A 144,179-nucleotide genomic window follows, 5' to 3' on the forward strand; every position below is an offset into this window, starting at 1 on the left:
CAATGCTTGTGTTTAGATTAAACTCTTGGTAGGTTGGCTACTGAAATTGTGGTATGAAAGATACTAGATGGTAGCAATGGTTGCTTTTGAGAAAGATCAATCCAAGTTTTTTTTGTAGATTCTGAGTGGCATTAATTTCATTGGATATTGGAACACTTCATTAGATAAAATGGCTCCTCGGGTAGCTTCTCTTTGAGAGAACCAGCTAATAGAGGAAATAAAGAATTGAAGGAAAAGCTAGATTTCCATTGATATGCATACACACAGTAGGTACATGTATTTATACAAGAGAAAACATAAAATGCTTATAGACAAGACTCTATTCTGAAATGAAGATAATGATTATCAACAAGCTAGAACTTTTGATCTTATCTTCTGGAACTATATTTTGGAACTCTAATATGACTAGAGTTCTGATCTTCTGGAACTCTAATATGACTAGAGTTCTTAACACTCCTCCTCAAACCGGTGAGTGGAGATTGCACACACCGAGTTTGTCAAGAAGGTGAACAAATGTTTCCTTTCCCAAGGCTTTGGTAAAGAGATTTGTCACTTGATCTTGGTTGCGAATATAACAGGTCTAAATAACGCTTTGTACCAGTTTTTCTCTCACAACGTGACAATCAATATCTATATGTTTGGTGCACTCATGGAACACTGAGTTTGCTGCAATGTGCATAGCTGCTTGATTATCACATAATATTGTGACCGATTGTGAGTGTTCAACGCATAAGTCACTTAATAATAGTTTAAGCCATACAATCTAACACACAGCATTCGCCATGGCATGATACTTTGACTCAGCTGATGAACGAGAGATGGTAGCCAGCTTTTTTGTTTTCCATGAGATAGGAGAAGGACTCAAAAATATGCAATACCCGGTTACAGAGCGTCGCGTCTGGGGACAGACTGCCCAATCTGAATCACAAAAGCCATAAGGTGAAGTGGATTATTGCTATGCAGTAATATTCCTTGTTCAGGTTGTGACTTCAAATATCGAACGACTCGGAGAGCAGCTTGTAAATGCGGGAGTCTTGGTTGCTGCATGAATCAGCTCAGGACATGTACTGTAAACTGGATGTCTGGCCGTGTAACACTCAAATATATCAATCGTTCGACTAACTAACGATAGTGATGAGGATCATGAATCGGGTCCCCTTGTTCTAAACTCAATCCGTGTTTTTGTTCCATAGAAAAGGAGACGGGTTTGGCACCAAGAAGGCCCATCTCATTTATGATATCCAAGGCATACTTTTGTTAGGATAAATAGATTCCTTTATCTGAACGAGCAACTTTAATGCCCAAAAAGTACTTAAGAACTCCCAAATCTTTCATGTGGAATAACCGTGAGAGATATAGTTTCAAATTATCAATTTCTCATGGACTATTACCAGCAATGACAAGGTCATCCACATAGATTAAAACCACCACAAAAACATGGCATTGATTATATGTATAGAGCGAATGGTCTACGTGAGATTTCTTAAACCCAAAACTTTCAGTTTTGCGATGACTGCTTCAGACCATACAGAGATTTCTGTAATTTGCATACACAATTCTCTCCCTGTTGGGCATATTCTGGAGGAATCTCCATATAAACATCCTCATGCAAGTCTCTATGTAGAAACATGTTTTGAACATCCATCTGACAAAGTACCTAATTACGAGCAACCACAATTGCAAGTAAGGTTCTTACCGTGGCCATCTTTGCAACCGGGGCAAAAGTCTCATTGTAGTCAAGGCCCTCTTGTTATGAGTACCCTTTGTCGACCAATCGTGCCTTATACCATTTGATTGACCCGTCAGACTTATGTTTCACTTTATACACCCACTTACAACCGATAGGTTTCACGTTATCAGGTAAAGTGGTGATAGTCCAAGTATTATTTTCTTGCAAAGCACATATTTTTTAGTGCATAGCATCCTGCCAAACTTGATATTGAACTGCTTCTTCAAAAGTATCAAGTTCATGAGTAGAAGCTATAGAGGCTAGAAAAGAACAATGTTTACTTGGAAAAAAATTTAAAGAGACATACATTGACAATGGAAACCGGGTACTTAAGTTAAAACCTTATGTTGAAGATGTATTTGGACTTGGTGAAGAAATCAATGAGCAGTAGAAATCATTTAACCACATATTGGGTTTTCTTGGTCGGATGATCTTCTAAGATCACTTTTGATGGAAGATGTGGGTTTTGTGCCATTGGGGCTCACGACTTCTGATTGAGGCTCTATAGAGGGATCTGGAGTTTCATGGGTTGGTATTTCAGGAACTGAATCCTGTAACGGGTGTGACATGATCACGGTTACTTGATGTTTGGCATCTATGGGCTTAGGTAACACGGTTACATCTTCCATTTCTTCAATGGATTTATAAGGAAATATGTTTTCATGAAAAATCACATCTCTACTGGTAAAACTTTGATGATTTTCTAAATCATACACCTTATATGCCTTTTGTACTTCTGAATATCCAAGAAAAACATGTCGGGCTCCCGAGTCAAATTTGCTTTTATTTTGGCCGGTGTCTGTTACATAACACAATGAACCTAAGACACGTAAATGTTGATAACTGGGTTTTTTATTATACAGTTTTTTCAAAAGGCATTTTTACCTCAAGTTTGGGTGTTGGTGTTCTATTAATAAGATAGGTTGCGGCTAGAACACACTCACCCCAAAAATGTATTGATAAATCTGATTGAAAACGGAGAGCCTGGGGTACTTCAAGTAGAATGCGATGTTTACGTTCAACTATCCCATTCTATTGAGGAGTGTAAACACAGCTATGTTGATGTATCACACCGTTATCTTTGAAGAAGTCTTGGATCTCATGTGAAAAGAATTTTGACCTATTATCAGAACGGATGGTCTTGATCTGTTTAAGGCATTGAGTTTTCACAAGTTTAAAAAAATCTTTTATATGAGCAAAGGTTTCATACTTGTGTCTCATAAGAAAAACCCAGGTTGTTCTTATAAAATTATCTACTATGCTTAAAAAATAATGTGCACTGGAAAAGATGGACTTCGAATAAGGTCCCCATATATCACAATGAATCATATCAAAAGCATTTTTTGTTTTAATCTCCCTCACGAAAAACTTTAATCCAGTTTGTTTGGCTTTATGACAGGTATCGCAATAATGAGATTCATCAAAATCAAAGGCTAAATTCAACTGACTTTACCAATTTCATTCTTGAAGATGAAGGATGTCTGAATCGCCTATGCCACAATGCATGATCGGTTTTTGTAGTGAGACAGGCTTGGATATTATTGTTTGGTTGTAGGAAGTATAACCCATTTCTTTCTTCACCTTGTCCAATCATCATCTTCGACTTCATGTCCTGAATAACACGAAAATTGGGATAAAAGGTTATTGAGCAATTCAGAGATTTAGTCAATTGACTAACTGATAGCAAATTCATTTTGAAGGAAGGAATAAAGAAAATGTGATTCATATTAAACTGAGGAACGAAAATTGAACCTTGATATGACACAGAAATATGTTTACCGTTGGGTAATAAAACTGGTATATTGCATGGAACCAGATTATGAAAATCAAGAGTTTTGGTTCTCATATGTTGACTGGCACCACAGTCGATTGCCCAAACATGATTAGAGGAAACCGTCAGTGGATAAGTCATACCTGCAAAGTTGAGTGACACAGGCTAATTTTTTACAAGTGACAGGATTTTATGGTACTCGTCCATAGTGAATGCAAGAGCAATATTACTTAACCCATCACCCTTACCAATAACATTATGCATATTCGTTGAAGTGACCTGGAGACCATTGCAAAAAGATGCAGCAGCAGTGCTAGGTTTAAAATTTGGGTCATATAGTCGATGGCCTGGAGGATAGCCTATCTGCTTGAAACACTTTTCTTTGAGGTGACCAACACCATTGCAATAACTACACAAACGTCGGTTTTGCCAGCTACCTCTGAATTTCTGAAATCGGGCTGTAGATTCTCATCTGACCCCATTTGATGGTTCTCGGCTGAAGTTATTTCTGTAGGGTACAGCTAAGGTTGTACCTATCTGGCCATTGATCGACATCGTGAACCTGGCTCCACGTTGTTTTTCTTCTTGAAGTACTAGTGCATATACCTTAGTCAGATTGGGCAAGGGTTCGAGTAAGAGGATCTGCCCTCTTATTGCATTATAAGAATCATTTAGTCCCATCAAGAATTGAATAACCCTTTCCCTTTGTAACTGATCATAGAATATTTTCATTGAGCCACATTTGCACATTGACACTTGGGAGTACAAAATTAGTTCGTCCCATAGAGATTTTATTTTGGTGAAATAAGTAGACTCTGACATGGTTTCTTGTTGCAAACGACAAATAGAGCTTTGGATCTGATAGATCTGTGGTGCCAGACTTTGAGTGTATCTTTTCTATATCTCTTTCCACACCCCATGAGCCATGGTGGAGTAGATTATACTATTGGCAATCTCTTTACTTACCGAAATCAAAATCCAGGATAATATCATGTTATTACAACGGACCCAAGACGCGTGATTGATTGTTCTTTCTTTAGGTTCGATGATAGAACCATCAATAAAACCAAGTTTATTTTTTACACTAAGAGCCATCATCATGGCTCTACTCCAAGTGTCATAGTTATCCCCGGTCAACTGTTGGGAGACTAGAACGTTGCTGGGGTTATCAGAGTGATGAATGAAGAAATGACTAGAGGCATCCTGACCTAATTCTATCTTGGGAAGCATATCTTTCGAACTTCCTTCTTCTTGCGCCATTGACAAAAAGAAAAAAACTCAATTTTGGTAATGTCGCTCCTCACGACAATGAGGCTTAAGCAACAAGAATAGCGAGCAAAGCATGAAGCACCAATGTTGGAACCGGATCAGCCTGAATACTCCCTGGCTGATGAAGAAGACCGAGCTCAGCATAGATTAGAGATGATTGAACCAATCAACAAAAAAAACTTTTGAGTGTGACTGCAACTATCCAGCCAACTGGATTAATAATGCATTAAGCTGCACACAGCGGAGATGCAGTACAGAAACGTCTGCACACAGCAACTATACTCGGTGGGCTCGAAGGATCTGATCCGGATAAAGGTAGCAGGCCGATCAACTGCTGCAGACTCTGGAGGAAGCCATGGGAAAGCACATGAAGGATCGTCGTGCATAAACCCAGTATTGGACTGGGTATACCACATGTGCTCCAGCTGAGACACAGTAGAGCTGAAAATGCTTCTAGCGGATGCTCAATCAAACTCAAATTCCACGGTGTTCCTAGCTCAAATCTGAAGATCTGAACGTGAATGACAAAAAAGTGCTAACTGCACCAGAAGAATTGCCACCGTTGGCCAGAAATGGCTGCAAATGTGTCAGATCGCCTGAATCTGGCCTGCAGCAGGCTTGAGGTAACCGATCAGGTGTTGAGCAAGTTCTGGAGTGATTCACAGAAATCTCCTCTGCTAAGATTATCCAAACTGATGCTAGAGGGGGCAAAGATTTCAGATAACGCCACTAGAAGATCTGCAGCAGAATAACGGTGCCAGTCGAACAGGAGGAGGCACGGCTCTGATACCACGAGAGAGCCAGCTAATAGAGGAAATAAAGAATTAAAGGAAAAGCTAGATTTCCATTGATATGCATACACACTCATGTATTTATACAAGCGCAAACCTAAAATGCCTATAGACAGGACTCTATTCTAAGATGACGATAACGATTATCGACAAGCTGGAACTTTCTATCTTATCTTCTGGGACTCTATTCTGGAACTCTAATATGACTAGAGTTCTTATCTTCTGTAACTCTAATATGACTAGAGTTATGATATTATCAATTTTCTTAACACTCTTGAATTGAAGAACTCAGTTACAGAAGTAACATGTACTCATAATGCAATGTAGGAAACAACCACCGCGGTGGTGATCCATACGGTCAGCGCGGTCCTGTGTCAAGCTGAAGGCCCACGATCGAATCCTGTTGGCTCATGGACGCTGTTGTTTCTTTATCACTGTTAGAGCACATAAGGTTGGGTCTGCCGTTTTTTACTTGAATTCCACGAAGGATGCCCTCTGATAGAGCTGCTACTTGGTCATTAGAAAAGTTGTCCCTTGGCCTGCCGTTTATTATTTGACCTCCATTGGCCCTTGCACAAAGGATGATGTCGAGAAACTGGGTCGAGTGCACACACATATTCAAAATGGTTGAGGGTCTTTTATAAAGATAAAACTTGTCCAAGGTATCAAACATTTTCTATTGAGAGAGAGAGAGCGAGAAGTAACGTTTTGTCTGATTATTATTCCCCACTGTATTGGGCTCATGTTGCGCAATCAAGTAGGCCATAACATTTTTTGTGTAATGTGATCAAAGGTGATTTTCGCTGCATTTTAATGGCGCTGGATAAGATGCAATCAGCTTTTAAAGAGTATTTAAGGTCATGATGTGTATAACTGATTGCCGATTATATTCAATCTCCACTAGTGTAATGTTGGGGAGAAACCAAGAGTAGCAGAAAGAACGAAGTGGAAGCACTCCCCACCTCTAGTGAATCTCATAAGAAATTGAACAAATACTTGGTAGGAACAATCATATGAACCCCTACTACACTCATGTTTGGTATTTAGAAAGGCTATCTCATTTGAACAGTACCCCAAAAGTAACTCAACATAAGATTTTTTGACAGAGAATTTCAAAAGTAAACCTCATAAAAGTGAGTTGGTAAAAAATGAGATTTAGAAACTGAATCTCATTTTTCATGAAATTTTGAAAGTGAATTATCTTTTGAACAGTACTTTCACCTTTTAAAAAACACAAAGTATACCTTAAATCACATGCAACTACTTTTAGCAAAGCAAACTTACAATACAATAAGGATATCAAACCACAAAAGAAACCAAAGTAAATGGACACAGAGAATGAACCCAGAAGCTACGTACAGAGATGGACCTACCCTCCAAGAACTGTTCCCAACATACGTAAATATATATATATATATATATATATATATATATATATATATATATATATATATATATATATATATATATATATATATATATATATATATATATATATATATATATATATATATATATATATATATATATATTCTGAGTCCCCCCCACCAAAAAAAATGAAATATCTTGTTTATGTTTCGGCCCTCCCCAATAAAAGTTTTTGGGTCCTTCCCTGGCTACACAAATGCATGTCTTGCAATCACCGACTCAAGTAATTAGAACACCATTATTTTTTAAGAAAATTGGACATCAGCTAGCTCCAAGTTGCATGTTAAAAAGTTGAAGCTATGTACGTAACGTGTGGAAACAGAGAGCACATTCAGTGATCGAGCCCAACCACAGTGCACCACGTAGTGTCTTCCCCCTCCATTAAGAGGGTCCCCACGCCTCCCCTCTTATTCAAAAAAGGTGTTCGGCCCGATCACACAACCACGCCTGGTGAAAACATATATAGCTCAAACATGTCTAGGAACTCGTGATAAAATGACCAAAACGCTCATAAGTTTGTGGAAATATAAATAAACAATCCAGCACCTATGGTCAGAGGCACATGAAATGCACGCTTTACAAGTGACTTTTTAACCCACCATTGCTCAACCGATCGATGAACCTGTTTTGTTCGCCATACTAGAAGGCCATGGACTTGAGACCAACCAGCCAAGCTATGTTGTTCATCCCCAGCTTGTTTGAAACTTGGTTTGGGTCTAATTAGCTCATTTGATGGGCTCCATTCATCCATATTGCCATTGAAATCTCATTGTTGCTTCTAATTTTTATCAATCTGTCTCCATAGATTTAGCATGGTTGATTCGATAAGATTTCACCGTTTGATTGTATGTTTTCAATCAAAAAACATAATTAGGTTTAAATTAAAAAATAGCATTTTTTACCACATGTTTTTGGTTAATTACCATAAAATCCTCCAAGGTCAGATTCTGGTGATTCAAACATCGATCTTCACTAAACAGACCATGTAGATCACATCTACAGGGGTCAGATTTAATCAAAACAACTTCCAATAATGAGATTCCGATGGGTGGTACGACAATGGGGATGATATAATGGGTGAGTTGAACCGAATCCATAATTGTAGAACTTGTAGATGAAATCGTGGCTGCCTAGAATGATTCATCAAGGTTCATACCCTCATACTTGATCTGATTAGCCAAGATCTGCATCTCATGGACTTAAGGTAACAATGACTTATCATCAAAAAAATTGAAATCCATATACTTATTAACCAAAAACTTATGATTTCTTGCATCTTCCTTTTTATACTTGCTTTTAAGGGCTTACCAAAGCTTCTTTGCAATAATGACTTTCGAGTAGAAGTCGAACAAGGTGTCGGAGTGTGCATTCAGTATGTGTTTGCAACACATGAAGTCATCCTACATCCGCTTTCATCTCTTTCAGTTTTAACAATTATCTCGTTTTGTCGTTCTTCTAAACATTCCTCTATTAGCATGTTTACTACATTTGCAATTATGAGAAAGATGAGCATTTTGTGTTGCCATCATTTGAAATTGGTTTTATCAAACTAGGACAACGTTGGCGGCTCCTACTTTTCAACCTTCATAGTTTGCAGAACTTGCTTGAAAATTATTGGAAAATTATGCTTTAACTCGATGGGTTAGGCAACTATGAGCTTGAACCAGATATGCTTAGAGGAACATGTGTACATGCACTATCTTTCAAATGATAGTTGCCCCACTTAGGATCAAGTCCTCGATGCATTGGGTACTCATGCAACTATGCTCTTAGGATACAACTGAGCTTTAGCCTTCTCATAAAAAATTGGTCAACGCTCTGCACTAGGTGATATCGATAACCTTGACACAATCCACCTTGAACAACCTCTTGAATAGAATAGGAAGATTCAGGCTTGAATTGGGTGTGAATTTTGGGATCAGATATATGTATGAATCATGTATGTAAGTGGGTATAGATCCAGACAATAAACGGGTATGAATCTGAACTACAATCAAATATGGATTTTAGGTATGGATCTAAATTACAACCATATCTAAACCCAAATAAAAACTTTGAAACTGAAAGAAGAGAGAGCGAAAGCAAAGCTCTTGGAGAGAGAGAGAGAGAAATTGGTAGCTGCTCACACGTTAGGTGTGACATGATATGTGCTAAATGGATTTTTCTACCCTTTTGGTATTTTTTTTTTTGCAGTTCTGGTTCCATAAATGTGTCATGTACAGTCGATTTATGAGGAATCCACTCATGGATCATGTGTTTTTTTATTAAAAAAATGATATTTGGAGCCTCAAAATTTTACAAAGATTTTAAACCTTATAAAAATCCACCCATGTGTCAGAATTGAACACTTCAAGAGTTGATCCCTATAAAATCAAGTACATAGATAACACTTGTACGGTCAGAATTTAGAAATAAAATGAGAAAAAGTTGTAAAACTCATGATTATTTTGCACCTAACAAGTGAGCAGCTACCAATCACTATATATATATGCTACAATCGATCGCATTTATAATTGACTTAGCAAAGCCTTTTTTATGTTTTTTTTTAAATCTACCTCATGGATGTGATTTACCTCCTCTTTTAAGTAGGGATCAGCCTTTGAATTTCTTTTTTTTTAAGGCAAGTTGGGGTTAGTTAGACTCCCCACCAGTTACACAACAATAACATTGGGATTTGAACTTACCACGTCCCAACACAAGGTAACGTGTACTCACTACTCCTTTCAGACAACCGGAGCCCCCGTTGGTAGCCTTTGAATTTCTTGAATACAACATGTTTTTTTATCATGCTCAAATTTTATTAACTCAAAAAAAAACATGTTTCCTCATCGGAAAAAAAGGAAAGACAATCACCTCTATGAGGTTGGATTGTGTCAAAACTACTAGCATCATAAGATCCCAACTAGATTATAGGTACAATTGATTTATCATTTTTTTTTAATGAAGATTGTAGCATATATATATATATATATATATATATATATAGGGAAAGGGGACTGGTCAACCGAAGGAAGGTCCAAAATCTATAATCCTTGATAATTGACAGTGTTCTTTCTCTAAAAAATGAGTTTCTCTTTGGTCTTTACCTATTGGATTTTTATCATTCATTTAGTGAGCAATATGTTTTGGATTATGGATTTTCAATGATTAGATATATCTTTGAAAGTGCTAAAAATCAAACAGCTCACAATATTTTGTATTGGGAAGTTTTGAATGCATTGTGAGTCATTGAACTTTCAGGTTTCAAAAACCATGTCTATAATTGTAAAGCCTTTATATAAAGCATATTTCTTATAAATAAAACATAAAAAATAAATATACGATGCTCGGTCAATGAGATGAGCAAGGATTGGAGAAAGAAAGTCGTCGTTGGTTATAGATTTTGAGCATTCCTTTAGTTGGACTATATATATATATATATATATATATATATATATATATATATATATATATATATATATATATATATATATATATATATATATATATATATATATATATGGGTAAATATTGGCTACTAATGAAGGTATGGAACTGAGTAGAAATCACTTTTTTCTTTAAAAATTTATATTTTTTATAGATCAAATGTTACTATAATCTACATGGTTTGTTTAGTAAGTAATGTATTTTGAATCATGTGATTATGACAAGTGATTAGGTTTTTAAAAGGGTCCAAAAATCAATGGCCCAGAATGTGCCAAAATTTTATTTTTACAACAGAAGAGCATTATCCAAGACTTGATCCTTAGCAAACAAACCATGCTAAACACATTAGATTGAGTTGATACAACTTGCACCTGACTTCTAGCTCATTAGTTCCTTACCTTCATTAGTATCCAATATTTACCTATATATATATATATATATATATATATATATATATATATATATATATATATATATATATATATATATATATATATATATATATATATATATATATATATATATATTTCTTGCATAATATAGTTATAAAATAGGACATAATATCCTGGATAATTTAGATGCTCAGAAACATTGCCTAACCATAAAATCAAATGATCCGGTTAAGATGGCATATACGAATGCCTTAATGCCTCCAACGATCCTAACCTTGCTTTCCATGAGTCCCTCAATAATCACATGTTTGAACGCCCATATCCCTCCTTTGCTTATCTTGGCCTACATTGTCCAAACTTGTAAATAGTTGTCCCAGATTCTAGACTGTTAACAAGTCGAACTGAAACAAACCTGAACAAAAGTCCAAGAGGGATGGACAATCGCAAATTAAAAAGAAACAACGAAACTCAGATGTACCAACATGAATATTCAAGCACATTTTAGGAACTTCCCATAACACATACGTACTCTTTGCTCTGCAGCTTCAACTCAGCGTTCCACCACTGGCTGAGCCCGTGAGTCTCGTCGATGGTATTGTGCAACGGAGCGCACAAGTTCCGAACCAGGTTGGCCGACGGGATGAGGAAAGGGTGCTCCAGCTCTTCAGCCGTGGGCTTGGGCTGCCTCTTCTTCTCAAAGTGTTGGACGTATTCGCAGCATATGAAGTCGCCAGGGTTGACGAAGAGGCGAGGCACCCACGAGCAGAGGTTGGCGAAGGAGTGCTGCACCTCGGAAGACTGCATGACCTTGGAAGCCTCACGCTGCCTGGAAGCGTATCTGAAGGCCATGGGCAGAGACAGCAGAGGTGGGCTGAGGACGGCGAGGAGGCCGAAGGCCGCGCGGCTAAGAATCTTCCCTCCCTTGTGAAGAACGAATGGCGGGTTAAAAAGAAAGGCGTCGAGGTAGACTCCCGCCTTGGCCATGCGCTTGCCGACCAGCATGGCCATTGCTGCGCCCAGAGAGTGGCCGCACAGCCATATCTTTCTTCCCTTGTTGTCGATGTCACAGGCCGCGCGCTCCACGGCTTGCATGGTGCGTTGGAACCTGCCGGTCTCGTGCAGCTCGTTGATGGAAGCGCGGTAGTTCATTTTCCAATCTTGGGTCGTGGCCGTCCCGCGGAAGGCGATGGCTAGGCTCGGAGCGGAGGCGTCGCTTGGACCCCTGTAGCGGAAAATGGCTCCGATGATTGAAGTGTTGTCGTCGTCTTTGAGGTCCTCGACGATTTGGAACCAGAAGGATTCCCACCATTGCGAGGCACCGTCGATCTTTTGGTTGAGGATGTAGACGCCCTGCACTAAGCAGGCAGCGATGCAACACTGGTGGTTGCCGTCGGACCTGAGCAAGAGGAAGCAATCTCGGTCAACTGTTTTTTTCTTCTTTTTTAAAGCCGCGGAACCCTCGCTGAAGCAAAGAAAACCCTAGGTGGGGGTGGCATGACCACCCTGCCGTACGTGGATCACCTCTGAAATCTACAGATGCACACGTGCGCCAGTGGGGTTTGATCCATTGCCTTCGTCTCATCACCCTCACAACCACACTGCTGACCACGCAAGCGACCCCTGCAGTCAAGCGTGGGTTTTTTTTTTTCGAAGGAAAACTGGGGTTAGGCATACCCCAACCAGTTATTAACATACCCCATTGGGGATTTGAACCTGCAACGTTCCCACCATAAGGAGACGTGCACTGACAGCTCGGAGCCCCTCTTTGGTCCCAGTCAAGCCTTTTATTAAAATGGAGGGGCTAGAATATAAGACTGAAAATATAAGAATTAGAGTGTGAACCGAGATTTTTCATGGTTTTTTTTGTTCTTAAACCAGACTAAGTGGATGTATCTCCATGGTTGTTTTTAAGGGGTCTCATCTAATTGGGATGCATAAGTAGAATTTAATTTTTAAGGCTTCGAAAATCAATGGCTCTAATTTTTTATAAATATTCAAGCATCTAAAAATTATATTTTTTTGTCGAAAACACTTGATCTAACAATCAATTCTTAGAAAATGGATAATGTTAAATACATCTGCAGGTTGAGATTTGCTAAAAAAAATATAGCAAAAATCAACAGCCTACAATATGCAATATTTTTCTAGGTCATAAAATCATATTTTTTTCATCAACATAACACAATCCAAAAGTTTGTCCCTATTATTTTGGATAGGTTGAATCTATCTATGAAGTCTGACTAGATCAAAAACATTAGTGACAGAAACATTTGTACATACAAACGTTCATAGTAAATATTTTTTCAAACACACGCAAATATATATATATATAAGAATTGAAATATGAGAATTAGAATATGAGAACTAGAAATATGGGGCTTTTTCAACACTTTTTTTGCAAATCCAACCATGTGGATGTTCTTGGCATGATGAATTTGCTAGGAATCAACCATTGAATCGTGCATTTTGGATGAAAAATACGATTTTTGAATGCTTGAATATTTATGAAGATTATGAGTCATTAATTTTAAAGCCTTAAAAAATCTCGTTTATGCATCAAAATCGAATGATTCAAGAGCGGGTTCTTATAAAACCAAGCATGCAGATCACATCTGTAGGGTTAGATTCAAGAGAAAAGAACAAAAAATCCATAAAAAACACGGTTCACACATTAGTTCTCATATTTTCGGTTCTCATATTCTAGTGATTATGTATATATATATATATGGAGAGAGAGAGAGAGAGAGAGAGAGAGATACCAGTTGACAATTGACAAATGTTTAGGTCCTGAGATTGTGAAATCTGCCCAGTTTGATTGCTTGTTATTTTTTATTGAAGAACTCGATGACAGGGAGCTCCATTCCATCTTACCCTCTGTTTCTGACAATTCTTTGGCGGTTTTTATGTGTCACCTGTACAAGGGCATCAACTTTCAAATTGCTGTGCATGTTTGCTAAACTTCAAAGTACGTGTGCGTCAATTGCAAGATCTGCACCACCATAACTGATGTATCCAATTAATAAATGTGCTTGTGTGTGCATGTGTATTACTTCATATTTTCTCAATGTTTGGATCAAGCTCAAGGGATATGATCTATACGGTTATTTTAGACAAAAGTACGTTTTAGATAGTCCGCTTTGATTGTATGAGAAGATTTTTTAATATCTTCAAAATTCAACAGTTAACAATGCATTAAAATGTTAGCATTGACAAAATCATGTTTTAATATTGAAACCATGCATTTTCTAATAAATGGATCACGTTGAATGATTTTGTGGGGTCAGATCAAATAAAGCTCTCACCTGTGAGTTTCAGCTAGAGAATTCGACTAGCCAAGATTGTGTGCGTGAGTGAATATAGGGGTAGCTGCTTACTCGGATTCGTGCCTACCGCCATCGATCATACCGGGCTTTTGAAGAGTTTTTTTTATGTTTTTCTTAAATCTGACCTTACAGATCTGTTTTATATGCTTGATTTTATAGGAAGCCGATAGGATGTAAGAAGGCCAACTCCATGTGGCTTGCTGTTAATGTCAGACCTGCTACAGGTGAGAAGCGGAAAGATAAAATGGCCAACCAGGTGCCCGAGTTATGAAATAGAGGGGAATCTTTCTTATTTTCCGGTCCTTTTTTTTTATGAGACAAATGTTTTCCCGGCATCGCAGGTTGATCCACTGTTACTTAAATCACCTCGACTCTTGAATCATCCAATTTCGACATGTAGGTAGGTTTTTATAAAGTTTGAAAATCAACAGTATACAATTTTCATAAATATTCCAGCTGAAAAGTTACGTTCTTTTCCATGATTATAGAGTAAAAACCTTTTCTTTCCATGGTTATAGAGTGAGTCAACTGTCAATATTCTATGAAAAACAAGATAGAGCCTCATACATTCTCAAGAGTGAAGATTCTTTTATAAAGAGAAAGATCCAAAACCAAAAGATTAGAGGTAGCAGCAACCTTTGTTGAAGAAGGGAAAGGAAACTAAGTTGAAGAAAATAGGATCGTTTTTCAGAGAGTTTCCGATTCTCACATTTGCATGATAAAATGCTGTTAAAATTTAGAATTAACCCAGATCAAAACTTGGAAGAATCAAACAGGCAAGAATCTAATAGTTCAGAAAAGTGGTAAAATGATAATTTTCAGAAAAGGATATTCTATATGACCAATATTGGGAAAAATTACAAAAGGTGACATGTTATAAAACTTTAGTAGTTTAAGATAAATACTATATCTGTTGAGATCACTGAAAGAAATAACCACTGAACTAAATTAAATGCTAAATTCTAGCTTTTTGGTTTACAATCTTAGCAGTAATTTTGACTATCATAGATAATTAAAAACTATTTATGCGTGTAAATTTTCTCAGTTTCGGATGCAGCTCAAGGTCTGGGAAGGGATGCATGTTTTCATACTAAACGATTTCAAGACCCAAGTTTAGACAATTTATTGGTGTTAATCTAATGCTAATGTAAGCAGGTAAAATGAGAAAAATAATTAAAATAAAGCAGTGGATACAAAAAATGGAAATGTATGTAGCTTAACCATGTTTCATACATCTATGCAAGTAAGAGAGAGATGTTATAGTGGCAAAAGCCCACGAAATGAGCATGCCTCAAATCAAAATCAAAATAAAGGCTTCTTCGCGTAATTGCACTCAAGTCTCCAACGATTGCTTGATTACAATATGAAAGACTCGAATTATGCAGGACTTAGTCTGATGATTAATGTAAGCATGGGGACTTTTGGGCATTGTGCAAAACAGATGTCCATACCTCTATTGATCGCTTGTTGTTTTATGTCTGCTGTGACAGCACCCTGCCACATGAAACCGGGGAACAGAACAAGGAAAGTACCAACTCAATCAACCCTGAAGAGGCATACTTGCAAAACAAATAAAGATCTCAGTTGCAGACCAGGTAAGGAAATAAACAAGACGAGAAGAGAGGTGAGCAACTCTAGCTCTGTATCAACCATTCAAGCCCTGCTTGACATGCCTTTGCCTGGTCTGCCTCGACTGAAGGACAAAGATTGATGTTGGAAGTTTTTAGCTTGACCAGACTCGTACCAGCTTAACGCCATAATTATATTGAAAAAAAAGCAGAGCATAGCGCAAAATGTAAGATATTGATCACCTGTGGGGGCCACAGTCCTGAAGCCCATGGCCGCATACGCAACTTGTGGGCAGCCACCCAAGTGAAACTTTCATCTCTCTCTCTCTCTCTCTCTCTCTCTCTCTCTCTCTCTCTCTCTCTCTCTCAAGTAAAATCAACCTTGCTATTGGTGAACCCAACTAGAAATTGGGAAAATGATTGTGGTTTTCAATTGGCTTTGTGAGAATTACAAGTACTTTGGAAATTATTCTTAGCAAAAATTTTTAAAAACTGCTAGTTATCCCATGACTTAAAAGAAGACGTCCGCTTGAGATGCTTGCAGATTAGTGGGATCGGAATTTTTTTTTTTTTTTGAAAGGAGAGCTGGGGTTAGGCAAACCCTCCACCAGTTACCACTGGGGTTTGAACCTGCAACGTCCCACCACAAGGGGACGTGCACTGACAGCTCCCGTTGGTACTGGGATTGGAATTTTCAAAAGGAAAACGGGAGGAAAAGAAGTTACGCGAGTGGTGACTGATTCGCTTTGGGATTGGGGTTAGATAGAGAAAAAGTCAAAAGCCGAAAGTGAGAGTATTACATGATAGAGCTTGAAAGAGAAAAAAGACGTAGGTTGGCAAGGTAATCGTATCAATCTTGTCCTAAAAGCACACATTTATCTGATGATGTAACTTGCTTGCTAAGATTGGAATCTTTAAAAGGTAGAAAATTGAGTGGAAAGGCAGGGATGTGAAATTAATACTTATTCCTTTAGGATAGACAAAAGCTGAAAAGAAGAATTCCAAAGGTAGGGGAATATCTAAAGCTTTTTTCGATGAGAAAGCAGCTGGGACTTGGCAGTTATCTCCCTTTCATTAAAACCAATATTATGTACAAATTTAAACAAAAACCTACATACAAATGTACAACTGACCCAGTAGGGCTACAAGCGTAAATCACCCTGACTTCTTCTCAATGGGAGCTACAGTAACAAACATGCTTCAACTGAAGGCATAAACATCAGTCACTACCAGATTACTTTTCCTGAGGACACCACTAAACTTTTGATCTAACTTGCGACGACCTTCCACAATCTCCCTGAGCCACGATCGCCAGGTGAGATAACACATAACCTTAATTACCTTAAAGTTCCCTTCCAACTGGCTCAACACATCATCCAATATTCGAGTCTCCGCAGCAACAAGGCACTGGGATTCTGTATGCATACTGCCAGCAGAAAATGACCGTCATCCTTCCCCAAGGTATTATAAGCAACTCCAATTCCTGAATCCATGACAAGCTGAAACAACATGAAGACACAAGGCAGAGAGGAATGCAGGGCCTGCCATCTGCAAGCAATAATCCCAGTTCTGCCACAAATATATGCAGCATATGAGCATCAGCCAGAGTCCAATCTAATTTACCACAACTTTTGCAGCCCAAATTCTTAGTTCTCTCTCTCTCTCTCAAATGGATGGACGTGCCGTTGTGTTCAATTTGCACTATTTTATAAAGCATGATAAACTACATTAAAAACCATGTTTAACCCATAATTCTTTTAATTGTAGAAAAATATTGGACAGAGTCCCCCCAACAGAGAAAATACTATTATGAATTTGTGAGGGATATAACTCATTTGTCAAACCTAACGCGCAAGGAAATCATGCACTTGCCCCAAGTTTCGTGTCAATATGTTCCTCGAAGTAATTAAAGATCAAATAATTCCTCCCACGAATCCTGAAAAACGCCTAAGCATTTTGTCGTGTTCAATTTGAAAAGTTGGATGCATAGGAATGAAGGTATCATACTCTTTCTTTGACCAAATGTAATCGTTTTTGCGGTGAATCCACCTATCATACTCTTTCTTTGACCAAATGTAATCGTTTTTGCGGTGAATCCTCCTAGAAAATGCAAGCTGTGCCATCATTCATATTTCATATGAATCCGCAAAGGCATGCCCATGTGAACTAAGCAGATTATACACGACATCCCCACATTCTCATTATGCCAATCCACATAATTTACATTCAGCAAACTTCTGAACTTAACCCCACAATCAGAAACAGAAAAAAGCTGAATTAAACAAATACATTCCCACATAAATAACATCTCTTACAGTAACGACTATAGTCCTACAAAGTGTTCAGCAACAAAACTTAGTACGATCAGAATTTCAATGAGGACATTGAACGATACCAACAGTAGCCCCCAAGAATGCATTCAAGAATGAACACAAATATACCTTTTCCGTGAATAAAAGAATTAACTATGGGTACAAAAAGAAAAGGGAAGAATGAAAAACTGACACGCTCTTTCCCTCCCTACTTGGCCCAAGCAACGCTATCAATCTCAGCTTGGGCACTCCGATATAGTTCAAGCCTCTTGGCAAGAGATGAACGACGCTCCATAATTGCTGGATCTTCATCTAATAATGACCCAAGCTGATTTTTCTGCAAAAGAGCGAGAAAAAGGAGCAATTAGGCAATCTTTTTAAATTTCATTCTTCAATTACCTCCAGGACAAACTTTTGCAACTCTTAAGCAGCAAACAGTAATGGAAAGATAATGTACTTTCCAACTCCTCGAGAGAGGAAGGGATATTCACTCTACACTTTGGTCACACTGCAAATGAGAATATATACGGAGACAGGCAATTGTGATATCACCATTACTACAATTAACAAGGAATCTTTCCAAGGATCACTAATAGCAACCAAGACCTCATTCAATCCATGTCTCATCATCTCAATAATGAGGGAAAAAATATCCATGGGTCAGAGATATTGTCAGTAGCTGATAATTTCCCACTCAACAAGGAGTTGCCGGCAACAGTACCCTCACAGAGCACAATAAAGTTGAATCAGTACATTAGACTGAAGCAAGAATCCCACCATAATGGCCCAAGTCTCCAACCCAACCAATACTATGGTGTCACCAAAGAACCGGACCAGGTAGGTGCACCATCTCAACTGAGGGTCTCCATGGTTTTGAACTTTTGATCCCACAGATTGCCCTAAGATTGAAAACCTTGATTTCTTGAAACCAAAACTTTGAGACTACACCTAGACAAAAAGCTCAATGAAAGATGCAAAAGCCTACAAACATTTTTATAGAGAATTGAAAGGGAGAAGAATGCTTACATCTCTCTTGCCAAGGTCAGTAAAGAAATGGTCAAGGAGTGAGCGCTTTGCTTCACGGACCTGGCAATAGACAATAGACTTGGGAATGGAGTTCCGCAGGCCCGCACAAACCATATTCACATAAGACAGCACGGTTGATCCTATCCCATAGAAGAGAAAATTTGTTAATAAATGATTCCTGCACATTCACTGGATAGTACTTGATCATGGTCAACCACGGACTTCACAGGTGAACTGCCCTGGAAGCCATTCTCTCCAGACATTCATGACAGTGGGGACATCTATACCTACTGGTCCTTCATTACGTGCATCAGTCAGGCACTTTATTTCACGTCAACAATCGAAAAGCCAATTGAACATCTTTGACAAACACCAAACCAGAAAGTATGCTTGCCTAGAAGACTTTATTTAAGATCAAGCATCATAGTCGGTGACTCAGTATTAAATCGACAACATGCTCAATTGGCTGGGTTGACATTATATCAAATAAAGTATAACAAAGAAATTAAGAACAATCTTACAAAAATTTCAGAACTGCTTGATATCTCAAGAAACTTCTTTTTGCAATTAGAAATTTCTCATACAAGACCCTACTGATCCATTTAAACCAGTGGCTCCCTTCTTTCCAAAAACAAGAAATAAACCGGTGACTGGTCAGAGATACTGCTTTGAAATATGCATGACTTTGCTATTTTACTTCATCATATGGCCCTTGGCAACTCATTGCGTGGCTGCTATCCAATTCATAATTTTTCTATTTGGAATTTCAACAGATCAAAGTTCATAATGAGGAAACAAAATTGGAGCCAAATGGTGGGGGTCCAGCGTTTCTAGAAAAACACTGCACCAGTGCCAATATGATCCCATCACCAAATTCAAGCAGCTTCACAGTTCACACACTAGGTCATTCAGTTTTTCTTTCTGAAAAAGGTAAAGGAGATGAAATTTACCAACTCGTCTGAGATAAGAATCATTGTATCTGTCAAAGATAGAATGTGTTGGATTCCCTCCCTTCTCTACATCTTGTGGAAGCTTCCGGAAGAAATCAACTGTCAGATAACTAGACTCCATGTCGACCAATTTAAGAGTTGCTTTTCGGCTTTCTTCACGCAGTCTATCCAATTGATCAAAAGCAGCATTTCCTACTTCCACACGCAGAGTAGGATATTGCTTCAATTCCTATATAAAGCAGGCAAGGAATGACCATAAATCGAAGGAATTATTTGCATCCATAGATCATATCTAGCCAAACCCAGGAATCAAGACCCTATGTCTGAGTTTCAATAGCTGATAAACAAATAGACTCATAATTTTGCAAGTCAGCACTGTCATATCAAGCTCCTAATCAACAAGGTCAGAAAGATTGCATATTTAAGAAGGAAAAAGTACCATTGTCTCAGAGATAGCCTTATGGACCAACTCCTTCAATATCGAATGAACCTGTCAACATGAGCAAGTGGAAGTGAATCAAGTTATACATGACAACAAAAATGAACGAAGATTATATGTTTAAGATTTTAAACAGCAATATCTAAGATCTAACACTAGTCCATATCCAAAAGGGAACACCTGAATTTGAGTGTATCCTATATCAAGGTCCCTTTCATAAGATGCCGCCATTAAAAGTTATTAAACTATGCAAGGTATTCAATGTGCCATACCAATGACGGACATCTATGAACACGAGCACTCCAAACTCTGAGTTATTCTAATATACTTCCATTAAGATCAATAACTGTCTTTAGTTTTTGATGATGCACTGCATATGTTTTTAGAATGAAACTGCATAGCATGTCAAATACTGAGTTTATACCATATTCATCTGAACATATCATACAGTAAACAGTTAAAATTATGCCAAAACAACTAGTTCTTGAATTTGGAAGGAAACTCAAGACTACCTTTTTCATGACATCCATTACAGATTTAACTCGAACTTGTGAATAACAGACACATCATCATTACAAAGAAAAGACCTTTGTGAAAGCAAATGGAAAGGAAATATCTCCATGCTTGCAAAAGCAAGTGTTACATGACATTGTGTGAGAAATGTCATCTTAACACACATCCACAACACATTCATCAGAAAGATGGCAGTGCTAGTTATCTTAAAGGATCGCAAACTTCGATAAGTTGATGTCCAACATTTGCATAGCTTCAAGTTCAATTATTTACATCTGGAACTTCTTACTTCAAGATACCAACAATAAAAAATGGCCAGCCACAAGTTCCTACATGCTTCATGTTGCCAAGGTTTAGAATTTAATTGAAAAGGATTTTATAACAAAGCAGCAAGTTAAATCTGTATTGACAGGCATGATGATAGCACGTCTGGCCCCAAATATACAAGAGTTTGCGGTTGCCAATATGATGACCTTCTGGCCAAGGAGAGAGAGGTCGCGTAAACATAAAACAGGTGGTATCCTGTTAGGGAAGGTAAAAGTCATCTAGAATAGAACAAGAGGTGGGCAATGGAATGGGCTTGAGCCTATAAATTAGACCCAAGCTCGGCCCGAAGTGCGGCCAACACGGTCTAACCTGTATATATATATATATATATATATATATATATATATATATATAGGGTGCTTCTATGGTCGTACTGTACCACCATAACTTATGGTGGTACATGCTTTATTTACATTGAACTAAGCGCCAAATGAAAAATCTAACCATTGGATCGTGTTTATCATGTTCAGTTTACTATTTTCAAGTGTTAAAGTCGAATCAAATATGATGTCACCTTTATTTTCATGAATTGTGAGCCGTTGATTTTTCACCAACTGAAAATAGAATCTTGTGGTATATTGAACATGACAAAACCTTTTAACATAGTAAACAAACCATGCTAAACACATCTGAATGGTTAGATCTATCATTTAGTGGCTATAATATATCCATGCAAACCTATGTCACATGGGTGCGGGTGCGGGTGCGGGTGCGACACCGGTGCGGCGCAATTTTAAAAATTTTGGACATGGGGACTCGGCTATTATATATATATATATATATATATATATATATATATATATATATATATATATATATATATATATATATATATATATATATATATATATATATATATATATATATATATATATATATATATATATTTTAAAAAAAATTTATATATATATATATATATATCCAGTGTGTGCATATGTCTATATAAATTTTGGACTCGGCTCGTGACTCTTCCAAGTTGTCTCAGATCCTGAACTAACTGAGTTAAAATAGTAGTATAACTGGGTTAGAACCAAACTAGGCTAAGTTTATCATTGACTCAGCCGAGTCTTAGCTACCATGGGAATAAAACATCATCAAGGTATTAATTAAAAGCATTAACTAAAAGCATGTTCTGGTAAATCATTAAATATCTTTTGTTAAAATTCATAACATTAATTAAAAGCATTAAAAGCTTTTAATTTTTCAAAGCTAGATTTGAAAAAGAGAGAGAGAGAGATCTCGGTGGATGAGACAGTGTTGCTACTCGTGAATGAGAATTTATTAGCTTTTATAAGAGAGAGAACTTGGTGGATGAAAAGTGTTGGTACTCGTGGATGAGAATTTATTAGCTTTTAAGATTGAGAGAGAGAATTAAATGATAATATTTAAGAATAATTTTTTTTTCTGGGCCTAATGTTTAAGACTCATGCTATATATATTTTTTAAAAATATATAAAAAGTTCTTTTTTTTTGTTTTTTGTACTAAAAATGGACATTTTTGGACTCGGTCAACGTTGACCGAGTCCAAAATTAAGACAGACTCGGCCTGGACTCGTTGACCGAGTCCGACTCGGCGTTGACCGAGTCCAGGCCGTGTCTGAGGCCGCACCCGTGTCCGCACCCGTGTCGGGGCGTGTCGACTCGGGTGCGGCACCTCCCTAGCCGAGTCCGTGTGACATAGATGCAAACAAGAGGGTGTACCACTGTATGGTATCATGGTACAAAACCACCATATATTTTATGTTAACTGGAGTATGAACCAAGATTTTCATGGGTTTTTCCATGGTTGCCAGTTGAGGAAGCGGGAGCGGGAAGCGATACGGGAAGCGGGAGCGAGAAGCGAGGCACTTTCAAAATTTTAGGAAGCGGGGAAGCGTGGGACCACTTAAGACCGATTCGGGAAGTGTCTCGGAAGCGACCTAGGAAGCATCTCGGAAGCGAGGGGGAAGCGAAAAAATAAAAATACAAAAAAATTGAAAAAAAACAGGGGAAGCGTGGGGGAAGTGTGATGGGAAGCGTGCTTCCCATTAAAGGGAAACGCGTCCCCCATTAAAGGGAAGTGCGCTTCCCAAAAAAGGGGGACGCTTCCCCCCACGCTTCGGAAGCGCGACGTTTCGCGCTTCCCCTTTTAGCTAGGCGCTTCCGGTAACTCTGGGTTTTTCTAATTTCTTTCTTAAATTTCCCTGTACGGATGTGATCGATATGCTCGGTATTATAGAAAGAGACTCTTGGATCATCCGATTACAATGCATAAGAAAGATCTTTTAAGGCTTGAAAATCATTGACTCGGAATTTTCGTAAATATTCAAGTATCCAAAAATTGCAGAATGAGGTGGGGAACAGTGGGACAGGTCCATTAATGGGCCGGGGCCAGCCCATTGTAATCCGCTAAGTAGAAAGAGGTGGGGAACATAATAAAAAGTGCCATTTATAAAGAAAACATAGAAATATGTTAAACGTCAGGATGTACATTTTAAAAGCACTAATGAAATAGACAAGGTGAACTGAAAAAAATCTTGACTTCAGAATGTGGCTTTTATGGGCTTGGACTTGCATAATGTTGTTTATGTTAGTAATTGCAATGAATCTTCACTTAGGTACACTAGGCCCTGGACCCCATGTCACAACTAAGCAGAGAATCCAGTAAAGTCATTCCAAAAAGAAACATTAGAAAGAATGTTTTCCCCATATCCTGGGTTCAACAGCTCCATTAAATTAACCAATCTTGTTTGAACTGGATGACATACCGCATCAACACAAGCCTCTGCAGGACCTCTAATAGTTGTCAATGAAGATTCAATTAGACGACGATACCCTTGCTCAGGGGCAATTAAATGTGGTTGGTAGCCATCAGCTTCAGTGATAATCTTCCTCACGTTCTCCATAGAGAGTTGCTTATCAAATTGTAGCCTTTTTAGTGCAGCAGGGAGCTGATTGTCAAAAACGTTGTAAATCTTATCGCCACCTGGACGTCTGCAGCAATTGTTAAGTTGATCAGTTCATCCATCTAGGTTTCAGCAGAATGATGCAATATCATAAAAGTTACTGATGTCCGATAACCAAATAAGATGAATTATCTATTGATAAATTTGTCCATAAACTTTACACTTGAAGGTCTTGAAATATCTTAAAAAGTACCCAAACCTATTGTAGCAAAAGGTTCACTAAAGAACCAAAGAGATTTTAAAAAATAAGGTAGCACATATACAACAACCTAATCCTAATGACAAATGAGGAAATAAACTCCAGCTAATATGCACATACAAACTCATACACATTTAAAGTCATCCTGCACTGATAACCAAAACATTCAAAAATATCTAGATTATTTGCCATGTCCTCTATGTCCCAGCACATATAGTTGAATGGACCCAAATTATGAACCCAAGCACCAAAAGAAAATGATCTAAGCCTCTACCAATATAGTTGTTACATGGGCATGGTGTTCCCTTAAAGATCTGCAGCTAGGTTTATACTCTTATGCTATGAAGAGAAAACGGATATCATTATCAAGAATAACCAACCTTGATCAGACCCACTACATACTAAAACTGAGAGAGAGAGAGAGAGTCTTTTCTAAATCTCATTTGCTTTTATAGAATTTAGGAGGGTAACTAAATTTAGTTGAAACCTGTCACATGGATATGGGGTATAACACAAATGCAAATATTTCTGAAAAGATGGGTACATGGACATGGAAATATATATAAATATGTGTGTGTGTGTGTGTGTGCACAATTATACTACATTTTACAATATGATCTACATATGAAGTTATGGACTATCAATGAACCGGTATACATGCTTATCAGAATAAATATGAAAAAATCACAAACCTTGTTTACTCAAAAAGCCAACATTGAAAAGGGGAGGGGGAACAAAAGTGTCCCCACCCAGCACCTACTCATTGGTCAGCAACTAATCAGGGAGCAGTCAAGCAACTAAGACCATCCAACTAGCTGGCTTAGCCAAAGTGGTAGGCCCAGAGTTACCAGTCGAGGAAGCGGGAGTGGGAAGCGATACGGGAAGCGGAAGCGAGGCACTTTCAAAAATTTAGGAAGCGTGAGACCACTTAGAAGAAAATTCTGAACCGTCTCGGAAGCGACCTAGGAAGCGAACCGGAAGCGACCTAGGAAGCAAACCGGAAGCGAGGGGGAAGCGAAAAAAAAATGAAAAAATGGGGGAAGCGTGGGGGAAGCACGGGGGAAGCGCGCTTCCCATAAAAGGGGGGCGCTTCCCATAAAACCTAGGCGCTTCCGGTAACTCTGGGTAGGCCTGCACCTAGCCTGAAATATGCTAAATGGGTTGTTTTTTCAGTGTTTTTCTCGCAATGATGACCCATAGCTTTCAAGGCACCGATCAGTCTTCCTAAACAGCCTAGGTGTAAAAAAACCACCTAGGCTTTGCAATTCCAACGTAGGTACCTATGTCACAGGGATTCGGCCAACTAGGTGTGTGTGTGGCACCCAGTGCAATCAACCTGACCCTGGGTGCGGTCAACGCACCCAGGGTCATATATATTCAAATTTTGGACTTTAAAAAAAATGCCAAATGAAATGGGCTTTGGAGGATTAAGGCAAAACAATTTTTCCCTCTTTCCTGTCTCCCGACCCCGACGCTGCGAGCCTGAGTCTGTGACACCCCGACGCCTATGAGCTGCCACCATCCGGCGAGCGCGACGCTTCCTCTCCATCTCCAAGGTACGCATTCTCTCTCTCATTCTCTCCTTCAATCTCTCTCTCCACTCGGCTACCTCTCTCTATATTGTTCCCTTTTTCATATTGTGTGCCTCTCTCTCTCTCTCTCAACCCAATCTCTTTCCCCCTTCCTGTGTACCTCTCCCTCTCTTAATCTCAGCTAAACACTATTGTTGCCCATTTTTTAAAAAAATTATTTACCCATTTTAAGGAAAACTCAGTTCAGCTGGCTCGTTTTCTTAAAAATCTATCTTTTAAGAGTTTTTACGTGTAAAAACTATGTAATATAAACATTATACAAAGATATATTATACATAATATATCTGTTGGGACGTTGCAAGTTCGAATCCTAATCGTATAGCCCGTATGGGGGTCTGTCAAAAAATATTTTGCTGCCTTAGCTCACTGAACCCAATTAATGAGCCAAACTGAGTTTTCACAAGCCCATCCAAGCCGAACTTAGTTTTCACATGCCCAGCCAAGCCGAACTTAGTTTTCACAAGCCCAGCCAAGCCGAACTTAGTTTTCACAAGCCTAGCCAAGTCGAACCGAGTTTTTCCTGTGACATATGATTGCTTATAATGTGTATTATTTGTTCATGACTTGATGTTGAGTAATTTGATTGTTATTACTGATTTTGTTACTTAAAATTTGGTTGAATACTCATTTTTTTATTACTAACTTACTACTAGTCTACTATTGTTATTGTTAAATACTTAGATATTTTTAAAATTTGTTATTGTTACTAGTTAAAATTTTAGTAACATACTAGTCTACTGCCTAAAATTTGTTAAAATTTTGTTACTAGTTAAATACTTAGATAGATCAAGTTGCATTAATATTATTGTTATATATTTTTCTTGTACCTTTCGGTATTTATTTATACATACGGTACTACTACTAGTCTACTATTGTATATGTTATTAACCTTTCACTCAATATTTTCAATCTTGATTGTGTCTATAATTGATTTTAATATAACATTTTTTTGTTTTCAGGACAAAAAATGATGAATAAAGGGAAAGAACTTGCACCATCCTCATCCCCGCATGTGAGTTTTGTTGCTAGTGTTGATGGTAGTTATAGTGGGAGTGTTGATTCAAGTTCGTTAGCTGCAACATGTGACGATGGGGAGCCACTATAGGCACATGTGGATAAGCTTGCAAAAAGTAGAAGAGGTGGTGGAAACAAGAGATTTCAATGCAAGCTTTGTGAAAGAGATTTTGTTGAGTCTTACACAAGAGTTAATGCTCATTTATTGAAAATAAAGGACATGGCATTTCAGGATGCAGAAGAGTTGATGAGGCAATGTGAAGACAATACAAGAAAATACAAGATGAATATGAGAAGAGGAAGACAATAAGTGATTCTTATGCAATTAGTGTACCATTTTTAAGCCACCAAAAAGATGCTCAAAAAAAAAAAAAGTGGATGTAGGAAGTAGAAGGAGAAGAATGATACAAGCATCATTTAATACATATGGAAGGGAGAAAATGGATAGAAAAGTAGAGAGGTATTTTTATTCTAGTTCACAAACATTTAATGCAGCTAGAAATCTTTATTGAAAGGATTTAGTTACTTCTTTGGCAAATTATAATTTGAGTTGTTATATACCTCCAAGCTCAGAAAAAATATGAACCACACTTCTTACAAAAGAGAGCAAATGTTGGGAGATTGCTAAAGATTAAAAAATATCCATGGGAACAAAATGGAGTTTTCATTGTTTCTGATGGGTGGATAGATATTCAAAGGCATCTACTAATTAATTTCATTTTTTCTTCGCTTAGTAGACCAATATTCTTGAAAGCAGTTGATGCATATGAGCAATATAAAAATACTGAGTATTTGAAGGAGTTGTTTATAGAAGTAATAAAAGAAGTGGGTGATCAGAAAGTAATGAAAATCTTCATAGACAACGTTCTAGTTTGTAAAAGTGCAACATTGAATTTGGAGAGTGAGTATCCTTATACTTTTTAGACTCCCTATGTAGCACACAACTTGAATATGGCCCTCAAGAGCATCTGCAAATCCAAAGAAGAAGACAATTCACGAGCATATGCTTTATGTTCATGGATTGAAAAATTAGAAAAAAATGTCAAAAGCATTAAAAATTGTGTTGCCAACCACCATCATGCTAATGATATATTTAATAGGCATTCTGACCTGAAATTGCTGAAGGTCGTTGAAACACGTTTTGCGTACATAATTGTGATGGTGAATAGGATTAAGGAAGTGAAGAATGCTTTGGTTAACATGGTGACTGATGAGAATTGAACATTTTATCGTGATGATGATGTTGTCAAGACTCAAGAATTTAAAAAATTAATTGTTGATGAAGAGTTTTGGGACAGAGTCGTATACTTCATTCAATTTACATAACCTATTTCGGAAATGTTAAGAGAAGTTGATATGGATGAGCTCATGCTTCACAAAGTTTATGAAATGTGTGATAATATGATTGAAAAAAGACAAGTTGTAATTTTCAAGTATGAAAGAAAAAATCCTGCATTGGATGATTAAGAATTTTTTAACCATATTCATTCAATTTTACTCAGAAGATGGGATAAAAGCAACACTCTTTTGCACTGCATTGCACAATCTCTTAATCCAAAATATTATACAAAAAATATGGCAAGAAGGTGGTATTGATCGTGTCCCTCCAAATTTAGACTCAGAGCTATGAAGGCATAGAAATATGTGTATGACAAAACTTTATCCAAAATCACATATTCTAAATCAAGTCACACAAGACTTTGAAAATTTTGCATCTTAGAGATTATATGAACTGGCATTACTAGCGACAGAGGAAGAAGATATAGATTTTATCACATGATAGTCAACATTTGGATCATAAACATCTCTTCTCCAACATCCTGCATTGAGATTGCTATCTCAGCCTGTTGATTTATCCTGTTGCGAAAGAAATTGAAACACATATTTTCAAATCCACAACATAAAAAGAAACAAATTCACCAACATGCGTGCAAAGGATTTAGTATATGTTCATTCTAATATTCGACTACTTTCATGAATCAATGATGAATACAGGTATTAATTGTTTTCTTAGTTATTTGACTATTTCTTAGTTTTTTCATTTAAATATACTTGTATTTAACATTTTCAAATTGGATTTGTAATGCAGACAAGGATCATCCAAATTTTGGGATGTAAACTCAAACGAGTGTGACTTAGAGGGAGAGCATGATTTCAATATTACAAACATGAATTTTTCTGAGCTCAGTCTTTCTTCTTATGATACATTTGATGATGAAGCATAAAATTATTAGGATTTATTACCTCATCGTCATATACATTGTGTAGGATATAGTTTTGGTATGTAATTATGCATTGTTTGCTTTAGTTAGTTTACTGTATAATTTACTCCTGCTTTACTTATTTGATTGTTTTTATAATATATTTAAGTTGATTTAATTGTGGTGTTAGTTTTTATGATGTAGAATAGAATTGCATATTGTTAATTTGATTTATTGCATGCATGATGAGAATTGATTTGATAATATTATGATAATTGTTTTTTATTTCATTAGTCTTAACTGTTAAAACTTAAAAATTATATATGTATATATATATATTTTTTTTTTTTTTTTTGCTCTCCCGCACCCCTGCACCCAAGTTTTTTTAAAGTGCCGCATCGCCGCACCCGCACCCATGTGACATAGATCATGTGTAATCAAAACCTACAAAGTAAAAAATATGCCAGTAGATATGTGCAGATTCGGTCAACTAACTGTGCTCACCCAATAGAGGGTCGACTCCATCATATCAACAGTCAAACCCACAGGGTCTTCAAACTAAGTTCTGCACGCATTACAGCTGACATAACCTATGAAGCACATTTTTATATTTTTTCCATATGAAGAATCCTCAGAAAACTGAAATGCTGCAATGCTGTCTACAGTAGGGATGAAATATTGTCCAGATCAAATGGCTTAAGCACAGGAATCTACAAAATGCAGTCACATTCTCTAACATAGTGGATGGAACACATCCCAGATAAAAGATAGCAGTTGATCTTGCAAAAATCAATCAACAGGAAGTCCAGAAAGGATAGAGTATAAGCAAACATACACTCCTTCAAGATGTTCCTTGTATATCTGGTCAAAACCACGGCAAATCTCCATAGTCATATATAACTTTCCCTGCACAAAGTACAATATTCTCAGTATCAAAGATTCGAAATATAATTTAATATACAACTTGCAGAGTAAAACCAGCAAATATTGTAAAAAGAAATGGCCAAGAATAACAAACAGGAAAAGCATCATATAAAGCAGCAAAAACCACATGTTTCAAATGATTATTGCAAGTTCATTAAGCAGACAAAGCAGCTAGAACACCTAGGTGAAGACAATACCTATATTTCTATGTGTGGATCGTCTTGGAAGAAGAGAAGTTGGTCGAGTTCATAATTAGTGCCTACATCACTTTGATTGGGTTCATATGAGGAATCTCACTGTCGGGATTTTATTAGAAAGGAATATCTAGGGAAAATTTAAAGGTTAATTTCTTAAAGAATTTAAAAAAAAGGGGGGAAAATATATCAATACAAGAAGTGGCATATTAATTGGATTTTCGCCTTGCCTTTTGTAACATGGGTACCCATACCCGAAGTACCCAAGTACTTCGGGAATAGGTAATCAGGGTTTGGACTTTACTCAACTCAATTTGTCTATTTTATGATCCGGTCAACAAGTAGTCAACACTTGGGAACAAAAATCATCCAATGTTATCTATATTTTATACTATTTTTGTTAATTAATTATATAACTTTAATATATCTTAGTTCAACTTCATAGTCTACAACTTCATATGTAGAGTAACATATAGTTTTTCATTTTTCTTTGTACCTACACACACTCACACAAATATACACGTGCATACACACAGTAGGGCGTAGGTGTGAACCTATGTTACATGGGTGTGGGTGTGGGTACGGGTGCGGGTATGGGTGCGACACGAGTGCGGAGCAATTTCAAAAATTTTGGACACGGGGACACGGCTATATATATATATATATATATATATATATATATATATATATATATATATATATATATATATATATATAGAGAGAGAGAGAGAGAGAGAGAGAGAGAGATATATATATATATCCGACCCCGATATCGTCTTGGATCCGGGTCGGGTCCGGATCCGAACCCAACCCGAGTCCAAATTAATTTTAATAAATGGACAAAAATAGACTCAGTCAAAGTTGACCGAGTCCAAAATGTGGACAGGCTCGGCCCTGGTGCATTGACCGAGTCCGAAACTTAGTTGACCGTGTCTCAAGCCGCACCTGTGTCAGGGCGTATCGACGCAGGGGCGTCGACCTTTTAGCCGAGTCTGTGTGACTTAGGTGTGAACTATGTGTAAACAAACATTTTCAGGATTTTGTTTTCTTTTGAAAGCTGACCATACAGATGTGATCTACATGTCTCATTTTATAGGAATCAACTCTTGGGTCATCCAACTCCGACATATGAGTAGGTTTTTATCAAGGTTGTCAAACTAGGAAGCGTGAAACGATACGGGAAGCGAAAGCGAGAAGCGAGGCATTTTGAAATTTATAGGAAGCGGGAAGCGAAGTATCAATTTGAAAGCGAAATATAAATAAAAAATGAAGCAATATGGTAACTGAATAGGAATCTAACAAGAAGTAAATAAAACCTAAAATAAAATTGATCATTTTATATTTCATGATTTTTCAGTAAAAGAGAGTTTTTTTGTTAAAATCTAACAATGATGTTTACCAATTTAGAGAAAGTACATGGAAGTGAGTGAAAGAGTGGGAGGAAATACATGAAAAGCATGACAAGAAACGTGATAAAAGCATATAGGAAACAAATACCATGTGTGTGCGAAGCATAGAAGAAGCATGGGAGAATCGAGATTCCCATGAAGTTTCGGAAGCGAGGAGTATCGCGCTTCCGAAGCGAGTTTCCGGAAAGTGTGCTTCCCACCTACCTAAGAAGCTTCCGGTAACTCTGGTTTTGATAGGGTTTGAAAATCAATGGCCCAAGATTTTCACAAATATTTAAGGCTCAAAAATCATATTTTTTTATGTGTTGATTATTAGGAAATGGGCCATGCTAAATACATCTGAGGATCAGATTTGAAAATAACACAACAGAAGTGCCTTGGTCATACAAAGTTCACCCCTAAGCCTATCCATATATGTTTCCAATCCTACATATATACCCATATCCATCCTTCTAGAAATTTTTGTGTCATACCCTGTGCCAACACTCGCATATATGTGACATATTTACTTTCACCATTAAAAGTTTTAGGTTAGCATCATAATAACCTCATATAACATGACAGTATTAGGATAACATCGTGACAATTTAAGTTATTGGGAATTTTAAAACAATTGAGATGCTTTTTATTTTTTCCATTTTTTAAGCATGTTATGATATTTTTCAGAAATATCAGGGCATTATGACAGATGTGTGGTTCCAATAACCAATTATAGATGACCTCCAAAAAATTAAAACAAATTGACACTATCAAGGAAATACAGTAGTAAGATACCAGTTGGTGAAATTATACCATTGAATTTTATGTAAACAGGTTAAATGACTAGCATCACATTCAAAGCATATTCAGTGTAGCAAATTTCATCTATTTGGTTCAATGAAGCCTTAGTCTCGAACCAAAAGACATTTCTGTCCATGTACAACCCTAGTAAAAGGTATTATTTTAGAGCTAGAGTTTGAATCTGAATAGGTTATTATCTAATTAGATCTTCTAAGCCATGTGCAAAACAACAAAAAACTGTTGACATTGCTATCCCTATTCCAGAAAGGTGACATGGTGAGAATAAGCTCTTATTTATCACCATCAATTCTTTGGAATTTTATGATAATGTAATAAAACAGATGCATAGTGCTTTCGAGTAACTGCCTGTAAACATAACCTATGGTGCATTTTGCAAGAAAGTTGCAGATTTTGTTGCATTTAAGCAAGGTTTTAAAACCCAGTGACTCGGGACTCGACTCGTTCTTTATTGACTCGTGACTCGGCGGGTTAACTCGGTGACTCGGACCGGGTTTTGTTAACTTTTGATTTTAAAAGAAAGACAGTATATAAATTGTCATTTAAACATATAAAAGTTTGTAGAATGACTTAATTACTAGTTTAATTGATTAATAAGTAAAACTGCTCTTAATTCAAATCTCACATTTACTAAAGAAACTACACAAGCAGGAACAAGTCTTTCAAATTTTCTTACAAATAATCTTTAGCCGTTGGTGGCAATATCTGCAAATTGAAGACTTATTCCCAGATAAATGAAAAGCCAAAACGAATATTTATTTATGACAATTAAGAATCATAATCACATTACTTAGCAAAAAACTTGTCAATAAAATCTGCAAAGTGGATTGTTTGTATTATAAGTGGTACCATCGTGAGATCGACGACTTAGGGAAGAAAACTACGACAGGAAACATAGAGTGAGGGAACTTAGATAGTTTTGGCATTTGTTACAGATGATTTGAAAATCAGAGATAGTGACAAAAGATGAATGCTTCCAAAACATCACTTGCATTGTGACTGAATTTGTCAGCAACTTACTGTTAAAGATCAATCAGAAGCCAATTTGTTGAGGACTACCTCATTTTTGAGAAATCATTTTTTGGTGTGGAATCACATATAAAACACATTTTCACTGCAATCAGGTGTTCTATCTTTTATGGTGAATGTAACCGAACATGACCTTTTTTTACATGCTTTATTAGAACAAAGGTATTGCACTCTAATCATTGTGTAGCGGCATGGCAGTTGGAAAAAAATGCCCATAGACTGTTACTAATTTTGTGATTTTATATTAAGTTGGTAAGCCTATTGTTATTATGCTATTTGTTCTTTGAAAATGAACACTTACAGGTTGCTAAATGTTATCAATGTACAGTAAGGTGGCTGACATTTATTAAAGAAACTACACAAGCAGGAACAAGTCATTCAAATTTTCTTAAAGACGAAAGTGCCCAGAACTCGCCCGAGTCAAGCCGAGTCAGCAGCCGAGTCTTCGCAAACCGAGTTTGCCTTGCCAGGTTGACTCGCTGGAGGGCCGAGTCACCGAGTTGACTCAGCGAGTTTTAAAACCTTGCATTTAAGTCAAGTGGGACTCAAAGCAGCAACTCCAACTTGAAAAAAAAAGGGACTTGGACCAAAAGAAGAAATCTAGCCTACCTGGAACAAACTGTAAGGTTGTGGCCATGAGGTAACCATTGGGAAAGGACACCTCCAATGGTTACATGCGTCCCATAAATCTAAAGGTTGCAACCCTTGAGTCAAAGGGGCATTTCTCCTTTGGGCACACCCAAATCCAGACCCCTTTCAGGATTATAAGAAGGGCCTAAGGGCCGGTTCTATGTATGATGAAAAAAACATAGAGTTAAGATTTCTGGAAATAGAAATCTTACACCGGAAGGATAGAGGTTGTGATTCAAAGCCAGTGCCCTTGGCGATTTCGTGTGTAACTGTGTACGCCCTCGATTCGGGTTCACCCTCCTTCCACAAGTTCTATCAATGGTATCAGAGCGCAGTTCGGCAGACCCTATCGGTGCTCGAAACGAACAGGTATGTTCGTGCTTCGCGCAAGAAAAAATCGCCGCAAATCTCAAAAAAACAAAACAAATAATTAGCGTAAAAAGGACAGTCCACATTTAATTTTTCGACAAACAGCGAACATAATTCTTGTTTGTGCAAAACCGAAGAGTAGGGTATGACACATACCCGGTTTTCGGTGGTCAGCGCATTTCAAAGACAACCACTGAAAAGTAGCGCAGTAGGAGTGTTTCGGCAACTATTATGAAGCCTTTTTCCTTGAAAAAAAAAGGCAGGGAAGTGTAACAAATATATATATATATATATAAGAAAAAATAAAATAAAATAAAATAAAATATTTTTTGTGGGTCGCCGGAAGCCGCCGAGCGTTGCTGGCGTGCAAGAACTCCAAATATTGCTCTAAGGCAGTGTGAAACAATGAAAAAAAAAAAAAAAGAAATCCTGTTTGTGAAAACCAGAAGAACTTTTTCTTTTACATAATATATATTAAGAATATATTACAGAAAAGAAAAAAATTCTTTTTTAGGGGAGAAGATTGATAATATACCCGGTTCGATTTTTCGGTGGTCAACACCCGCCAAAGATGGTCACCGGAATCTCGGTGAACAGAGGAAACCCGGTGACTGAGTTTCCTGCATACAAAAAAAGGGGGGGAGACGATAAAAAATCAAGAATCAAAAAAAGGGATTTTCTGTGCATCGGTGTAGTCGAAAAATTGGGTATCGGCAGAGTCATCAATAGATGCTGACAAAGATAAACCCTCAAAGAACAACCTTCTGGGTGCTCAGAAATCACCACTTGGGCGGTGTGTGTCTGATTGCCCAAAAGAGGGGTAAAAACCTCGTTTATAAAGGAAAAGAAGAGGGGTAGGTCGCCGTAAAATGGCGGGTCAAGGGCTTCAAAACCCTTGGCAAAGCCTTCTCCGGGTAGTCTGGCCTGAGCATGAATAACCCTGGTTTTGCTTGAAAAACGGCTTCACTCTTTCTCAAACCTTTTAATGGGAGCTTTAAAGGGGACCGGTCGAAGGCATCCCCGTGAGTGATCGAATCGCCAGTAGCGGCGATTCAAGTATCGACGTCCGGCAATGGCACTAGCGGAGCATCGCCAAAAGGGACCGCCTTAGGGTATCAGCTAGAGGCAGTGCATTTGTAGGCCTTTGGGTCATCGAAGGCTTTGTTTCCCTCGCCGGAAACGGAATGTTGCTGCCTGGCAGGCAGCTGCAGTGGAAATCTCGTCACCAGTGCTTAGTCGCAAGAAAAGAAAAGAAAAAATGAGTGGGTTCAACACAGAGTTACCAGTCGAGGAAGCGAGAGTGGGAAGCGATACGGGAAGCGGGAGCGAAAAGCGAGGCACTTTCAAAATTTTAAGAAGCAAGAAGTGTGGGATGACTTAGAAGAAAGTTATGAACTGCCTTGGAAGCGAACCGGAAGCGAGGGGGAAGCGAAAAAAAATAAAAAATAAAATAAAATAATAAAAAAATGAAAAAATAGGGAAGCGAGGGGGAAGCGCATTTCCCATAAAAGGGAAACGTGCTTCCCATTTATGGGAAGCGCGCTTCCAAAACATGCTTTGGGGAAGCGCGCTTCCCCATGCACCTAGGCGCTTCCGGTAACTCTGGTTCAACAGAGACCCACTGTTTATTTTTTATTATAAGCGAGTGAGGGTCACCGACTCACTCTTTGATTATTTTAACATAAAAGTTCAAAACTCTTCTCAACAGATTATTTATTTATTTTTTAATTTTCAGAAACTACCTTTGTGCTGGAAAATTCTAAAATAGAGGTTTCTGATTGTTAGTTTTCAGAAAGTGCTACACTGACTTTTCTGAAATTACAGAAAGTTGGTTTCACTTTTTTGTTTAATTCAGAAAGATTCAGTTTTTTTGTTATTGGGTCATTGACTGTCGGATTTTCAGAAACAAGGTTCTAAACTTTCTGTTATTGCAGAAAGGGGTCTCTGATTTGTTGATTACCCCCTGGAGTGTCATTTTGCTATGAATTGCATGAGTTTTATTTTCTGGGAATAATAGCAAGTTTAGAACTCTTGTTATATTCTTGAACTAGAATAGAAACACAAAATACATCAATTAAATATTTTATGAGAATTACTAGAGCGCTTTATTAATCTTAGTATTTCTCTATGTTTAGGCAAGTGGCAAATAAAATAATTGTGATATTAGTAAGGCAAGTAATATCAAACTATAATATAATTGGTTATGGGTATATGGATCTAATCATATTTAGGTTTATATGTATGTTTAATCAAACCCAAAACAATTACTGAGATCCATTATAATCAAATTCATATTATGTTGTATATGATGCATGGGTCACTTCAGTATCTTTGAATGGGTGCTTATACATGATTATGTGTTGAAAGTTTGATGCTTATATCATGTTATGATATGAATATGGTCTTGACATGATTTCTATCATTTATTTTAGAAAAATGGATTGATAGAGATGTAACAAATATAAAATTGAGTTGGTTCTAATGAACAACTTGGATAACCATCGACTAAAATTGTATCATCATTACTAGGATTGGATTGATTCAGTCATTTTGGATCAGATCATACATTCTGGATTGGATTGTATATATTGATCCAAAATTTGACATAATCAGATCCATTGGATTGTATTAGTAACCAAATTAGATCCATCATTTGAAACTGGGAGAATTGATGACTCAGTGTCGAATATGATAGATTCAATTATGGTTAGTTTAAGTCCAAGGTTAGATCATATCAGATCGTGTAAACTTGATTGGATCTATTTACATCAAGTTGGATCTATGGGATATGTTTAGACTTAGAAGATTTTATCCTACTTATGCAACTCGTACTAAATCGGTTTGGATTCAGCATTTTGGTTCAAACCTGATGAATTGTGTCAAATCGATTTGAATAAGGCTAAGTCATGCTTATTGTAATTGGATCAGAATCAGGGCAAAGTTACTTAAGCTTGTTCTGATGATTCAATCTAGATGAGCCTTAATGCATTATTCGAGATTGTATGAATTGGATCAGATACAATCAAATCGGATTGGATTTGAATAGACCTAGTTGAGATAGTTTGATCTAGTTAAACCATTTTTTGGTCAAGTTGGACCAGATAAAATCCAGTGTTTAAATATTAGATTTTCTTGGCTTAAACTAGATGGACTAAAGTACAAATCAATCCCCTTTACGTTCAGCTGTGTAGGGAAAGAAGGAACAAAATAATGGAAGAAGAGGCTGCAGGAAGAAAAGACGTCAGAGTCTCAGTCTGCGTCTATCAATGTATTAATAATATATTGAGTACATAATTTTAGGGTACGAAAATACCCTCTAGCAACATCTTAAATTACATTACATAATAGTTGGATCTTGACCTGGTTCAGTACATGGATCAGGTCGGGTCCTGTACATATACAAGTTGGGTCCAAGACCCAATAACGACTTCTTTTCAGCCTCCCTCAAGTTGTGCATGGTCCTGGACCATGAACAACTTGCCTTTTAGAAACCAAAATCTGTCCTTTGTCAGCCCTTTGGTCAAAATATCAGCAACTTGCTTTTCAGCTCGCACAAACATGGACTCAATCTCCGTTTCTTCAACCTTTTTCCTAACAAAATGTTGATCTATCTCAATATGCTTTGCTCGACTATGATGAATGGGATTGAAAGACATATTGATGGCACTTTGATTGCCACACAGTAGCAGTGACCGAGCAATTGGTTCTCCCATTTCTGTTGGGAGATGCCTTATCCATGTGGCTTCAGCAGTGGCAGCTGTCATCGACCTGTATTCAGCCTCAGTACTTGACCTAGCAACCGCCTTCTGTTTTCTACTGCTCCAAGATACCATGTTTGATCCAATGAAGTTGCAATAACCAGATACTGATCGTCGTTCATCTGGATCACCCGCCCAATCAGCATCAGCATAAATAATAATCTCATGGCCGCCGCCTGGATCTAATTCACTTTTCTTGTATATCAGCCCATCACCAATTGTACCCTTCAGATAACGAGGTATTCGTTTGACTGCCTCCATATGCGACGTATGAGGTGTAAAATTGTCTATGAAAAGACAATACGCAAACGAGCACAAATAATATAGAAAAGATGTGCACGAAGGCACTCTCACAACACTTGAACAAAGTACGCAAAAGCGTAAAAATAATAAACATGCACAATGGCATGTATTTTATAGAAAGAACCAAATGCTTGAGACTCTCAAGCCTTAGAAATACAAGGGGGGAACACCCCTATTTATACAAATGCAAGAGAGTGCAAAAGGGGGGGCTCCAAAGGAGTTGTTGGGAGCCCCCAACGGTCACATTTGTGACCGTTGGGGGGGCCCAACGACTCTATTGGGGGACCCCCAATGCACATTAAAAAATGTCAAAAATAAAAAGAAAAAAAGAATTACAAAAAAATAAAAAAATAAAAAGAAAGTTACAACATATTCCAAAAGGGAATATGCGCAAAACAAGAAATGACAAAAATACCCTTTCGGGTAAATATATATAAATATATATATTTATATTTACAATAATGATTTTTAGGAGATACATTTTAACATGAGGTTCATGCATAAACTGAGACACCTGATTAACCGAATACACTATATCAGGTCTAGTAAAAGTTAGATATTATAGCATGTCAACTATGCTATGATACTTAGTGGGATCTCCATATATATCCCCTTCTTTAGAACTCAGTTTCTGATGAATGGCACTTGGACTTGCTAATGGCTTACAATCTGTCATGCCTACCCTGCTGAGAATTTCCAACGTGCATTTGTGTTGAGTAAGTGTGAGTGTATCACATATTTTATCAACTTCCACCCCAAGAAAATACCGCAGCTCCCCCAAATCTTTCATTTTGAATCTCTGATTTAATAACTTCTTTACCTCCTCAATGTGACTTTTGCAGTTCCCTGTGATGATGATATCATCTACATATATCAATAGAAAAGTAGTGACATCTCGTTCATTGTGAATGAATAACGAGTAATCCAGAAAAACCGAGAAAAGCCATGTCTTTGTATCTCTAGTGAAAAACTCTCGAATCAGGAACGAGAAGCTTGTTTCAATCCATAGAGTGCCCTTTTTAGTTTGCATACATATTGCTTGGCGTCTCGTTCTGCATACCCAGTGGGTTGTTCCATGTAGACTTCCTCTTTTAAATTCCCGTGTAAAAATGCATTTTTTACATCTAACTGGCTCAATGTTCATCCATGTTCAATGGCTAGACTCAACACAATACGAATGGTTCCCATCTTAACCACAGGACTGAAAGTTTCATCGAAGTCTTGTCCTTGTTCTTGTGTGAATCCCTTGGCTACAAGTCTAGCTTTATACCTTTCGATGCTTCCATCTGGTTTATACTTTATCTTGTATATCCATTTTGACCCAACGACGTTTCTATTTAATGGTCTAGGCACAATCTCCCATGTCCCACAATCATATAAGGCTTTCATTTCTTCATTCATTGCTTCGACCCATCTTCTAGAACTTGCAGCTTGATAGAACATGAGAAGTTCATCCTCTTTATTTATGGACGTCAAGAATAGCTGAAAATCCAATAAAAATTTTTTATAGCTTACCCACCTGTCAAGCGGATGTCGAATCCGTGAGGATCTTCTGATATCCATCATCTGTGGAGAAGGGTCAGAAGGACCCGTATCTGTATAAGGAATGGATGATGGCTCTTTCTCTCGTCGGGTGTATACAACACCCTTATACCTTGTTGGATCCAAGTTTTGTGTGACAATCTCTTCTGTTTGAATTGCATTTGTTGATTCTTCATATATCTCCTTTTGAGTGCAGTCTGTTGGGCAATCTTCCTTAGCACTGGAGAAGAGTTCTGAATTTAACCATGGGTAGTATACCTCAACACTGGGACTTGAGTTAACAACATGAAGACTTGAATTAGGCGGTTGATCATCAAAATTCATTTCATCAAAAACTACATTTCTCGATATTTTGATGCGTTTACTCAATGAATCATAACACCTATACCCTTTGTAGTCTTCAGCATATCTCATAAACCTGCACTTTAAGGCTTTGTCTTGAAACTTATGTCTAAATGTGATGTCAATGTGAACATAGCAAATAGATCCAAACACACGTAATTCATGATAATCGGGTTGTATGTCAAATAGAGAAAAATATAGTGACTTATTTTCTAAAATGGTCTTGGGCAGTCGATTTATCACATGAACTGTGGAATGAAAGGCTTCAGTCCATAGTGTTATAGGAAGATTGCTCTCGTGCATCATACTCATTGCACTCTCAACAATGTCGATGCTTCCTCTCAGGAATCCCATTTTGTTGAGGTGTATGTGGGCAAGACACTCCTCTCTTTATCCCATTATGTTGAAAAAAGCTAACAAAGTCACTAGAGGCGAATTCACCTCCTCCATCACATTGGAAATTGAGAATGTTGGTAAAGAAATGATTTTGAACAAAGGAATGAAATTTCTGAAACAATCCAAAAACTTTTGATTTATGCTTCATGAAAAATATCCAAGTATAGTGTGAATAACTACCAACGAAAATGAGATAATATTTACTGCCAGAAAGAGAAGCAATTGGGGCAGGACCCCAGACATCAGAACATATGACCTCAAAGGGCCTTGAAGCTCTCTTATTAATGGAATTGAATGGCAAAACACGATTCTTACATAAATGACAACTAGAACACTTTATATCAATGACTTCTGAACTCAGACTGGACTTAGGAATGAGATTATTCGAGACAAGTTTTTCAATAAAATGACGACCACAATGACCTAGACGACTATGCCAAAGTCTTGGCTTATTACATTCAGAAATGGCAAACACAAACTCAGAAGGAGCGAGAAATTGATGTTGGTGAGGCTTCAAGGATGAATAGTCAGAATGAACAGAGGAAAGATCTTCTTGAAAGATGTACATGTTGCCCCATCTTTTTCCCTCAGCGAATGTCTTCCTCGTGCGAAGATCCTTAACATAAACAGAAGAGGGAGTAAATTCAACTAAAGCATTAACATCGTCAACAAGTTTTGAGACAGAAACAATGTTCTTCTGAATATTAGAAGCATGAATAACATTTGGAAGATTAAGAGAGGACTTGGACATGGGTATAATGGCATTTCCAATATGTGAGACAGAATGATGAGAACTATCTCCTGTGACTATGTTATTCTTACCAACATATGGAGTAAGATTAAAGAGTTTACCCGCATCACCCGTGACATGAGTCGTTGCTCCGAAGTCGACGTACCAAGTGCCTTTATCAGTTTGCTTCGTATTCAAGCCTGTCAAGGCTGCCAACAGCAACTCTTTTACTTCTCCATCCCTCCTAGCCTCTGCTTGTCGAGTTTTTCCCTTGTTTTGAGGGTTGAACCAACAATTTGCTTTAATATGCCCTTTTTTATTACATAAAAAGTAGGTGGGAATGGGCCTTTGTCCTTGTATATTGGGCATTGGAAGTATACCACGACCTCCAAAAGTATTTCTCCCTTGGCCCTCCTTTCCTCGAAAGAAATTTCCTCTACCTCTACCATAAGTCATTCCCGTGGCCAGCACATCTTGGGTTCCTGAATGTCCATGAATGTCTTCAGAAGATCCTTTCAGAGTCATTTTATATTGCAATAGTTTGGCACGAAGGACTTCAAACTTTGGAATTTCTGGTAAACATAATAAAGTTGTCGTCATAACATGATAATCTGGCCCCAACCCATTCAAAGTTTGTTGTACCTTATCATTTTCACTATGAGACACCCCACAATAGCCAGTTGATCCGTGATGCCTTTCATTTTGTTTAGGTATTCCATAATAGACATGGAATCTTTCTTCAACATTTGAAATTCTCGCTTGAGAAACATGATTCCCGCCTCAGAGATCTGCGAATATGTCTGAACTAGCTTGTCCCACAGCTCTTTGGCCGAACAATCATCAGGAATGGCTACAAGAACCTCTTATGAGAGAGTTGAAGTGATGTATGCCACTAACGATTGATCTATTTTCATCCAAGTAACATATTCTGGATTCTTGAGAAGAACAATAGATTGCGCCCCTTTATCGTCCGTCTTTTCCTGCGAAGTGAACTCTGAAGGAGGTGGGACCGATCCATCCAGATGACCAGAGAGGTCATGACTCCTTATAAACGGAACAATCTGTCTTTTCGAGGTTAAGAAGTTGGAATTATTCAATTTTTCAGAGACTAGTTGACCGAGAAAGTTAGAGGAGAGGCCTGACTGCAGATGAGGGGAATCCATTTGAGAGGAAAATAAATTATGACAGAAATCGGCACAGAGATATGAAAGAAAGTTATGACAGAGAATAAAAGTTTGACAGGGAATGAGATAATATTCAGATAGAAAATGAAATAGATGTTCGTATATACTATTTCAGAACTGCGTAAGCCACACAGTAGATCTGAAATAATATTCAGTTATGTGAGGCAAATAATACAGAGCTTGTGTGGACAGAAGGAACGAGAAAGGACAGATAACCAGCAGGTATAAAGAATAAAAGGAATAGAAAGGGAAGCTCGGCTTTTGCGTGATACAGGAGAAAGGGAATCAGATTCACGTGCCTAAGCAAATCACGTGAAGAGTTAGAAAGTAAAACAAGGGAAGAAGGACCAGGTTCACGTGATTAGGCAGATCACGTGAGAGGATAGGACTCGGCTTTGACTTTTGCGTAAAAAAGGAAGATAGAAACAGAATCCACTAGGTGACAGCAGACTGAATATGATTCAGATCTGCGATGGAAGGAGTAGAAGAGGAAGAATAACTTGACAGAAAAAGAAAAAGGATAATAATCTGCCGATGAGGAGAGAAAGTCGACTTTTCACGTTGACAGAATGAAGTCGAGACAGCTCTTCACACCCAGAAGTCACGCTGCTCTGATAACATATTAGAAAAAGGAGTCTTCACGTTCAGCTGTGTAGGGAAAGGAGTGAAATAATGGAAGAAGAGGCTCTCAGTCTGCGTTTATCAATGTATTAATAATATATTGAGTACATAATTTTAGGGTACGAAAATACCATCTGACATCTTAAATTACATTACATAATAACTGGATCTTGACCCGGTTCAGTACATGGATCGGGTCAGGTCCTATACATACACAAGTTGGGTCCAAGACCCAATAACGACTTCTTTTCAATTGGTTGCTTCAAATCAATAATAATTAATGTTGATTATATTGGCTGGTTTAAATAAATGAGAATTAATTTTGATTGCTTGGCTCAAGTCAATGATAATTAATCTTGACTGAATGGGTTAGATCTAATGTATTTGTCCATGTGAATTGAAACTGAAAATTTGTCTCAAACTCATGCAACATATTTTAAGATCCATGTTAGATATGGGTCTTAATAAGCATAATGAAATTATGGAATGTTTTACTTTTCTATGTGCTTTGAATAGTCTTGGTCCAAATTTTATATTGGATCAAAAGAGTATCATATTGTATGTGGATCCATATTACAGTATGGGATCCAGGATTGCTTTATGTTGACACTGCATATTTTGTTGGATATGCTTTATTGGCATTCCATGCTTAGATCTCATTGATACATGAATTCAGCTTAGTCAAGTTTTTTATGGTGAATCTGGATAAGTTTTGAGCTTGTAAATTATGATTTGGACTACAGTCAAATCATAGTGACTCAAAATTAAGCATATGAATGAACTTGATACATAATCAGTTCGGATCCATAGAGTTGCTTAATTTTGTGTTTGTATCAAGCTTATATCCATAGAGTTGCTTAATTTTGTGTTTGTATCAAGCATATTTTGAATGTCCTGATAATATCTCAAGTTGATGTGGATATGTAAAATCCATAATAGCATAATGAAATTCAAAAATATCTTGAGGGTTATGCTGTATGAATGATTCATAATTTGTTACAGAATTATGTGATGAGTCTGAAGAGTTCAGTGTTGGATATTTTGGATCTATGCATACAATGGATTTAGACTATAGTCAAATCCTATATAACTCATGGTTTTGCTTGAGCATTTTAGCCTTGCATAAAGTTCAAATTTTAACTTGATAATAACATCTCAAGTGAATTTTATATATGACTCATATGAATCCATTGGAATGGGTATGTCAATGACATGGATTTGGATGATAGTCAAATCCTGCATGACCCATGATCGAATGCATAACCAAATGGATATGTTCTATGTCTGGATATGGTATTATATCCATTTGATTTAGATGGAAATCATATAAATTTAAACGATAGTCAAATTCTGTATGAAATATAGTTATATTTTGCAATAAACTTGATGCCTATCTTGTTTGGCTTGATGAGAATATCTCAAGTCAGATTTGGATATGAATTGAATTCAATGAACTTGCTCTTAGATCTGTATATGGATCAAACGGTTCATGTGTTCATCTGATATGTCGAGATTCTTAAAAATGAGTTTATAACCTTTGATATAATCATTGTAATGATATGAAAAATATTCTCTTATCATGTTTGGATATAATTCATATCAAATTGATTAAATCATTAAAGGACTCGTGTTTGGTCCTAAAAAATAATACATGTGTTTGGCATGTGATGTTTTGCATTGATAAAGTGATATGCATAAGAAAAGTGAGAGCACAATTAAGTTTTTCTTTTCAAAGTAAATAATAATGATAAATAATCATCACAGATTAAGCTCCTTAAATGGTTTGTAGAAAGCTAATTAAATATCATAAGGCTAATGCATTGTATGCAATATGAATTGGATAGTCCAATTCATGATGATTTGAATCTGGATATATATGGATCCAAAATGTTCAGGAAGTGATAAGGCCTTATTAAAACATATTTTGCAAATATGTGATAAGTGAAAATACATATTTAAAAATGCACACAATGTTGATTTTATTTGTTGTTTTAAATGGTGCATATGAATAGTGGGAGTTTGGTTTACCAGTAAAAATGGTATATATATTTGTCATGGATTCATGTGTTAAAATACATGTATTCATGTATATATATATAAATACATATATATATATATACTAATTGATATCCCATCATACCTGATAAAGGGTATTTATGTAATTCTGCCCAATAGAGGCATTTTAGTCTTTTACTTTTATTTTCTTTCTTTTTCTTTCTTTTTCTTTTTCTTTTTCTTTCTTTTTCTTTTTCTTTTTCTTTTTAAATGCATAATGCATTGGGGGTCCCAATGACTCCTTGTTGGGCCTCCCAATGCCCACTCTCTCTTACTCTTTTCCAACTCTCTCTCTCACTCTTTTGCTTATAAATAAAGGGGTAAACCCATTTGTAATGTGTCGCTTTTATGAGCCCATTTCTTGCTTTATAAGATTTTGTCTTTTTACAAGCTATTGTTGGCCTTGTGTTTGTCCATCGTGGACTTGTTCTTTGCATTTTGCTTGTGAATGTCCATTATAGGACATTGTATTTATTTTCGCTTATTTCATTACATGGTATCAGACAAAGTTGTGCTTTTGTTGTCAAATTCCCTTTTCACTTGAGTTTCCTTATAAGTTAGCATATCTTTTCTAGCTTCTCCTATGTCTATTTCACCATGGAAGGTGAACACAAGATTGATCTCACCTTCAAGCTAAATGGTACCAACTACTTGGTTTGGGCGTCCAATATGGAGAACAACCTCAAAGGCAAAAAACTTTGGGGTTATGTGATGGGCACCATTCCGAAACCTCAACTTTAACTCGCCAAAATGGAAGGAGGACAAGAGAAAGCTTTAGAAGGAGGAGCACGAATTAAAGCCATTGAAGAACATCAATTGTTGATTGAAGATTGGGATAGTAAGCATGCAAAAATACTTGCATGGTTTATGAATAACGTGGAACTAAACATTTGTGCAAATATTGTCAAATTTCGCAAAGCTAACGAGGCATGGTTATTCATGACAGGTATGTACACTCAAAAAAAACTCGCTAGGCAATTTTTCCTCCAAGAAAAGATTTGCACCATTAAACAAGGGGACATTAGTGTCCGTGATTACTTTAGCTCTCTTAGTCCCTTAAGAGATGAGCTATCCCTCGTAGAACCCAAATGGGTAGATAGTGAGGATGTTGAACTTAGAAGGCAACAAATGGAAAAAAGAACACTTTTTTCAATTTTTACATGGGCTTAGACCGGAGTATGATCAAGTTAGATCTTCTCTCCTCCATAGATCTAAGTCTATTCCCCTAGAAGATGTTGAAATATACTAAGAAGAAACTCGTCTTGGCATGGTAAAAGGGGGAGATGAAGTCTTAGCCGTTTCCAAACCCGGAAATCATGTTAGGACTTATAAGCCTCCTCATTTTGGAAGACAAAATAACTATAATGGCAACTATAAGAAAGCCATATGTCATCATTGTCAAGAACCGGGGCACATAAGGCCCAATTGTCCAAAGATAAATGAAGCTCCAAAGCCAAGAGTTGCTTTCGTTGAAGAAAGCACACCAAGGAAGGAAGATTCAACAAAAGGAAGGGATTCCTTTTCTCTTGCTCAACTTTCTGAGGCACTCCAAATGCTACTCAAATCTTCATCTACTCCATCTACATCGGGTGCCGCCATTGCCACCTCCTCTCCTTCAGGTATGTCCTCTTGGATTCTTGACTCTGGAGCGTCCTTTCATATGACACCTCATGAGAATGGATTATCTGATTTATGTCCTAATTCAAAAACCTCTTATGTTTCAATTGTCGATGGCACGCCTTTACAAATCAAAAGTTTTGGAACTTTAAGTTTTTCCAAAAAATTCTTTGTGCCAAATGTAAAGGTGATACCTCAACTAAATTTGAACCTTCTTTTCGTTTCTCAAATATGTGATCATGGATGTGAAATCTACTTCTCAACTAAGGGTTGCTCTATACAGGATCTCTGGTCCGGAAAGCAAATTGGGCAAGGCTATAGGAGGGGAGATCTCTATTACATGAGCAACTTAAAACTCCCTACCAACTCTTTTTGTAACTATGTCCAAGATAAAAATATTGAAACTTAACAACAAAGACTTGACATCCAAGCTTCTCAAAAATGTATTTTTTCCTTTTGGAAAGAAATTTTGTAATGAGAAACATTTTGTTTGCAAGAATTGTATTTTTGGAAAAATGAGATCTATTCCTTTTCTGAATAGAACGCTTTTTATTAAAAGATCATTTGAGTTAGTTTATTCGGATGTTTGGGGTCATTTCCGGTCATATCGAAAGGTGAATACTACTATTATGTTACCTTCATTGATGACTTTACTAGATATGTATGGATTTATTTTTTTAACTTAAAATCCGATGTCTTCGCCTTTTGTAAGAAATTTCATATGATTATCAAAAATCAATTTTTAGGTAATATCTCTATTCTTAGATTCGATTTGGGTGGAGAGTACCTATCAAATGAATTTCAAAAATATTTAGAAACAAATGAAATTTGCCATCAAAAATCTTGTCCTAGAACCCCTCAACAAAATGATTTAGCCGAAAGAAAACAAAGACACATTGTAGAAACCACTAGAACACTTCTTATTTCTAAAGAAATTCCAAAAAGCTTTTGGACCGAAGCCACTTTAACATCAACCTACTTGATAAATAGAATGATATCTTCATCCTTAAAAAATACATCTCCATATGAAAAACTATTCGAAAGAACTCCCAATTTTAATACAAACAAAAAAACAACAACAACTACGCCTTCATCCCAAAACAATTGGGGTCAGCGATATGAACCAAAAAAGAAATTCATTTTGGGTCTTCCACATGAATCCTTTTCCTCCAATCATTTCTATCCAACGCCATGTCCTCGGTGAGGTTCAAAGCATTCATATCCTTTCCTATCATCTCCATCCAAGTCTTCCTAGGCCTACCCCTACCTCTTTTAACTAATATATTTTCCCATTTCTCCAACCTTCTAACTGGAGCATCATTAGGCCTTCGCCGAATATGTCCAAACCACCGTAAACGATTCTCTCGCATCTTATTCTCAATGGGTGCAACACCTACCTTCTTACGTATCTCTTCGTTCCGAATCTTATCTTTTATTGTATTTCCACACATCCATCTAAGCATCCGCATCTCAGCTACACTCATTTTTTGAATATGATGTCTCTTGGCAGCCCAACATTCCGTACCATATAGTAAAGCGGGTCTAATAGTCGTCCTATAAAACTTTCCCTTCAACCGCAATGGCATTCTACGATCGCACAGCACTCCAGTAGCACTTTTCCATTTCATCCACCCAACCTTTATCCTATGATTTACATCTCCATCAATTTCTCCATACTTTTGAATGATGGATCCCAAATATTTGAAACAATCATTCACCGGTATATCTTGCTCACCAAGCTTCACTACACTCCCATCACTACTTCGTTGCTTACTAAACCGACATTCCATATATTCAGTCTTACTCTTACTCAACTTAAAACCTCTAGCTTCCAATGTCTGTCTCCATAATTCTAACTTAGCATTAACCCCAGCTCTAGACTCATCAATCAAAACAATATCATCAGCAAACAACATACACCACGGTACATTTTCTTGAATTGATCTCGTAAGCTCATCCATCACTATCGCAAATAGGAAAGGGCTTAAAGCAGATCCTTGATGTAACCCAACCGTTATCGGAAAATTGGTTGTCACCCCTCCACAAGTGCGGACATTGGTTACTACTCCTTCATACATATCTTTAATTATACTAATGTACTTGAGAGAAACACCTTTCTTCATCATTGTCCACCAGAGAACGTCCCTAGGTACTCTATCGTATGCCTTCTCTAAATCAATAAAAACCATATGCAAATCTTTGTTCCTCTCTCTATATCTTTCAATAAGTTGTCTAAGAAGATGTATAGCTTCCATAGTTGATCTTCCAGGCATAAAACCAAATTGATTCTCCGATATCATGACAACCTTCCTCAACCTAGACTCAATCACCCTCTCCCAAAGTTTCATAGTATGACTCATGAGTTTTATACCACGATAGTTTGTGCAATCTTGTATATCACCCTTATTCTTATATAAAGGCACCAAAGTACTCTTCCTCCACTCATTAGGCATCTTATTTGTTCGCCAAATCAAGTTAAAAAGATTTGTCAACCATTCTAAACCTTTCTCTCCCAAGCATTTCCAAGCCTCGATAGGTATACCATCTGGGCCAACTGCCCTTCTTGACTTCATTTTCTTCAAAGCCTCTGCAATTTCTTTTTTTAGAATCTTGCGCATGAAGTCACGATTTATCTCATGAAAAGGAATGGAGAAGTCTCCAAGATCTTGAGCATGACTATCATTAAATAGCTTATCAAAATAATCTTTCCATCTCTCCTTAATCTCCTCATCTTTGACTAAAACCCTTTGCGTTTCATCTTTGATACATCTAACCATACCCAAATCCTTCGATTTCCTATCTCTCATCTTTGCAAGCCTATAAATATCCTTCTCGCCTTCTTTGGTATCCAACTTGTCATAAACCTCCTTATATACCTTAGCCCTCGTGTTTCGAACAACTTTTTTAGCTTCCTTCTTTGCTATCATATACTTCTCCAAATTCTCATTATCACGACTCTTACTTAGATTTCTATAACACTCTCTTTTAACCTTAATAGCTAATTTGACATCCTCGTTCCACCATAATGTATCCTTACCTAGTGGTGCACCGCCTTTAGACTCACCCAATACCTCCTTAGCTACTTTTCTCATACCACCCGCTATCTTATTCCACATTGATTCTGAATCCTCCTCGAGACACCAATCAACTTCCTTAACTACCTGCTCTACAAACATTCCTTGTTTAGCTCCTTTCAGTGCCCACCACTTAATTCTAGGATCTATCCTATGTCTATCCCTTTTGCGGCATTGTCTAATTCTAAGATCTAAAATTAAGACTCTATGTTGTGTAGCTACACTTTCTCCTGGTATAACCTTACAATCGATGCAACAACCCCTATCTCTCTTTCTAAGTAGGAAAAAATCTATCTGACTCGTATTAACCCCACTTTTAAATGTTACTAGGTGAGACTCCCTCTTCCTAAACCAAGTGTTTGCTAAGATCATATCATAGGACAAACAAAAATCTAAAATCCTTTCTCCACTTTCATTTCTTTCTCCTATACCATAGCCTCCATGGATATTCTCAAATCCATCCCTACTAATGCCTACATGTCCATTAAGGTCACCGCCGATGAAAAGCTTTTCTCCATAAGATGTCTCTTGTACTACTCCATCTAAATCTTCCCAAAATTGATGCTTAATGGAATCATCTAAACCTACTTGAGGTGCATAAACACTAATAATATTAATAATATCCGTACCTAATACTAATTTAATAAGTAAAATTCTATCACCCTTCCTACGGACCTCAACTACATTATCTATAAACTGACGACTCATAACAATCCCTACTCCATTCCTATTCCTATTTATTCCTGTATACCAAATCTTATATCCCCAAGGTTCTATCACTTTAGCTTTCTCACCTACCCATTTGGTCTCTTGAAGACATAAAATATCAATATTTCTCCTACACATAACATCTACTAACTCTACCAACTTACCAGTTAAAGACCCTATATTCCAAGTGGCTAACCTAATTTTAATAGATTAAGAATTTTAATAGATTAAGAATTTTTGGGTGCAAATGTTTTGTTCTTTTACATAAAAGAGACAAATTATCTCCAAAAGTTATTGAGTGCATATTCTTAGGATATGGAGAAAATAAAAAAAGATTTAGATGTTTTGATCCCAAAAGCAATAAATTGTATGTTTCTAAAGATTTAACTTTTTTAGAAAATGAAAATGGGTTTGAGAAAACTAAAGATATTGAAGAAAGTGAATATGTTTTCTTGTTTGATCTTCTTCTTCAAGAAGAGGTGATGTCTAATGATAATTTGTTGAATGACCAAGAAGGCATTCCTCTCGACAATGTTGAAAAACGAAAATGATGTCATTGATAGTAGACCAATTCAAACCTATGTTTGACGGCGTGGTCAACAAGTTCCCATAAACGCTTTAGAAAAATACTCCCAAGGGTCAACATAGAAGAAACCTCTTTGAGAATATTTGGTCGAGTCTCAAATCCTCCTAATAGGTTTGTCTCCTATGAGTCTCTAACACCAAAATATAGGTCATGCCTAATTTTGTTACACTCATTCCATGAACCATCTCACTATAATGAAGCCAAAAATATTCTCTACTTGGAAAATAACCCCATTGCCCACTGGAAAGAAATCAATTGGATGTAGATGGGTCTATAAAGTCAAAACTAAGAGCGATGGGTCATTAGAACGCTACAAAGTTCGACTAGTAGCAAAAGAATACGCTCAAGAATACGGTATTGACTATGAGAAAACTTTCACTCCCGTAGCTAGGATGACCAGTGTTAGGACACTTATTGTTGTTGCTTCTAATAAAAAATGACATAACTATCAATTAGATGTTAAGAATGCATTCTTAAATGGAGAACTAAATGAAGAAGTTTACATAGACCCTCTGCCAGAAGTGTGTATTGGTAATGATAAAATTCTTAAACTTAACAAAGCCTTATATGGATTAAAACAAGCTCCAAAGGCTTAGCATGATAAATTTAGTAACGTAATGACAAGTTTGAATTTTCGCACTTGTTATACTGACACTGCTTTGTTTATAAAAAGTGCAGGGTCTTCAGTGGTTATTCTCTTGCTTTATGTTGATGATATGATCAGCACTGGAAGTGATGAGCAGGGAATTAATGATATTAAGAAAGTTCTGAAAGAAAATTTTGACATGTCTGATCTTGGTTTCTTAAGATATTTTTTAGGGATTGAAGTAGCGTATTCTCCATGGGAGTACATTCTCTCTCAAATAAAACTTGCAGCTGACATTTGTTTAAAGTCTGGCATCTCAGATGACAAGAAGACGGAAACCCCTGAAGTTATCAATGCAAAGTTAAGGTTGGAAGATGGAACTCTTCTTGAAGATCCCACTCCCTATCGCCAACTTGTTGGGTCTTTGACATACTTATCCATCACTCGGCCAAACATAGCTCATACAGTTCACTCAGTCAGTCAGTTTCAACATGCACCTACAACCGTACACATGAGTGCAGTCTTAAGAATCATCAGATACATTAAAACTACTATAACTAAGGGAGTTTTTCTTTTCTCTTCTTCATCACTTGATTTAATTGTTTATACTGATGCTGATTGGGGAGGAAATCCCAATGATAGAGTCTCAACTACCGGTTTCTGTGTATTCTTAGGTGACTATAATTTTTTGGAGATGCAAAAAGCAGCACAAAGTATCATTGTCCTCAATGGAAGTTGAATATCGTGCAATGATCGCTACAACCATGGAGCTTGTGTGGCTCAGAAGTCTCCTCAGTGATATGGGCATAATCATCTCTATACCTTCGAAGATATGTTGTGACAATCAAAGCGCAATTTATATCGCAAGCAACCACACTTTCCATGAGCGTAATAAACACATTGAGAAAGACTGTCACTATGTTCGTAATGAATATCTCAAAGGGACCATAGCATTGCCGTACGTTACATACGAGTACTAGTTGGCAGATTTCTTCACCAAAGCTCTTGCTGCTCCTCGTTTTATGTTTCTTCTCAACAAGCTTTCGGTCATGTCCCCGTAAAACTTGAGTGAGGGTGTTAAAATACATGTATATATATATGTATATATATATACTAATTGATATCCCATCATACCCGATAAGGGGTATTTCTGTAATTTTTTCCAATAGGGCATTTTAGCCTTTTTCTTTTTCTTTTTCTTTTTCTTTTTTTTTTGGTAAATGCATAATGCATTGGGGTCCCAACTAAGAGTCGTTGGACCCCCAACGGACACAAATGTGACCGTTGGGGAGCCCAACGACTCCTTGTTGGGCCTCCCAATGCCCACTCTCTCTCACTCTTTTGCTTATAAATAAAGGGGTAAACCCATTTGTAATGTGTGGCTTTTATGAGCCCATTTCTTGCTTTATAAGATTTTTTCTTTTTGCAAGCCATTGTTGGCCTTGTGTTTGTTCACTGTGGACTTGTTCTTTGCATTTTGCTTGTGAATGTCCATTATAGGACATTGTGTTTATTTCCGCTTATTTCATTACATCACGCAAGTGATGAATGTTTCCTACTAATGTGCATATAATTATTATCTTGTAAGTCAGGGTATGTTATACTGACTTAGTACAAACTATGTGTAATGTTGGCACAAGATGTTTGGAGGTCATGGAAGAGTCATAAGAGACCCCACTTGACCAATTTACACATAAACTTATACTAGATAAGACAACATTGGTAATATGTGATGTATGAGCAAAACATGTTGAAAATTCACCATGGTGGTACTTTAGAGAAGAGTATATGATTGTTTGCTCTATTAAAATGCTTGATGCATTATTTGCACTAAGGGTTGTGATAAAAGAATGATTAAAAAATTTATATATCTATGTGAGATAAACATGACTTAGATCACGATGGTAAAATGCTAGCAAAAAGACCTCATGATGTAATGAAAAATTCATAGTATATGCTATGTCACATGGGTGCGGGTGCGGGTGCGGGTGCGGGTGCGGGGATTCGGCACTTCCAAAAAACACAGGTGCGGGGGTGCGGCAGGGGCAAAAATGTAATATATATATATATATATATAAAGGAGGTCGGGGAAATAGGAGTTTTTTTTTCATAGCTGCAAAATAGTATTAATGGACCTTAATGATCCTGTCAGCTGCATAATTTTTTTTTAAAAAAAATTCGAAGCCCATTTGGGCAAATTTTTTTTTTTTAAAAATGGACCTTAATGATCCTGGGTGCGGTCAACGCACCCAGGATCGGGTTGACCGCACCCGGTGCCGCACCCGCACCCGCGTCGAGTCGCGTTGACGCGGGTGCGGCACCCTCCTAGCCGAATCCCTGTGACATAGAGTATATGTGAACAAGTCTCAATCCTTAATATGCATGTTAACATGAAAACTCATAAATCTTGAAGATAGTTATTCTCAAGATATTATAAAAAAATTGTTTTATGCATAGTATGACAAGTCTGGGATGGGTATAAAATTCCACATGTCCATGAAAGCTATATTGATGATTATTAGTAATAATAACAAATATCATAATTCCATGACATGTGAGTTATGTCCCATAATTAGAAAAGTAATCATATGTTTGGTGCACGATAGCAAGTGGATTATTTACCTCCATGTAATATGGAAGGTGATTGAGTAAGACTAAAAGTAAATGACCTTTAAGAGTAAGACTAAAAGTAAATGACCTTTAAGACATGTGAGTCGGAGAAGACTCAATTATGTATGAATAAAAAAAGTCTTACAAAGAACGTATAAAAATTCTCAAAATGTGTGACTAGCATATGGATAATAAAAGCCTTATAAGGTATGCATAAAAAATCTACCGAATGCATGACTAAAATACAAAGTGTACCAAAATAAAACCCAAAAGTGAGAGTAAGTTTGATGGTATAGTTGTCCCTTATGGCCAAGTGGGAAATGTAAGGTTGTGGCCATAAGGTAACCATTAGGAAGGGACACCTCCAATGGTTACATGCCTCCCAGAATTAACCATAAATCTAAAGGTTGCAACCCTTGAGTCGAAGGAGCATTTCTCCTTCGGGCAAACCCCAATCCAGCCCGTCTTCAGGATTATAAGAAGGGCCGGTTCTATGTATAATGAAAAAAACATAAAGTTAACATTTCTGGAAATAGAAATCTTGCAGTTAAAGGCCAGAGGCTGCGATTCAAAGCCAGTGTCCTTGGTGATTTCCTGTGTTACTATGTACGCTCTTCGATTAGGGTTCACCCTCCTTCCGCAAGTTCTATCACAAATAAAAGCAATAACTTTCCATAGAATAAGCTCTTTTTAGCCACCGGAGAGAATTAATACTTTGTTGAAAATGCAAGAAATCATCAGAATGACTGCCTATATTCTTCAAAAGGGAAAGGACCGAAGCTGAGATGCAAAGTCCTTCAATACTCAAATCTTAAATAGTCCATCCATAAAGAACTCGTTGACTCTTAACCAGAAAGGGTAATGAACATTTGAAGCTTTGTTCCATTTCCATGGGCATGGTGATCAGACATTAAAAATGCTCAACTTGGAAATTTTAAGTGATCCACGTTGACATAACATAGCACATACCAAATGCAAGTATGCAGACGCACACAAGGACATATCCAGCATAATTTCCGATAATAAAAACAGCCAGCTACAAAATTATTAAATGTTTCCATGCTACAGTTTCAAAATAAGAGAAAGGACAAAAGTAAACTAAACAGCTACATATCAAAAATAAGGAAATAAAAGATTTTAGAAAAAAATCTTACACCAGCATCTGTAGCAACCGGCTTTCCAAGACGAGCCAGTTCTGCTTCAAGTTCAACAATGCTCTTGTTAATCAGAGATTGAATACCAGGGATGCGTGACTTGATTACAGTCTCTAAGTGCTGCAAAATCATCAGAATTATAGTTAAATTTATATCATTTTTTAGAGCCACAAAAAGATAGCTTTACAAATGACATCCTGTTATCCTTCATGAAATCCATTTTAAATAGTAAAGTCCTAAGAAGTAACTAAGATACCTTTGAAAGCATCTTTGCCAAATGCTCAGAACCCATTCTTTGAGCTAAATGCTTGTATTCTGGAGTACTTGCAAAGTATTCACGCTCTCTACGCCGAGCAGCAATCATGTCAACATTTTTGTTAATGTCAGCTTGAGACCGATTAACAACACCAATCCATGGAAACTGCAGCCTATATGATTTTCCTTCCAATATCTAGAAAATAACATAAAAATGATGTGAACCATGAAAATGAATCTTTTCTCCAAAACTTCTTCCAAAGTGCACTACAGGACAAAATCAAAAAAATCATACAATGTCCTTTGGGTTTCCTTTATACAAAAAATTTTGAAGATATAAACCTGTAAATCATATGTTACCGCATTCCCTGCATAGTAGAAGCATTTCAATAGAAAACCAGCATACCATTCAAGTGATTGCATTACGTGTATGGAGCCTTAAACGGCCAACAAGAGAATGCTTTACAACAACCCAAGGGAGGCAGATTCTTTGCTAAGTTTTCTATCTTTTTAAGGATTTACCGCACATCCCACATATGAATAATCTTTTCTGTTACCACAACAAATATAACACCACAGTCGTATACCTCAGCATCAGAATTTTCTTGGCAAGGAAAAATCTTCTGACAAATTGAAATATTCTGTTTTTGGGGAAAATCTTGGAACATTTGATTAACAAGAAAAAATTTGTATAAACTAAAAATAGATATGAATAAAGTAACATAAGAGACATAAAAACAATTAAAATTGTGATAAAAGCAAGATTTGAAATTTACCACAATTTTATTGAATTTTTAATGCCTTGTGAAATGTGAATTTATCACAATAAATTATTTAAAATATTAACAATATTTGTTACATAATATAATACATAACATTTTTTCTCAAAAAAAAAATCAAATATCTCACACTCATAATATCCTCCCTGCTGAAGCCTGAAAGGCAAGTTGTTGCTAAAGTCAATATCTTTATGAGTGTGGTTCCATTAATAACGCCTATAATTATAAATGCTTTCTTTTTTTAAAAGTAGAATGTTATTCAGCAAGTGACATGAAGTCACAGGTAGCAATTATAAATGATCCCTTGAAAAGGATAAAAAAGTATTATCAGCATAAGCTTTGTATTTTTGTGATGCTAGCAATTTGTCAACATTAAAAGATATATTTAGATGAACTTATTGATGCAGCATTCAGCAAAACACCAAATTGACATACCATGAACAGAAAGCAAAAAAGAAGTTATAACATAAGGGGCATCAAATCAAAAAACCTTTATGCTTTTCTTAACAAAAGATTTACTGAAAAATCCATATCAGGATCATTTCATACAAGTAAAGTTGGCTGTTGTTTTATAAATTAACAAAGTACACTTACATCAACTGCATCAGTACCCTTGTCCATAAGATCAATTTTTGTCAGTACCCCTAACGTTCTTTCCCCTGAAATTATTAAGAAAAGAAGTGAAAACTAAGAAACATGAGCATCATAAATTAAACTTTTGTCCTACTCAAACAAACAATAATTGAATGCAATCCATGTTTAACCATAAGAGAATCATATTTATTAACATGTAAACATATTCACTGTGAGAGTCAAAAGATTTTATTGTCTTGAAGAGATTCAAATGTGCTCTAAACTGGCACAAGGGCATGCCTAGTGAGAGCATGGATATGGCACTACACTATTTACTATAATCTAAAGACCTAGGTTAGTAGATTCCCACTATTCTCTGAGCTAGATTCTCCATCATCTCAAAGACTCTTGCTACACAAACGTACAACTGAAGCTCAGTCTTTTTTTTTTCTTAACAAGGTTTTCAACGATCTAATGAGAATGTAGCCCAATCCATAATTCTTGTTCTACACAGCATACCGTTTTAGGGAATCCCCATGGCATAGACAAAGCTGTATTCTACAGATTTTGGACCCTAACCTCTTTTCATTATTAAGAGTAGCAATATGGTAACCCAAATAATGGTTTCATAAGGCATATAAGTTTGGATCATATTATGTACATGGCAAAAGCAAATGCACGCACACACATACATATACATATAAGAGCAAAAACAACTAAATATGTAAAGTAAATTAACCAGATGCCATAGTTTTCCTCAAGAAAAATTAACAAAATGAATATTAATCATGCAAAATATATAAAGCATGCACACATGCAACATAATTTTCAATCATGAATGTAGCAATCTAGACGAGTGACTTATGGCAGTTCTGAGTTCAAGCTCCAACAATTATCATATGATTAGGAGATGAGTTCAGTGCACCAAGATGGTATACCTGAGGATCTTTTGCTATCAGTCACATGTTGGAGACCCTTTAGTAATAATGTAAGTTTGAATCGAGTTTATACTTTCTCTTCCAGCTTGTGATTATTTTATGATATTTGTGTTTAAGCTTCTTTAGAACATGTTTAGAGATGCTTAGAACTTTATTTGGATTGAGTGTGTGAAAATCTCTACAAAAAGAGATTATGTGTAACACCACAATACAAGAAATACAAAAAGTGCACAAAGGCACAAAGGAGAACACTCACAAGTGCACGAAGGCACGGATACACATGCACAACAGCATGAAACAAAATGAACTTCAATTCATAAGTTCCCAAGAGGGGCTTTACAATATTGCATATGCACTCACAAAAAAGAATATGTTTACAAGGGCCACTAAGGCCTATTTATAATGCAAAAAGAAGCCACAGGTGCAGCTCAATATGACTGTTGGAGCTGCACCCAACGGTCACATTTGTGACTGTTGGGGGCAGCTCCAACAGCTATATGGAGCTGTCCCTTTCACAACAGTCAAAAAGAAAAAAAAGTGTAAAAAGCAAAAGTAAATAAAAAAAAGAAAAAGTAAAATTGTTAGCTCATTAGGGTGGCTGACACCTATTGAGTAAAAGGACTGAAATACCCCTGATGGGTATTTCAGTTTACAGTTAAAAGAGACATAATATTTTAACACTCCCCCTCGAACTTAGGGTGTCACGACCGAAAGTTTGCCAAGAAGGAAGTTAAATCTTGGAGAACACAGCGCCTTAGTGAAGAAGTCTGCCAATTGATATTCTGATGTAACATAAGGAAGGTCAATGGTTTTTCTTAAATATTCTTCACGAACATAATGGCAGTCCATCTCGATATGCTTCGTACGCTCATGAAATGTGTGATTTTTGGCAATGTAGATTGCACTTTTATTATCACAACATAATTTTGTGGGCCCTTGAACTTGAATATTCATATCTTCCAACAAGTTGCGAATCCAAACAATCTCCATGGTAGTAGATGCCATGGCTCTATACTCAGCTTCGGTGGATGAAAGCGATACTTTTTGCTGCTTCTTGCATCTCCAAGAGATTAATGATTCACCTAAAAAAATACAGAAACCAGTGGTGGAGTGACGGTTATTTGTGTCACCTCCCCAATCAGAGTCAGTATAAGCAATTAAACTTAATTCAGACGTAGAAGATAAAAATACTCCCTTGTTTACTGTACCCTTTATGTATCTGATGATGCGAAGGATGGCGCTCATATGGACTGTAGTAGGTGCATGTTGAAATTGACTAGCAACATGTACTGCATGAGAAATATCAGGCCTGGTAATGCTGAGATACGTTAGGGATCCAACCAGTTGCCGGTAAGGTGTGGGATCTTTTAAGAGAATCCCATCATCAATCTTCATCTTCGAACCTACTATTTCAGGAGTTTCGCAGACCTTGTCATCTGTGATTCCTGATCTATCAAGAATCTCACAAGCAAGTTTAGTTTGAGACAAAAAATAGCCTCTCTGAGAATTGGCAACCTCAATTCCCAAAAAATATGTCAGAAATCCTAAGTCTGACATTTCAAATTTTGAAGTCAAAATAGATTTAATGCTCTTGATTCCTTTGATATCATCACCTGTTATTAACATATCATCAACATATAACAATAATATAACAATCCCTGCATCAGATTTCTTAACAAACAATGTAGTGTCAGTATAGCATGAAGTGAAACCATTTTCATTCATTACATTGTTAAACCTATCGTGTCAAGCCTTGGGTGCTTGTTTCAGTCCATAAAGAGCTTTACGAAGACGAAGAACTTTATTTTTAGGGATTTTCATACCAGGTGGAGCATCCATGTAAACTTCTTCATTAAGATCTCCATTTAAAAAGGCATTTTTGACATCCATTTGGTAAATATTCCATTTTCGAATTGAAGCAATGGTGATAAGACATCTGACAGTAACCATACGAGCTACTGGAGCAAATGTCTCTTCATAGTCAATCCCATATTCTTGACTGTACCCTTTAGCTACAAGACGAGCCTTATACCTTTCAAGAGAACCATCACTCTTAGTCTTGACCTTGAACACCCATCGACATCCTATAGTTTTCTTGCCATTGGGAAGAGATTGAAATTCCCAAGTGTTAGCTTTCTTAAGAGCTTTGAGTTCACTCTCCATGGCTTCTCTCCATTCAGTACATTGTTTGGCTTCTCCAAAAATTTTTGGTTCAAAATAAGAGTGAATGGCACTCAAACAAGCTCGATATTTAGGAGAGAAAGAATCAAAAGATACGAATCTAGAGGGAGTCCTTCTAGTTCTTTCAGTTCTCCTAGGATGAGAATCATGAGTGGAAATAGTCTCACTAGGTTCACTATATAGTTCAATAGCACTCCTAAAGGTGCTTCTATCTTTATGCGAATAAGTGATGGGTTCTCTAGATACATTTTCTTCCTGAGGGGTAGAAGGGTTAGAGTTATTGTTGATCACAACCATTTCATTTTCACTATTATATGTTGATTCATCATCACTAGAGATATCATCATCCTTAGATAAAAGGTCAAAAAGAAAGGAGTAATCGGCATTTTCTAAATGAGATTCATTTTTTTCAAAACCACTATCATTTTCCAAAAAAGTTACATTCCTTGAAACATATAATTTATCATTCTTAGAGTCATAGCATCGAAATCCTTTTTGAGTTTCCGAATAGCCAAGGAAAGCACAAGGAATGGCTTTTGGTGAGAGTTTATCATTTTTATCGGTAAGAACAAAGCACTTACAACCAAAAACTCTCAACCTATTATAATCAGGTTCTTTTTCATATAGAATCTCAAAGGGAGAAATTTTATCTAAATTTTTGGATGGAAGTCGGTTGATAAGATAGACGGAAGCAAGAGCCGCTTCGGCCCAAAAATTTTTAGGAATATTTTGGGAAATGAGAAGGGTTCTAGTGGTTTCAATGATATGCCTATGCTTTCTTTCGGCCAAACCATTTTGTTGTGGGGTCTTAGGACACGATCTTTGATGGACAATGCCACAATCCTCAAGATATTTTTTAAACTCATTAGAGAGATATTCACCTCCGGAATCGGTCCTAAATATCTTTAAATTACTATTAAATTGATTTTTAATCATCATATGATATGTTTTAAAACATGAAAAAACTTCATGCTTATGTTTGAGAAAATGTATCCAACAATATCGTGAGAAATCATCTACAAAAATCACATAGTAAGCAAAACCACCTTTGGATATGACAGGTGACGGTCCCCAAACATCCGAGTGAATAATTTCAAAAGGTTTAGTACTAAACATAGTTCTTGGTTCAAAAGGTATACTTCTCATTTTTCCAAGAATACAATCATTACAAGATAAAGTATTTTTACAAAGATCTTTAACAAAATGTAGATAGGATAACTTGGTAATGTTGGGATGACCAAGTCTCTTGTGCCAAACATTTATGTCTTTATGTTGGGCCACATTACAAAAGGTGTTTTTAGGAATTTGAAGAAAGTCCACATAGTACAAGTCTCCTTTCCTAGAGCCTTCCACAATCAATCTCCCGGACCGGTGATCCTGTATTAAACATTTATTAGATGAGAATTGAATGTTACACCCAAGGTCCGTGAGTTGAGAAACGGAAAGCAAGTTTAAATTTAATTTTGGTATAAGTCTAATTTTTGGAATAAAGAAGTTTTGGGTTTTAAAATTTCCAATTCCCTTAATTTCTAGAGAAGTACCATCCGCGGTCGAAACAAAAGAAGGTGACACATTTTTAGAATACTCGGAAAGAGATGAAATGTTTGGGGTCATATGAAAGGATGCACCCGAATCTAAGAGCCAAGAAGTTTTACCTGGAGGAGAAGAGGTGGATACGGCGGCACCGGAAATAGCTCCCTTTAGAAGAGGTTGAAGAGCCTCCACAATTTGATTGAGAGATAGAGCTTCTTTTGAAGATTCCTCTTTGGATGGTTGAGATGTAGTTGCCATTGCTAGAAGTTTCTTCCATTTTGGGCAAACCGGTTTGATATGACCCGGTTCTTTGCAAAAGTGACACGAGATTTTGCTATAATCTCTTCTTCCTCCTTGATTTTGATTCTTAAAATGAGGAGGTCTATATGTTCTTAAATTGTTACCGGGTCTAGAAACGGCATTAACACCATCACATTCTTCTTGATTTGTGGACATTGCAAGCACACTAGGATTTTGCTTGCTAATGCCCATACGGGTTTCCTCTCCACTTAATTTAGTTAAGACATCTTCAAGAGAAGGAGAGGTAAAAGAGGATAGGAGACAAGATCTTATTTGCTCAAACTCGGGCCTTAGCCCATTCAAAAAATTGAAGAATCGGTCTTCTTCTAATTGCTTATGACGAAGCTCTATGGCTTCTCCACTACACTTGGGTTCAAGCATGGCAAGCTCATCCCAAATTGAAGAGAGTTCCGCAAAATACTCTCTTATAGACATATCACCTTGAACAAGAGTTAACGCTCTCTTTTGAAGATAATACTTATGGGACAAGTCCCTAGAAGTATACATCTTCTCAAGATACTCCCACGCTTGAGAAGCCTTTTTAAACTTTATAATGTTGGCATTAATCCTTGTCTCAACGGAAGAGAAAATCCAAGACAAGATCTTAAAATTCTTCATTTCCCATTGCTCATGTTTCCTACTATATTCCTCAAGAGCATTAGTTCTTTCATCTCCCTCAAGGATTTTGATTTCTCCTTCTTTAACCAAAGTAATTTTAGGCTCGGTTCCGGAATCGAGCCTTTAATGTAACCCCAAAGCCCTTTCCCTTTGATGTGAGCTTCCATATTTTCGGCCCACACATGATAATTTGAGCCATTTAGCTTGAAACCAAGAGAAAAATGGGAGTCTTTCTCACCCATTAGAGAGGAAAGAAGAAGGAAAAGAATACATACCACAATAAGATTTTAAATCTTTCTTGTTGTAGTAATCTTCTAAAATATTGAATGAAGAAGAGCCTCCACTCCAATCACCAAAAAGTTGAAGGCACATTTTTCGAGGCACTTGATATCGAGAAGAATCACACCAATTTCTTTCTCCAAACAACCTTGCTTTGATACCATGTGAAAATCTCTACAAAAAGAGATTGTGTGTAACACCACAATACAAGAAATACAAAAAGTGCACAAAGGCACAAAGGAGAACACTCACAAGTGCACGAAGGCACGGATACACATGCACAACAGCATGAAACAAAATGAACTTCAATTCATAAGTTCCCAAGAGGGGCTTTACAATATTGCATATGCACTCACAAAAAAGAATATGTTTACAAGGGCCACTAAGGCCTATTTATAATGCAAAAAGAAGCCACAGGTGCAGCTCAATATGACTGTTGGAGCTGCACCCAACCGTCACATTTGTGACTGTTGGGGCAGCTCCAACAGCTATATGGAGCTGTCCCTTTCACAACAGTCAAAAAAAAAAAAAAGTGTAAAAAGCAAAAGTAAATAAAAAAAAGAAAAAGTAAAAATGTTAGCTCATTAGGGTGGCTGACACCTATTGAGTAAAAGGACTGAAATACCCCTGATGGGTATTTCAGTTTACAGTTAAAAGAGACATAATATTTTAACAGAGTGCACACACACACAAGAAATTATGGTGGTTCTGAATCACACTAAACGCACACTGGTACATGCTCTTGTTTGTGCGGATCTAGTCAATAAATGGTAAATCCAACAGTACAGATGTGTTTAACATGGATTATTTATTACATTAGGAAGTTTTGTCATGTCTAATATGCCATAAGATTCAATTTTTGAAAGTAAAAAAATTAATGGCTCAAGATTTGTGAATATAAGGTTAGTTTAAAAATGGTCAAAACCTTCATTCTATAATCAACTTTAACACATGAAAATAGTAAATAGAACATGCTGAACATGATCCAAAGGTTAATTTTTGCTGTGTAGATTAGATCAATTTAAATCAAGCATTAACCATCATAAGTTAAGGTGGTTCAGTACATATGTGTGTGTTATATTGAGTTGCTTGTTCATTCCATTTAAAAGGCCCTTTCACTATCTGATGCATGGAGCCCTACATGTGATGCGTTGCAAGATTGGAATGTGTAATTGGATGGTGTTGCACAAGACCTTGATCCATCTCTGTCAAATGCCAAGAGTTTAAGATCTAAGATCCAAGAGTCTCCCTTTTAGATTCATGCTCTTCGACATACCATACAAATTTATAAAGGCTTTCAGATTTTTGCATGCTAACCTAGAATTTCAACAATTCTTGGCATGTTGAAAAGGTAAGGTACTGCAGCCGTAGCATAACAAAGAGATCTTGAGATTGACTCCCATGGGGACCATCACTCTGCTTGGATATCACCACCAAAAAGGAAAAAACCAGGGCTAATACTTTACCTACTTCATGTAATGATCATTAACCAAATTTAACCTAGAAAAACTCAGTCTTCTTGCATGTTGGTCAAGCAACAGCATTTTTCCACCTTCCATCAGCAATATTTTTCTTTCTAACCTACAAAGGCAACATATATTCCAACCTACGCTAATACAAGCAGAGAAATATTGCATTTTTTCTATGCCTAAGCAGTGTTAATAAGAAAATTGAAAAAGAACTCATCCTAGCCTTCACCAGTCTATGCATATGAGCTTCTTCACCTAGACCACATTTAATCCAACCTAACCAAATTCAAGAAGAGAAATGTAGAATTTTCCTCATTCCTAAGAGTTAAGCCATTTTTTCACAAGAAAATTGGAAAAGAACTTGTCCCAAGACTTCACCGGGCAAAGCATATGACCTTGTTGAGTTACAAATTATATAATGCAAGATTGTGTCCTTGGCATTAACCTTGTAGCTATAATTGTTTTTGAGCCATCTTGATCTTGATCTAGAATGCAAAAGAATGAATATTAAATTAATCATAAGAATGTCATATTTTTCTGAGCCGAGTGCATTGTCACATATATCACCTGATACATGAAAATATTCATGATATTATTGATGACAAAATGGAAAATAACTAAAAATAGAAATCACAATATCTTCAAAATATTTGTGATTTAAAAATAACATAATTGTGGCACTATTATTGCAGCATGTTCAAACTTCTTACTTCTTTTCTTTTCTTTTTAGGTTGATTTGTATTCTTTATATGATTATATTTTAAAACTGTTCAACATCTCCCTTACATTTTAGCAAACAATGTTATGAAAGCTTATAATTTTCTTATTTATTGTATTCTTTTTTATTTTTGTTTAAGTGTAAAGGTTTTCCTTGGAAATTATTGAAAAACTTATGATATCCACAGCATTGGCCTTGCAAACAAGTATTATCTTCAATTATTTCACCAAATAGGTGCACATAAAACATGCTAGCAATGCTAATAATCAAAAGGTCTGCCTGTCTAAAGACAATGGTTGCACCTTTCAAGTTCAATTTTGTTGTCCTTATTGTTTCTAAGTTTTTTTTTCCTAGGCCAAGGGAACCCCCCCCCCCCAAATCACTGACTAATCATTGGATGTCCTCCGGTTGGTAAAAAACCTTGAGGTCCCCCTTGCCCACTGGGGAGTACACCCAGCTTCAACCTTGCGGCAATGGAATTCCAACTTGTGACGTCCCGTCAACTTGGTGACATTCACAAGTCGCCCCTATCAGATGTGTGGAGCCCTTGTGGGCTAATGCTTTCAAATGTTGTAGTTTGACAAAGGCATGGATTTGGGACGTCACGGTACTGCATTATATGAAAATTACTCCAATCTTAAGCATTTAAAGGATGAAATTCATGCATAAAATCAAGAAAATTTTGTGGCTCAGTGAAAGGCACTCAGGTATTGGATGCCCTTGATTCACAAGGGTGTAAGCTAGTTATTAGGGCATCATGGGCATACTACCCCTCTCTTTTCCATCAAGCCCTTACTATTGCACCCATTATCTTTTACATTTTTTTGTCATCCTCTAGAGCAATAAATCGCAATTGATTTTAGACATTCATAGCAATTTTATGCCACTTGCACTGTTTTCCAAAGCTTCATGGCTCTAATTCATACTTAATGGACAACATTTGATTTAGGCATTCTTTTTCTTTTTTTTTAAGGAAAGGCATTTGTAACTTATTCATCTAATCGAACATTATGTGAAATGGAAGAATTACAATATGATAGCTAAAAACATATTCTATACATTAATGAATGTTGTAAATGTTAAAATGCAGGAACTTACCTTTTGGATCAACTTCTCGTGATATCTTTATGGCATCAGAGGTGGCAAGATCTTGGTTTGCTGGAGAAATTGCCAATATTATACAATTTGGCTGAAACAAAGATTAAAATTGAACTATTATGCATCAATATTCAGGAGAGAAAGCAGAAATCCAATCGTGTAACTGTACCAAGTTTGCAGAAATTAATAATGAGTACCCTTAAAAAAATAGAAAAAAGTAGTAGTAGTAGCAGTAATATATAATGCAGTCTTTGCAGATATTAAAAATATATCCATCAAGAAGACGAACTGAATGTGAAGAAAAAAGCACTTTTTCCTGTTGCCTAGAGTCAAAGATTAATAATGCATCCTTCCCATACAGGAAACAACTAATAAGCTTTACCCAACATGATTTTGATAATAAAAGAGGGTCAGCCCAGCTTATGCATGTTAATTGTAGACTTGGTTAAAAGCTATGTCACATGGGTGCGGGTGCGACACAGGTGCTGCGCAATTTCAAAATTTTATATATATATATATATATATATATATATATATAAAAGACTCGATCAAAGTTGTGCCCATTAGGGGACAGGTGATGAGTTGTGAAGACTGATTCAGGGTTTTTTTCCTTAAATTCTGTATCCCAGAAAATTTAAAAAAAAAAAATCAAAAAATGGACCAAAATGACCCTGGGTGCGTTGACCACACCCAGGGTCGGGTTGACCGAGTCCGAGCCACACTCGTGTCGGTGCGTGTCGACGCGGGTGCGGCGACCTTGGAGCCGAGTCCGTGTGACATAGGTTAAAAGCTACATAAAAAACAAAGCAAACTCATCAAGAAAGCATTATGATGAGTTTCACTAATCACTTGACTGTGACATCTTAGACAGCCACCACAAGATATTACTTATTCTAGAATTTTTGACACACCACTCACCTTGAGATTTTTCTTTTTTTTTTCAGAGAAGACCAGGGGAAATATTATTAAAGATGAACAGAGCATATAAAAGAGAACAAAGCAGTGAATAACATGTCAGGGCCACCTATGTCGCATGCATATGGATCATAGTCACTGATATCACTGATAATTTGAAAATGTCGCAATATTATTGATATTTCAAGGTCAGCCAATATTTTCCCAAGATTTTAAAATCATTTTTTTATATATTTTAAGTATTCTGTTTTGTATCTTTTACATTTTTAAAACTTCTCTAATTGTTTGTTTATACTTTTGCAAGAAAAATACTATAAAACCTATTATGTCTTATTTTTTTATTATTCTTTATATTTTTTAATTTTCAAATTCCAATATTTTAGCGAGAAAAAAAATCCTTGTTGAATAATTGCCAAGAACAAACTGGTGTGACCATGATACAGACACAGATATATATATATATATATATATATATATATATATATATATATATATATAGAGAGAGAGAGAGAGAGAGGGAGAGGGAGAGAAGCATGACAAGGAATCACCTTCTCAATATACGAACGAACCATATTTTCAATGTCTGCCACAATGCTATCAGGTTGGCCCTCTTAAAAAACAGGAGTTAATGGTCAGTTTTGTAGGCAAGGAGAAAGAAGCATATAATAAAAAATAAAAGTTTGAATACCATATGAACCATATAATGAGGAAACAAAAAACTTACCAACAGCAACCTTTGTAAGCCCAGGAAGATCGATCAATGTCAAGTTAACAACTGCCAATCCAATAATAGAATGAAAAATAGAAGATAAAAGCATGAAAACTGAAGGAAGTTTAACACAAAATATAGCCCAAACACAAGACAGAAATAGCCTGCATTCCATCAAAGCCACATAAGTGCATGTTTGATTGCACAAGCAGCAGTGTCCGCCATCCACATATAGCATCGGGCCAACGCACCCACACAGACGCACAGGACACCAAGTCCCACGCAACCCTTTGGGATGCTTTTTGAAGTCTGGGAGAGTTCCGCCATCCCCCCTGGAACAAGGGAGAACAGAACACCCATGGACATCTTTGAGAAAAAAAAGTGCCGCCAGACGGACATGGACAGGACATGGCGTCCTTGTCCAGGGCTGTCCATGAATCAAACACCCCCTAAGGTATCATAACCTAGAAAATCATTAATGGGAAAAGATTAGCAGTACAGTGAATCTTTTTCAGTACTGTGATGATAATAAAATTTAAAAACACAGGAATAAGTCGTTGCTTCCAAATCTAACAAGTAACAGAGATTGTTGAAAATTTACAGCAATAGCTCCTTTATCACATATAACAAAATAATAACAGATCATTAACTTAGGAAGTTGCATGCTTATTATATCTTGACCAGTTAGTAACAAACTAACAGAAGCACAACTTCAATTTAAGCAGAGATCAATTTAAAATTGAAAACATTAGTTGCTGCATAACAAAGAATACACAAAAGATGTTTATTGAGAAGAGACATTGACATCCGTATAGGTTTGACTAGCCTAAGTATGTCTTTTGACTTTTTTAAATGTACACAATGAGGATGTAGGAGAGCATTATGGTCATTCTTTGTAATTCACTAACCTAATTCTTAAAAGAGAGGAATTCACCAAAAGCCCCACACACTTCCCTTTGATTCTTATTCTTCTTCTACCTATCCTTTTCGTGGCACATTCCTCCTTTAATCCTTGGATACAAGTGCTCTTGGATGCTGGACCAAGGTTGTCAAACTAGGAAGCGAAAGTGGGAAACTATACGGGAAGCGAGAAACGATGCATTTTAAAATGTATAGGAAGCGGGAGACGAGAAATAATAAAATATAAGAATTGAATAGGAATTGAAATGAAATGAAACACAAATAAAAACTAAAATAAAAGTGACTATTCTTAAATTTCATGATTTATTAGTATAACAATTAAATTTCTAATATAATCTAAAAATGATGACTACCAATTTAGAGAAAGCACATGGAAGTGAGTGAGAAGCGTACGAGGAAACACATAAAAAACATGAAAAGTAGAGAGAGAGAACATATAAGAAGAATAGATGAAGCACGTGAAAACCATAGGAGAAGCGTGGGAGAATCGAGATTCTCATCAAGTTTCGGAAGCGAGGAGTATCGTGCTTCTGAAGCGAGTTTTCGGGAAGCGGGCTTCCCACCTATCTAAGAAGCTTCCGGCAACTCTATGCTGGACCGATGCAATAATAACTGTTTTGAAGAAATTTGTACATAGCAGACATACTTTTACGTCTATTGTTGAGACATGGCAAATTACATTTAGAATGACTTTCGTAAAATATTTCACCTCTTATCTGCTTTTCTTGCATTTCTTTTTTTATTACTGGTGTTCTCCTATATGAACCATAGCTGTTGAGTGTTGACTAGGCAAAAGGAAGATGTGGACCCAAACAACAGCTAACCCATTTGACAAAATTTCAAACTAAGAATGGTATGGCCAAAATTCTTTTTTCACATTTATTGAATGGTCCGTGTTGATCACTAGCATTAGTCCACATGGTCAACCCTATTCTAACAAGATAAATAAGATTAACCTCCTTCATGTCCGACCAAAAGTCCTTCTACAGGACAAGAAGGAGATCAATTTCCACCTATTTACAACATGTAGAGCCCTTGCTGGGACATTCTTTAAACTTTCGGCAAGCCTGTGAGTAGCTTAGGCATGATCTCACTTGTATTTCTTGACAGTTGAACCATGGACATGCAGCTACAGTACATGAGCTGACTGCAGGCATATGTCCAGCCCCCCTGTTCACTTCACATGTGCACTAACCAGCACAGAACCACCAAGATCATGGAAAGGAAGAATGTTGAAGAAAAGGAAACTCCAAACAAATACCTAGTTAATCACAATTAAACAAGAAATTCAATTTGAAGTACTCCAGAGAAAGTACTTAACTAGAATGTTTTCTTACCAATACATAGGGCTCCTAAATGAGCCGAAGAAGCCCATCTTGTCCTGTTCAAGTTGGCCCATTTGGCTGAACCCAGCTCAAGCTCAGGCTCGAGCTTGTAGCAAGCAAAGCCAACCACAAGCTCCAGCCCGAGCTCATGACAAGCCAATCTCGATCTGGTGCTTTAATATATTTATTTATTTATTTATTTATTATACAAGATTTTAACACCCAACCACCTCTTTCTAAGCCACATACCTCAATCTGTCAACCAACTGTGCTACACTATCATATGTAACATAAAGGACGTAAAAGACTACACGAACCTAGAAACCATCACAAATATCTCATGGCTTCGATATCCAAGCCTGTTCTATGAACCCAAATGAGATGCTAATGAGCCGAGACAAAGCCAAATCAGAACTTATCATCTTGTTTCCAGCCCAAATCATAGAACATGTCAACTTAGTGCACATTAAAGTGTCAAAAGTGTGTGATAACGACACCTAGAAATTTCAAAAATAAGCATCTTAGTTTGAGTACATGTAAACAAACAGACTAGATGTCCTTTCTTCTTTTCTCAAACTGGTTTTCTATTTATTTCACCAATTTAAAAAATTACCTCACACTTCAAACTGTGTGCATAGCTAAAAACCTCTGGAGCTTTAGAATATTTTGGGAAAAAAGAGTATCCCAAAACAAATATAACCAGTTCTATGGGTTGTAGTAAACATAAAAGGTAAATTCTGACCCTACCCAAAATTGAAGGTTTAAACTATGGGAATGTGCAACTCTTTGCCCATGTCCTCAGAAAATATCCCCTAAAATACTTGTATAGATGTGGTGCAAATGTCAACCAGTACAGTAAGGATCTGACCCCTTTAACATTACAGTCCATATTTGCCGAAGTTGTCAACATCACAAATAATATTAGTGGAAATCCACCAAGAAGATTGAAAGAAAACAGACTTTGTCTCTCACCATTAGGAGAATAAATGCTAAGATGAATAGGGACAGGAGAGATCTGTTTACTGCGTCCTGTTTCTCGATCAGTTTCATCTGAAATCTCCTTCCTTACAGCAGCTGGAATAAAGAAAAATAAATAAATGAAATGAAAAACATACAAAGAAACAACAAACTGAAATATTTAAACCAAGCTGATAAACTAAAAAAATCAAACATTGAAAAATCTAATCAAGTCAATGCTTATGCATAGTATCCTCATGAGAATAAAATAGGATACAATGGCAAACATATAGACATCAATAAAAATAAAAATATGACACCTCTCCATGTCATCCCTTCTCACAAAGGGAAATCAACTCAGCAGTGATAGCAATGCAACATTATATAGAGAGTCCTCATACATGATCTGGGATTTTCACATGCTTTCATGCAATATATTTTTTGAGGGACGAAAGAGAAATTTTAAGGTAAGCTTAGATGCAATATCATGTATACTTCCATGTTATATGTATGTACATATAGACATATACATATACATACATATATGTGCGTGTATGAGGAAGATAGGTTAGCATGTTATGGAAGTAACTATGTCTCAAGTTGCATATATCATGTGAAAGAGGTATGTTCTATCCTCTTCTCTTAAACAATTGTGACAGAGTGGACATTTTGAAGAATCAAAGAGACCGCAAAATTGCAGTCCAAATCAAAAGCTATAAGAATGGTTATCATAAAATTTTAGCTGCTTCATCCACTATAAGAACACAGAAAATACCAAAATCTGTGAACTTCTTCCTTGGAAGGTGAAGAAACTCTGCGTATTCCCTTCCGTCTTCAATCTTATGAAGTTGTAACACAAGGGGTCGCCTAGTGACAATCCCTGCAAAAATATCATTTAATAGTGTTCATCAGTCATGGGAGCAAAATGTGAGCAAGCCATAAGTAATATACGTTATGAGAATACTGATCTAGGGTGAAATTCTTGATCAGTTATTTAAAAATAGCACAAATTCACATGTATGAAAGCATCGATATATTTGATTAATCACCTGATCCACGTGGTAAGAAGTCCTTTCCAACAATGCTCTCCAACACTGACGACTTACCAGAACTCTGTAAAACATTTTAATTTGAATGTAAGGAGATGCAAACAGCAAAAAAGGCACTAACAATGAAAATGCATTGAAAACAATTCTTTCCATAAACAGTAGAAGTCATCTTTAAGCAGGAAAAGAATAAATTGCACTTCCAACTAAAATCAATTAAGGATTGTAAATAGAAAAGGCAAAACAAGTAGAAGTAATGCAAAATAGAAGAACATTAGTTTCACAACTTAGATGCATATGAACAAGTAAACAACAATAGCTAATAAGGCAATTTTACTGGCAGCTTTAATGTCATTAGGTTCCATTACAGTTACCAACGAGCCAACTTCATTGACACATTGTCTTTAATGCTTCCTAAAATTGTCAAATATAAATGACCTTATGGCACTTGGTCTCATAAGCCTCTGTAAATCCTGGAAATCCTTATTAAGTAGCAAGAAAGATATCAAGGGATGCTCAACTGTTCCAACATTAGATAAAGCTACATAAAGGGATGTTCCCTCAAGGGAAAAGTTTCGCTACTCTATGCCTGAGAAGGAGAGACAAAGCGTTGATGAGAACTGAACAGCAGCATTGGCTTGGCTTGTTTGTATGGCTATAAAAACATATGCAAGCATGAAACTTCATGACCAACTAAAGTAACACCTTCTACTCTAATAGAAAGCCACCTTTCGGTTCAATTACGGATTTTCAAAGAGGCCGATGGAGACAACAGTCAATTTCTTTATTACTAAATAAAGAATGAAAAAAAAAACAGTTCAGTAAATGTACAAAGAAACAGTGAAGATCAAGGGAAATGATATGTCTCAAGCATCACTGCAGTTCAGCAGCATCTCAATAAGGAACTGAAATGAATTGTGCGAATTAACGAAAATTGGCCACACACCAATTGAGAGAACATGATATCACAAAATGCCAAAGGTGAATTGAAATTTCATGACAAGAAAACTATCGATTGCAAGATAATGAATCAACATAAATACATGACGTAAAAACTCGAAGCAAAAAAATGAAAACAAGTACACAAGATCTTAATAATGTAGGTCATGGTTGCCCTGGAATCCAAGCAAATTAGACGGAATGGAGAACAATAGGCAATTAAAAACACAACTTTGAGAATTAAGTTGTTTTTCCAAAAGAAATTTGCAAAGAAAGGCAATCAGATAGAAAAAAATCAGCCGCAAGATCACATAGCAGATACAAAACCATAAGAATTCGTCATTCACGTAATGAATAAAAGAAATTACAAAAAAAAATCTTTCTCGTTAGCTCGACCAGAAGAGATCCGGGAACCAGGACTCATCATAGATCTCACAAAGAAACAAGAAAAAATGTGAAACCGATCGGAATATCGATAAGAGATTGCGCATCAAACAACGTAGAAAAAAGATCACGCGATTCATCGGCAAAAGATCCACGAGAAATCATCGACTACGAAGAAAATCGAAGGGAGAACCAAGAGGCAAGGAAAAGGAGGAAAAGATCAGACCTGGCCTCCGACGACGGCGATGGCGGGCAACGAGTCCCAGAGGGTTGGTAAGGCGCTTTCCTCCCCGTGGTCGCCTAGGGCCGTGCAAGCCCTCTGTAGCTTGTTCACTAGGGAGATCAAACTCTCCATCTCGCCCTTTCTCTCTCTGTTTCTCTCCCTCCCTCTCTCTGAGAGAAGATCAAAGATCAGATCTCTCTCTCTCTCTCTCTCTCTCTCTCTCTCTCTCTCTCTCTCTCTCTCTCTCTCTCTCTCTCTCTCTCTCTCTCTCTCGCCCCTTCTCTCTCTGTTTCTCTCCCTCCCTCTCTCTGAGAGAAGATAAAAGATCAGATCTCTTTCTCTCGCAGATTCAGGTTAGTTGAACAAATGACGTTTAGATTCCGATGGGGAAAGAGTATTTATAGCAACGCAAATCCGACGGAGAGAGATCGGATTCGGAACGGACAGGCGGAAGACAGAGAACGAGACCTCTCCACCAGAATTTGCGGGAGCCTCCTTTTCTCTCTCCTCCTCTTTTCTCCCTTTCTCTCTCTCACTACACGTAAAGATGAGAGAGAGAACAGGTGAAAACACGATTCAAACACTCGGCCAATGACTAAAGTACCCCTATAATGCAGGCCTCGCTACCGACACACAAACGCGACTCGGGTCGGCTTCGACTGTTCGGGTTTGGTTTGAACGTGGGAAATCCGACCAACGATTACCGTTCAATTTGGATTTGGTAAATCGTTATTAACTAAACAGGTGGGTGCCCAAGGGGGGTTGGCGTAGTGGGGTGGGGGCTTTGGCAGCTAGACGGGCTGTTAAGGTTCGATTCTAATGAGAGTCGCCCTTTTGCGCAAGCTAATGTGTAGCATGGGCCCTGAGGGCAGGGATCCTAGCCTCGGAGTTTTAGGCTGCCGGCATGATGACCTTAGGTATGGCAAGTTGAGTCAGTGCAACCAGATCTTTGCGCCGAGTGCGGTTTCTTCAGGTTATAAATTAAAAAAAAAACTAAACAGGTGAGTTCAGTTTTATTATTGTTGTGCACCCAACTTCAATCCCAATCCGTATCAAGTCCAAGAGGATCATATATGGGTCTGAAATCAATCAGATGCTATGGTAATACGGCTAGAACATTTTATGTGTGATTTAGACCTAATGGGAATCACATCTAGGTCTGGATCCAACTGGGCTATCATTCAAGTTCAAACTTCAAATCTACCTCATAAAAGATGACGTCTGCAAGGAAGGTTCAAGTGAAATGTGATTGCACACATTTAGTGTGCTGCTGCACCTGATCACCCTTCATCTTTGGAGAACACAGTCTGTCGACGATGAGGCTCAAGCAATGATGGAGGGTAATCAGGAGCACACTAAAATGTGCAATTACATTGCATCTTATACAGCCATTACTGCCTTAATACATGTTTTTGTGAGCCGTCCATCTTAAACGATTCTGATGGCATTCATTCATATTATTCTACAATCGCTGTACTAGTGAAAAGGTTACTATCACGTTAAGATGTCAACAACTTGGTGACACAGTTGACATTAACCCCGCCTGCTATCTAAGCTACATTGATAGAACCTGCACAAGTTGCAAGATGCTGACCCAGTCCGGACGTATCTAAACTTGAACTATAGAGAAGAGTTTTGTTTATCTAAAAAGTAAAATCCCAATTTAGGGCAAGACTTTTTTCGGGATAAGTTGGGATATTGCACTGTAGGGCAAAATGAACCTGATTATTTAGAAAAGGTAGGATAATCTGGAGATTACATTTGGGGAAGCTTTTAAGGTCATGTTTGCAATGTCATGTGATTCATGAGTTTTCTTAAGATCTTGTGACTGTAAAATAACGATAGTAAAACATGAGAAAAAAACTAAAGTTGTGATCATAATTGCCAACTGTTATTATTCCAGCTTCGAATCTTATGAAAGTTTGGTCACAAGATTGACCCTATAACCACCAATCACAGCTTCTACTTTCCTAGCTATCCTCAGTTGCTGCCAATGCCAACATGCCTTAAATGCCTTTAGTATGAGTTTTATGGTAATTAGAAACCTTAAATCACTGCGTGTGGTTGAAGGGGAAAGCAAGTCTGGGTTACTGTTGATCTCAGCGATCAGGGCTTCTTCTTTTGCAGATGACACACCCAAGATTACCATCCTGGGGGCTGATATGAGCAATTGTTAGAACCTCTGTGATGGACTGTCATAGCAAGCTTCCCAGGAGGATTGGTAGACTCGCAACTACCTTACAAGTTGATATTCGAGGCTCTAGTTGTGCAATGGGTTGTTATTCTCCTCATTGAAGGACGGATTGTTCTTAATCTAAGTAGCCAACGAAGAACAATACAAAGTTTTTACCCGAAGAGAGGCTTGGAGAATCGCTGGAAAGACTCTAGTTACGAACAAGTGAAGGCCTGGAGCACCAATAAAACTGGAAATCGACACAAAGCTCCCCATCTGGATTTCGTTGCCGGAATTATCACCAAAACTCTGATCGGAAGATGCGTTTAGGAGAATCGCAGAAGCGGTCGGCGAACACTAGATTGGGGTCGACAACTATGCTCGATCCAAGGAGAGGCGCGAGTCCGCATTGAGGTCCCGCTCGCCTTTCGTCCTCCTTCAATGGTGGAAATAGAGATTTAAAAAGGCTCCTCGAAATTATATGTGAAAGTAGCATTCACTATTGTTCTTCTTGCGGGTCCATATTGCACCATCAACTCTAATGTGTGACCAAGAAACCCTCGCTGACAGTGAAGGAAATGGTGGCCAATGGAGGATGGATATGAGTCAAGATCTCCCGAAAAAGCCGCAGAAGGGGTTCGATTTCTGGAACCAATAGAACAAAGAACCCCTTTGAAGCCTTGCAGGCGGTGGAAGGAGTCTCTGTGAGTCAGGACTCCTCTCCTAACCCTCGTCGAGGAGGGATGGGGTTGAGAGTCAAGAACCCACCAGAAGGGTCGATGGAGATCAAACAGCCACCTGCTCGACGGAACTTGCTACTCGGACCACTGCACATTAGAGAGAAGGTGCCAACCATGGATCTTGGTCAACAGGAGGGTAGAAACGCCTGAAAACGGCATCATCATCTGGGCAGGAGATGAACGTGTCGATTACGCTAGACACGATGAGGACGAGTCCGAAGGAAGCATCACCGGAGAACCCTTGGACAAAGGCGGGATAACGTGTCTCCTCAGACAAGCATCATGAGATGGGGCAGAGCATGCGGACACCTAGTGATGCAAATCCCGAAAATGGAGGATTACACTAATAGTGACCACTTCAACGATATGATAGAGGTATGTTGTCTATCTCGGATTGCAAGTCTTAATGCTCCCATGATGAGATTTCGTGCAGGTCATTTAGGTCGATGTCCAGTGAACGATTATTGGATTCAGAGATTTCCAAATATTGAGGGCTCCCTAATTACAAGAACAATGTCTGACCACAATGGTATTATTATCAGTAAAACATCATTTTCAGCCGACCTCACCTTTTAATTTTTTTTAAATTTTTGGTCTCAAATGGAGGATTATGAATCCATTATCAAATCCAACTGGCAAAAGGAAGTTTGGGGGTTCTGCAATGTTTGTTCTCACCTCCCGTCTGGAGAAAACAAAAAGGAACTTCGGCAGTTGGGCAAGGAGAATGGTTGGCTGTCTCCCAAACAAAAAACAGACAAATTCAATAATCTTTGGCTGATTGTCGAAAACGTATCGAGGAAGGGGACCCGAATGGAGTAGATTAGGAGTTATATATAAAAGATGAGCTCCAAAGTCTATAAGAGATGGATGACTATCTGCATAAAAAAGTCAAATGGAAGATTATCGAAATTGTAATTTTTAAGAATTTTTTATAATTATTTGATAAATAAAGATGAATTTTATGTCTCAAATTTAGTTTGAAATTTAAGTTCATTTAGAGTTGAACTTTTATTTGAATTTGAATCTTAATTTGATTTTAATTTTATTTTGGGATTTAATTTTAATTTAGAGTTAAATTTCAATTTGAGATTTGAGTTTCAATTTGAATTTAAATTACAATATAAATTTAATTTAGAATTTGAATTTTGACTTAATTTGAATTAGAATTCGAAACTTCATGAAATATGGTAACTTAGACCATAGGGTGGGCCACCTGGGCCACCTCCCATGTGGGCCCTCCTACCTTCTCAACTCAATATATTGTGATTAAAGTCAAACTAGTTAGTAATTTTTTAATTATATTATGAGTCTTAATTTGCTAATGTATCTATTAGTTTTTATAACATGTAGGAAGGAATCCAAATTAACTTGCGATTTTTAAATATACATGAAATATAAATTAAATTTAATCTAGCTAAGACCTTGAGAAGGGTGCCTTATAGGATTAGGAAACCCCATTGAAGGATTAAAAAAGAGGTTGCCCTCCGGCCTCTCATGCACCTCCATAATTTCTCTTTTATTTGTTTTTAAATCCCCTATTTTCTCTCTCTCTCTTTTCCTACCTCTCTCTCTTTCCCTCTTCCTTCTTCCTCTTGCATACCCTCCTTTGAGAATGAGGGTTTGTCTGGTGTGGTTGTTCCATTGAAGGTAGTGCATACATAGGAGAAGGAATGTGGTTGGTATTCATGCTTACATTAGTCTTTTTTGGTTAATTTTTTATTTTTTCGATTTTGAGGTAGATACATGTAACCTTGCGTGTATTTTTGCAGCTTGCTACGTGAACATCTTGTGGATGATCCCCATATGTGTATCAATATACATATCAACCTAGATTCACCTAGGAACTGATATGTTTTGAGCATGGTGGGTTTTGATAAACCAAAATCTTTTTTCTGAAAATCATTTTAAGAAAAATGTGCTCTATTAAATAAAAACATTGGATCTTGTGTTTAATTCATGTTATGAATTAAATTTATGTATTTTAGCATACTTAGATGTATATATGTATGAGTATGATATGTTTTTTATGAATCCAAAATCGCTGGATGCATGTTCCTGATGTTTTTGGTGAAAAACATGAAGTGTTCGATGTGTTTCTTGAAAACTACATGTTATTCTATATTTTTATTCTAATAAGACTTAAAAATAAAGCTTATTTTATAACACGGTGAACCCATAAATCTTGAAAATTTATGGAGATATTTCACACATATGGAAGCAATCCCAGAAAAAAATGAACTCAAATGAGTTATAAATTGGGAGATACGACATCTGCAAGTTGACAGAGAATTTCTATCTCGACAGAAAATTTATATATGCTGCATGTTTTTTAAAATTCTATAGCTCCCAAAATATTCAGAATTTATGATTGAAATTTTTGTGTATTAGTTTGTATATTGAAGAACATGTGATAAAAAAACTTGTGTGCTAGTTCATTACTGTTTGGGAATTAAAAATCATGAAAGTTCATTCCAGAACTTACAATTTTTGGAGAATAGTCTATTAAATAGCATGTAGTGCATGATTTTTAATTCTCTACTTGAAAGAAATTTAGTCCTAATTTTTTTAAAGCTTGTGTCAGACATACCAAGCTAACTATAGTAAAAAAATTAGAATTTATTTCGTTATGTGTAATTCATGACTGCTATTTCTTTAAAAAAATTGAACCAAACAAGATTGTTCTGAGAACAAAAAATAATCTGTATTCTTAGAATTGTTATTTTCTGATCCGAAATGAGTTTAGGTCAGGTTTTTTCCTGTATGCTTGTAACATGTTGGAGAATCTACATTAAAAACTATAGAGCCTAAATCATTCTATGTGATTTATGACAGAATTTACACTAACAAGTAAATTTTGTCCTAACAGTTCTAAAGTTGGAACTTGTGTTTGAATGCATGTCATGGTACCTGATGAGCATGATTTGGTTCCAAAGCTAAACTAGATAAACACATAACTTGTCAATGTACCGTATGTAAGTCTATTGAGACTGTGTGATTATACTATCACTTGTAAATATATTGAGAATGTTCTGTTATAACGCTATGATGGGTTGCATGATATGTTAATGTGCAATTTAATGTGATGATATGCAACATAATGTGGAAGACACAAAATGATTTTCTTTTTTGGTTCATATCGCCGACCCCAATTGTTTTGGGATGAAGGCGTAGTTGTTGTTGTTGTTGTTGTTGTTGTTGTTGTTGTTGTTGTTGTTGTATATGCAACATAATATGTTATTATATGTATCATGATGTTGTATGTTGTTATGATGTGTTATAAAACATAAAATGCATGCATGAATATGTGAACGCTCATAAGTGAGCAAGTGGTTTAAAAGAACTGAATGGTGTCATGAGTGTATGAATATATTATGTGGCACATTCAAACTTTATTTTAAACTTGAAAATTATCTATCATATATTTTATATGGACTTTCTCATCCTTGCAAATATTGACCATTTTTTCAAAAAATAAAGTCGCTCATACATTGCATTCATTCAATTCTTTTACAAAATAAAGTCACTCATACATTACAAAATTTGCACTCTAATGGCCTATATATACACGTAAATTTGCATGATAAAACATAATTTCACACCACTATAAGTCGATAGCATGCGAAAGTCCATAAATTTTGCATACTTTTTATTAATTTTGTATCGAAAGCTACGTTTTTGCAACCACCAATGCAAAACTCTTGATGAACTTTGCAAGTAACGATTTTTTGCAAGCAATGTCGTGATATTTGTACTATTTGTGTAAAATTTGTGATTTTTGCAAAAATATCGTGTGAATTGCATTTTTAGTGAGATTTAGTGAGACAGTAGCGCATTGCGACATAACACACAAAAATCGGGAGACATTCACACGTGTTAAGGGTAAAAATGTTCTAAAAAAGTTGAGAACCTACGAAATTATACTTAAGATGGATTTCAAAATTTGTCAGGCATTTGGGAAAATGTGTCAAATTTGTCGTACAGTATAGCCATTTTCCAAAAAATTAATTATCTCCAATAGAGAGAATAAATTTGGCTAGCCTTAATATATTTAGATTGTCTCCCATTTTCCTAAGGATCAATGATATTGCTTCTATGACAATACTACATAGATTTAAGAGAACCAAATATAAATAAAATGGAGTTCAAAATTTATTTTACACATTCTTGTTATGAGCTCTCTGATTTCAACAGTAACCACAAAATATAAGTGCATCAACTTTAATCTTGGTTCCCATCAACATATAAAAAAATTAAATAACAAATTGTGAGAAATGGATATCATCACATTTTTCTCTAAAAGCATGATACACAATTATTGCACTTTATAACTATCAAGCTCGGAATTAAAGAAAATTATTTATTTATTCTAAGCAAATAAAGTGCAAACGTACTTATTTATCAAATAAAATAAAATGAAAATAAGATCAAATAAAAAAATATCAATAGTCCTTGTCAATGGCATCAAACCTGAACAACACATGTTTAGGTATGACTTCTTGAAAACAAAATCCAATCATGCTTTCCAATGGTTACAGAACTAGCTCAGAAGCAAACATCAAATCCTTTATTAACCAACACGAGAACTGACATGATGTTGCATCTCATGGAGGGGACATAAAATACATCAGACAAAGTAATATCAACATCAACAGTGGGGAGTACATGTGAACCAACACCTAATGCATCACAATGTATGTTATTCCCCATGTAGATATGATACTCTTCAGGCTTACATTCTAGCAAGAGGTTGTGCTATCACTTATGAGAGTTATGATTGAACATATTATTATTATTGTTATTACATTTTTTTGAACTTATGTTCAAAACAACGGAACTGCCCTTGTTTGCATTGAATTGCTTGTGACTTTTTATATATATTTACACGTAGAAACCACCCCTGGATTAGAGACCTAGTCGCGCTAGCTTTACCTGTCATACTTACGACTGTTGTCTTAACAACATAAAACTTTGTGGGCTTACCCCTTGCCCCCATTGAATTGACGTTGACTGGATTCACCCTGTTCATGGGGTAACTCAAACCTTAGGTTTAGTATCATGTTTTATGTGATACCCTTCAACAACCAGTTTTATAGGTAACTCGAGTAGGGAAACCAGTTCTGAGCTCAACCTTAGGGCAATGGCCACCATTCTCCTAGACGATGCTATGCTATTAAGTATGGTAGAAACTCGCATTCTATTGGGAATGATATTGCCAACAACAACAAAATTCTTAGCCATTGCCAACATCTTATTCACATGTTCTATCACACTATCTCCCTCATTCATTTTAAATGAATTATATTGTCCAATGATAAGTTGTATGTAGGATTCAGACATGGTGCCATACTTTTCTTTAATTGCGGCCATAATTTCTTTTGCAGTTATTTATAATTCTTAAAGACTCTAATGAGATCATCTTGCATGAAGGTCAACATGGCATTCCTAGCTAACATGTCATCCTCAATAAATTTGTTATAGCTCTTCTTTTCTTCCTTAATTGACTTGTCAATCTTAACAAAAGGATTGAACTCAAGGACATACGTTATCTTTTCATCTATAAGGATATATCCATCTTACGTCTCCACATATTAAAGTTTGTCCCATCTAGTTTGATGGTTTTTGCTAGTTCAATAACAACCTTAGCTCAAACCATTTTCAAAATAATGCTTAATATAAAAACTCTTGGAGCGCACCTAGAGAGATGAGCAATATAGTGCTCCTACTAATGTCATTGGTCTTACTCTGATACCAATGTTGGTGCAATAGGGTGAGAGTTGATGAGGGAGATGGTTGCTAGTGTCGTTAGACTGGTGATTGATAGGGATCATATTGCTTCTATGATATAGAGGGGTTTTTCAATTAGATAAGTTTTCTCCCCTTGATCTTAATCTCACTTTTAACTGCTCTCCTCACTTCCTATATCTAAAAGAAAACCTTCTGGAGAAACAGAACCACCTCTCCATTTCTCTCGTATTCGGCTCTATTCGGCTCTATCCAAGTAAAAGATAAGACCACTTTGGAAAAATGTTTTACAAGATTAAACAAAGATTTTAGCTAAACTGAGTTTTACCAAAAGTTTTTAACTCAAGTAAAAGCCATAATTAGTGGGACATGGGTCCCACAGACATGAGGCCTCATGGCCACTAATGCATGAGTGTGTCATGGCCCCACACTCACGTCAATAGTACCCCCACCTTGAGCTGACCTTTGAGGTGTCTTCATCAGATGGTGGATAGGAACCACTCCATTAATCAACACTCGGTTGTTCAGAGCACCTTGAGTCGAAGCACTCTTTAGGTTGCACTTCAATATATATTTATTATGACCTTCGAAAGCTTGCTTCAACTTGATCATTGCTTGTTTGCAAGCATTTCTTTCGTCAATGCAATCATTTGTCTCATCTCTTCAAACTTTTGATCCATTGCATTGAATTTTTAATCCACTTTCGTGTTTAATTTATGCATGTTAGGCTCTACGCAACCCACACATGCTTCCATGGCTTCTCTCCACTCGTTCTTGAAGTTGTGAGACATCACAAATGGGTGATCAAAATGTAGCCCTAATACCACTTTGATTCACCCTAGATCTCGATGACAAAATATCTACGCTATTCTAATTTTTCGTATGAAAATCAAAGCTAACTAGAAAATAGCCAAAAATAAAAAAGCAAATTAATGCAAAAAGTTAAAAAAAAAACAAGAGTATGCATCACCTCCTTAATAATTCCTATAATGAGTATTTATATGGAACAAAGAAACCGTAATTCTAAATTGGACATGACATAGATCCATTACATAAAACGACCAAAGTCTAAATAAAAACCCAAATAAGAATCTAAACTAAAAATTGGATTTAAGTGGATCCTTTGGACCCCGATTGCATGCTCCGCTCTTGCATCATTTGGGAACTTTTGAATCGAATTTTGACACTTTATTTATCAGATGTGAATCATTAAACAAGATCCCAAAGCCATTTAGATTGGATTTAGATTTATACATTTAGGGCCATTTTTAGGTTCAGATCAATGTTTTAGATTGGATCTATATTTCATATATAAATTAATCCATTTGCATGTTTTTTTACATGTGAAAACTTTAATTTTCATATTCTTATGTTGAATCCAATATCACCATGTACTCTTTAGATGTGGATTTATTCTTACATCATTGGATCTTATTCGAATTCAGACCCGTATATGGAATGATTATTGTAGCACTAACCAAAACCACCTGTTATTCCTATTAATTCCACAAGAGTCTTGAGGTTCTTTGAAGCTTTTATTAAGTCTTTATGGTTTTTTCCATACTAAAAGCCTAAGATTTGCCCAAAGGGAGGTTGGCATAGCAGGGTGGGGACTTGGCTGCTATACGAGCAGTCAAGGTTCAATTCTCATGGGTATCACCCCTTTGCATAAGCCAATGTGTAGCATAGGCCCCAGGGTAGGGGTCCTAGCCTCAAAGTTTTATGTTGCTGGCGTGCTAAGCCAGCCCAGTTTCTTCGGGTTATAAATTAAAAAAAAAAGTCTAAGTTTCAGTCAAAGCCTAGAGAAGTGCTCTAGGCTTTTTGTCCCTCATGTATTGTACTAATTAAGAGCTTGCATGAAATAGCACCCTCTTTCAAAGGGTTATGATAAATGTCATAAGGCTTATTCTTGAGAAAGTAAATAACAAATATGTTACAAATATATGTAAAAACTATAAAGAAGAAATGGATGATCTTATTAAATTGTTCCAGGTGTTTAAAAATCACTATATTTTCAAACTATCGCCAATGTTTGTAATTTGTGATATAGAAGTTGCCCATGAGTCACGATCATATAGTGTCAAAACAATTTCTTTTGTAAATATTGATAGGTCAAATTTTCATGATAAATTCAAATTTATTAATTTTCTCATGTTCTGAATGAAATGACAAATAATAATTTAAAAAAATGAAAATACCAATTTCATTTTCTTTACAATAAAAAATAAACAAATTAAAAATTTCAAATCATAGACATTAATTTAATGGGTTTTTATCAAAAAATATTGCGACCATGTTTCTAAGAAAATCTAGGGATTGGTTATATGTGGAACAAGCTCTAGGGATTGGAATCAAACATCATGTTTCTAAAAAAATCTTCCTTATCACGACTATAGTAACAATCCCCTTGTTATGTTTTTGAGCCCATGTGTTCATACTAGGTTCAAGCTTAGGTCAAGTAGGTCAAAACTGGTTAAAACAAAAAACAAGTTTAGTCAGGTTCTAAAAGGTTTCACTAAAAAAATTCGAACTCTCAATTGGATGGTCAGAAAAATCTCAAATGTTCAAGGGTTGATCTGAATACATTAAAGAAGATCTGGTTAAAATTTTAGGGTCTAAATCTATAAGGTTTTGAAGTTATGAGGTCAAGTATAGGAGACAGGAAATAGGTTCATGTATGGGTTTCAAGTTTGATAGGGTTCGATAAAGAGGTCAGTTCTCCTAATTGGGTCAAAGTTTGAGACTGATTTTTGGAGGGTCTACCGGGGACACGTGAACAACTATGGTTGAAATTTGAGGTTCGTCTTTGGTAAGGTTAGGGTGATACGACTGTTCAAAGTCGGTCCAAATTCTACTTTTATCAGTAGGTTGAAACCAAGCCTAATTGAGTTTACACAACTTAGGTGGGTTCTTGGCTAGGTCAAGTGTAAAACCTGTAAATTTTGAATATTATAAATGAATAAAGAAATCATCTTTATCCTCAATCTAGAAATGTGTTTTTAGTTTTTAAATTTTATTTATTGATATTTTACATGTGCAATTTCTCTTTTCCGGCCAATAAGGGCAAAATTAGCATTTCTAGAATGATTCCAAACAAATTATTATTTAAAATATATGATTTATCATTATAACTATTTGTTTTAGTGAGTCATAACTCATCCAGGTATTTTCAAAGTGTTTTGAACCTAACTAGATGTATTTTGATGGTTTTTAAAAGAAATTCTATCAAAAGGGTAATTTGGTCATAAAATAATTTATGAGGAATTTGATAATCAAATAAATTTATTATTTTAGAAAGTCTAAGGCAATGGACTATTTGGAATTAGTATAGCTATTTTGAGTTTTTAAAATGAAATAATTTATTTTGAAAAAGTATATGGATTTTAGAATGGACCCAAAGTCCATACGGGTTGGACCCAAATGGATCGACCCAAACTTGAAGTTTAAGGGTTTTTAAATAGCAAATAAATTTATATTTAACTATAGATGGGGCTTTAGACAATATTTGGATAAATATAATCTTAATTGATTTTAGTTTTTTATTTTTCTATGTTTTAAAATCGATATTAGGTGTTTGGGGCTATTTGGATCCAAAATGGATCCAAATAGGAACCCATTTGGGATTTGTGCCTAAGGGGCTAGGTGGGGCTCACTAGGGCAACTAGGGATGGCAATGGACCGGGGCGGGGGATAGGGTCTCCACCCCCACCCTGTCTCAAGATTAGAACCTCCATCCCCACCTCCATCCCCGCACGAGGATGGATTTTAACCTCCACCCCCGCCTTCATCCTCGTTTCATGTCCTCCACCCCCGGTTCAAACGAGGATGAGGCGGAGCGGGGCCCCATTTCTCTGTAGTCTATTTCCATCCTTTAGAAGGACTGGGGATGGGGCGGGGCGGGGCAAGGATCGTGGCGGGGCGGGGAAAAGTGTAAGTCCATCCCCGAACGGGGATGGATTTTAACCTTCATCCCCGCCTCCATCCTCGTTTCATACCCTTCATCCCCGGTCCAAACGGGGTGAGGCAAGGTGATGCCCCACTTTCCCTCAGTCCACTGCCATCCCTAAGGGCACCCCAGCCACTTATCTCCTTTCTTTCTTCCGTATCGAGGTTGACACACACTCTCTCTTCTCTTTTTCTTCCTTTGAGTTTTGAGAAAAACTCATCCTCTCTCTTCCTCTTGCCGGTGTGCCTAGGGTTCCATGCCAAAATTTTTGGCCTAAGTTTGATGCCAAGGATCAAGCCATCATTGTGAAGGTGAGTTCCTCATCTTTCTCTCTTTCATTTCCCTATTTTTTCATTGTTTTTGGGCAAAAACCGTAGCCGATTTTAACTAATTGGTATTTTTCTTGGTTTTTGTACCAATTACAGCATTGGGAATAATGTCTCAGCCATTTGGTGCCTTCTCACCTCATTGTTGGCATGGATAGGTGAGTCCTCTCTCTCCAATGTTTTTTTTCTTTGAGTTCTTTTCGTTTTGGGGTGTGTTCTCTTTACTGATTACCCTAATGTAGGTTTCCTTGGGCTTTATGCATTTTCCTTTGCATTGGAAATTGTGCACCAATAGATATGTGCTATTTCCACACTCATTAGCGTGCATAGGTATGTGGTCTTTATTATTTTTAATAGTGTGGAGATCACTCGTGTTAGCTTCTTCTTCTTCGATCTCCTCATTCGAATCAATTTTCTAATGAAGATCAAGTTTCCTTTGAAATTGGGTGCCTCAGGATTCATGTCGTCACTGTGGAAGTGTCTTGAAATGCATGCAAAACAAATGAGACACCCAACACGGTAGTTCAGTCCAACGTTTGTTGTTTTGATATTATTTAATTTGTTTCTTGCGAAATCAGTTTACCCATTTTTATTTATTTGTTGGTTTTTGTGCAGAATGAAATTTTGACATTTTCTCGTTTTATGTGCAGTACTATAACACTCTCTGTCAGTGAGATAACACCCCAGCCGAATCACTTTTATTGTGTCTGCTCGGTGTTGTATGCCACGCACAAAGTGTTTGGTGAATTGCCTAAGCATCAATTCATTGTAGATTTCACATAACTTCTTGGATTTTTGGGTTTCACCACTCATTTTATCAAATAAAAAATGTAGGATTCCTAAATTAAATTTGTAAAATCCATAATTAGGTTAAGTAATATTAATCTAATGTGTTTAGCTTTATGTTTGCCTAAGCACGTAGTATAGAAGCATGTTTAGCGAATTAGGTTTTTGAAATGCTCAATTAGTTGATTATGTTTATATTTAATTATTTAATGTAAAGTGTATATTATTAGCATGCTTAGAATATCTTATTTAATTTTGTTAAACATGTTTTAAATCTGAAAATTTAGTCTTGCCTTGGGATTTTTGTCGCACGCTAAGTGTTCAGTAAAATGCCTAAGTGAGACTGAATTTCATATTCAAATGCGATTTTGAACAAGACTTCAAAAATATTTTTAAAAGTCGGATATGCATATTTAAAACTCTTTTTTAAAGTGGTTTATATACACTTTGCAATCATACTCTTTATTATGTTGTGTTGCATCATAAAAATGTATTTGAGTGCGCATAAATGTACATAGTTAACCATGTTAACACGCATATTGCAGGTGTGGTTTTTGCACATGCACATGCATAATTTGCGTTCGCAAATGAAAAGTGATTAGAAGCCCTTATTCATTCATTTCTATTAATAGGAATGCTTGAAGTATATGTATTGCAATGTGAGAATGGTCTTGCAGGTCTTGCAGGTACAAAAGAAAATAAAAATGATACTTAAATGCTAAGTATCACTTGCGGCTAGAAAGGCCACGCACATAAAATGCAAAGTATTGTGCAAAATGTGTAGATACTTGTGGCAAGTGTATGTGATGCAAATGCATCACGATAAAGGATATATGACAGTATGTTGTAGTTCGGAGATCATGCTGAGCATGATTTGAATGTATAGTTATAAAGGTGTTATTTTGTCGCGGTTCATGCGATTATTCTTGACATGATTTTAGATAGTGAAATATGAAGTGTTTTTATCGATACATATATGCATATGCATTATTGAATTGAATATTACGTTATTGATATGACTGCATGACTAAAATTGAATGTTTGTGCAAATGTTGCGTGTGATGTATGCCATGTATGCAATTAGTATATCATGCATATGAATTTGAATTGAATGATCCATGCATAGGGGCATGAATGAATCATAACATGTACCATGCATCAAAACATATTTGTTTAAGACATGCATGAAGGCATGGACTATTGAATCATGCAAGAAGGCATGAGAAGGTTATCTTGTGAGATAATGACACTGGAATGCGACCTATGACTTAATAATAAAGATAACTTTAGGACCATGGGTTCAGTTGGGGCACCGGTGAAGTCGGGCTCTCAAAGATGACTAGGTTTGTTCTTATCACAATGAGATAACAGTGTTTGTCCCGATCTCTTATCTTTCTTAAAGAGAAAAATACAGTACAAATCTTATAGGGTATTTTGAGAGTTGAAGGACTATATGTGCTTTATCCTCCGCCCCACTAAGGTATAGAGGACAAGCCTACTCAGAGGATCCACATGGTAGGGCCAAAAGCTTTGCAAAGTAAAAAAAGATGTTTCTTTTTGCTTTAGCTCGGGTGGCATATGCAGGTGTGGGTCAGTACGAGGACTCTGTGTTCATCTTTCAATCGTTTGCATTGCAGGATTGATCAACTGAGATAGATCAAGTTAAGTCATAGGAGAGAGAATAAAATACATAGCATAATAAATACTCCTATGATTGTTTCTGGACAATTATACCATATATTGTACCCGTTGAGTCTAAATAATCAAGAAAAATAATGCATTAGAATTTTAGAATCACTGCAATCATGTGCATAAACATAGATGTAGACATGTAGAGTTTGCTAATGTTTACATATGTTATTGCATATGAATTTACATGTGAATGAAAAAAATCATATTTAAAGTTATGTAGTTGACCTGTTGATGCAAGTCATCAGACTTGACTGTTAGATCATGACTAAGAGAAAGGGTTGAGACCACTTATTGGACTTGAGCAGGCTTACTAGGAATGATCTACTAAGGTTGGCATGGTTGGGACTGAGCTGGAATAACAGAGAACACAAATGCACCACTGAAGGTTGAGTCCACCAAATTTGGTCTTGAACACCTTGGTAAAGGTAGGCTTAAGCTGCAACCTTGGTCCACTTGAAATGATCAAATCAACCACCCTAGTAAAGGCTGGTCCTTAGTGAAAGAGAGATAAGTCAAGGAAATGAACTCACAACAAGGTCAAGAAGGAGACCCAATTTTGGAAGAGGGTTTGGGGGGCAAAAGAGGAAGAGATGAGATTTAGAGAGAGAGAGAACTAATTTAAGAGAGATGCAAAAGGTTTTCTAATTTTTCAATCATGCTCAAATACAAAAAATGAAGACTATATATAGGCCATGAGAGGCTATTTACAACCCTACAAGTTACAATTTTGAATATTAAACTACAAGCTAAAACAAAAAATAAGACTAAGAGCCTAACACCAAAATTGGGTACCACCTAAAAATGACTTGAGCTATTTTTAGGTACACCCTACTTGTCTAAGACTATGAATATATAAACCTTTCTAGTCTAGTCTATTTTAAGAAAACACCCTCCAAGCCCCAACGTAAGAATAGACAAGACTTGTTTGACTTTATCAAAATTAGAGAACCGATTTCTAGTCTTTCTTTCCCTCCTACACGCCCACCAAGATCCTCCCAAGGGGAGGTCGACATTCTTATGGGCCCCACCAAGGCCAACTGTCCACGTAATGACATCTTTGGGTCCAGGTTCTCCAAAGTGAGGTTCGGTTCTACTTGCTTTGCTCTATCTGGTGCTTCTTTGGATTTGATTTCTTCAAGCTTCCCCCTGCCTAATGTAGAACTGGATTCGGATCTCAAATAAGGAATGAAGTGATGCCTCAAATCAAATAACTCTTCCAACCAAAAATGCTACAAATGCTGATGTGACACCCTAAAGGTGTGTCCCACTGCATAATGGATCTTGGATTGAGTCTGCAGGAAATGGGTCATCATCAATTTCTTGGACCATAGAGCTGGGATTTAGGTCTTCAATATTTGGCTATGTAGTAATGTTGTGATCTACCCAAATCACTTGGTATAAAGGATTTGGATCTGTGTATATCATACATGGATCAATTCGGGCCACTATGTGTGGATCAAGGTCCTCTACTCTAGGATCCACTTTGCTTGACAAGGGCAATGGATCTGGAGCAAGGTCCTTGACAATTTGGACTGGATCACCCCTCAACCTAATATTGTTGCATAAAACAAGGTCAACCAAGTCTTCACATACGGTTTGATCCCCATGGGCGTAGTGGGGTGGGGCCTTGTCTGCTAGATGAGCATTCAAGGTTTGATCCCCATGGGCGTTGCTCCTCTGTGCAAGCCAATGCTTAGCATCGGTTTCGGTGGCTGGGTTCCTAGCTTTGGAGTTTTACGCTGCCAGCATGATGATCGTAGGTATAGCAGGCTGAGCCAGTGCGACCAGGTCTTAGTGCCAGGTGCAATTTATTCAGGTTATAAATTCAAAAAAAGAACCCGGTTTAGCAAAAACTTGGGTTTTGTCTGGTAAAACTAAGCTTATAGAAAACCCATTATTTGTCTGCCTAATCCAAAAAGTGGTACTTTTTATTTTTAATTATCTTTTTAATGTTTTATTTTCATCATATTAAAATATATAAAACAAGTCAAGTCAGACCCGGTCCTAAAGCTATTTTCCTTATCCGATTCCAATCCGAATCCGTTTGAGTCCGATATTATCTTTTCCAAATCCGACCCGTTTATTAAACGGACCCACTTGTATCCAGGTTCATATCCATGTGGGATAATTACTCACGGCTGGACACGGGTACGGGTATGGTTCTCGGATTGGATCGTAGTTCTGTCTTTTCCAAAGTCAAAAAACTTGAAAGGGAAACAAAAGCGAGCTCCGAAGCCTTTCCCCTCCATCGTCTCTCCCTGTGATGCGAAATGGAGAAGAGGAAGAAGATGGGAGACTTGAATTCCATAATGCCGTTATTGCCCTTGATCCTCCGCTCCTCCTCCCTCTGCTGGCCTCCCCTCGCCCTCGAAGCCCTCAAGGCCCTCTCCAGAGGCCCCGCCCACAGCCACGTCGGCTCCGGCGACGTTCTCTTCGACGCCATCGTCGATCTCCGGCACCAGACCGGTTTATCCGGAGAACGTTTGGCTTCGTCCTCAGGAAAAGGCTACGTTCGCTACTTCGACGAGGTGACGTTCTCAGATTCACTCAGAGTTCACGGTTGAATTTCGGTGTCTTTTGTGTGGCTGATTTATTGCCATGATCGTGGAATTTTGAGCATTTTATTCCTAATCAGTAGTGCTTTAGTGTTAACTTATCTTTTATGGTAAAAAAATATGATATTTTTTTGAGTTTATGCAGTTGATTTCACCTGTTGATTCGAAAAGATGGTTTGAAGTGTTTCTTCCTTCACTGGCGTCCTTGTTGTTACGTCTGCCGTCTCTGTTGGAGGCTCACTATCAAGAGGAAGACGATAGTGATTCTTCAGTTAGTACTCGCTTGCGTATACTGGGATCGCAAGAAGCAGGAGTTGTGTTTCTTAGCCAGGTTGCTTCTTTTTCCTTGATAGTGCTTCCTGCTTGTTTAGCTTGTTTTGTTTTTTAGTTGGAAAGCGCCGAGTGAATGTTCAGAAATAGGGATTTCTCTCGAACTAGTCAATTGGGAGGCAGTTCCAACTTCCAAGTACGTTAGCGTACAGTCAGCTGATTCTTACTGAGGAACCAATTCGTACCATCCATTTTTTGAATGAGCAATGATTTTTCCGACTCAAAACTGCATCGGTAATCCATCAACTGAAGCAAGAACTCACCGAATTTTACCAAAAACGAATTCTAGTAGCATGATTTTACCGAGTATAGATTCAAAATGATGTGGATTTAAAGTGTATACCATCTTGCTGGATTTTAGGGTAAATTCTTGTATAACAATTCTCTTCAAATCTCTTTTTGTGACTTGTATATACATTTGATTTGAACTATATTTGGTATGGCAGTGTCTTCGAAACTGGCTGTACGTTATCTGTTCAAGAATTTCCATTTAGACTTCACATAGTTGTGTTTAGCCCAAAGATTTGTAGTTCAGCTTAACATGTGCAGCTATTGGAGCAATGACCTTGTCTATGCTTCTTGTAGTGGAACATTTGTTAGGTTCACGAATTTGTTAGTCTCATAGGGATAGGTCTCGGCTATATTAGTCAAGTGAAATCTGGGGATTCTTTTTGATAGATATCAATTAAAATCTCTGGAAAATCTCAACATTTAAAAATAAATATATAAAAGATAATAAAATAAATAAAATAACGGGGTTTAGTGAAGTTCTGAAAATATGTTGATGATAGTGTGATATTTTTTAAATTGGCATTATTTCGGAAGTTTCATAAAAATTTACATTTTTTCATTTTTTTTTCATTGTCACAATGATATTTCTATGTTTTCAAATATCGACTATACTTGTGTCATTGGTTGGTCATTATTGTCATAAATTTCATTTTTTTTTGCTTTGCTATATGTTTCAACCAATTCAGATGAATTTGTTGCTTTTCAGGAACTGATTGGCGCTTTTCTTGCATGCTCGTTCTTTTGTCTGTTTCCAAATGGTAATCGGAATGCTTTGGGCCTCCAAAATATCAACTTCAATTGTTTATTTGCGTATGTTACCTATTTCCATGGCTCAGTGAAATTCTGAATTTCAAGATACTAATGGAGGTGCTTAACTTCTTCCAGTTATGTGCTATCTATCTTTGCTAAATTTCCCGGTGACCTCTCATCGCCATTTATAGCATTAATAATTTTATATCCCCCCCCCCCCCCCCCCCCCCCCCACACACACACACACCCAAAAAGAAAAGAGAACGGTAACTTCTTCCAGTTATGAACTTCTGAATATTCATATGCATGTCACCTTTTTCCATGACTTAATTGATTTTTCATTTATGCTGAAACGATATAAACTCTCATGTATTGTATGAGCACTTCTTCTGTGGTTTGGGTGCATCTTCAATGGAAATCTTTTTTACAATTGAACCATACAATCTTGTGCAGTGTTATCTGGTTGTTTGCTGAACCTTTGCAAAGTTAAAACTTAAAAGGCTTCAACATTCAGTCGCTTTCTGTAATTTGTAAGATGCACCTGCATTGCAATTTGTATTGATCAATGTGTGAATTACTGCCTTGCTGCAAGATCCATTCTAATGTTTTAATATCCTAGAGTTAATTTGGATTCCATGTCTACATCTTATGTTCTGATTTAATGATTTGCTAACATAACTGATGCAATACTCTCTTTCTATTTGTTAAAAGTTATTGTTTCCATGCACCTTCATTTTCCACTTCCCTTGTCCAAATCCTGTCCCACATTTGATTTGTTGAATTGTTTCCTTTACATTTCCTGCTTCACAAATCTTAAGGCTATAGTTACCTCTATTTCTACCTGTTCTGGCAAATACAGTTCAGACAGCACATGGTGTTTTAACATTCTTCAGAAACCCTGTGGCCTTTTAGGATTGGTTTTCTTCATCACCTAGACATCAATTAGGAGCATCTAATCCTCATGTGTTCACTTGAATAATTGCAGCCTACTCATATAAAAACGACCAATTCAAATATATGTAGCATGCTTACAGGACTTTCATCAATTTAAGACCTTTTCTCTGCTAGGAATTCTGCTACAAACCAGCATGAGTGGTTCGTGTCATGTCAAACATGCAACTGCTGGATCTCCATAGTTGGTTTCTCCTCGATGGTCCATTTTAGTTTTAGGCTGCTGATGCTGCTGATATGCAGAAACATTTCTAATCAGAGCTGTGAGTGTCATTTAACTGATGGTGGCTTGCAGATCTCATCATTTATCCACAATGATAACCTTAAAGCAGGTCTGATATGTAAGAATAATTTCTGTGGGATCTCTTTGATTGTACAGTTTACAATCTTTTCATTCAAATCCTTCAGGGTCTTCACCCACTTCATCCTTGGTAATTCTGCTTCCAGTATTGTTTCCATACGAGCTCTAATGTGCATCCATTGATTAACGTTTCCTTGTTGGACACGGAAACTAAGTGTTTTAGATGTAAAGCTACATATTTCCAATTTGGAGGTATTGTTGTCATCATCATCATTGTTGTCATTGTTGATGTTATCATCATCATCATCATCATTATTATTATTATTATTACCTATTCATTGTATTCAATGAAACAAGTGCATTTTTCAGGGACCTTTGTCACTGTAGCAGCCCAAGTCAGGAGAACAAGATAAAGTGTCTTATGCAGTACTTCAAACAGATATGCACGAACATGCCACTGGGTTTGGTTTCCTTTGAGCGGAAAGTCTTTTCTTTAAATAATAATCATCTTTCTGTGCCTTATCCTGAAATTAATTCTTGGGGCAATTCTGGTGTTCCTCTATGTCCTTTTAAGGTAAAAGATTGATGTAATGCAACAAAAGTTATTAGAAAACTACATACGATTTCTGTCTTGATATTTTTTCCCATGATGTTTATTGTGAGGCAGTTTTTGATAATGTCATCCTTTTCAACATCATCATGCCATGCTCTATCTATAGGGTTGGCCTTTTTCATAATGATCTGTAAGAACTTCCCTTTCAGGTTCTGCACACAGGTAAAATAGAAGATCAGCAGCATGAAGCTTTAGAAGTAGATTTTGCCAATAAATTTCTTGGTGGTGGTGCTCTTCGCCGAGGCTGTGTGCAGGTTTTCTCTTTACCTATTAAAATGATAAGAAAATCATTGATCACATATGCCATCATCCACAGCTTCAGGTGGAGGTTAATAGTTCACTAGATTTTCTTTATCCCTAAAAATTTAAAAATATGATGGTGATTTCATGTGGTAATTATCACCATGAACGGTGTTTTAATAATGTTATGTCACAGGGTTACATTGTGTTGGCCCCTATGTGTAGGTGACACATCATGACATGACCTACATGATTTTAATATTTATAATAATATTTTCAATACTAAGTATGTTTCTATATAATAAAATATTTAATATATATTTTTTATCAATTAGAAAAATAGAAAGTCTGTATTCTCATGCCTTGGTTTTCAAAAAAATTGCGTATTTGTGTCTCCTATATGTATTGAGTCTCTGCATATGCGTTTGTGTCCTTTTGATGTAGTAGTGATGTTGTGTGTCTCTCGTATTCTAAAATTGTGTAAATACCCTTGGTGGTGACAACTAATGCATGAGCCATGAGGTTGTTGTAATGAAATATGCGGAAAAGTAAAGAGTGCTCTAAGCACTTACAACATCCACTAATGAACAAACAACAAGGGCTAATACCCAAACCCAAAGGAGACAACACAACATAAAAATATAAATGCCTCTTATTGAAAGAGAGAGAACTCTCAAGAGTGAAAAATACAAGAGGGGTTCACCCCTATTTATACACAAAAGGAGGAGGGGAGGAGTGGCCATATGGCCTTAAAAGAAGAGCCACCTAGGGGCTCCCATGGAGTCGTTGGGAGCCCCCAACGGTCACAAATGTGACCGTTGGGGGCCCCATCGACTCCATGGTGGGGCCCCTATTAGGTGGACAAAAAACAAAAAAAAATAAAAGATAAAAAATAAAAAAGAAAAAATACAAAAAGAAAGAAAAGAAACAAGTACCCCTATCGGGTACTTGTGAAATGACTAAAATACCCCTATCGGGTATTTTAGATTATACAAATATATATGTATATAAATATATACATATATATGAATTACATATATTTTAACACCCTCCCTCAAGCTTTACGGGGATATGACCGAAAGCTTGTTAAGAAGAAACAAAAACCGAGGAGCTGCAAGAGTCTTAGTGAAGAAGTCCGCCAACTGGTACTCTGATGTGACGTAAGGTAGTGCTATGGTTCCTCTTAGGTATTCATCACGAACGTAATGGCAGTCCATCTCAATATGCTTAGTACGCTCATGGAAGGTGTGATTGCTTGCAATATAGATTGCGCTTTTGTTGTCGCAACACAGCTTCGAAGGAGTAGAGATGACAATGCCCATATCACTGAGGAGGCTTTTTAACCACACAAGTTCCATGGTTGTAGTGGTCATAGCACGATATTCGGCTTCCGTTGAGGACAAGGATACTTTGTGTTGCTTCTTGCATCTCCAAGAAATCATAGAGTCACCTAAGAAAACACAAAATCCGGTAGTTGAGACTCGGTCATTGGGATTTCCTCCCCAATCTGCATCAGTATAAGCAATTAAATCAAGGGATGAGGCAGAGGAAAGAAAAACTCCCTTAGTTATGGTATTTTTGATATATCTGACGATCCTTAAGACTGCACTCATGTGCACAGTTGTAGGTGCATGTTGAAATTGACTGACAGAGTGAACGGCATGAGCAATGTCTGGCCGTGTGATGGATAAGTAGGTCAGAGACCCAACAAGTTGCCGGTAGGGAGTAGGATCCTCGAGAGGTGTTCCATCTTCCAACCTTAATTTTGCATTGATGACTTCTGGGGTTTCTGTCTTCTTATCGTCGGAAATACCAGATTTGGAACAGATGTCAGCAGCAAGTTTCATCTGAGAGAGAATGTACCCTCGAGGAGAGTACGCCACTTCAATTCCTAAAAAATATCTTAAGAATTCAAGGTCAGACATATCAAAATTTTCTTTCAAAACCTTTTTAATATCATTAATGCCTTTCTCATCACTTCCTGTGATGATCATATCATCAACATAAAGTAGTAAAATAACTACTGAAGACCCTGCACTTTTCACAAACAAAGCAGTGTCAGTATAACATGAACGAAAATTCAAACTTGTCATTACATTACTAAATCTATCATGCCAAGCCTTTGGGGCTTGTTTTAAACCATATAATGCCTTTTTAAGTTTAAGAATTTTATTTTTACCAATACATACTCCTGGTGGGGGATCCATGTAAACTTCTTCATTTAATTCGCCATTTAGAAAAGCATTCTTAACATCGAGTTGATAGATAGGCCATTTTTTCACTGACGCAATAGCAATAAGAGTCCTAACACTAGTCATTCTAGCAACAGGTGCGAAGGTTTCTTCATAATCTATACCATATTCCTGAGCATATCCTTTAGCTACTAATCGTGCTTTATAACGTTCTAATGAACCATCACTCTTGGTTTTAATTTTGAAGACCCATCTACATCCTATTGATTTCTTTCCAGTGGGTAACGAAGTTATTTCCCAAGTTTTTGCTTTTTCAAGGGCACTAAGCTCTAAGTTCATGGCTTCAACCCATTGGGGAATATTTTTGGCCTCATTATAGTGTGAAGGTTCATGAAATGAATGCAACGCAATTAGACATGCTCTATATCTAGGAGTTAAGGACTCATAGGAAACAAACCTATTAGGAGGATTGGAGATCCGACTGGATCTCCTTAAAGATGTTTCTTCAATGTTGGATCCTTGAGAGTATTTTTCTAAGGCACTTATTTGAGTTTGTTGACCACGCCTAACATATGTTTGGATTGGTCTATTATTCTCATCTATAGCATTATCAAGAGGAATTTCCTCTAGGTCATTCAAAGACTCATTAGAGATTTCCTCTTCTTGAGGAGTCTCATCTTCTTGAGATAGAAGATCAAATAAAAAAGTATATTCACTTTCGTCAATATCTTTAGTTTTCACAAAACCATTCTCATTTTCCAAAAATGTTACATCTTTGGATACATAGAGTTTGTTATTTTTCAAGTCAAAACATCTAAAACCCTTTTGATTTTCTCCATAACCCAAGAAAACGCATTCAATAGCTTTAGGAGATAATTTGTCCCGTTTATGAGTAAGGACAAAACATTTGCATCCAAAAACTCTTAATCTATTGAAGTCTGGTGTTCTTTCAAATAGTTTTTCGTATGGAGATGTATTCTGTAAGGATGAAGATATCATTCTATTTATTAAGTAAGTTGAGGTTAAGGCCGCTTCGGCCCAAAAATTCTTTGGAATTTCTTTGAAAATAAGAAGTGTCCTAGTGGTTTCCATGATATGTCTATGCTTTCTTTCGGCCAAGCCGTTTTGTTGGGGAGTCCTAGGACACGATCTTTGATGACAAATTCCATTTACTTCTAAATAGTTTTGAAATTCATTTGATAAATATTCTCCACCCGAATCAGATCTAAGAGTAGAGATATTACTTGAAAATTGATTTTTAACTATCATATGAAATTTTTTGAAGAACTCAAAGACTTCGGATTTTAAATTGAGAAAGTAAATCCATACATACCTAGTGTAGTCATCGATGAAAGTGACATAATAGGAGTACCCTCCTTTAGACATGACGGGGGAAGGACCCCAAACATCCGAATGGACTAACTCAAAAGGTCTTTTGGACACAAAAGTTCGGTTTGGAAAAGGAGTAGATTTCATTTTGCCAAAAATACAATTCTTGCAAACAAAATGTTTCTCATTACAAAATTTCTTTCCAAATGGAAAGGAGTACATTTTTGAGAAACTTGGATGTCCAAGTCTTTGATGCCAAATATCAATATTTTTATCTTGGACATGGTTACAAAAAGAGTTAATGGGGAGTTTCAAGTTGCTCATGTAATAGAGATCTCCCCTTCTATGGCCTTGCCCAATCAGCTTCCCGGACCAGAGATCCTGTATAGAGCAATCCTTAGTTGAGAAGGAGATTTTACATCCATGATCGCATATTTGAGCAACAGAGAGGAGATTTAAATTAAGTTGAGGTACAACTCTCACGTTTGACACAAAGAAGTCTTTTGAAAAGTTTAAAGTTCCAAAACTTTTTACTTGTAAAGATGTACCATCGACAGTTGAAACATAGGAGTTTTTATAATTATTACATAAATCAGAAAGCTCATTTTCAAGGGGGGTCATATGAAAGGAAGCTCCAGAGTCAAGGATCCAAGACGACATACCTGGAGGAGAGGAAGAAGCTACGGCGGCACCCGAAGTTGATGGAATCTTGAGTAGAGTTTGTAGTGCCTTCGATAGTTGAGCAAGAGAAAAAGAGTCCGTTCCTTTGATTGCTTCCTCTTTCTTTTGAGTGGCTTCTTCAACGGAAGCAACTTTATTTTTTGGTGCTTCATTCAACTTAGGGCAATTAGGTCTTATATGATCCGGTTCTTGACAATGATGGCAAATGACTTTTCTATAGTTGCCATTATAGTTATTTTGCCTTCCAAAATGAGGAGGTTTGTAGGTTTTCATATGGTTGTCGGGTTTTGATACGGCCAAGACATCATTTCCTCCTTTAATCATGCCAAGACGGGTTTCTTCTTGGCATATTTCGGCAATGGCATCTTCCAAAGGAAGAGACTTTGATCTATGTAGGAGGGAGGATCTAACTTGTTCATACTCGGGCCTAAGCCCATGTAAAAATTGGAAAAAGTGTTCTTTTTCCATTTGTTCTCTCCTTAATTCCACATCTATACTAGAAACCCATTTTGGTTCTAGCAAGGATAACTCATCCCATAGAGGGCCAAGAGTGCTAAAGTAGTCCCTAACACTCATTTCTCCTTGTTTGATAGTCCGGATTTTTTCTTGAAGAAAGAATTGACGAGCAAGGTCTTTTTGGGTAAACATACCTTTCATGAAGAACCATGCTTCATTTGCCATCCGAAATTTGGCAATGTTAGCGCAAATCTTAAGCTCCACATTGTTCATGAACCAAGCAAGAATCTTGGCATGCTTACTTTCCCAATCTTCTATTTTAGATTGGTGATCTTCAATGGCCTTCATGCGGGCATCTTCTTCAAGAGCTTTTTCTTGATCGCCTTCCATCTTAGTTAGTTGGAGTTGTGGTTCCGGAATGGTGCCCATAACGTATCCCCAAAGCTTTTTCCCTTTGAGGTTGTTTTCCATGGCGGCGGCCCACATCATGTAGTTGGATCCATTGAGCTTGAAGGAGAGATCAATCTTTTGTTCTCCTTCCATAATAATCACACTTAAAAGGATAAAAGAAGAGAGAACCAACAAAAAAACAAATATAGCTACACAACTAGCTATATTAAGAAGAAGAGCATACACAAGGCTTTGATACCATGTAATGAAATATGCGGAAAAGTAAAGAGTGCTCTAAGCACTTACAACATCCACTAATGAACAAACAACAAGGGCTAATACCCAAACCCAAAGGAGACAACACAACATAAAAATATAAATGCCTCTTATTGAAAGAGAGAGAACTCTCAAGAGTGAAAAATACAAGAGGGGTTCACCCCTATTTATACACAAAAGAAGGAGGGGAGGAGTGGCCATATGGCCTTAAAAGAAGAGCCACCTAGGGGCTCCCATGGAGTCGTTGGGAGCCCCCAACGGTCACAAATGTGACCGTTGGGGGCCCCATCGACTCCATGGTGGGGCCCCTATTAGGTGGACAAAAAACCAAAAAAAATAAAAGATAAAAAATAAAAAAGAAAAAATACAAAAAGAAAGAAAAGAAACAAGTACCCCTATCGGGTACTTGTGAAATGACTAAAATACCCCTATCGGGTATTTTAGATTATACAAATATATATGTATATAAATATATACATATATATGAATTACATATATTTTAACAGTTGTTATGAAGTTTTTTAATTTGTTAGGGGCAAAAAAAATTTTGAACTTGTTTACATCCACATAAAGCTGTGGAAGTTGACAATACACATATAAATATCCATATAAATATCCATATATGCATGCATGTATATTTATAGATTTGTAAATCTATATATTATTTAGGCTTGCAAACACTTAGAGCAACTCCATCCGAAAGTTATTTACATCCTTTATCCAAAAGCAAGTTTGATAAAGAATCGCTGACATAAAATTCTTTTGCACTATCTGCCTAAAGTTCCCTATATCATGACATTATTATGCAGTGAAATTCAACCCAATATTGGAACTGAAAGATGACAATTCAATTCAAGACATAATCCTAATAATGTAATTACTTGAAATAACTGCATAAACACTATTTTGTTGCCACCATAGTATGTCATTATCTTGCATTTTCCCCTCCATTTCATGATAGATGAGCTTACTATTTCTCTTCAGGGTGTTGCCTTGTGGCAATCACATATCATGTGTGGATTCTTCCCTATTCAGCCATCTCACGTAGATACTCCATTTTAACTATGATACCATGGTCCTTTTGACACTAATCTAGCCAGAAACTCCACAAAAATGGTTGCATCCCTCTACCTATAGCTGTACCTATGGGACATGGATATCCAGTCATGATCTCTAGTTAGCTATTGCAGATATGTTTGTTTACGTGTTTTTATTTGTTGGTCATTATTAGTGGTTGCTAGTTGCTGCATTGAGTGATGAACTTGAAGCTGCATCTTACCTTGAGGGTGTGTTCTTTTAAATAAATGGTTGTGGTATTGCAATCTGGTCGTACAACAAATTATTTGGTTCACTATGCTGCAATCTATTCAGTATGAAGCTAGTCTGTCATTCTTTTCTTAAACCTGTGAATTGTTATTTAGTTTCTTTTATTTTCCACTGCTTCATTTGTTAGTATTGATTTCTTTTAAAAAATGTTTGTCCTTGACAGAAATGATTCTGATGTAGGAAGAGATCCGTTTCATGATAAATCCTGAATTAATCGCGGGAATGCTTTTCTTGCCTTCCATGGCAGACAATGAGGCTATAGAGATTGTTGGCATTCAGAGATTCTCAAACTATACAGGGTTAGTTCATCTTGCATTTGTCATTAATTCCTATATTTCTTTTGCATTCAAATTCCTTGAAATCTGTTTCATCACATTTTGCAAAATTTAAAACTTGATTTACTTGTTATTCATTAACTCAAGTTAAAATGGCCTGCTTGTGTCAAAATATTCTAGTAGAACAGTCTAAACTTTGCAAAGAAAGTGATGAAAGATAATATTGTTTTGGTACGATGCAATAAGGCTCAAAGCCTCAAATGTGTTTCTGTAATAAGATGCTACTGTAAACACTTTTTGCTGAGTTCTTTTATCTGCATGATTGATCTATGGATGTGTATGCTTGATACTGTATCATGTTCCGTATCATCTTTTTCTCTGCTCATGCTTCTTTTAGTTTTGTTTAGTCTTTATCTACTCATGCAGTATATAGCTAAACACTCCAAAGCAGAATATTGGTATTGGTTGCAAAAGACTAGATTCTAAAGGCATCATGCTATTTATCTATATATTGAATCATGAATTTGTGCTTATCAACTTGGTTGAACCAACAGGTCTGCCAAGTCTTTAGCAATCTAAGATCCACCTCAACCTCCACAAGCTTGTAAAGAAACTTAGTTCTTTTACTACTTAGGAATTTGTTAAGTGTGATGATTGAGGATTTGGTGAGTTCTGAGCCAAGTTGTTCGAAACTTCTGTCATGCATAGTCTTTCTGACACACACAGACATAAATTTCTCCAATGTTTATATAAAAAGAGTTGGTACAGACAAATATATTCAAGATCCTTAGTGCCTACAAAGCTTCACATGATCATTTGCTATCTTCCACCATAGCTTGACTGTTGAAATGCATCTTTGTGAGTGGCTCACTTCGAAATACAATTTTAACATGAGGGTTTTGAAATAAGTGAGACCATAACTCAAGAAAAGATAGGTGTCCTCTTTGCAGTCTCGTATGCAGATTGAAATGGATAGCGTAGAGCATGTCCTCATGAAATGAATGAAAGTCTAAGGTTGCTGCTGCTAATTTACTACATCCTGTAGTTAATTAACATAGTTCTTGATTGTGAATTGAAATTTCTTTTCTCTGTTTATTTTCTGTTTGCTTTTCTTGAAGTCCTTCCTCTAATGTCTTTGCTAATTTTTTTATTTGTTTTAAATTTTGGAGTGTTGTGCGATCGTAGAATGCCATTGCGGTTGAAGGGAAAGTTTTATAGGACGACAATTAGGCCCGCTTTACTATATGGTACGGAATGTTGGGCTGCCAAGAGACATCATATTCAAAAAATGAGTGTAGCTGAGATGCGTATGCTTAGATGGATGTGTGAAAATACAATAAAAGATAAGATTCGAAACGAGCAGATACGTAAGAAGGTAGGCGTTGCATCCATTGAAAATAAGATGAGAGAGAATCGTTTACGGTGGTTTGGACATATTCGGCGAAGGCCTAATGATGCTCCAGTTAGAAGGATGGAGAAATGGGAAAATATATTAGTTAAAAGAGGTCGGGGTAGGCCTAAGAAAACTTGGATGAAGATGATAGGAAAGGATATGAATGCTTTGAACCTCACCGAGGACATGACATTGGATATAAATGATTGGAGGAGAAGGATTCATGTGGAAGACCCAGAATGATTTTCTTTTTTGGTTCATATCGCCGACCCCAATTGTTTTGGGATGAAGGCGTAGTTGTTGTTGTTTTAAATTTTTTCTTGTTGCATAGATATTTGTATGCAGTGCTTTTCTTGGAAGTTATTTCCGAAAAGAAATGTGACATGGGAATACAAGTCACACTGCTATTGTGCGGTGATTCTTTTTATTGCATATTGTGTCCTGTGTAGTTTTTTTAACATTTTCTTGCCCGATCATTGACTTGAATTGCTCTTTTCTCTCTTTCCTAGTGGTCTCTCTGAATCCTTTGCTCATATTTTGTGTTTTACATGATGCAGTTATTCCTCAACTTTCCTTTTTTCTGGAAGCTGTCTTGATCAGAAAGCTAAAGATGCACAAGGCAGGAGGAAAACAAGGATTGTTGCAATCGATGCATTATCTAGACCAGGTGTAAAACAATATGAGATTAAACACCTTCTTAGGTATATTTTTATAGCAAACTGTTTGCTTGTATCTTAACTGCAAATTCTTGAACAACAATTCTAAATTCTTATTGTTACATTCATTAAGTATCAGATGTATGTTGAAAATTGAAATGCAATATAATCATTGACAAATTTTAAAAGAAAAAATCGAAAAACATAAAAGGATAAATTAGTCAAGATCAGAAAATGAAATCAATTGAGCTCTTTGTTGAGTGTGTTCGATATAGGTTTAACTGTGTTCATGAAGTGTTGTGGTGTGTCTAGTATCATGTTCTATTTTGTCAACACAGGAGACAAGTTCTAATTGAAGTGTCTGTTTGACATAGATGGGTTGTCTTAATGCACTTATAAATGGTCTAATATAGTTATCAACCAGTCATTTTTTCAGCTCATGAATATATTTTTATTACGTGGTCAAAATGATGACTCTAAAGTTGCTTTCCTCTATTAAGGCTTACACCTCAACCGAGTCAACTCAATGTATATGCCTCAAAGTGAGCTTTTTTAATTTGAATTGCATTTATTACCATAAATGGAGAAAATAAAGCTCAAGTATAGGATCTCAACCCCAAAGAAATAATATACTTGAGTCTATTCGAATATTTTCAAAAAAAATATTATTTTGATAAATAAAATAAAAATTGAGCCCCATCCCACAACCACCTTAAGGCCTAAGATTTTCCACTTCACCTTGGGACCAAACTGCCTTGACTCTGTCTCATGCCTTTCAAAATCTCGGTGAAAGCATCACCAGTAGTGCTAGAGTTGGCTGTTAGACTGCTAGACATGCATATCTTGTATGAAAAGGACAGTTTGGTATCGTTCTTTTCTAAGAGAAAATAACTATGGAGAATTTATGTTTGTCCTCAACAACTGCCAAAAATATATGTATATTTCTTTGATGCATTCGCCATAGTTATTTTAAGTTTTAGTTGTGTTCAAGTGCCCTTTTTCCCTCTTTTCGCTTGCCAAGTGATTCAAGAAATGATTTGGTTCTTGTCTTGCTTTATAAGTCTTAGACTCTTAACCAATTTTTTTTTTCCTTTTCTTCATATGGCTAAGCCTATAATTCTATTGAATGATTTTCTCTGTAGGGAAACAAATAAGGCATTCTGTGGATTCATGGATCAATCAAAATGTCAACAGTACCACAGTTATTCCCATGAGGATGCATTTTTCACAAGCCAGTCTGATCTGGATGGCAGTAGTGTTGCACTTGATGCTGAACCAATCCTCTTAGAAAGCATCGTGGAAGACATGGTCATGTTTTTATTGTAGCTTTTGATGTTATTGAGTTTCTTTATGGTATAACAAGATCAACCTGTCACCTGTGCATATTGATTGTTTCATACTTTTTTATGGACCAAACGTGTCCACACAGATATTTGGATAATGCTAACTCTATATGCTAAACACGTCATACTTCTTTATTCTATTTGTTCTGAGCATGTGCTGCAATGAGTGATAAGATCAATGGCTTCTAATAAAGATGAAAACAACCCCAGCATTGCTGATGTCTGTTGGCCCTTCTGCAGGTATCAGATGACAGTTCACCTATCAGGTTGGACATGCCTGTTTCAAACAGGGCTCCACTTTCTACTTGCTGTTTTGAGACAAATTCTGAGGTTTCAGCTTCTTCTGCTCCTACAAAAGCATGTAGTGGTGGGGAGCAGGATACAAAATCTTGTAGTGAGAAGTCTGAAAGCGGATGTGTATCACATGCCATGGAAGGTGTTGGTATAGCAACTGGAAATTGGGGTTGTGGAGCTTTTGGTGGAGACCCTGAAGTGAAGTGTATGATTCAGTGGCTTGCAGCCTCTCAGGTAATCTTGCTTTTCTTTTCTCATTTTCCATAAAAGTCAAAGTATTTGCACTTTCTTTCCTGTCAGAATAACATACTGACACAATATTGGCAAAGTCTATGATTGAGAGTCAACTCAGTCAAGTGATTGGTTAAGGGTTTTGATTATAAAGTTGTTATTGGTTTCCTTTTCATATAATGGATGAATTTTGTGGTAATGGAAAGAATAAAAAGGACAAATAATACAATATTTCATTCTTTATCATTTGCATTCACTTTACATGCTTGTCATGAATAGCGTACATGTGGTGAATCAAAAATATCTTTAGCTTTTCATGATTTTCTTGGATGCGTCCAATGCTATATGTTTCTATGACCAATGCTGAACCTTCAAGGATAGACAACTAGTAAAATATCTTCTGCTTCTTTTCTTACTGGTGTCCGTTGATTTGGTCATGCTATCTGTTCAATTTCTTCATGAATATAGAACTAATTTAGTTTGTATTCTCAGGCCTTGAGACCTTTTATTTTGTACTATACATTTGGAGAGCCAACTTTGCAAAGATTGGAGCAGGTATGCTCTTTGCCAGTCTTCTAGTGCTCCTTTTGTAAATACCTTCTTTGTCCTATTTGTGTGCTGCACTGTGTCAAAACTAACCAACAACAATATGGAAAAAATGATATGCCATTTATGGTGACATGAAAATGCAATGCATCCTATCATTCGCTCATTGGGGGTGGGGTGGGTTGATGTGGGAGATGTCTTGGTACTTGATGAAAAACTTTGTGTACGAGGCTTGGACAGTTATACCTCCTTAGGCCTGGTAAATGAGCTAAGTAACTTTACAACTAGCTTGAGCTTGCTTACTTAATGGGGCCAGCCTGTAATCTGCTTGAGTGAGCACAGGCTCAGCTCAACACACATGCATGAATACATGTATACATGCTATTTCTTCTTTCTTTTTTAACAAGTTACAGCCTTGTCCTATTGGGACAAGGCTCTTTGTGCATTCTGTGAGCTCAAACGTGCTTGTTAGATCTCAACTGGAGCTCGAGGTCTCATTCCTGCATCTGAACATGTCGATCTGAGCGTGAGCATGCTGCTACCTGGTCCATTTAAAATCCTAGACATCACTTGCTCAATATCTGAATATCTTCATGCCCACCTCCACACAACCAATGTTAAAAGACAGACAAGGATGTGAATGCTCAATTTTTTTGAAAACTAAGACACAAGGATGCAAATTATAATTTAATTGATAAGAACAAGAAAAGAGTACCTATAAGAACATGAAAACCGAACAGAAGCATCCACCTTTTCAACCAATCCTCAACAGCTTCCAACGAAATTATTTGAGTCAATTACTATGGCCTAGGATCTCCGATGCGAAAAAAATATTTTTGGATATTTTAATATAATGTTCCTATGTGCCATAGCATGTAACATGGCATGTCGTGTTCCCTAACCCTAAATGGTGTGCCCCTAAGACATGGCACAGCTAAGGTTATCTATCTTGAACTCTGTCACATGGATATGGATGCGGGAACAGGATACATTATGGATACATTTGGTATGATATGATAATTCTCAAAAATTAGGACACACATGACTGTCCACACACATAGATGTATGCATGTGTGTGTGCGTGCATAAAACTACAATTCTAAATCACTATAAGTAGGAACATCAAATACTGAAACTAAGTTGAAATTGAAATATAATGTAATTGATGACAAATTTAAAAAAAATGCAAGTGAATACAAAAATATGTAAATAAATTCATAAAAAGAAATAGATAACATAATGTTTACTGTGTGCGAAGCTGGTTTGACTGTGTCCATGAAGTGTCCTGGAGTGTCCATAAAGTATCCAAGTGTTGTGTCGGCATGGGATATGCATGCTAAGTGAACTGTCCATGTGACAAATCTTGAGCCAGTGTGGAACTGGAACCAATAATGGCAAATTCAGTCCCTGCAAATTTTGTGTTTATTTATTGTTTTGTTTTACATGCTGTCTTTACTAATGATTCATAGAGAGAGAAACTGCAAATGTATGTGTGTGCATACACCCACCCACCCACACTTATGTGGAAATATTGCCTAGGGGCCCTACACTTGACTATACTGTACTCTCTAGCAGAAATTAACTTCATCTGATCAATCTGACCACACAGATGTATTCAAAATAGTTTATTTATTAAAAATCACACTTTGGATTTTGTGGCTTAGACATAAAAGGCAGTTTGTTTAATGTTGAATCTTTTATCGTATTGCGAACCATTGATTTAAAGCTCTTAAAAATCCGGCTTATGCAATGCGATTGGTTGATTCAAAACATGTTTTTGGCTCAACAAACGATGTAGATCATATTCATAGGGCTCAATCTAGAAGAAAATCATGAAAATGTGAAAAAATAGGTAATTTCTACACTTTTTTTTATGATGAGGTGTCGCTTAATGCCCCCTCCCTACTAGATGGTAAACCCCGGCGGAGTGCCCTAGCCTGCAAATGACACCCACCAGGCAAGCCACCAGTATGATCCCAAGGGGGAATCGATCCTGGGCAAGATGGGGTTCCACCATCTATCCAAGACCGCACTAACCACTTGGGCAACCTGCGGCGGGCTTATCTACTAAAGAATATGATACAGTTGATGAGCCAGTATTTTCAATGTGTGTGTGTGTGTGGTACTCTAGAAAGTCATAGATGCCAGCTTCATTTGATCAATCTGACCCTGTGGATGTGTTTATCATGGTTCGATTATTAGACATCACACTTGTGACTGAGCAGTTTTGATGCAAAAACACTTCTTCAGTAATGAAATTTTGGTGTGCTGTGAATAGTTGCCTTTTGAAGCTCTTAGAAATCTTACAAGCACAAAAATCAGATGATCCTAAATATGTTTTCTCAATAAAAGAAGCATGTTTTTGTCAATGTCCGACAGTAAAGAGTGCAGCCAATACTTTTACACACACACACACATTGGTGCACACACATACATATCCATATGAGAAAATATCAACACTCGATTGTACTGTACTCTCTAATGGAAATCACACTTTGACGTTTTCTTGTTTTTTTGGATCAAGCCCTGGGGATGTGATCTAATTGGTCTGTTTAGTCAAAAACATGTTCTGGATCATCCGAGCAGGTTCTTAGGAGCTTTGAAAACCAATATACCAAAATGTATCAAAATTTCATGATTGAAAAAAAACTCATGTTTTTACATTGAAAACAATCGATCCAAAAGCTCAATTCCTAATAAACGATCTATGACAAACACATTTATGGGGTCAGATTGATATATAAAGCTTGCATTTACGAATTTCTGCCAGAAAATACAGTTCAGTCAGGTGTAGTAAACACGCACTTGTGTAAATTTCCTTGTAACCTCTTATGAATTTTATTATCTTGGTTGACAGGTAACTGAGTGGATTTCGTCCCATAATTGGACAGTTGGGGATCTTTGGAATATGATGGTTGAGTACTCAACACAGAGGCTAAATGGCATTCATGTTGGTCTCCTGGACTGGATTCTTCCATCATCTGATGTTTAAATAGTGAAGATTTCATTTGTTTCAGGTAAATGAGTGGATTTTTTCTCATAATTGGACAGTTGGGGATCTGTGGAACATGATGATGAAGTTTATCATAACCCTAGTAAACGATAGGGTTTGTTTGCTACATGATAGTGTTAAACACCCATTACTTTTATTGTCTGGATCCAGCTTGCAAGCTAAAGAACATGGCTCGATGCCAACTAATCAATGCCCTTATTTGTTTTCTTCTACACGAACCTGGTTCATGTGATTGGGGATTGGGAGATTTAGTTTACTCTTACTTTATCCTGTTCGGGGTGGTGACTGCAAAGTTATTTAATATATTTTTCTCTTTATATTTTTCAAATGAAGGGTTTAATATTGGTTTGAGTGATTGGTTCCAGAGTTGAAATTTAGATTGTCTGATTAGTTGAAATCTTGGTTCATTACTTTAAAAGGAAAAAAAAGCAGTCCTGTAATTTAGATTGTTTGATTAGTTAAAATTAGGGGTGGCAATCGTGTCGAGTCGGGTTGGCGGATCAGAACACCTCAACACGAACCCGACCCGTTTATTAAATGGGTCGGATGTGGCAAACACGAACATGGCCCATTTATTAAACGGGTAACCCGACCCGACACGGTTAACCCGTTTAATAAACGGGTCAGGTCGACCCGACACGATTATATCTCTCTGTTAAAAGATGTTGCAAACAGGAAATAAGAAAGGGGGTTATTTTAAGTAAGAAGAAATTAAAAAAAGTTATACTTTTAGCTTTTGATGTTAAAAAAATTAACACTTTTTTGAGATGAGAACATTTAATGCTATTGCTTTCAAGGCTTGTCAGCTCTGCGATTAATTAAAAAAAATTAACGCTTTTTTCAGATAAGAACATTTAATGTTATTGCTCTCAAGGCTTGTCACCTCTGCGATTAACTTTTCACCTCTTTCTCTCTCTCAGATTTAATGTTATTGCTCTTAAGTCTTGTCAGCTCTGCCGGGCGAGTTTTAAATATTTAAAAGTGTTGTGTATATTTAAAACGGATCGACACAATTACCAGTTTGGATTACAAATGGGTTGCGAAGTTAATCATCCCAAAGAATCATTTTAAATATAAACGGGTTGCGGATTGATGGATTCGTGTAAACAGGTTGACCCGCCCGCCTAACCCGTTTATTAAACTGGTCAATCGGGTTGGCATACCCCTAACACGAACCCGACCCGTTTAATAAACGGGTTAGGCGGGTCGACCCGTTTACAACACGAAACTGTTTAAGCCAAACCCGAACCCGGCTAAGACGCGGGTTTGCGGGTCGTGTCAGATTTTGCCACCCCTAGTTAAAATCATTAGGTTCATTACTTTAAAGTAGGAAGAGCTGTACTTGGATCAACATACATGCGCCGTGGGGCCCTGCTTTACCAAATGCATCAAGGGGTTTCTATATCATTATCTTCTGTAGCCTGTAGCATTCTTTAAGCATCCTGCCATGCAAAGTTGCAAGCAACCATCTGCCTTTTGTCACTTGGGACTACCCAATTCCAATTGCCCTTTCCTATAATTCCTGTTCTTTCGGTTGCCTTTCTCCTGTTTGGATTTATCGAACTGAGGAACTTAATGGTTGCGTCAAACTTGAATCGATGTGTCAAATCTTGTTCTCGGGAAAATCTTAGCGAGGGAAATCTCCCTGTAGATTTGATTGCTCTGATTTTCTCGAAAAGATATCAGCAATATATACAAATATATCAAAATTTTGGTCAACTTAACCTACTCACACAGCCAGCTGGTGTTGCAGCCATGTTTTTGTAGAGCAGGGAAAGTGAATTCCATGGAATAAAAAACGTTGGAACTTTGACATGGGAGGTTCCATCCCACAAAAGCTTCTGCATATTGTGTGACGCAAAATAAATTTCCTATTTGTGGTGGAACACCTTTCGATTCAACCAAACAAATTTTACGCTCCCAGGTCATATGCCAAGACAGCATCAACCCACCCCCCAACTTGGGTTGAACAAGTTTTTTTGTTTTTTCATATATAGGTGCCTGCTTCAAGAGGACAAATAAGTGCATCACATTGCTCATTAATCAGACAAAATCAGAAAGATAAAAGACTGTCCAAAAGATCTCTCTTTTCAAGGTTCATAAAATTGTGCGTACATGTCATTACCGGTCCCGGATGACCCAAGAGCAGATTTCCACTAACTAGACCAGTTCCACCCAAAAAAAAGTACACCCAGATTCTGGTTGTTGTGAATGTCAATCTTTGACATGGGAAAGATCAACCAGCACCTAATTTAAATTCCTTATAATAATTCTAGAATTCCATAGAAGTCAACTTTCCACATTCCATGATGGGCCCCGGTGGCAGTCCCGGTGAAGCTGTTGCAAACGGCACACATCAGCAAGTGAGCGATCCTTTTCCATGGAATATTAAGCCAAACAAGGAACAAAAAGGACAAATCTGTCCATTTGTTTGATCACTAATCCCTCCCCAGGCCTCAGTTATCAAATCAAATAAAATAACCCACCTATGATCAAGTGGATCATGCCAATCACCTTTCTTGGAACTGCATATGAATCCAGCTTTTTTGGTAGTTTTTGTTTTTTCTTATCTGTAACGCTTCAAAATCTTAATAAAAAAATATACATTTTTATTTTTATTTTTTTAATAAATAATAAAAATATAATTTTAAAACAATGTGAGTTAGAGACTTTGGGCAAGTTACAGGTGTGATATGAACTACGTAAGCCTGAATCTAACTTTTTTTAGGACATGAATCCAAGTTCAATAGTAAGGGTTCTATTTCTGAAAACATTAATTAAACCATTCACAATTTAGAATATTTAAATCAGCGTAAATGCTAGTTCATTAAAAAAAAGTTTCAATGTGTCAAAATAAATAACTATTACGTAGGAATAAAATAAGTACAAAAACATCCTAAGTATGTCTCAAGGATCCAGAAAGTTTTGGTTCGCAAATCTCTACCTTGCATCCGCCATCCGTAACTTAATAGTTCATTCATCACCTGAAAGTATAAGGAATTAGACTACATTCAGCCTGGTAGGTATACACCAAATTATAGGAGATTATACAACATGAAAACATTCATTTGATTCATGACAATGCATTACTTTGATTTAGATATCCATGAAGCATGATAAGTATGAAATACTCAAATTATTTGAAAGTAACACAACATGCTATTATTCTATGGTATCACAATCTAATAATTGGGATAATCAATCAGTATTTTAGATAAGGGATGTTCGAGATGCAATACAAATCATATCACAAGAACTAATTCAACATGATAGACATAAAATTTGCATGATGTCCAAAAGCAACGAAACATGCTACTATCAACTATGGTCTCATACGTAGCTTACAAGAAACTTATGAATGTTAAGCAGTAATATTCAAATCATATAATGCAATGTAAATGCTTACTCATGCAAGACAATGCATATGCTCACTCTTACATGTAGTATAATTCAGATCATGCTCATAATCATCCTTAATTCTTTGGATTAACAAGACATTTTCATTACAATCTTTGTGAATAAGCGGGTCTTTGTTTCACTTGTTATCATCCACCTGGTATGTGGGGGACGGCCATTGCAGATAACCAAGACCATCTGAGGGTATATTATTCAAGAACTCTATTTTACTCGAGTGACTGACTCAAGTTGGCCCAAAACATGCACTCATTGTTCGGAAGATAAATTTCACTAAGTCATAACATAAATTAGGATGCATCCAAGACTAACTGAAGTAGTTGAAGATCTATCACCCAGGACAATATTTATAGCTCTAATCTCTTACTTTTTGAGGACTAAAGACCAAGTGAGCCGTAATTCAGCAATTCTCTCACTTTATTGTTACAACAATGTGGTCACATGAGACTATACTCATTACCTTATCCAGGGTAAATATTTTACTGAATGAGTTATTAGGTTTATTAAATTAAGGGTTTCTTCATTACATCACTAATGCTTGCTATACTTAGGCATCCCAAGACTCAATAGCCCAAGCACTACAAGAAAAATGTGGATTAGCGACAGATACTATCCGTCGCTAAACAGTTCAGCGACGGATTGGCGATGGATTAACGATGGATAGCGTATGTTGCATAATCCTAGTCGCTAATTAGCGATATAACTTATCTGTAGCTACGTCCGTCACTAATTTGTGACAGATTAGCGACAAACATGATTCGTTGCGAGTACATCGTTATTCTAAATTAGCGACGGATATTATCCATCGCGCATCGGTCGCTATTCTAAATTAGCGACAGATAATATCCGTCGCTAATCCGTCGTTAAATTTTTAAAAAAATTTTAAAAAAAATTGCTCCCTGCCGGGCGGTATTCCGACAGCAATAGGCCGGACTTGTACCGCACCACACATGCATTGCACCAGAGTGGCCCAGTTCGCTACTGCGGGGTCTTTTGCACAGAACCGGCATGCTCTCCAGCATGCTCTTCGGCAGAGGCGGCGATCAACAAGGTGATCTTCCAGGCGACGCGCAACTTCAGTCCGCCATTCATGTAAAATGACTTTGGGATGCCTCCTTGGTCCTCAGCGCCGTAATTGGGGTCGCTCTCGACTTCAATGGTGGGATCGATGGGGAGATCGTATCCAGCAGCGGGCCACCGGTGGAAGGAGGGGGCGACAAGGATGGCGCAACTCTCGAGTGAGCTCCCGAACTCGGCCTGCCACTTGAGGAAGGCATCGCCATCGACACCGAGCTTGCCGTCGGGGAGCTCGATGCAGAGCTGATAGAGCTCCTTGAAGGAGCAGAGGACCTCGCAGGGGGAGTGGTGGGAGACGGTTTAAATAAAAAAAATTCGAACGAGGAGAGAGGGAAAATTTCGTGCCTCAGATGGGACGGTTTAAATCGAAAGTTAGAGAGGGAATTTTTCTTGTAGTGTTTGGTGATGAAAAATTTTCGTCGCTAATTCTTCGCTCATTAGCGACGAAATTACGAGGGAGATATTTTCGTCGCTAATTTTGCAAATATTTTGAATGTTAGCAACTGATAGTTTTCTCTTGCTAATCCGTCACACATTTGCGGAGAAAAAAATCCGTCGCAAATGTTCGTTGCTAATCCACATTTTCTTGTAGTAAAGTACCTCTCTAGGGTATAATCAACATTACAGTTTCAGGCATGACCACTCTACCATATTTCTAAAGTAGTTATGTCTTTAATTATTCAGTCTTTTATAATCCATCAAGTATGCTCGAGTATAAAAAATCACATAAGCATATCGCCTATGAAGGCCACAATGTCATTAATTATGTGTGCATGTTTGGTTAATAAATTGGTGCACCTTACGCACCCAATTGAGTTTTCAAAAACTCCTTGCTCCTCAAGAGCAGTTACACATACATGCATGCCCCACACACCATAATTATCAAGTCATAGTCTGATTCTTTGAATCACAAACTCCAACATGAGCCATAAACATTTCACATATAATTTAACTTCACAACATCATAACATGCATTCAACAAAAGTATTCAATTTTTTCAAAAGTTCATGCATTCATATTTGAAAACCAATAAGGTTATAACGAAAAATTAGTGTAGTTAAAAACTGACATTTTTCTTAAATAATACCCGAACCTCAAGTCATGATAATCCAGATTTCTCAAAAGCATATAAAAATACTTGATCTACGTGTAAGCTTAGTCTACATAATCGAAGTCATTCAATTGCACAATCAAAGCCTTATAATTGCGTATTTCATAAATGCTTTTGCATCAAAACTCAAAATCACACAACTTGAAGTAACATGGATCATGCATTTATAACATTCATAGTTACACAATTATCAACTTTAAGTCACACATGTACATTTCATATGCAAATATATACAATTTAGGTTATGCATGCACATTACATACGTAAACTTTCAATAAAATATCATGCATGCACATTTTGTACTTAATATTTCATTTAAGTAATATGCATGAAAAGTTTTTTACATAATTTTTTTATTAAATTAACATGCATGCAAAGATTGTACACAAAATCATACTTAATTATCATGCATGTGAACTTGTATGTAAAATCATAAAATTCATCATGCATGCAAAGTTTTTACGTAAAATCATACTTAATTATTATGCATGCAAACTTATACTTAAAATTTTTATTAAATTAATTATGCATGCGATGATTGTATATAAAATCATACTTAATTATTATGTATGTGAACTTATACATAATTTTTTTATTAAATTAATCATGCATGTGAAGATTGTATATAAAATAATATTTAATATCATGCATGCATAAAACATAATTTAATTAACATGCATGCAAATTTGTACATATTAAATTAACATGCATGCGAAGGTCACACTTTAAATAATACCTAATTATCACGGCAAACTTGTATATAGAATTTCATACGTGCAAATAATAAAAATATTTTAACAAGTCTACGTATTTTATCTCATGCATATGCACTTTTTACATGTATTTACCATATATATATAAAATCTTATGTGCATTCTTCATACAAATAAATATTTTAATATTATATAAATTTCAAGTAAAGTGGCATAAAAATCCCTACATCATAATTCGTGCATACACTAAAAAATGAGCAAAAAATCTCCAAAAATATTGCGAGGGATTTCCCTCCAAAAGCATGTAGCTTTTTAGCGGGTGAAGCTTGCTCGTGCATTAGTATTCATGCTAAAGGTACGTGCGGTATGATGATGGAGGTGGTAGAGGAGGTCGTGGCGAAGGCAGAGGAAACAACATGGTTTTACATAAAACTGCCAAGGGTGGCGATCAAACTGAACACCCAAAGCTCGGTTGGGCAGCGCTTGGCTGAGCAGCAATTCCAATAGAGAGGAGCCAGGCGTCGACTGCAGCTGGCGTCTGCCTGAAAAATCAAAAGAAAAATGGAGGTGCCGCAATCAGCTGTGTGACACCAACTGTGCCTGCACCAATTAGAAAAGGAGGAGGAGGAGCGTCATGTGGCTGGAGTTCTAAAGAAAAGGGAAAACAAAAGAAGAGGAATGTCAGGGAGGAGCTTGACAGAGGTTTGCAAAAGCAGAAAGGAGGAAGAAGTAGGGAGGTGCTTGGTTGTTTGTCAAAAATAGAAAAAAAAGAACGATGGTGGTGGTGGTTCTCATCACTTGAAAAAAAGAGAGAGGGAGAAAGGCTCGCGTGAGAAGAGAGGGTGTGAGAGGGTTGTGAGTGTTAGGAAAAAAGAGGTGAGGCTTAAGATAGGTTATGGGTGAAAGAGCAAAGCAGGTTATATTTTCTCCCTCGAAGACGAAAGTGTGTGTTTGGGGATCTGAATGAGCGCCACATATATAAGCACGTGAGGCGCATATCCCCGTGTGTGTCATCATCATTTAGCATCGAAGTCTGGTGCAGTTGCAAAGACTTAAGTATCCTTTCCCACCATTCCCACCATAAAATGACGGCTCAAGAAAAGGACAAAAATATCCTCCATCCAGAAAAGGGAGGATGATCTTAACTCTTTAAAGTCCAAACGTTTTGTTTTCGCCCTAAGTAGTAAACTTTTGCACCATCTGCTGTAACAAGAGCTCCCTTTGACGATGCACTCTTTGTCGTCATCTGCTGTCACTGGAGTACCCTTTGTCATCGTCTGCTATCGTCGGAGCACCCTTTATCGTCGTTTGCTGTCGCCAGAGTAACCTTTGTCGTCGTCTGCGCAGTGAGAGCATTGTTGCCACCATCGGCTGCATCTACCTTCTAGGTGTTTCTCCTCCACTGTCATGTTACCAAAACTTCTATCATTTTGGTGAGTTTCGTGTAAGGTTTCGTTATGTAAATAAATCGATTTATAAATCTGAATGCCAAATCTTACAACTGATTGTACTTTCATGCTAAATAACACCTATTTTCATATTGAAACAAATCGATTTATACCTATCTACCTTATGGGCATCCAAAAACAGTTAGCACGATTTGTCCTTATGAAGGCCAAATATTACAACGATATATACTTATGAAGGCTAAATTTCTACAATGATTTGTACATTAGAATGCAACAATGATTTATACATTTAATGCAGTAGCGATTTATACGTTTGATGCAGCAATGATTTATACGTTTGAAGCTGCAACGATGTGTTTTTATGATTTATGAAGTTACCACGATTTGTACTTAAGTTTACTAAATCGTACAACAATGTTTACTTATGAAGCTCAAACGTTACAACGATATATACTTATGAAGGGTGTGATTTCTACAACGATTTGTAAGTTTGAAGCATGAACGATTTATACATTTAAATAAGTAGCAATTTGTACATTTGAAGCAACAATGCTATATACGTTTGATGCAGTAGCGATGTGTATTTATAAAGTTACCTCAATTTGTACTTAAGTTTGCTAATATTTACAACGATGTTTACTTATGAAGCCAAATATTGTGACGATTTGGAATGTTGGTGATTGTGTAACGAATGTGATAATTTGTAATAATATATACTTGGGGAGGCGGTTGTAACATATAATGATGCGGTTAAATTTATGTGTTGTGCAAGTCAGTAATGACTAAAATTCGTAAGGCAATAAAGCCCACGAGAAATTATCCGTCAGTCCGATATATATGAGCATTTTAAAATATACCAAAATATAATAAATATTGAGAATGATAAAGACATGGACAAAGCATTGGAATTGTATAATGCGGAGCCTGATCCATCAAATATCGAAGATGAGCAAAAAAAGAAGGATGAGGAAGAAGTAAAGATTAAGAAGAAGAAGAAGGAGAAGGATGACGAAGAGAAGGAAAAGCAAATGAAGGAGGAGGAGAAGAAGGATAGAGAAAGGCAAAGGAAGAAGGAGGAGGAGAAGGAAAATGAAAGGCGAAGGAAGAAAGTGGAGAATGAAAAGCAAAGGAAGAAAAGCCAACATCCACCTGCAATAACAAAACAATTCCTTAATGGCACTCAAGACGACATACGTTCTTCAACAATAGCATGATGACATGGAAAGGTACTCACAACGCCTTAATAGCACTTGATCGAATATTTGTGCGTCATTTCTTTTTCCGTACTGTCTAACGAAAATGAAGAAGAGAAGACTGTAAAAAAAAGATGGCCCACCAATGATCGAATCAGTCGATCGATTTATAGTTATCTTCACGAGGTAAGAACGAACCCAGAAATGTTTTGTAACACAAAGTAGGAACGAAAAGGCAACAATGTGTTGTAACACAAGCTAAAAACCAAGGCGGGAACCTGGACACGCGGGAATGTGCAAAGCTATTTACGGAAGGACATTTTCGTCAAACACATATCTATCTTACGTGAGGACATTTTCGTCAAACACATATCTATCTTTTTTATATGTTATTTATCTTTTTTATATGCTATTTTATTATAAAATCATCATAGATAACATTGGCATATGAATTATCGCGGGTCCCAAGATATTCATCCGTACACCTCCAAACACACGAATTTGTCTTTAGTGGAGAACACACAACCCCCTCGTGAAAGAGAGGTGGGGGGTATTTATAGAGGGAAAAGGGGGGTATGATGTAATTGTGAGGGGTTCTTGGGATTGAATTGGGATGTGATGGGTGAGTGATTGTTGAAAATTGGAGTGATGTGATGGGTGAGTGGTTGTTGGGAATTGGAGTGATGTGATGGGTGAGTTTTGGGAATTGGATGGGGTTTTACGTTCTTAGATTCAAACCCAAATCCATTACCCATCTTATTTCTTAGATCCAAATATGGATCCAAACCTAATCTTGTATCTAATTTGGATCGGATCCACTCCCATCAAATGTGTTGATCTATTTGGATCCCACAAATCCAAATTTCTTGTTCGACCTTAAAAATCCAAATTTAATAGTTGAATAATTTAAGTTTATGTTTTTTAAATATTTAATTCATTAATTAAGTATAATCAACAAATAGTTGCTAATTAATTATCCCGATATGATTATGAAATTAAATGCTATAATAATTACTGAAAATTCTTCTTCTTTTATTTATTCAAAAGCTCTAAAAAATAATACATTATCTGTCTTGAATTGTGTAGTTATGACTACGGTGTCAACAGGTCGGGTTTGGTTCGAACATAGGTGGAACCAGGACAAGATTTTCGAGTATGGTATCGGGTCCAGTCCTAGGTTTAATTATGTCTACTATAATAAAAACCATACCTAGACCCGATATGTAAAACCCATGAATTTTAAAGAATTTTCAATGAAATAAAAATGTGTGTTTACGTAGATAATATGGTTTATGAGATATTCAATGTGATTTTGAGGCTTGCGGGCCAGTCGAGCGAACCCAAAAACGAATACTGGAAAGGGTACTTGGATCCGGACTTTGACGAGATCCGATGATCCGACCCGGTTCACGAGTCCAAGTAAGGAAAACCGATGGTTTCGGGATGATAGCGTGAGATCCAAAGCACATTTAAAGTAACCGAGTGCAAGTTTAAAACCAACGGGTGAAAAATCCACTTGAAAATGGAAGAAATCCATCAACAAAGAAAAACGCCCCAATATGACATAAAAAGAATATTTTTGCAAAAGTAACACCAAGTGATGGTGTGGTGTTGTGGTAAGACACACGGTGTGTGATACGACAACCCAAGTTCAAAACCCCCTATGAACAAATTATTTTTTTCACAAGAAAGTGATGATTTCTACCTTGGTGAAAAGGGTAAAAACGTGGGCTCAAATTAAACCCTACCTTTTTGGTCTCTCTCCACCAAAAACGTGAGCAACTCCTCTCACCTTACCAAAGATAGAGGAGAATCCCATGCATCAAGGGATGAGGGGTACCACAATAAGGAAAAAAGAGAGTGAAAGTTGAAAAAAATGACACATGGAGTAAAAGGGCAAAATCGGAAGAGATGCTATCCCAACAAAAAACGTAAGATTTTGGTGAAGATTAAATGCTTTGAAAATTTGGTAACTTCCCCCTAAATAGAGGAGTTAAATGAGAGATTTTGGTAAGGAGTTACATTAGACGTATATCCCTCTCTCCCTCTCTCTCTCACGGTGGTGGTCGACCTCCATTGTTGGACTGTGTGGACCTCCCTTGCTGAACGCATGAACATCCATTATCGACGTGGGGTGCCACTCTAACGAAGAGAAGGGGTTGCAGCCTTGCCGTCGTGAGACTACAAAGAGGTAAGGAGCATTGCTATTTGTATGTAAGTGGTTGATGCCTTGTTGCACATCTATGTTGCAATATCATGGAGTTTACGTGACAAGCACCACCTATATGTAGGTATGTTTAGGGCCTCGAGACCGAGGTGGCATGAGTTGAAACACCTACTCGCCAATAGGTCAATATGTAGTGGTTCAGCCAATGGTTCTCACCTTTGGCCAACGTTGGGGCACTGTGGTGTTCTTTGTAAGGGCATTTTGTTCCTATGTGTGTGCCTGGTAATAGGTAGTACTCATATCAAAACCTACAGTTCGAATCTATGTAGGAAGATGCATATATTTTTTGGTGTGGGTGTTAGCCATGACGGATTCAAGATCGAAACAAAAAAATAAAGTAGGCAAATGGCGTTGAACCTTACGTATCTTGGATTATTATTCATGAAATTATTGTTTGGTTGTATTTTCTTGTTCAATACACATTTCCTACTTTGTAGATTGAATGATTTTAATCAAGTATGAAGTTATGTATACGTGATTGCTATTTCACATCATGGTAAAATAAAGATATATCATTCCTATTGGGTAATTCCATTGGATTCGATGTTTTTGAGTGTAAAATGCACTCATATTTATAGTTGAAAGATTCCATACATTGAGGATGAAAGGGGTGGCAAAACAGTCCATGTAGAATTATCAAAATGTTTGAAAAATAAAAAGATACGCCCTTTTAAAAAGTTACAGAAAAATGGCAAAATTAGTCGACTGAGACAATAGTTAGTCGACTGATAATATGTTCAGTCGACTGATAAAAACCTTCAGTCGACTGCTGCAAAAATTTCCAGAAAACAGACATTCTGTTCAGTCGACTGATAAAACCTTCAGTCGACTGATGCTAAAATTTTTCCAGAAAATAGACATTCTGATCAGTCGACTGATAAAACCTTCAGTCGACTGATGCTAAAATTTTTCCAGAAAACAGATATTCTGATCAGTCGACTGATAAAACCTTCAGTGGACTGATGCTAAATTTTTTTCAGAAAACAGATATTCTGATCAGTCGTCTGATAAAACCTTCAGTCGACTAATGCTAAAATTTTCAGAAAATTGATATTCTGTTCAGTCGACTGATAAACCCTTCAGTCGATTGTTGCTAAATTTTTCCAAAAAATGGCCATTCTGTCTGGTCGACTGATAAAACTTTCGGTGGACTAATTTTATGATCAGTCGACTGATAAACCCTTCAGTCGACTGCTGCTAAACTTTTCCAGAAAAAAGACATTCTGTCCGGTCGACTGATAAATTCTTCGGTCGACTAATTTTACAAAAAAAAAATAACATTTTTCTTAGAAGATTTGAAGCCAAAAAGGTTGGTCGACCAGTGAGCCTATTGGTCGACTAATAAACATAAAAAATTGAGTAAAGAGTTCTTCTAAAATGATTTTCATGAAGGGTTCTTTTAGAAAAGTTTTCTAAAGACTTTTTAGGTGAAATGCAACTGAAATATCTATGAAAAAAAAGAGTTTTGATGGTAAACTAAATATGTGATTCACATATGGACTTTAGGATTATGTCCAATACATAGAACACACATGATAAAGTTGGATAATGTCATGTTGCGGCATATCCAGTGGGGGTACGGAACGTACACTCGAGCTCATAAACAAAACTGAAAATGTCGAATGTTTAAGTACTCGACACAAAGTTGAACCAGAATTATGAGAAATTGTGGTTGGTGCCTTTGAGGCATTCGATGGGTAATGTGCATATACTAAGACCAACCTGAGTATGAATTAGGGTTTTAAAAGTCCCCTGTGGTGCAAAGACTTGCATATAAGAATAAATACACATTAAATATGGGATTCTGGGTATACCTGAAAGATGGTATATGTTACTGGTTTTCCCAAGGTTCTGGGTACATCTGAAAGACGATGTATGTTACTGGATCCAAACAAAACAAGAATAAAAATTATGCACATATATAATAATTATGGGATTCTGGGTATACCTAAAAGACAGTATATGTTACTGGTTTCCCGGGATACTGGGTATACCTAAAAACGGTATATGTTACTGGTTTCCCAGGGTTCTGGGTACACTTAAAAGAAGGTGTATGTTACCGGACCCCTTGTAGTGCGATAGCTCGCACTTGGTTATAAAGAAAATGTAAAATGAAATATAAAACCTTCGAGACTCTGGGTATACCTGAAAGACGGTATATGTTATCGGATTCTTCGGGCTCTGGGTACACTTGAAAGATGGTGTATGTTACTGGACCCATGGTTTTCCTTGGAGAGGGTAGGTGGTACGAACTTCGTGGACGTTCGTGTTTTCGTGAGAGCTAGGCGTCTCACCGTATGGTCTTGGTCCGCTACGAGGTCTATGCCTGTGCGTACCCACAGGGTAAGAGTAAGATAAGCATTAAATAATTTAAGTTGACTAAAAACTTATCTCTGAAGAATTATATACTGTTGATTTGACTTTAGTAAAACTTGTGGAATCTATAGCTTGTACTAATGTAGATAAATATACATTTAGTTCAGTCATCTTTTGCACTGTATCATGAATTAGAAATCATAATTATCTTCTTAGAATGATATAAACTTCCATGCTAGTTATATCTGCAGTTGTTGCACATATTTGTACACAGGACACTGAGCACCACATATAAATACATTGCTTCTTACGCAGACAGGAGAGTCTGACCCTTCTGCTTTAAATGTTTTTCAGGCAACGCATAAATGGAGCATCGTAGCGTCGCATTTGGAAATAGTCAAGAGATCTCAGATTTTCAGTGTTTTCTGTTTGAACTCTGATTATTAGATTTACATTTTTGTAATGGGATGTAATTAATAACATTAATGTTTCAATTAATGAATGGTATGTTTAGTACTTCTCTGTTTTACCCTATAATGCGCTCGACTTGTGTTTTTCGCACTTCCGCTATTTAAAAAAAAAAAAATTTACTTCAAATTTTCACTATAAAAAGTTGGGGCGTTACACGATAAGAACGACATGAACCAAACCCAGATTATATACAATAAAACGATATTTTTTTATCATTTTTATATTGGAAATTTGTGGGTCTTAATCAGAACTTGTGTCTGATATAAAATTTTACAAACTATGTCGGGCTCCATGTATTAATCGGACTTTCAGGTCTTCTTATTTATCACCATACCCGGACCCTACAGGATTTGGTTCAGGTAAACCAGGCTCTTTGATACCCTTAGTTAGGATATGAGAACAGGTTTTTTTTGGGGTTTTTGGTCGACAATTTTTAAAAATTTTAAAGCTCATAAGTCATATTTTTTCATGAAAAAGAGACAATCCAAGTGAACAGGCTATGTTGAACATATGGGCAAGGTCATATCTGCAAAAAATTGTCAAAAGTACTCAGTTTGCATGATTCAGTTCGTCACCCACCTAAGTCTGACTTCGCTTTAGTAATCTCCAAACCTACGTGAAAACTGTCTCTCTCATCAAATTTGAGGTAGTAACTAGATCGCATCGTCTAACAAATGATGGGGTTTATCATACATTGAGTCCTAGCCATCCAGATGTATCAGTTGGATGGCTAGGATGAGTATGATGTGAAAAGGCTAGGATCGTTGAAAATAATAAGGGTCTCCTCGCCACAGTGAGAAGTATAACAAGATTTATGAAAATCTCGCGATAATATAGCGAGAAATTACTTGAAAGCTTTAAACGGTAATTTCTTATGACATATTCAAAAAAATATCAGGATTTTTTCATCAAAACATAAATATCAAGATTTAAACATGCTATTTACATTTTTAATGGTTATTTATCATAAAAAAAACGTGTGGTTTTTTCTTTTAAATATTTTTATTTATCTTTTCTTATAAATTTATTTATTTAATTTTTATTGCCAAAATTTTGCCGAAAAAACGAGTGAATTAAAAAAAATCAAATTCTTGCGAGTTTTTGACTTTTGCCACTATGCTCCTCCCTCCCCCATCTCTCTCACTCTCTCTCTCATCAATGTTGAGATATCAAAAAATAATAATTAGTACGGTTCTCTCATCAAATTTGAGGGATAAAAAGTAATATTACTTTTGGGTCTCTCTGTCTCTCTCTCTCTCTCCCAATGAGAAACTAAAAAACGTAAAAAAATAAGGCTCTCTTTACGAAAAAACCTTATCATCTGCCATCTAATGTCTAAATATCTACGTTGATCTTAGTGTCCAAGTGATTCATCTCGATGGGAGTCTGCTCACAACTACGTGGAAATGTAGATTAATCCTAACCATCGGTTGGATGGTTAAGATTGAACGTAGCACGAATCCCAGTATACGTTAAAAGACGAGATCCGTTCTCTCTTTCTTTTTTTTTTTGTTTTTTTAGTTGAAAGGCAAGCTGGGGTCAGTCAGACCCCAAAACACTGTACAAATGTCTCTGTCTGTCTTCCTTTTAGTGGTCAGGAACCGAATCCCAGGACGAAGGCAGCCTTCTCCATAAACGTAGGAAAGAAGAACAGGTAATAATAGCGGAAGAAGAAGTAGAAGAGGAGGAGAAGGAAGACAACGAAGGAGATGATGAAGGAGGAGAGGGAGGAGCCGTTGAGCCCATCCGCCCGATTCTTCACCCAACCGTCCCTCGACTGCCACATTGTGGCTATCATCGGGGTCGGCAGCCCCATCGATGTCAGCACCATCCGGTCCGGCCTCGAGCTCACCCTCGTTCACCACCCTCGCTTCTCCAGCATCCTGGTACATATAAGATATCCCGATATTTATCACGAACGAACGACCAAGTTCCCGATTTTCTTTCCCTTTCATGTTATATCATTCCATACACAACCACTGATCATGACCTGAGAGAGCCTGAGTCATTTCAACGACTTTTTAAAATGATAAGCAATGGTTTTCAGACCCCACCCCCAAGATGCGTTCAGGTGTTTTTCAATATCCTGTGGATCAAGTGCCAAGTGCCAAATGCCAAATCCAGTGCAAAACAATTGAAAATCCCCAACAATTTCTAGCAAAATTTTTTTGTAATTGTGAGTTTTATGCTGTTTATCTTAAGCTTTCTCTCAAAGTAGCCATCTTTTGAAATCAATCAGATCTCTAAATGCACGACACCACGTCCAAGTCTATGTATGAGCACATGGGGGAGGCTTGACTGAGTGATTGATTGGACATAGTACTATTAAAGTACTCTTGTCCTTTTCAGGAGGCAGACACCGTGGGCTGTGCCAAGCAGCGATTGGGTCGATCACTTTTGAAAAGTACATCGATTTAGTGAATCTGCTGTGGCACATGGGACGTTCACGTGAGTGGAGTCCCTCCGAACTATATCCTCTTTATTATTTTTTGTCATAAGGTTTTGTGGCGTTGTGCACCATGATCACACATCACAATCACAATCACAATCAGAGGGTCTACTAAGCCGCCCCCCCCCCCCCCCCAGTCAGCCATATGTACATGAATGCTTGTATCTATTTATGTATATATGCTCATGTTGTTGAACAACGTTTTTATTGGCAATACTCTGGATAAAAAAAAAAGGTGTTTTTTTTTTCTTTTTAATTTTGTGGAAATTTTGGGTTCTGTAATTTTTAGAGATTTTCTAAAATTTTGGATATACTTATTTTGCCGATTTCATTCGTTTATCACTGTGCATAGGATGAAGGGGGAGTGGGCCCACCGAAGTGGGTCCGGACCCGAGTATCAGTGGCGGACCATATCGTGGTACCGCGCTTCGAGGAGGGAGAGGAACTGCCGGAGGATTTCCTGGAGAGCTACGTGGCCAGACTCACCGGAATACCGCTCGACAAGTCGAAACCGCTCTGGGAACTCCACCTCCTCAACGTCAAAACCAGGGAAGCCGAGGCGACGGCGGTTTTCCGAATCCACCATTCCCTGGGCGACGGCATCTCGCTTGTGTCGCTCCTCCTCGCCTGCACCAGGAAGGCGTCCGATCCCGAGTCTCTCCCCACCGTACCGGAAGCGAGACCTCCAATTGCTGAGAAGAAATCCAGATTCGTCTCGTTCCTAGCGAGCCTATGGACGTTTCTGCAGGTCGGTTCGTTTTCTTCTTTTTTCTTTCGCTACGCAAGTTCTTCCGGTTCGAATCGTCGTCTTCTTATTCGCATTTACCGAGACGTGATGAGTCGGTTTACGTTCACAACGTCTACTCGCGACGAGTTCGTCCCTATGGTATTGGATCTGCTGAAATGGATAAAACCCATTTATTCATTTTTTTGTATGGAAAACGAAACAGGTTGGCATAGTAGGCCTGATTCAGACCCAGATTCAAACGTATTTGCCGACCACATAATACTAGACCCCACCTCAGGGGCGTAGCTAGGATTCATGTGAGGGGGGAGGGCGGCAAACAGGGTGTAGCAAAAACAAAAAAGATTTGGTGTGATAGTTGGGGGTTCGGGGGGCAGTGCCCCCGATTTTTTTAATAAAAAATGGCTACAATTATTAATAAAAATCAATTTCATATGGACAAATCAAACTATATCTGCTATCTAATGGCAATATATACCAAGTGAGCTCAACTAGGGCAGGTGAACTAGCCAAACTAGCTAAGCTTAAAGTGTTCGAAGTTTGGCTCATTTTTGTGGTGAGTCGATTCAAGTTGGACTTTATAACCAACATGAGCTAAATAAACGACGCTTAAACAAGTTTATTTATAGAAAAAAAAATAAACCTGAAAATAATAGATCCGCATAAAAAATGGCATTGTTTGGTAGTTGAAAGCAATAAGATTTTATCTCTAAACCTATTGCTTAGACGAGGAGTAAGGCCATAGAGTTTTACGCTATCAGGACAACACCATGTAATAATTTGAAAAAAATATTGTTCGACACTTCAGGATTCAAAACATTTAAAGAAAATAATTCATTTTTTTCAAAAATCGGACAGAAGCTGCTTGTATTGCAATATTACCTGCTGGAATGACTCTCTATCTATTGTTCATGTTTTGGATTTAGATCTGGTCTAGCATGATCCAATCTGAATCTTACCCCTACTCGATAGTGATATCAATGGGTTGGGTTTACCAAGTAAAAACCTGTACCAAACCCTATAGAGTTCAGTATGGTGATAAATAAGAAGATCCGATTAAGACTCAGATTCTGACCCAAAAGTATGGTTAGTACATGGATTCAGGTATAGTTTGTGAAATTTTATACCACATCCAGTGCTGACACGAGTTTCAATTAAGGCTTGCAATTTTTCAATATAAAAATGATAAAAATAGTATTTTACCGAGTCTGGTTCATGTAGTTCTTATCGGGTCCAGGTATGGTTTCTCTTATGGTGAATCTGATTAGACCCGAGTTCGAAGTCGATACCATACCCCAAAATCGGAGTCAGGTCTGGTTCCATCTGTGTACAAATCAAACCCGACCCGTTGACACCCATAAAAGAAAAAAAAAATTAAGAGAGAAAAATGCAAATCCGAGTTCTCCCAACCCCTCACACACATCCACACACGGATCAAATCTGAACCCTCACACGCACACCAACACAGGGTGGCACCGATTAGAGACCCACATGTGTGTTAGCCCAAAGCCAGAATAGGGCTGGTGGGCTTTTAAATTTTTTTTTTAACTGGGTCGGGAGGCAGGACTGGGCTACATCCCAGTCCTGCCCCTCCCCCCCCCCTAGGGTCTAGTGTACAGATTTTTCAAGCCACACCTGGTCCAGCCTGAGCTCTGGTTAAGATTTGAAAATTTTGTAATGTAAAATACATGAAAAAGCAAATAGTTTTACTGGGATCCAGATTCTGCTTTGGTTGGTGATGGCAGGTGACATGGTATAGCTTGATGGATATATTACTATTTGGAGCAACCGCTTTGTTTTACAAGGATAGTGAGAGCCCAATCAAAGGCTCAAGTGGAGTAGGATTCAGGCCAAAGCGTATAGTCCATACAACATTGAGTTTGGATGACATCAAGCTGGTGAAGAATGCTGTCTCTGGGGTAATTCCTGCTTCATATTTCTTTTAATATGCCTACTTATATTGGTGATCAATGCTAATTTCTTTGGTTCTGATTTGTTTTCTTCAGACTGTTAACGACGTCTTGTTAGGATTAACTTCGGCAGGACTTGTTCGGTACTTGAGTAGAAGATATGGTAAGTATGGAAAGCACTAGGACTAGGGCTGTGGGCTCAACCCATTGTATAACCAAGGGCTTATAAATCAATTCCCTTCATGAACCTCATTCCCCTGTAAAAGGGTTGCATAGAAGATCATACCCACCTATTATTGATCGGATCTGGATATGTTAAGAGTTTGGGTCCCCGGGTAATTGTACCCTTCAGTAACCCTAATTTTTGGTTAGCTGTTATGTTCGGTGAGTCTTCAGCTAGTGAATATTCAAATCAAATTCCATCCACTTTTATCTTATTCAAAAGTTTCGTTTGGATTTCAGCAAATAAGAGTAGGGAGGATCAGGTCAGATCAAGCTTCCCTTCAAATTTTAGGATCCGATCGGTTGTGATCTTCAATACCAGGCCAACAGCAGGGCTCCATGTAAGTGTCTTGTTTATTTACTTGATTCAACTTGTTAAATCACATTCAGCTGAAGAACCAGTGCACAGGATCAATGATCCTTATGTGTGATTATAGAGCACATTCAATTTCATGCAACCAGCTAGTGCTGGTCCAGTTAACCTGTGTCATTGCTTGTATGAGCCAAGAGTAAGGTACAAATGCAGATTCAATCCAACTTGGTCAAGTCGTGACTTGGTCCCAAATATTCTGATATGAACTTGGTTGGCCATGGCTAAGTCAGTGAAATCTGACCAAGGCCATCACCCTAGTTTGGAATCAAGCTTTATTTTGCCTATCACAAGCCTGGTTTTATCACCACCAGATCATTGGATCGAGTTTGAGTTTATTGCCACTTTTAGGCTGCGTTTGCATCACCGGACAAATGACATGCCGGCAGAATCACGTGGCGTTTGTCCTGCACTTGCCATTCGCACCCCTGGGGGTCCGACTGGAGCATCCCCGTGCAGATGCTTTATAAAGTGTTGCACAGGATACGCTTTGTCCTGTCCTGGACGCCGCGCGCCCTGTGCATCAAATGTCGGACAACACCCAGGCAGGGACCAATCCGTCTTCGCACAGGCGCGTCCCGCATATCAAACACACCCAAAGGGGCGTTTTCAACAGAGGACAAACGCCGCTTCTGGACAACGTGGTCCCTATATATGTGGGCTTATCCTGAGTTTGCAAGGGGTGCCTTGGGGGACATAATGTCACCAGCAGGGGCTATTTTGTCCCAAAATATGGGGACACTAGAGTCGGAGCCTTGAGGGACCAGGGCGTCAAACAGTTCCTTATTGGCTCAACATCTTGGACTTGTCCAAGCCAAATTTGTCCATAACCGAGTCGAGTAAGTAGCAACTCCGTGTAAAAGGATAACAATGGTGATCAGGGAATTTGATAATGTAGGAGATGGCTGAGATGATGAAGAAGGGAAACGACAGAGTAAGGTGGGGAAATCAAATTGGCTACGTGATCATGCCCTTCTCGATGAAGAGATACGAGCACCCTCTAGATTATGTCCGAGAGGCCAAAGTCATTGCTGACAGAAAGAAACTGTCCCTTGAAGCTCCCTTCTCATATCTTACTAGTGCGCTAATAGCTAGACTTTTTGGAATTAAGGTTCTCTCTCTCTCTCTCTCTCTCTCTCTCTCTCTCTCTCTCTCTCTCTCCATACACACACAAAAACACACACCCTCCTGACCAAAAGTTAATCATGTCATTTGATAAACAGATAGCAACTGCTCTCTGCCACCGATTATTCTCCAACACAACATTTTCCTTCTCAAGTGTTGCTGGTCCGGTTGAGGATGTTGAGTTCTTTGGCCATCCAATCGTCTATCTTGCACCCACTGTATATGGGCACCCTCATGTAAGTAAATTTGTTCTCTTTGATGCAAGGTTTCATATATAGTGTGCCGCTGCACTTGACAGCCCTCCATATTGGACTTGGCATTCACGTGCAGCGGCACTCCAGAGTGTAATGTGATTGCACCTTGTCCACCCTCCTCTTGGAAGGAGGAGGAGGAGGGAGTTTGGACTTGGCATCAAGTCATTGAGACGAGTACTAGATTTTGCTTTCCACCAAGAGGGCATATGCATTACTCATATTGATCAAGCCACACCTGCAAGCATGGTGACGTGCTAGGATCGAGGCAATACTGGTTCATGGAGTTAATGGTGGGGCTGAATCAACGAGTCCGGTTCCACTTTCTTTTTTTTTTAAAGGCAAGCTGGGGTTAGGCAGACCCCTACCAGATATTTCTTAAGCCCCATGTGACACAGGGATTCGAACCTGGGCCTTCACCTTGGCACAGGACCCCGCTTACCACATGGGATACCACCTCGGTGGTGAGTCAGTTTTCACTTATCCCTGTGTCATCCTCAGTCTTCATACCTCTCTTAAATCTTGACACAAGTTGTTTTGATCATATCTGAACTTACAGATGGATTCAGCATGATCGATTTAAAAAGAATTGGCCATTGAATCATATTTTTTTGATGAAAAATATACTTGTTTAAATTACAAAATTGTGTTTTATCAACAGCTGATTTTTGAATCGCCAAAAAATCTGGCATACAAGTGGGATTTCGGGGATTTTGGTGATTTAAACGATGATCTTTACGAAATGAATGGCTTAGGTCACATCTATTGAGTAAATCCAAGGAGGGGTATGAAGACAGGGATGACGTAGAAGATGAGTGAAACCTATTTGTCAATGTACCACTGGGATGATGGCATTTGGCCCAGCATATGACCTACATCTAGGGGTGTCAACGTCAACGTGTTGGGTTTGGTTTGTTCCCAGGTGTAACCAAACTTGGACCAGATTTTCGGAAGCAGATCAGGTCATGCTGAATATGAGTTTTTTTTCTCATGCCAACATCCGTCCGTTTTGCATTTTGAAAAGTTAAAAACTCAATGGTACAGTTATATACTAAGTGGCATTCATCAAAAATGCAAACAGAAGGCCACAATCTCATGACCTGATCTGCTTCCCAGATTTTCAGGTATGGTATTGGGTTCGGATCCAGGTGGAACCAGACTTGGATCAGATTTTTAGGTATGGTATTGGGTTTGGACCTGGCTCTAATCTGGTCCACCAAAAAAAATCATACCCAGACTTGATAAAAACTAAGTGAACCAAACCCGGGTCATACCCTGTAAAACCATATTTTTTTTTATCAATTTTACATTGAAAATTTGCAGGTCTTAATCGAAACTCGAGTCCGGTGCGGGTCTGGTATAAAATTTCACAAACTATACCTGGGTCCATGGGACCTTCGGGTTCGGACACAAATCTTAATAAAGTCTTCTTATTTATCACTATACTCGGACCTTATAGGATTTGGTCCGGGTTGGGTCCAGGTGGCCCTTTGACACCCCTACCTAGTACCTATATCCCACATCAAATATGGGATGTTGGTATCCCTATAAAGTTTGGATGCAACGGTTTCATTTTTCACAGTTTTTGATGGACAAATTGTCAAACCCCAAGGGGTTTGATAATTTGTCCTAGACAAAGCTATCTAGGGCACGTTGTCTTGGATGACTTGTTCAGGTTGTCAAACATGCTGCCCATCATGACGCTTGATAGGTGTCATGGGTAAATTCCAAGGCCATTTTTTTTGCCTTTCAAGCGAAGAAACGCCCGTGCGACACTAAGTCTCATGGCCTAGTCAGCCTCACAACATGTGTTTTCCACACGTAATCTTACATAGCGAAACTTCAACTTAGCAAACTTTTTTTTCTTTTAAGAAATCCTTTCGATATGGTCACCGCGCATCCGATAGCCACTTACATGCATAACCGTCCTATACCAACTAGCACCTTCAACCAAATGGCCAAACATATCTTGCCACTCACACATGCCAGTGTACGCTGGCATAAGCTGAAATGTGTATACACGATACTATTGACTTAACTAACATCTAACGCGGTCATAAGGAGCATGACACATCCCCAAAGCTTTTACCGATGCATGCCAAGCCTTCAAGTATCATTGCGAGCCACATTTTTCTTAATTTTAGTCACCCAAGACAACGCACGGATGCCTTATTCTCATGTGTCATGGAGCGTATTGCGACTCCATGCACACGGCACAACAAAACCTCGCCACCAAAGGGACAAGATCTTTCGACCCACAGTTCGAAGACCAGTTAATAATTGAACACCATAGCGAAGAGCGCCACCCAAACTCATTTGTCGGTGCCTAGGCATTCACTCGCCTAGCTCTTAGTCACCATACTCGATCGGAATCACCTAATGTGATCCTTGGGGGAATTAGTCCTAACCCACATGAACCCCCATGAATCCAACCGCTACGCGTGAAAAACTCGCAAGCTGACTGGTACTTAACCAAATCTCCAAAGGCAACATCCTTTGATCCGCTGACACTACTTAACCAAACAATGCTTCACGTCTGTGCCACCATACAGCGATGCACTAACGATGATATGCTATCACGTGCCATGCTATCATCACACAACACCAATCAAGCCAACACATACCGCACATTCTTAGACTCGATGCATTTTTTACTTAATAGGTATTTGCAATGCACATATCCCATTCCGAAGGATCGTCTTGGGGCATTCTCCCTCACCTAAATCATTGTCGTCTTTGACAATATTGGTGCAGGTAAAACCACAGTCTTTACTAATATGTCAGTTTTTCTTTGTACTTATCTTTGGTTTACTATTTATCTTCACCTTACTTAACTTGTTCTGGTTTCCATCCACCATCATTGCAACCTTTAACACCCCAAGTCTCATTCCTTAACGTACCTCTGATCACTTAGACAACGGTCTTCTACTTTATCAACATCGATTATTCTTTGCTTGTGAGACCGCCGTGCAGTCCCATACACATGCAAGTCATCCTCAACCGCACAACAAGCTTGTCGTCTTTATGCTCATGGTTGAGATGCTTTCTCACCCCAACAAGAACAATTCCACCACACTTCACACACATTCATGCATCCGTTGTCTCAACTGCGCAACACTATGCTTGGCCCCTTGCACAGTCCAGTGCTAAACCCAGGCACATGACACACTTTATGGCATGCACACATCTCTTTCGTACCAGGCACCGCACCAAGTCCCATACCACTGGCATATTGCAAGGCTCTTTGAGGCTTCATGTGCAACACTCTCCTCCACTCAAGCCATCACCATCTTCAATGATCTCTTTGCCAACAACCAAGGAGTTTCCTTTGACAACTCAACCCATCTGGATGTTGTACTCCTTCATTTCATTCAATTCTCTTTCTTTTTTCGCAATCACGGGACCCAACGTAGTCCCAATTCTCAAGCGGGTCTCCCATACTCGCACAACGTCTTGCCGTCTCTGCTCACCTCACACATTTGCCCTCTTTGCACATGGTCATTTTACCCACTCGGGTGCCCCTTTTGCCCCAACTTCACCACTCAAGCATGTGGCCCATGCATAGACCGCCAAAACAAGGCGAAGCCCATTCTAGGGGTTCTCCTCACTTGACTCACCTGTAAGCCCTCATTGCCCATTCGTTGGCTCAGTCACTTAAGGTTCCGTCACTTCGATCATACTCGGCTACACACCACCTACCTTCCTGATTGTGGTCCGTGGAGAGTATGCCGACACATACAAGCGACAACCGAGGCACTCCTTCTCGTGTTGCCCTCAACTCAGAGTGACAGCCAAGGCAATCCTTCTTGCACTGCCCTCAATCACAAGCAACAGTCGAACTTCTCCTTGTCCTGCCCTCAACACAGAACAACAGTCGAGGCAATCCTCCTCGCAGTGTCCTCAACCACGAGCGACAGTCGAGCTTATTCTCGCGCTGCCCTCAACACCCAAGGCCTCCTCAAACCCAAAGACATGCTACACTATGTCTTCAACCCGCAGTCCTCACAACTTTTGAACACACTAAGTCCCATACCTTAGTGTACCTCCAGCAACTCCAACAATGGTCCACCACATTCCATAGTGATCTTCTGTCTCGCACAAGCCCTGGTTCTTAGGACATTTTCTTGGTGGTTGGTGAGCTCATAACAAGCGAACAATGCCCTCTTCGGTGTTGCTATGACCCAAAAGATTCATCCTCTTTAAACACACCTTATGTATGCCATTGTACCTTGCAGAGCTTTTGAGGCATGAAGAAAAACAATCATCTTTTCCATCCACACAAAAACTGCACATTACTCTCCTAAGTTGACTACATAGTTGACCTTTTACATAGCCAAACCCACCTCCAACAAACTAACCTTCATGCTAACTCCACCATGAATTGTCACACTCCAGCTTCGGTGCTTCGAACATGCCTTGACAACGTTAAGAGAAACCCGACCAAAGGCTCTCTAACACATCCACCACTTAGGCACCCATGTTCTTCTGCTAAAAACAAACTCGACACCCAACATGGCATTGCTGTCAAATCTGCTTTGATACCAGTTGTCACGGGCTAAATTTCAAGGCCAAATTTTTCGCCTTTCAAGTCAAAGAACGCTCGTGCGATACTAGGCCTCATGACCTAGTCAACCTCACATCATGTGTTTCTCACACGTAATCTTCTTACACAACAGAACTTCAACTTAGTGAACTTTTCTTTCTTTTAAGAAATCATTTCGACATGATCGTCACTTATCTGCAGAACCGTCCCATACCAGCTAGCACCTCCAACCAAATGGCCAAACGTATCTTGCTGCTCACACAGGCAAGTGTACGTTGTCATAGGCTGAAACGTGCCTACGCAGCACTATCGACTTAACTAACATCCAATGCGGGTCATAAGGAGCATAGTGCAGCCCCAAAGCCTTTACCGATGCATGCCACACCTTCAAGTATCATTACGAGCCACTTTTCCTTAATTCCAGTCACCCAAGCTAACAACACACAAATGTTTTAGCCTCATGTGCTATGGAGCGTATTGTGACTCCATGCGCACGGTACAACAAAATCTCACCATCAAAGGGATAAGGTCTTTCAACCTCAAGTTTGAAGACCAGTTAATGATTGAACACTATAGCGAAAAGCACCACCCAAACTCATTCATCAATGCCTAGGCATTCACTCGCTTAGCCCTGAGTCACCATACTCGATTGGAATCACCTAATGTGATCCTTAGGAGAATTAGCCCTAACCCACATGCATGCCCGTGCGTCCAACCGCTACGCATGGGAAACTTGCAAGCTGAGAGGTCCTTAACCAAATATCTAAAGGCAACATCCTCTGATCCCCTGACACTGTTTAACCAAACAATGCTCCACGTTTGTGCCGCTATACAACGATACACTAACGACGATACCATTGGCTATCGCGTGCCATGCTACCACCGCATGTCACTGATCAAGCCAACACATATCACACGTTCCTACACTCGGTGCATGTTTTACGTATATCCCTTTCTGAATGATCAGCCCGGGACAATAAGCATGCTTCACCATAATGGCGGTTATGGCTGTCAACCGGTCGGTCCTGACCTGATGCCAACCCGTACTAGATCCGTAGGGTCAGTCTGGTATTGTAATAAAAGAACGAGTCTGATTAACTATCCGGATCAGACCAGTGAGCTTCAGTTATTATATAGGCTGGATATGGTTTATACAATCTTATGCCAAACCCAGGTCCGAAACGACATTTTGATTAAGATCCTCAATTTTTCATGTAAAAAACTTGAAAATTATTATTTTACTGGGTATGCATTATGCTTTATTTTTCTTATGAAAGATTCGGTTGGACTCAGATCCAGACCCAATACCAACACCTCATAGTCGGATCGAGTTTATACCCATCCATTTTGACAGGGGGGTCTGGCCCGTTGGCACCCATAGTGCAGATTGACTTAAAGATTTTGAGGCCGTAGTTTTTAGTTTACCATCATCTTGTCCCTACCTTATGTAAACCCGGGATTGGATTTATAGAGAAATCTACCTAACTATAAATTTATCTAAGAATATCTAGAAAAAACTGATAATTATTTGATAATTGTTATGAAAGTTGAGAAGGAAATTCTTCCTAAGACTAACGTTTAAGCTTCAGAAATATTGCCATATTTTCTCTCTTATAAGCATTACCAAATAGAAGGAAATCCTTTTTTTATCTAATCTCCAATTAATCCTTCACAGGCATTGACCATTCACTTTCAGAGCTATGTTAACAAGGTGAAGTTGGTTGTTTCAGTAGATGAAGATGCTGTCCCTGACCCTCACCAATTGTGCTCAGATATGGCAGATGTCCTCTCAGAAATAAGGGATTCTCTCAACAAAAATTCAGACGATAAGATAGAGGGATGAGAATACAAAGGTGAGTTCAAAGGCGATAACTGGATTGTTCAACATCTGGGGGCTATCTCTCAGCTTAACTATTAATCACAAAGATGAAATGTATCTAAATTTTTAATCTCTTGCAGTAAAAATATGTTTGCGAATATCCTAGCTTCCTCGTTGTAAATTGTTTGGCTTATCAGCCTTGAAAAGGTATCTACGCTATGGGTATTAATACTTTTGATAAAAGGAATCCCTACACTCCCACGAGGAATGAATGTTACACCCTACAGAAAGAGTCCAACTAGACTGAAAATTTATATAAATAAAGAAGCTTCTGTCTTCATGTGCCTGACAATTAGAAAGACGTGACACACACACGCACAAGTTTGGAATTCGAAAAAAGTGGAGAGGTTACACTTTAGACTTTACTGTGTTGCACTAGATGTAGAGGGCTGTCTAATTATGTAGACATATGCTACACTTCTACATGTAATCCTTGTGAATCTGTTTGCAACTTTGTTGGATTCAGTTCCCCAGCAAGGAGATCGGTGCTTGTGGAGGTATAGACCTCCCAAGTGGATTGATTGATCTTACTTTGCAAAAGGATTGGGCCTTAATTCCCTCAACTCTGCTATAAAAAAAACTTTATTATGACAATTAAGAGAAAGAGATCGAGTGATATATGGTAGCTCAAGAGATTTTGAAAAAATGACAATATGCCATGTAAGTATTTTTTTTCCTTTCTTGAAAAACTAAACAATTTTTTAATGGCAATGCTAGAATATATGACAAGGATGTAACTTTATAAAAGCTTATGAAGCATCTAATTTTTGGTACTTATTACCCTCACTTTTGGTTTTATAATATTTAGGATTTGGAATAAAGCCTGTCTCGAGGATGGTGTTGAGTGACTCCCTCTTAAAGTACTTTGGTCGAAAGGACATTCCCCGAGGGTCATGTTCTACACTTGGTTGCTGCTTATGGGTAACTGTAGAAATAAAAACGGAAAAACAAGAAGGAGAATAAGCAGCAAGATGAATAATAGGTTTTACATGGTTGGGTCATTATGATCTACATCCAGGGTGGAGAACGGCACACTGCTTCATTCATTTAGTCTATCATGGTAAGCCCTTTAAATAGGAGAGCACTAGCAAGAGATAAGGATGAGGGTTTCACGACATTGGGAAGTTGCTAAAGATAGCTCCAAACAATATCAGCAAGATATCTCAAAAATAAAATATGCTAACCGTTCTCCTAAAATCACGAGATTCTATCACTCCCCCTCAAGTGGAGTGTATAAGTTGAAGCAGCCCCACTTGACCTTTAAGTCGCCAAAATGTTTGGATGGAAAACCTGTAGTAAAACCATCGGCAAGTTGTTCTTCACTTCTAGTAAAGGGTGTAATGATTTCTCCATTCTGAACTTTCTGTCGTATGTAGTAACAATCTATTTCTATGTGCTTTGTCCTTTCGTGCAACATTGAGTTACCCACAATTCTAATAGTTGCCTAATTATCACGATACATAGGGATAGGTGAATTGATTTTCATACCCATTTCTTCGAAAAGAGATCTAACCCATACAACTTCACATGTTGTGATTGCCATAGCTCGATATTCCGCTTCAACACTTGATCAGGACACGATGTTCTGTTTTTTACTTTTCCATGATACTAAGTTTTCCCCAACATATACATAGTAGCCTGTCGTAGATTTTCTATCTTGACTTCCTGCCCATTCTGCATCAGAGAAACTTTGAATGTCTACCACCCCATTTCTTTTAAACCACAAACCCTGTCCTGGAGTTCCTTTCAAGTATCGCAAAATACGGTCAACCGCTTTAACATGAGATGGCTTTGGGCTATGCATATGTTGGCTTACTACACTAACTGCATATGCTAAGTCTGGATGGGTGACAGTTAGATAAATCAGTTTCCCCACAAGTTTTTGGTAGCTTCTGATATCTCCAATTGTATCTTCTTCTGAGTCATTAAATTTGCAATATGGTTTTATAAAAGTATCCACTGGTTTATAACTTAACTTGCCTGTTTCCTTCAATAAGTCTAATATGTATTTTCTTTGAGACAAAACCAGCCCCTTTTTTTATTGGGCCACCTCTATTCCCAAGAATTACCTTAGTTGCCTCAGGTCTTTTATATCAAAACTTTGATGACGAATTTTTTCCACCTTGCCAATTCCTTCTTGATCATTACTTGTAACAATAAGATCATCTACATAGATTGGGATGTTTACAATCTGCTCTTTTCTCTTTTGGATAAACATGGAATTATCTGCATGACTCTGGGTCAAGAATTGCTCTTCCAAAGCATGGCTTAATTTTTGATGCCATGCCCAAGGGGATTGTTTTAGCCCATAGATAGACTTTTGCAACTTACACACGAGGTTCGGGTCTCCTTACTGTAGATGTTCGGGCGGCAAATGCATGTATACTTCCTCATTGAGTTCTTCTTATAAAAATGCATTTTTGACATTCATTTGGTAAAGCGGCCATTCATAATTACAAACAACTGATATCAAGATTCTAACAATGTTCAATTTCTCCATTGGTGTGAATGTTTCCTCATAGTCTAGGCCATGAGTTTGGGTGTATCCTTTAGCAATAAGGCGTGCCTTGTGATGCTAAATAGTCCAATCACTTTTATATTTGGTCTTATTGACCCAATGACATCCAACAACACGTTTATCTCACTACAAGGAATCTGTGGATTAGCGATAGACATAATCCGTCGCTAATCCATCATAAATCCATCACTGAACAATTTAGAAATAGATTAGCAACGGATAACTTTCATCACAATTTTCTAGTTGCTAGTTAGCGATGGAACATATATGTCGCTACTTTCATCGCTAATTTGTGATGGATTAGCGAATGCCATGATCCATCGTGACGTCATTGCTAATCCGCAGAGATTTGGTTTTGCGACATATACACATCCGTCGCTATTATAGCGATGAATTTACGATGGATTACAATCCATCACAAAACATCAACCGATTCAGTTTTGCGACAGATAAATATCCATCCCTAATCTATCGCTAAATTGGAGAGCGATACTAATTAGCGATGAATATTATCCGTCACTAATCCATCACAAAAATTTTAAAAAATAAATAAAAATTTTATTTGAAATATAAATATCGAGAAAAATTTTCTCGTTATATAATTTATATATCCTGTGTATAAAAATAAAGTACACATAAAAAATACATACACAAAGCAGGTGAAACAAATTTAACACAAGTTACAAGGGGAAAAAATTTATTGATCCACTATAATCCTCACCAAGTTCTAATTATTTACAAGTGAACATTTACAAAGAGTTTCTTTTAAAACAACAAGAAGGTACAACAAATTCAACACATGAATCTAATCATCGCCAAGATTCTAAGCATAATCTTCTTCATTGTCTCGATCTGCCCTTTCATCCATGTTTCCATTAACACCTCTATACTGATTATCTCCAACATCCTATAAGAAAATCAAAAGGTTAGTATTGATAAACAAAATATAATAAAATAAATTGTATGCAATGCACCTAATCTAAAGCGATCAAAGTAACATGGATGAATGACACATAGACTAGCAATAAAGTGAAGGACATTAACAGAATTCAGATGTGTTCTAAGGCTGACAAAAAAAAATCATAGTGATTCAATCATGCAGATATGTGTTCTAAGGTTATCAAAAAAATGTCATAGTGATTCAAGCAAGCATATATGGTTTATAAGGCTGTCAAATAAATGTGTTATGTATCACAATCATGCATATATATGTTATAAAGCAGTAAAAAACTTTCATAGTGATTCAATTATGCTTATATGTGTTCTAAGGTTGTCAAAAGACTTTCATAGTGATTCAATCATGCATATATGTGTTATAAGGCAATCAAACAATTTAATAGTGATGAAATCATGCTTATATATGTGATCTAAGGTTATCAAAAAACTTTTATAGTGATTCATTCATGCATATATGTGTTCTAAGGTTGTCAAAAAACTTTTATAGTGACGAAATCATACATATATGTGTTATACAGCAGTAAAAAAACTTTCATAGTGATGAAATCATGCTTATATATGTTCTAAGGTTGTAAAAAAACTTTCATAATGATTCAATCATACATACATGTGTTATAAGTCAGACAAACAATTTCATAGTGATGAAATCATGCTTATATATGTGTTCTAAGGTTGTAAAAAAACTTTCATAGTGATTCAATCATGCATATATGTATCTTAAGGTTACAAAAAAACTTTCATAGTGATTCAATCATGCATATATGTGTTATAAGGCAGTAAAAAAACTTTCATAGTGATGAAATCTTGCTTATATGTGTTCTAAAATTGTCAAAAAAATCTCATAGTGATTGAATCATGATATATGTGTTATAAGGCAGTCAAACAATTTCATAGTAATCAAATCATGCTCATATGTGATGAAATCATGCATATACTAGCTTGAAATCTTACGACATGAAACAAATGATATGAAGCTTTCATACCTGACAGGCACCTACAAACGAAGTTTCTCTGTCCCGAAAAAAGCTGCACAACTCATTACAAACAACGTCGGAAATGACTTCATGTAAAAAGTCACGCATTGTGTCCTTAACAAGCTGGCGGACACCACCCAAAAAATTAGCAGGATCAATCGGACGCTAGGAGTTGATGTTGGCGGGAGAACTCTAAGAGCCTTGGCTAGAGGAGGCAACGACGGTTGTGGTGTTCATATTACTCCCAAACCCGAACACACGACCCTTTTTTGGTTCACCGCTTGCAGTCACTCATGTTGCAGGATCAAAAGGCGGATGCTGAGTGGAGTCATCGCCATATCGCTCTACTATCTGCTGCTCGTATGACTCCTACAAAGTAATGATTACAATATGAATTAATAATTAAAAATTACAATGTTCATAGTAACTTGTCTATTACAATATTTATTAATACAATAAATACATACCGATTAGCTACGACTATAACAAAAAATTAAATATGAAATACATTAGCTATAATAAAAGATTGTATACCATGAATGATGGCCACAATCTGTCCAACACCTCCTTCAGATACTTTTTTCATTAAGCGATCGATCCTAAAAGATGCCGAAGTAGTGATTGCCTAATTTTTTGTATTACTTCTTGTGACTCGAACCTCGCGTTGCATATGAATTGGTACATATTAACAATCAACTATCAATATACACTATTTATAAGATAAGTACTAGATAAGTGAAAATGAAATACTTACGGTCAACTATTGATATACACTATTTGAATGAGTTATCATGTGTCAGACTGAGAAGACCCTGCATTTGACGTTGTCTCGTGATGTGTATGAATAGCTAGTGTAGGTGGGTCATGTGCACGCGAAACATCATTTATAGAAAAATGAGTTAGAAATTCACACAATGCATATTTAAACTAATCAACTATACAATTATTTAAATGATATACCTATCGAAGCATTACATAAAGACGAAGGCTGAGTCTGACTATCACAACCTCCACTTGATCCTCCACCACTGGGTGCTCGACCACTGTGACCTCCATGAACCATATTCTAACAAATAAAAGTGTTATTTGAACCAGTTACATAACTATTGATCTTATCATAGACATGACATATGAATAAAATATAAAGATTTAAAGTTCCTACATGAATCAATTTTATAACTATGCATGAACTGTGCATGTACATGATAAGTATGCATGTAATGTAACACGATATGCAATTCCATAAACATGGATACATAATCAAATAAAAAATAACTTCATGCAAGCATGCATACAACCACATCAAACATTGCAATACATTGAAATCATTCATATCACAACAATGTCAAATATGTATATGTAGCAAACACACTCCAATATCCCACTAACTACAACCATGACTAGTAAGGTCTCCGAAATACAAACATAAGAGCATATGAGAAAGTGATGTGGTATGTATTACAAGATGTATTTCACTAGCTCGAGTATGATTCCTCATCACTTGTTTGACTTCCATATTCTTTTTCTTCCTCCTCTTCGTCCTCCTTGTTTTCTTCTTCATTGGGCGCCCATATACTCAGTATATAATTTGGATCACATTCTTTCATACGTGTGTCATCAGACAATGGAGATATGACATGCAGACCATGTGTGACATCGTGACCATAAGAAAAGTCATACATATCATCTGATTGATAGTAATCACCATCTCCAACAATCTTGTCTTCCTGTAACTGATCATACTCGAGGTATAGTTTAGACTTCACCTTGCAAACCACCCACCATTTATTTCTATTTGACTTCCGTGTATTCAGATATGAAGTATAGTAAACTTATTGAGCTTGCACAACTAATATGAATGCTTCATATGTTCCAAACCTTGATTTATGATTCACCTCTACAATGCCTAAGGCTTTATCGACTCTTGTTGCTGTGGGATCAAACCAATGACACTTGAATAAAGTTATCATGTTATTTATGCCTAAGTAAGTCAACTTCATTATTTCTTCAATAACACCGTAGTAGTCATGTTCATTTTCATCGTAGCTGCTACCCTTGACACACACGACACTATTCATCATTGACTTGTTTACACCGTAGTCTTTTGTATAGTATTGATAACCATTTATGATGTACCCATTATAACATTGCACAACTTTAGTCGAACTATTTTATAAATCATATTTCTTGATCATTAACATCACCATGGCGGACCTACAAGCATAAACAATGACTGTGATTACGACCAATTAAGTAATATATTGTTGTTTACACGAAAAGAATGCATGTCATCGTCCTTACCAACTCTTTCAACCATGCTTCAAACTTATTTTCATGTTCTTTCTATATTTCTGAATAAGTGAGATGTGAAAGTTCTCTTTGCAACTCTAGATCAAATCGTCTGAACTTAACAAATATTTATATTACCGAACCATGTACGTATGTATAGAACGTAGTGTTACATATTAAGTATA

The 144,179-nt window shown here is 37.3% G+C and overlaps 4 protein-coding genes across 7 annotated transcripts; 2 read left to right on the forward strand and 2 right to left on the reverse strand.

The window, feature by feature from the left end:
• Positions 1 to 11,102: 11,102 nt before the first annotated feature.
• LOC149836949 (GDSL esterase/lipase At4g10955-like) lies at positions 11,103 to 15,836 on the reverse strand. The gene is made up of 4 exons (XM_090005687.1): positions 15,581 to 15,836; positions 13,566 to 13,718; positions 11,336 to 12,202; positions 11,103 to 11,218 (listed from the first exon to the last, which is right to left on the reverse strand). The coding sequence occupies exons 2-4, from the start codon at positions 13,670 to 13,672 to the stop codon at positions 11,140 to 11,142; spliced, it is 1,053 nt and encodes a 350-aa protein (XP_089861813.1). The 5' UTR covers positions 13,673 to 13,718; positions 15,581 to 15,836; the 3' UTR covers positions 11,103 to 11,139.
• Positions 15,837 to 17,957: 2,121 nt separating this feature from the next.
• On the reverse strand, positions 17,958 to 74,535 carry LOC149836950 (dynamin-related protein 5A-like). Of its 3 annotated transcripts, XM_090005690.1 has the most exons (17): positions 74,248 to 74,379; positions 73,998 to 74,187; positions 72,452 to 72,515; positions 72,178 to 72,282; positions 71,418 to 71,519; positions 68,215 to 68,265; positions 68,039 to 68,100; positions 66,576 to 66,666; positions 57,463 to 57,527; positions 56,091 to 56,285; positions 55,835 to 55,954; positions 30,051 to 30,121; positions 24,012 to 24,237; positions 20,425 to 20,475; positions 19,986 to 20,214; positions 19,036 to 19,175; positions 17,958 to 18,346 (listed from the first exon to the last, which is right to left on the reverse strand). In XM_090005690.1, the coding sequence occupies exons 2-17, from the start codon at positions 74,124 to 74,126 to the stop codon at positions 18,218 to 18,220; spliced, it is 1,830 nt and encodes a 609-aa protein (XP_089861816.1). In that variant the 5' UTR covers positions 74,127 to 74,187; positions 74,248 to 74,379; the 3' UTR covers positions 17,958 to 18,217. The 3 variants fall into 3 exon arrangements, with proteins under 3 accessions (XP_089861816.1, XP_089861815.1, XP_089861817.1); XM_090005689.1 differs by having other exon boundaries at positions 73,998 to 74,535; XM_090005691.1 differs by lacking the exons at positions 19,036 to 19,175; positions 74,248 to 74,379 and having other exon boundaries at positions 73,998 to 74,223.
• Positions 74,536 to 77,167: 2,632 nt separating this feature from the next.
• On the forward strand, positions 77,168 to 109,965 carry LOC149836951 (poly(ADP-ribose) glycohydrolase 1-like). Of its 2 annotated transcripts, none has more exons than XM_090005693.1 (11): positions 77,168 to 77,282; positions 92,100 to 92,285; positions 93,282 to 93,385; positions 94,947 to 95,151; positions 95,340 to 95,444; positions 102,261 to 102,379; positions 104,306 to 104,449; positions 105,547 to 105,712; positions 105,988 to 106,275; positions 106,765 to 106,827; positions 109,676 to 109,965. In XM_090005693.1, the coding sequence occupies exons 1-11, from the start codon at positions 77,190 to 77,192 to the stop codon at positions 109,808 to 109,810; spliced, it is 1,608 nt and encodes a 535-aa protein (XP_089861819.1). In that variant the 5' UTR covers positions 77,168 to 77,189; the 3' UTR covers positions 109,811 to 109,965. The 2 variants fall into 2 exon arrangements, with proteins under 2 accessions (XP_089861819.1, XP_089861818.1); XM_090005692.1 differs by lacking the exon at positions 77,168 to 77,282 and adding an exon at positions 91,659 to 91,927.
• A 15,494-nt stretch (positions 109,966 to 125,459) lies between these two features.
• LOC149836952 (wax ester synthase/diacylglycerol acyltransferase 11-like) lies at positions 125,460 to 137,492 on the forward strand. The gene is made up of 8 exons (XM_090007938.1): positions 125,460 to 125,648; positions 126,564 to 126,959; positions 128,702 to 128,875; positions 128,963 to 129,029; positions 129,329 to 129,429; positions 130,357 to 130,569; positions 130,682 to 130,819; positions 137,053 to 137,492. The coding sequence occupies exons 1-8, from the start codon at positions 125,472 to 125,474 to the stop codon at positions 137,218 to 137,220; spliced, it is 1,434 nt and encodes a 477-aa protein (XP_089864064.1). The 5' UTR covers positions 125,460 to 125,471; the 3' UTR covers positions 137,221 to 137,492.
• The last annotated feature ends 6,687 nt before the right edge of the window (positions 137,493 to 144,179 follow it).

This window comes from Nuphar pumila, chromosome 5, assembly GCF_984573655.1.
Source record: "Nuphar pumila chromosome 5, dmNupPumi1.hap1.1, whole genome shotgun sequence".
Classification (NCBI taxonomy): Eukaryota; Viridiplantae; Streptophyta; class Magnoliopsida; order Nymphaeales; family Nymphaeaceae; genus Nuphar; species Nuphar pumila.

What these genes read in the sequence shown, in the direction of transcription:
- LOC149836949 (XM_090005687.1), bottom strand. Translation starts at nt 13,672, where the DNA reads ATGGAATGGAGCTCCCTGTCATCGAGTTCTTCAATAAAAAATAACAAG. An exon ending in CATTTGTCAATTGTCAACTG is followed by an intron (nt 12,203 to 13,565) that starts GTATCTCTCTCT and finishes CCTCTTGCTCAG; the next exon opens with GTCCGACGGCAACCACCAGT. An exon ending in TTGAAGCTGCAGAGCAAAGA is followed by an intron (nt 11,219 to 11,335) that starts GTACGTATGTGT and finishes ACTTTTGTTCAG; the next exon opens with GTTTGTTTCAGTTCGACTTG.
- LOC149836950 (XM_090005689.1), bottom strand. Translation starts at nt 74,126, where the DNA reads ATGGAGAGTTTGATCTCCCTAGTGAACAAGCTACAGAGGGCTTGCACG. An exon ending in CTTCTTACCACGTGGATCAG is followed by an intron (nt 72,283 to 72,451) that starts GTGATTAATCAA and finishes ATATTTTTGCAG; the next exon opens with GGATTGTCACTAGGCGACCC. An exon ending in CTGACCTTGGCAAGAGAGAT is followed by an intron (nt 18,347 to 19,035) that starts GTAAGCATTCTT and finishes GCTCTTTTGCAG; the next exon opens with AAAAATCAGCTTGGGTCATT.
- LOC149836951 (XM_090005692.1), top strand. Translation starts at nt 91,670, where the DNA reads ATGGAGAAGAGGAAGAAGATGGGAGACTTGAATTCCATAATGCCGTTA. An exon ending in ACGTTCGCTACTTCGACGAG is followed by an intron (nt 91,928 to 92,099) that starts GTGACGTTCTCA and finishes GAGTTTATGCAG; the next exon opens with TTGATTTCACCTGTTGATTC. An exon ending in GAGTTGTGTTTCTTAGCCAG is followed by an intron (nt 92,286 to 93,281) that starts GTTGCTTCTTTT and finishes GTTGCTTTTCAG; the next exon opens with GAACTGATTGGCGCTTTTCT.
- LOC149836952 (XM_090007938.1), top strand. Translation starts at nt 125,472, where the DNA reads ATGATGAAGGAGGAGAGGGAGGAGCCGTTGAGCCCATCCGCCCGATTC. An exon ending in CTAGACTTTTTGGAATTAAG is followed by an intron (nt 130,570 to 130,681) that starts GTTCTCTCTCTC and finishes TTTGATAAACAG; the next exon opens with ATAGCAACTGCTCTCTGCCA. An exon ending in CTGTATATGGGCACCCTCAT is followed by an intron (nt 130,820 to 137,052) that starts GTAAGTAAATTT and finishes AATCCTTCACAG; the next exon opens with GCATTGACCATTCACTTTCA.